Source organism: Juglans regia, chromosome 11 (genome assembly GCF_001411555.2).
Source record: "Juglans regia cultivar Chandler chromosome 11, Walnut 2.0, whole genome shotgun sequence".
Lineage (NCBI taxonomy): Eukaryota > Viridiplantae > Streptophyta > Magnoliopsida > Fagales > Juglandaceae > Juglans > Juglans regia.
This window is the reverse complement of record NC_049911.1, coordinates 22,054,704-22,196,451: the sequence shown is the minus strand read 5'-3', so window position 1 is coordinate 22,196,451 and position 141,748 is coordinate 22,054,704. Positions and strand designations below refer to the sequence as shown.

Sequence of the window (141,748 nt, the reverse complement as noted above, 5' to 3'; positions counted from 1 at the left end):
TTTTGATAGTGGAGTTTTTTTGCCCCATGGTTGCGTTGCTTTGGTTGGAGACAAAGCTCGACCACATTGTTTTTGCTAGAGACAGCTCAACCTGTGGCAAGAGACATATCTCGATCGCACGACTGTGATAGGAGACGGATCTTGACCGCACGACTGTGGTGGGAGACGGATCTCGACCGCACCAAAGACCAAACAGGTTAGTGTAGGTAATCTAAATCACAAGTTTGAGATTTGCAAACCTGAACCGTTTCACTAGTGTGGTGAAGGCTTGAGATGCATAGATGAGGCCAGCGGGTAGCCATGCTTTGGCAATGATGAAGATCTGGGGGCCCATGATACTGAGCGGCCTATTCAAGGTCGTTTAGCTGTTCCGATCGTGCTTTGCATGGGTTGTTTGCCATGGTGAGCAATCTTACTGTCGTGAGCAACTGATTATGGGCAAACAACATTTTGTAGGCGAGGAGAATGATTGCTGCGTTTGGCTGTCGTGGTTCACATAGCTTTACGTGTGTGCTCAGCTAGGCGGTAGCGAGAGGGTGGCGAGATGTGGCCTGCCATGGTGGTGAGATACTGCTTGTTGCTCACCAAGAAAATGGAGCCGGCCTATCTACATGGTGGCAAGAGACTCGTGGTCAGTTGGCGGTGTGTAACTCAGGTGGTTGCCCGCCACAGGATGTGGCAAGCTGTTGTGGCCAAGCAAGATGTGGCCGAGCAAGCTGTGGTTGAGCAGCTCCCTTGCCAATTAGCCATCACTGTGGGCGAGCAAATGTGGCTGAGTTACTCGGGGCTGGGCAAGATGTGGTGGGCTTACATGCCCGCCACTATACACATCTCGATCGGGTTCATTTGTTGTGTGCATTGGATGACTTTTGTGGGTGCTTCGGCTGTTGTGGCGTTTTTGGAAGAGGGATACCGTGCTGGAGACTGACACCACGGGGATCGTGGTGGCCGACGGTTGCTTCTCCAGCTCACAATTGGTTGGCGAGATGGTTCCCATTGGCCCTTGGACCTTGCATGGCGAGAACCAAGCAGAGCAACCTCCGCTGATTCTGTCCGGCCTTCCGTTGGAGTGGGCGTCGCAAGCGGAGCCATTTGTGAGGGGCGGTGAGCAACCACCCTGTTGCACGAGCCTCTGGGTGCACCTAAGTGCACAATGTTCTTAACCGTATGGGCGAGGAACTCTCTCTCGCCCAATTCTTCTCTCTTTTTTTCTTTTACCCAAAGTAATAAGATAAAATAATGACAAATGAAAAGGTGAGGTGAATCTTATCTGCTCATTCGGAGATGACTTTAGAAGCCAGGAAATCCTCCTTCTCTCTCTTCTAGTGTAGAGAATAAATCGATCCCAACTGTTAACGTATAAAATCTCCCAACTAGTCAGAATTGGAGAAATGGTTATTCCCGGCCCACGGAGGTGTCCCGCATTTTGTTGAAACGGTCTGAAGCCCGCAGAGTGGGTTGGGGCGTTGGTACGGTACTCGTATGTACATCCATAGCAGTAAATAAAGAAAAATTATAAAAAATATAAATAGAGAAGGAAATACACAGATTTATGTGGTTTGGCGCAGTGCCTATGTCCACGGGTAGTTTAGAGGGCAAATCCACTATGATGAGAGTATTTTACGGTATCTCATGGTCTTTCATACTCATTGTACGATGGGGGTCGGAACCCTTTAGCCTATAGAAGATAAAAATGGCATCTCTCCTCGTGAGATTGAAGATCTCTCCCTGTGTTCTTGTAGTAGTCGCCCAACTATCTAGAAGTCCTCTTCCCTCAAATCTCAGATCCTTTTTATTATGACCCTATCAGTAGTAGGTGAGAAAATCAGCTTTATGTCACTTCATCTCCTTGCTTGTGTCTCACTTACCTTTCTTCCTCTGCTCTTGCTTTTTCTTTCCTCCCTCACTCTTACACTTGCTTCCTGATAGTACCTTTATCATGGATTGGGCTTGGTGCGTCTTGGGCTGGGCCTAGTATATTTACCCCCAACAGCTACATTTGCATGTAGCCTTGTAGGAATTACCTGTGATAACAAACTTGCAAAATGAATCTATTTAAGAGTAAAGTGATTTATGTTGACATTTTAACAATGAATGTCCCTGTCCAAGTTGGGATATCATTTATTTTCTCCACGTTTATGTATTATTTTATGGATTACATGCTTGCGTATCCCAGTAGCCTATGTTGACTGGGAGATGAGGCATAGTGATCTCTACTTCGCTTTGTGGGAATTCACATTCAATGACCTCAATCCTTCACTAATGTATATGATATGATTGTATCTGCACGGTGATTGACACTGGAGATTCTCTGAGCATTCCTTTCAGGATCTCATCTTCCAATGACACTAACTGATGATAACAGTTGAATCTCCGACTAGCATTTCATTCATTTAATCAGCAAAAAAATGTAAGAAAAGAAGAAAGCTTCCTTCTAACCTTTCAAGGCTTATCTGCCTTTGAACATGAGGATACAACTCTTCATTTCTTCTCTCATTGGAAAGCTGCCATCAAAACTCAGTTTGACTACTGTTTATGGTGGTCAAAGGCCTGCAAAGGGTGCTTGGAAAATTCTGATATGATTCTCCCATCCATACGGATGAGAAATCAAGGCATCATTTCATATTATATTTCCCTGAAAATTAAAAAAGAGCCAGAAAAGCTAGCTTTATTTTTAAGCAAACTGACTTTCAAAATTGTGTTCTAAGTAATTTTAAATAATAAAAAAATAGCATGTTTTCCACCAAAAAACTTAAACTACAGTAAAAATAGCCAAAGCCCCACAGCCTTCCCCTAACCACTGCCGAGACCACAAAAGACTATTTCCAACATAAGAATTATATGAGCACCAGTAACCCACAACAAACTGACCAATCAATGTACAAATGAGTACTGCACCTTGTCCCTGATCTCTTTGTTTGTTACATAATTATGATTGCTTTCTTTATCTTTTTTAGATTCCATCCATCCATCTTCTGAAGCTAAATGTTAATAATACCACTGTTAAAAATGTGGTTGCAGTGGGCTCTTATGACATCACTAGATCCACATCATAGTTTGGCCAACTTAGTATATATTGGATATGGTGGGGATCCTGCTTCAGCGGTTCGTATCACAAGGAGAAGATCAGTAGATCGTAAAAAGCAAAGAACAGAGAGAAATGTTTTTCAATGCTTTGTTTTTGGTCCTAGAAGTGCTGGAAAATCTTCTCTATTGAATTCATTACTAGGAAGGTGCTGCATCTGAACCAATTACTATAGTCAATATAACTTTATCAGTGGATAACATTCTTGATAGGTTCATCCTCCAGCTTGTTCTAATGCACCTGGTTAACTTTTTTTTTTTTTTTCCTTTTGTTATATCGTGTACTAATTATAACTTTTCATTTTTCTCTCCTTTCTTCTAAGCAATGCATTCACTGCCCATTCCAACTACAGGCCTTTATCCAAAATTAATTCAGCAACTGGCGAGCATTATGCAGCAAATGTTGTTGACCAGCATGGGGTGAGTACGCTCAGTAAAAATGTGTGGTCTAGTTGTTTAATGGAATATTTCCCCTGCCCCTCCTTTGCTATTCACGCAAACATTTAAAACCATCTACGACATTAGTATTGTGAGTAAAGATGATGTCCAGAGGAAAAATAAACTACAGGCTTCTTTTTTTTTAATCTGCATGCTAACTTCTAAAAATAAATGCGCCCATTCATCTTATTTAGTTGTTGTTGAGCTACATAATCATGTTTTATGATATTACTTCCCTTACAGGGGTGTAAGAGGACTCTTTTATTGCGAGAGATACCAGAAGATGGAGCTAAAAAGTTCTTGTCTAATCAGGAATTTTTGGCTGCTTGTGATGTAGCTGTCTTTGTCTATGACAGGTAAGCACGATGCTGTTTGTATTTATTCGAATTAATGTATGTCATGGGTCCAACAACATGATATGCTAGTGCGGGGTTTTGGAATTGCAATTCGATTTCAATCCAGTTAATTGAAATTGATCTTGTAGGTGCTGATATATATTCAACCCATTGCAAAGGGCTCTAGAAGAGAGAGCTCCTGCCACACACCTATTAGACTCCTAGCTGAGACTTGTCACTTTGCAGGGCTTGTGTTCAGTGAGGGAGTGCTAGCCTAGAGCTATTACCTATGGTTGGTTGAATAGCCTACGTCTTTACCCCTAGACTGCTTCCGAATTATATCCTTCCTTTTCTTATGCTGCTTCCTGGAAGAGCCTTTCATTATCTTGTTAGGTTCCGATTTCCTAACTTTCTACTTATAAATAAAAGAAGATTATTTTATTTCCTTGGTCCAAAAGCACGATTAGCCTACTAGATTGAAGTTGGATTTGTGGATCCTAAAATCATAATGAAAGAGGGTCTTGATGAATTATACCTGGCAAATCCTACCACAAAGTTTGTTTTTAACCTCTCAAACACGTACATGTGATTGTTCAACTTATTAATGAACAATTTCCGTATCCTGGGGTGTAATGTGTTCCATTTTGTGGATTTGGGATAGACTTAAACCAGAATGAAGATGGAAAGGGAGATCAGGTTTTTAGGTCCTCGTGCTCTTTTAGTTTTCCTTGACAAAAGTCTAGAATAAAATAAGAATTGCATCTTTTCCAGGATAGAATCACCAAAAAATCGACCCTTTCTGGATAAAAGTAAAAAATTGAGTTTGAAAAAAAGAAGTACCATCTTTTTTACCAGAATCAAATAAAGGTACCTAACTTTTCTGCATCATGATCAAAGTGTGACAACATTCTTCTACCTCCAGTTCAGATGAAAAATCATGGAAAAGCACAAAAGAGCTTCTGCTGAATGTTGCTAGGCATGGAGAAGAAAGTGGTTATGGAGTGCCGAGCCTCCTAATTTCTGCTAAGGATGATCTAGATCCACATCCAGTGGCAATACGAGATTCATTAAAGGTTTTTCCATTCTCCTTGGTTACCTTGTCTGCACATACTCTTTTTTTTTTTTTTGTAGGATTTAGCCAGAAGGGAGTCCTTTGGACAGATTGTTGATGGCCTGATCTTTAACCCATGCCAAAGAAGGGGTTTGGAAATAGTTTTCAACCAGCAATATGCACTTACTCAATTACATGTTTACATGATTTATAAACCGTTCCTTCAAATATGCGATTTTATTTGCTCATACATCTTTTGACAGAGAAATGTGCTGATAATTCCAAATTTTGACTTTCCTGTCTTAGGTAAGTCAGAAATTAGGAATAGAGGCACCTATTCCTTTGAGCATGAAATTGAGCAATCCACACAATATATTTGGTAGAATTATAAGTGCAGCTGAACATCCACATTTGGGCATCCCTGAAACTGAGACTGGAAGAAAGCGCAAGCAGTACCAACAGCTTTTTAATCGATCTCTCATCTATGTCTCGAGTATGGTTCTCTAGCTCACTCATCTCCCCAGCATTTGTACTTGCACAGTTATCATTTCTATCTTGTTTATGCATTTCTTTGACTGGATTTTTGTATCAAATTGCAGTTGGGGCTGCTGTTACTGTTGTCGGACTGGCTGGATACCGTGCCTATGCTGCTAACAGGAGCACTTCGAATTAAGCATTAGGAGTCTGTCCATCAATAAACTTCTGCTGTGCCACTGCTGCAACTTCAATAAATGGTTCGTTTGTCTAGCTTTGCCTTTTTTTTTTTTGGCAAACAGATCTTGCTGGCCATTCTGAAAACAAAGATGTATACCTAACAATATTAGCAATTTATTCTCCAAGGTATATTATCCTTTTCAGAATCAAAATTATTCGCATAGATTCTCCTCCCATGTTATTTTTGGCCCTTTCAACATCTGTGCACGTGATTGTGCATTTTTTGTTTTTCGAACGTAATTCTGCTTGAAGACAGTCCCTGGCAATGCTGGTCCTCGTGGTGTAAGCATTGAGTTCAGAAAATGTTAGCAGTATCTACGGCGATATCAGATTAGATTGATCTGTGATTCTTTGCCTTCGTCCTCTTCTTCCTCTCTAACAACCTTTGAACCGCCGACTGGTGGAAGCAACACCTCATACTTTGAGGGTAAAAACTGTATTTTTCTCTTTGTAAGGGAACATAAACTTGTATACTCAAACAAATTTGAGTATAAATTTATTTACTCAAGTTTTCAAAACAAAAATGAACCATTTTTAAGTCAATTTAAACACTTCCTAATCTATTGATTTTTTCTTTCTTTTTCCTTTTTAATACCAAGTAGATAAGTGAAAATTACACAAGATAATTTTTAAGACTAGTTCAATTCTCTTAAGAGTTGAGCTGAGTTCAACTTTTTATAAATAGTAGTGAGTTGAGTAGTGAAGGAAATTATGTGAGACCTATTTAAACTGAGTTTAAAAACTGAGTTTAAAGTGTGTTTGGATGTTAAGATGAGTTTAATACTTTTTATGGGAAGTTGAGAAAGGTTGTAGGTCCCACATGTAATGAGGTTTTGAGTTGAGATAAGTTTAGTAATTTGAGAATTGAGTGTTTGGATGTTAGACTCAACTTAAAATTAGACTGACCTCATCTGAGTCTTGTAACCAAACATAGCCTTAAGCTTCAAGAGGATTTTCAATTGGGGGGCTTATTAGCTTTGGTTCTCTCCTCTTGAAGGGTGAGGTGTTTCACTTTGTTTGTTGACAAAGCTTCTCTCTCTTCGGCGTAAGCTTATAGAGTTCTGTAACAATGGAGGATGAAATTATTGCATGTTGGGGAACCTTGAAGCTCACAGAAGAAGAACAACAAGAACTAATTCTACCAGAGGAAGCGGTTTTATCTACCAAACTCAAGGGCAGTCATTGTCTCCTTGCTCTTATTCTAAACGACAGGAATGCAAACCATGAAGCCTTCAAGACCACCATGGCCAAAGTGTGGAACATAGCAGGGTGGCTAACCTTTAAAGAACTTGGCACCAACAAATTTCTATTAGAGTTTCAGCTGCTGTCTGATAAGAACAAGGTCTTGAAGGGGAGGCCTTGGACTTTTGATCAACACTTGATCTGTCTAGAGGATTTCGAAGGAGAGCTATCTTCCAACGAGGTGCACTTCACCTCAGAACCATTATGGGTCCAAGTGCACAATCTACCATTCGCAGGCATGAATGAGCAGTTGGCGAAAAGGATAGGTGCAACCATAGGCAAGGTGCACACAGTGGAAGTAGATGACCAGGGCTGCAGATGGGGGAGTTTTCTAAGACTCAGAGTGGAAGTGAACATCACCAAGCCTCTGTTACGAGGCATAATGATCAACCTGGGAGGCAAATAGTGCTGGACTTATTTCAAATATGAAAGACTTCCTAACTTCTACTTCAAGTGTGGTCTACTGAAGCATACAAATGGAAAGTGTCCAAGTTTCAATCTCAAGAGCAATATGGACAATGGCTAAGAGCACCATTTGTCCCTCTTCACCCTTCTACTGTGAAGAAATATGGAGGTTCACATCTTAGGAACCTCTTCCCCAGGAGTAATTAGAGGAAGTAGGTGATTGGAATATTGTTGGTGAGAAGTCACGATCAGTAGAGGAGGCAGAGGCTACAAGTCAGTATACCACGATTATTTTCCAGGAGCTAATCACGCACTAGCAAAACTCAAGCCAGATCAATCAGGAAAGCAACTTTTCTTCTGAGTAGGTCAGCAGTCCTGTGAGTATGTCTGAGGATCCCCAGAATTTTGGGATTCCTACTGAGCCAAAAGAGGTAATTTCATCTTTTCTTGAGGATGTAGCGCAAGAGGTTAGTAATAAAAGCCATATATTGCCTTTTACTATGAAAGAAAATAGTAGGCTAGCAGTCAACAACATTACTGGACACTGTCATTCCCTTAACAAGTCAACTCCCACTATGTCTAAACCTCGATCAACCCCACCTCTACCTACCAAAGGTAGCAAATGGAAAAGGAAAGCTAGGGGACAACCCTCTATCCTTTTTGACATTACCAATCTCTCAAACGCCTCTCCTCAACTTCATAATGCCAAAAGACCAACTTCTGTGATGGAAACTCGGTCCAGCTCCCATGGCCTTAAGAAAATGAAAATCAATCTCACACCTGCAAGGAGACTAACTCAGGCACATGTGGTGGAGGCTGCTCAGTTGCCCCACCTTTCCAAATGAACATTTTAAGTTGGAATTGTCGGGGCTTGGGAACCCTCGAACAATTCATGAACTTCACCTGATGGTGAAATCAAAGGCCCCACACTTGGTTTTCCTCATAGAAACTAAGTGCAACAGTGTCAAGATGGAGAGAACTCGAATCAAGCTGGGCTTTGACCATTGTTTCAGTGTCAATAGTAGGGGAAGAAGTGGCGGATTGGCCCTCCTTTGGAACTCCACAGTGGACTTTAAAGTTGATACCTATACTAGTTGGCATATCTCATGCTTTGTCAAGACATCTAGTGATGAGACTCCCTGGTTATTAATAGATTTTGATGGCCACCCTAATACTCTCTTAAAAGCTTTAACCCCTACAATGAATGTTTCTTGGATGTGCTTTGGGACTTCAATGAGATCATGAGTCTAGATGAAAAACTTGGAGCTGCTTTTAGACCTTATAGATAGATCTTAGACTTCAGGAAGACCTTAAAACACTGTGACCTCAATGACCTTGGTTATGAAGGAGATAGTTTTACTTGGGCTAGTAATAGATACCTGGGCTAATAATAGAGAGGGAGAGCATTTCACAAAAGAAAGAATAAACAGAGCCCTAGGAGACTCTAATTGGATTGCAAAGTTTGAGGATCACTCAGCCCAACACCTGGCAGCTGCCACCTCAAACCACATGCCCCTTCTTATTCAAATCTAGAAAAAGTTCGCCAGGAAGAAACAAGAAATAATGTTAATGTATGAAGCTAATTGGAGTAGCAAGGATGGATGTGAGACTTTGATTAAACAGTCATAGGAATGTCATATAGGACAACCAGACTTTGCAAAACACCCTCCTTGGCCTAAGAAATTGCCAAGAAAGTCTGAAAAATTAAGGTGGAGCAAGGATCTACACAGAAGCCATGGGGAAATTTTGAAAGCCAAAATTGACCTGCTTAACTCTCTCTAAGACATAAATGACAGCCAATTGTACGATGAAATTCAAGTTCTATAGAAAGCAGTGGACTTACTGCTTGAGGTACAAAACACAAAATAGCAACAAAGAGCTAAGCAAAACTGGTTTAGAGGGGGACAGTAATGCAACTTTCTTCCATAAATGTGCAAATCAAAGAAGAAAGCAAAACACCATCACTAAGATCAGAGATGAGTCTGCACAAGAGTTTACAAGTCAGAAGGACATAAGTTAGATTTTCCAGAAATTTTTCCAAAACCTATTCACCTCCTCGAGTCCCATTGGCATTGTTGAATGCACATCATCTTTGCCTAGGAAACTCACAACAGAAATGAACCTCACCCTCTTCTGACCCTTCACAAAATCTTAAGTCAAAGAGGCTTTGTTTAGTATGAATCAACTGGGATCACCTAGCCCAGATGTATTCCTTGTTGTGTTTTACCAAAACCACTAGTTCATAGTGGGAACTAGAGTCACTCAAGCAGTGCTAAAAGCACTAAATGGAGGCAGGTGGACTAAAGCCCTAAATGAAACCAATATTGCTCTGATCCCCAAAAAACCTTCCCTCTCACAGGTGACTGACTTTAGGCCTATAAGTCTTTGTAATGTTTTTTTCAAAATCATTGCCAAGACTTTGGCTAATAGACTAAAATGTGTCTTGACATAGATAATATCCCCCACTCAGATAACCTTTGTCCCTGGTAGGTGGATAATAAACAACATTATAGTGGCCTTTTAGTCTCTACACACAATGAAGGCTAGACTAAAGGGAAGGGATGGCTTCATGGCTCTCAAACTTAACATGAGTAAGGCCTATGACATGATAGAATGACCTTTTTTGAAATCTGTTCTGCATCAATTTGGTTTTGATCAAGACTGGATGGACTTGATAATGAGATGTGTAGGGACAGTTTCCTATTCACTCATTTTTAATGGTGTTCCTCAAGATAGCTTCCAACCCACAAGAAGGCTCAGGCAAAGGGATCCACTATCCTCTTACTTGTTCATCATGTGCACAAAGGTCCTTAGTTGCATGCTCAATAAGGCTGCGAGATCTGGGATGATCATTGGGTTACCTATTAGAAGGAATAAACTCTCCATTAACCATTTGTTTTTTGGTAGATGACAGCCTTCTCTTTTGCAAAGCCAACTCTATTGAATGGAGCAGACGCTATTACTTGCTTGAATCCTATGAACTTGCCTCAAGTCAGAGACTAAGCAAGGAGAAAACTTCAATATATTTCAGCAAAAACACCAGTGAGGAGTCCAAAGGAACCAACACTAGCATTGCAAGGATAAGGGGTACCAACTCCTATGATAAATACCTAGGCCTACCAGCTCTTATTAGGAGATCTCGAGCTAACTCTTTCAAAAGTATTCTGGATAAGGTGCAGGCAAGGATCACAAATTGGAATAACAAGTTCCTCTCCCAAGTAGGCAAAGAAGTACTCATCAAAACCATCATTCAGGCCATCCCAACTTATAGCATGAAGATTTTCAAGTTACCAAGGCAGCTTGTCCATAAATTGAACAAAATGGTAAGAAATTTTTGGTGGGGGCAGCAACCTCAGGAACAAAAAATCCATTGGGTCCATTGGAACCAAATGAAGAGAGCTAAATGTTAAGGTAGTCTGGGACTAAGGGACTTTGCAAATTTTAATTTAGCCCTTCTAGCTAAACAAGGTTGGAGAATAGTCTCTAACTCCGACTCTCTTGCTGCTCAGGTGCTTAAGGAGAAATACTTTCATACCAAATCATTTATTTCTGCAAAACTAGGCTAGAATACATCTTTTCTATGACAGAGTTTCTTAACTGCTAGATCCTTGCTTAATGAGGGCCTGATTTGGAGAGTAGGAGATGGTGAAACAACTAAAATCTAGAATGACAAATGGCTCCCTAGGCAGACCACTTTTAAGCCTCAAAGCTCTCTTTGATTTCTGCAAGTTAACACAAAAGTCTCTCTTCTCTTTGACAAAACATCAAACCTATGGAAAGAGGACTTGGTCACAGCTATGTTTACACAGGAGGAAGCAGACCTAATCAAAGCAATACCTCTAAGTCCTTACCCTAGGCTTGACAAATTAATTTGGAGATGCACCACCTCAGGCCAATATAGTGTCAAGACTGCCTATTATCTACTCACTGAGTCGAAGACTCAAAAGCTGGGACAATCCTCCAATCCCAACACCTCACAAACCTCTTGGACAAAACTCTGGAATCTTAACATCGCAAATACAACAAAAGCTTTTATTTGGAGAGCTTGCCTCAATGCATTACTAACTCGAGTCAATTTAATGAAGAGAAAGGTCATTGAAGACCCTATCTGCCCAATATGCAAACAAAAACCTGAATTCATTGAACACATTCTTTGGTATTGCCCCTTAGCAAGAGATGCTTTGGCCCAGAGCACTAGAAAATTGCAGAAAGCAAGTGTAACGTCCCAATGGAAGGCTCAAACCACATGGCCTATAGTCCAAAATGACTAGTCAATAATGCAATTGGAGCCCCATTGAAACCTTGTAAAAAGCAAGAATTTATCTTTCCTAAGCAATGTGAGATCTCATACTCCATCTACCCTTATCCATATCATATGGGGTATCACAATCTACCTCCCTTAAATTCCCGACGTCCTCGTCGGGTCTGTCTATTGTAGGCAATATGGCTCAAGTCTCACATTTCTGGTTGTAACGTATCTCTGATACTATTTGTAACGCCCTAATGGAAGGCCCAAACCACATAACCTATACTCCAAAAGGACTAGTCAATGATGTAATTGGAGCCCCATTGGAACCTTATAAAGAGCAAGAACTTATCTTTCCTAAGCAATGTGGGATTTCATTCACCATCTACCCTTATCTATATCATATGAGGTATCACAACAAGTCTTTTCTATCTTCACTTTACAGAGTTAGTAGAAGGTTTTGCTGAGTGCCTAGAACTAGAGGAGTTGATGTCCTTTGCAATTACATCATGACTCATTTGGAAAAGGAGGAATGACATGGTGTTTAAGGGACTTTTCTCACACCCAACCAACATTGCCAAGCAATCAAGCCAAATGGTGGAGGAGCTAAAACAAATCACCCAACAGAAGAGGGCACAATCATCTAACAGCCAACAACACACTCAAAGGGAAGCCCCACCTTAGGGAAAGCTAAAGCTGAATTGGGATGCGGCCGACAAAGTTTCATGCAAGGTAGGAGTTGGTGCAGTAATTAGAGATTGGGAGGGACATGTACCCCGATCCATTTACAGCAGAAGCCTATGCAGCACTACATACATCTTTGTTTTGCAAGTCCTCTAGCTTCCGAGATATTATCATGGAAGGGGATTCTTTGTAGGTTGTATCAGGCCTCATCTCAACAACAGATTTCATTACCTATGCAGGATAGTTGATAACAGACACTAGAACAACTCTTAACTCCTTTACTTTTTGGTTAGCAAGGCATACTGTTAAATCAAATAATTCTGTTGCTCATGCCTTGAGAGCAAGGATGCTCTTAGCATCAGTGGTTATACCACTTCCTTTTCATTAGTTCCATGTTGTATCCAAACTCTGGTTTAACTTTATTAATACAGAATCTATTATCCTAAAAAAAAAAAGGATTTTCAATTTTTTATCTTTTTGTTCCTTGAGTCTTTAACTTTGTTATCCTACTCCCTTTATTTTTAATTTTATCCCCACACTTTGGCTCACTTGCTCAACCTATCCACATCAGGCCCCTCCTTGTAGGGGTTATAATCAGGCAACTAGTCCGTTTTCCCAAGCAAGCGAGAATTGTTTGATCAAGTGGATAGGGTATAGTTTTTGGTAGTTGTCCACCAGCTTTATACAAACGAGTATTGCTACTCATCATTCTTATACATCACACTTATTTTTATTTTTTATTTAGTTTTATTTTTCTTAAACTAATTGAATTCTTCTATTCATCATCCATACATCACACATTTGATAAGAGAAAAAAAAATATAGTGTATAGTGTATGAGAATGATGAATATAATTTTTCTTATACAAACTAGTTGGACTTGCATGTGCTTGATTTTCTGTCCAATAATTAATAAATTTCAATCAAAATGCATATAATGTTTCAAAGTACCACGCAAACGCAAAAGCCAGCGATTTAACCAGTTCCATATAGGGAAACTTTTGAGGGTGCGATAAACATGATTAAAGTTTACTCTGCAGGGATGGGTCCGAAGGGTCATTCCTTGGAGAGGTTTCCAAAAAAAGTACCACGCAAATTTGGACGTAAATGAACAATATTGGTAGCTTAATAAAATCTTGGTAGTTTTATTTAACTCTTTACCAACCTATGATTGCCCAAGTTTAGCAGCGGATTCTCTTGTATGAGCAGTGAGTCTTAATTATCAAATAACCTCATTCAACCCAACGCTCTTCAACTAAATAATTATGATACTCATGATAGAAAAAAAAATGGAATCAACTTCGTAATGTCACTTCATAGTACAACATACAGGTAGTGGACGAGAATCATGAATCTAGAAGAATGTATATAAAGGTAAAGCGCAAGAGTGAAATATAAGGATTTAAAAGGATAATTTTTAGACTAGGAAATTAATGACAAATTCAATATTCATTGAAAACTGTATGACATAAAGAGATTTCACAGTTCAATGAATAATCACAAGTTTGCAACAACAAATATCACAAGTGTAAGACTTTAAAATCTAGATTTTAGTTCACTCATCTTTCCATAATAAAATAAAATTTGTTAGCATACACAATCTTGCAATCTTCAAACTGCATGATTGTTGGATCAATGGATGTTGCAATCTTCAAATTTCTAGTGTAAGTAGTTGTTATGAGAATCTAATACATTGACTTGTGCTAAAAATTATATGCTTGTGCTGTGCCAATGTTCTAGAATTATGTAGACCAAAATCTTCAACACATTTCTACAAAGTTCAGCAAGATTACATAGACTTGCTACATCGGTCAATTTACTTCCCTTCAACCAATTACCTCATACAGTTCAATAAAACTATGAATATTAGACAAATAAATTAATAATTTTGGGAAAAAGCATATAATATGTAATTCACAAAAAAGACATGCAGATACTTCATAATTCATATTTCAAAATTTTCAATTTTATAATACAACATGTGAGACATGGGATAACTTTAAATACAAGAAATATTGCTAAATTTCATAATAACTATTGTGGCATGAAAGCAAACTTAGAACCAAGAGAGGTATGAGAGTACTTACTAAGAGCGTGAGAAGTTTGAGAGATGAGAGAGAGAGAAGTCGTGGGTGATGGGACGAGGTGGGTCTCACTGGTGGATAGCCAAATGGAGGCTGGAGGTAGAGCCAAGAGAGGTCTGAGAGTGATAGATGAGAGAAACGGCGGAGAGGAGTAGAAATGAAGAAGAGGAGGGGGACTTGAAGCCTAACCCAAAATGACGTCGTTTGGTGTATTAAACTAAAACGACATCGTTTTCATCAGTTTTATTCTTATATAAACGGCGTCATTTTATATAAGAATAAAATTATATATATATATATATATATATTGATCGGTTCATCGATTTGAACACAGTTTAAGTTGGAACCGAACCGACTGACATAAGTTTCCATCTATTTGGACCACTGGCCAACTAGTTGGCGACGGTCAGTTCCAACGGTTACTGTTCAACCATATAAATGGCAATTTCACATCTTTAAGCATCATGAATTACTTGTAAAACAACATAATTTTGAAGCCTCATCGCAACAAGGCACTTGGTTTACCATGTTGCTTGTTTAGAACTTATAACATTGCGAGGATTAGCTTATGCTACTAAAAAAGAGGTTGTTGAATATTATATGAAGTATGCCAAACAAGAGAGATTTAGAGTGTCAAAAAGAACATCGACCACTAGGGATGATAGGGAATGTAGACCAACAATAGCAAACTAGATTTCAATATATTAACTATTAAAAGGTTAAAAAATCAAAAGTTGATATGATATTTGAGACTGAAGAAAAGGTGATTGAATATTACATGAAGTATGCCAAACAACAAGGCTTTAGAGTGTCAAAAAGAACATCGACTACTGGGGATGATGGGGAGGTGAAATATTTCACCATTGCATGTAGTTGCTATTACAAACCCAGAAGCAAGACATATAAAATTGACGAGACAAAACCGGAAAGAAGGACAAATTGCAAGGCTAAATTTAATGCAAAACAAACAGTTAATGAAAGGTACAAGTTATCTACTATTGTCCTCGAACACAATCATGGTGTGAGCCCGAGTAAGACAAGACATATTGCTTGTCATAAAAAATTAACCACTTGGTCCAAAAAATGGATTGGATTATAGACAAAGCTAGAATCCATCCAATTAAAACTCACAAAACTATAGTTGTTGAAGCATATGGATTTGAAGAGAAAGAGTGTCGGAATCATATCAACAAAATTTGGAATGAGACTTGGAAAAAGGAGATGTAAAGTCATTTCATAACTATTTAGTACGACAACAAGAAAAAGAAATAATGGCTTCTTCTATGTGATGGACCTAGACGAAGACTTGAGATTGACAAATGCGTTTTGGGCAGATGTCCAAAGTAGGCAGTATACGAGTCGTTTGGAGATGTTATAACATTTAATATAAAATGTCATTCGCCCATTTTGTGGGAGTCAACCACCATGGTCAATCAATACTCTTTGGATGTGGTCTCATATCAAACGAGGACATAGATACATTTGTATGGTTATTCAAGTCATGGTTGAAATAAATGTTAGGACGAGCTCCTAATACAATTATAACTGACCAAGACAGGACAATGCAATTGGCAATTGCAAGAGTTTTTCCAAAGACCAACATAGATTATGTCTATAAATTATGGCATGTTTTATGCAAAGGTCCTCACAAGCTTGGATCTTATTTACAATATGACAACTTGAAAATTTATTTATTAAACCGAATGTATGACTCTTTGAGTTGTGAAGAATTTGAAGAAAGGTGTCACAATATCGTTCAGACTAATGGTTTAATGGATAGTGCTTGATTTGGTAAGTTGTATGAGGAGCGGCATCAATGTTACTGGCATATGTGAAAGGTACATTTTGGGCTCGAAATGTCCACAACCCAACATAACAAGAGTATGAACGCATTTTTTTATGACTCTGTACATACTACTACATTGTTGAAGAAATTTGTAGGGGACTAAGATAATGCATTAATGAGGATGGTCAAGAACGACCGCATAGCTGATTTTGACTCATTCCAATGAAATATTCCTTGCATTACGGTACATGCAATTGAGAAGCAATTTCAAAAGGCATACACGAATGCTAAGTTCAAAGAGGTCTAAATAGAGTTTAGGAAGATTATTAGGGGTGTAACCGGTCCGGTTTGGTCCGGTTTTGGATAAAATCTAGGACCGAACCGGTATATACCGGTTTTGTATTTTTCAAAACCGATTACGCACCGGTTACTTTCCTAAACCGGTTTCCGGTCTGATCCGGTCTGGTTTTTCGGTTTTTTTAAAATGTAAGTTTCACAATTTGTCATTAAAAATTTGTTTATAAAAAAAAAAAAATTGAATTAAAAAAAATTGTTTTATGCTTTTATTAATATATTAGACTATATAATAGTATTAATATTAGACTATTGGTATAGTTATAAGTTATATATTAGTATTAGTTATAAACTTTTAGTGATTTAGTATTAACATTTTATGTAATAATTTATAAATTATAATAAGAAATTATTTTATATATATATATATTTTTTTTTGAGTAAACATGTGTCAACCTTCATTAAGAGAGGACTTACAAAGTTGATTTGAAAAACAAATCAATTACAAACGTTAATAACTCCCCAGTACACTTTCGTGACTGACATGGTCTAGTCCAGACAGTAACTCTCTAAAGACCTAAATCTTTAGAGAAAATACCCTCTCTGTCCACGACAGAGATTACAAAGCCTCATACCCTGACTAAGCAGGGTAGGGTATCCCAAACCCCAACAACTCCGTCAACGCGGAGGGGGGACTAATACTCCATTCGGATCAAAGTCCGAAGGTACTAATTTTTTTTGGATTTTTATTTAACCTAGAGACTACATTACACAAAGAAAACTACAAAGAAAAAACACTGCAACAAAACAGAACACAGGGGCTGCTGTGGCGCGTGCAGTACACGCGCCACTCTGGGGAGGGAACCGCCAGTCGACCTTGGAGATCCCGGACTCACAGACTCCAGAAACGCCACACGTGGTGTTGGCAGAGGGCTCCCGGGTGGTGCGTGGAGGCCACGCGCCGAACGACGCCGAAACTTCGAGCCGCGCGTGCGGGCTACTCGCCGCTCCGTTCGGTGCCGTATTCGGTGGTCTTTAAGATCGGCGGCAGGGCATCACCATGGCGGGGCGCGTGCTTGCTTGTGGCGGCGGGAAGACCCAGATCGGCGATTCACACTTATTTCCCTTGAAAAAACACAAAAACACAAAACAAAAACTACATAGAAGAGAAGGGAAGGAGGAGGAGGAGGAGGAAGGGAAGGGAAGGGAGCCGAAGCTCCCACCCCTCAAGTCGGATCTATGAACGAGTTCTTGGTTTCGGCAAAACGAGAGAGCGCAGAGGGAGAGCGAAAGTTATCTTTTTTCTCGAAATTATTTTATATATGAATATATATATTATATATAAAATTTCACATAAAAATTTATAATTATACATTATATATAAAACTTATATATATTAATATTTAATATATAAAAAATATTTTGTATAAAACTTATATATAAAAATATTATTTTTTATTTTTTTTAATCAACCGGTCCGGTCCAAAAAATCCCGGAACCGGAACCGGACCGGAACCAACCGGTTTTTATATTTTAAAAACCGGTTCCGGACCGGACCGGTTCAGTCCGGTCCAGACCGGTTTTTCAGTTTTCCGGTTTGAGTTTACACCCCTAAAGATTATAAATTGTGTATTTCCTAAAGAAAATTGAATGTGCAATATAGTCATACAAAATTGTTGACCATTTGAGCATTTATGATGATATTGTGAAAGAAGTAAAGTATTGTATATCTTTCAATGAGGATGAATGTGAGGTGATGTGTACTTGCAAACTATTTGAGTTAAGGGAAATCTTTTGTGACATCCATTCATTGTCCTCATCTTGTGAAAAACATTAGTGTAATTGTTTTGTACTGTTTCAAAAATGGTTGTATATAAATATTATTTTCATGTAGTTCACAAAGTGAATAAAATATATTTTAGCAACAAGTAAGTAGGGATACTACTCGAACCCCCCGTTGCCCCTTCCAGCACCCTGCCCCCCCAGAATCTGCCCCCCACATCGGGAGTAGGGCCCCTCGTTCAAGTTTAGTTCCCCCCCCCCCTCCTCCACCACCCACGATGTAGATAATTGGGAAAAGAAAACAAAATTTTTTTTTTTACAACAAATACAAATCCAAAGCGAAACCCACAAAAAATACAGCAAAATATACAACAAATCAAAAGTAAAAAAAAAAATTATATATCCTAAACTAGTAAAAATCCTTCGCAAACCCACTAACACGAATGGTCGTTGGTTTCCATGGTGGCACGACCACGAATGCTTCAAGAAGGAGGAGATAAAAAAGTGGAGGAAGAGGCCGAGGAGGAGGATGACAAAAAGTGGATGTGGCCATGGCGAGATGGAGAGAGGGTCTGAGAGAAGAACTAGAGGAGAGAGAGAGAGAGAGAGAGAGGGGGGGAGGGGAAGAGAGACGAAGAGGGGGGTTGGGTTTAAGTTCAAAACAATTTTGTTTCGTTGTTTTTTTAAAAAAAATCAATCTAAGATAAAATGACTTCGTTTTGGGGAATTTTTTAATATATATATATATATATGTGTGTGTGTGTGTGTGTGTGTGTGTGTGTATATATATAAATTAAATATATTTTTATTGCGCTGGGTTGGGCTCAAGTGAAAGGGCCGAGGGTGTGGGGTATGGGCCCTGCCCACCTCCCGCCCCAGCTGCTTCACAGCTTACGGGCAGGGTTGCCCAAGCGAGGGCAGTGGACAGTGTGGTGGCGGGGGGCTGTGTCCTACTGTCCAGCCCTACAAGTAAGCAGTCTTGTACAACTTATATAGTATAAGATTCCATTTCTATTTCAATAGTAAGAATATTTGTATAACTTATATAGTTCCACAACAATATGTCAACATCTTACAATACCAAATCCTAGTTACAATACGTGAACAACTTCATTAGATTTCAAAGTACAACTTGTGCAGTTAATACACCAATAAAAAATATCCACCACCGAAAAATTGGTATCCTACACTACGTAATTTGTAATTGATATGTAATTTTCTCATTTCCATTTCAACTTTGTGCTTCAACAATTTATGCTCAATTACTATATTGATATGGTTGGCTTCGGAAGCTTACTGCTCATTCTTCTCTTAAAGACGCTTAATCAACATTCTTGCATAATTGGACATCTTGGGATTAATCCATCTAAAGAATTTGCAAGAATTTTTAGATTGCAAAATAATACCACAAGATCTATGTAAATAAATTTTTTTAATGAGTTATGCCAACCAATAAGTCTCTTTTACATTATTTATGATAGATACATACCAATCTTTACAGCCCAATAAATGTCAACTATAACTGTAATCCTTTTATAAAGTGATGCCTAAAATCAATCAATAGATCAACAATCAATAAAATGACCTTGATAATGATGCCTAAAGTATTGCATACTGTACTACTGACATGTAATGAACATCGTATAGGAATATTTAGAATTTAGGTGTATTGGTGCAAGGATACGTGAGAAGATAACGTGTTTGTGTTTGATTCCATTCCTTTACTATCTTTGTTTCGTGCACTTTATTGTTCCCCTTCGCCACTTTCTCAATTTCTTACTCCTAAGATGATAAAAATAATTAGTCCTTCAAAAGAAAATCATGACGATCATAACTCTAAATACATGGCTAGTAAGGGTGGTGGGCAGGCCCCCATATTTGGCCCGGCCCCTTGGCCCCTAGTCGTCCGGCCCTTGCCTGTGATGGGTGGGGGCCTTTGTCAGTCATGTGCAAGACACACTGTAAAGGGCCAGTGACGAGGGCTAGGCTGGGCCTAGGCCCGCCTGAGATTTTCCCCGTCTGCCCCGACAGTTATATATATAAATATAAATATATGTATATATATATTTAATTAGATTTATAATGAAATGTACCCAAAACGGCATCGTTTCATTATAGGGTTAATGAAACCCTTCCCCTAGTGTCTCGAGTCCTTTCAGCTCTTTCTCAGTCTCTCTTGAGTCTCAGACCCTCTCACTCTACTCTCAACCTCTCTCTTAGGGGTGGTAATTCATGTTTGTATCGTGTTAAGTCATGGACATTCGACAATATGGGTTAACTAAAACACGACCCATGGGTCAGACCTTCAAATCCTAACCAATCCATTTAAATAGCGCGTTGTGTTGTATCACTTGTTTTGACCCGTTTAATAATTAATTAGAAATGAGTCAACATGACACGACTCATTTCAACATGTTTCATGTAAATGGGTTGAAGTAACTTACATAACCCATTTGACCTGATTAACATAATTTCAAATAAAAATAAAAATTTATATTTATTAGTAGCTACAATATCTAAAAATATAATAAGACTACTTACTAAAAAAATATCAATATTTTCAGATTTTAACCTATAATAAAATTAATATTACAAACCCAACAATAACAAATACTAGTATAGGTCCATAATTACAATCACAAAAATAAAAATATAAACATATTGAGAAATACCAATATTACAATCCAACAATTATAAAATTGTAATTTTGAAATAAAATATAAACTAGTTATTGTGGGTTGATTTTGAGTTAAACAAGTTGACCTGTTATTAACACGTTTATTAATTAGTCAACTCATTTTGACACGAATCCATTTATATCAAACCCCAACCCACTAATTTTGTGTTCGTGTTTATGTTGGGTTCACAGGTCTTGTCACATATTGTCACCCATACTCTCTCTCAACTCTCTCACTCGTCGTCATCATCTTCGTCACTGCAGCTCACGCCGTCATCTAGGCCCAAAACCCCTTCTCTCTCCATCTCCGTAGGTATTTTCTCGAGAGTCAAAACCCCTTTTCCGTTTCTTTTTCAATTATTTGTGGAGGATGAGATTGTTTATGCAGAAGATGAGATTGTGTTTTAGATGCTGTGGAGGATGGGATTGATTGATGTTTGTTTGTTGGAGCTTGAATGGTGTGAGTTTTAGGGTTTCAATCCAAAACCCTAAATTAGTTTAGGGGTTTGGATTGAACCCTATATAATTTAAGGGTGTTAGATTTTAATTTGAACCCCTAAATTAATTCTTACTTTGTATGATAGATTTCAATATGAAGAGGGTTATGTTAAGATTTCTGATTGAAACCCTAAATTAGGTTAGACGCTCATTATGAAACCCCTAACCTAATCTCGCTGGGGTCAGCCCGCCTCCTGGCCTGCCCCCACTAAGATTTCTCCCTACGATCATGGTGGCGGGAGGTGGGGCCCCACTGCCCTTCCTTAATTCTCTTATTTCCATAACTTTGTATTTTTTTTGGCAACATCCACGTGACACTTGCAACAATTAAATCCATCATTTTTACCTCTCTTTCTTTCTTTCTTTCTTTCTTTCTTCTTCTTCTTCTTCTTCTCTCTCTCTCTTAATTTCTCTCTCTCTCTCTCTCTCTCTCTCTCTCTCTCTCTCTCTCTATAAGAAGAGAACTCCTTAACAGGGGTTAGAACCCAAGACCTCACACCCCTCCCCTTTATTATTAGGAATGAAGGAAATGTCAATTAAACTATATACCAACCGATAACTTGTATACTATACCTAAGTATAATACCATGAATGTATACCATAATATATTGGTAATATACATTTACTAATAATATGTTTTGAAACAAGGATTCAAAAAATTAGTTGATTTATTTTTTCAGCTTCAATATTGATTTTGAAGAGATTTTCTTATTTCTATTAATCAAAACTATTTGGTTGAATAATTAAAATAGTTGGGATCTGTTTGACAACACAATTATTTCAAGTATTCTCAAATATTTAATTCTCAAACATCACTCAAACACAAAACATTTTCAATTTCAGATTTTCAAAATTTTTATCTAATCATTACATTTGTTCCAAACTCTTAAACAAAACACAAAAAATAATACTACTTTTTCAAATTTCAAAACAAAGATATATTCAATTTTTTTTTAACTTTATAATATTGTTATTTAACTTTTTCTCTCTCATTTTCTTAAAACCAATCAAATATCTTAACTCAATCCATTTTATTATTATTTACAGATATACTGAGATATTCTAAATATCCAAACCAGTCTTTAAAATAAAGAATCTATTTCTAAAAAAAATTGGGCGACTTCTTCAATTGTTTTTATCGAGACTAAGTCAAGGTCAAATGTAATTATTATTTAACGAGTGGAGTCCAAACAAGGTCATTCAAGTTCAATTCAAATTTGAGCTGACTTTAAACAACTAAACATGCTGTGAAGGGAGAAAATCCCTTATATTGGGCCAAAGAATGGGCCCAGGTCACAACCCAAATATATGGTCTGGGTTGGATTGGGCCGGAGGCAAGACCCAGCCATATCACATGGTCTGGGTCAAACAAGTAATACCTTGATCATGGCTCAGCCAGGAGATTCAGGTCAGGACATGCCGACAGTACATAAGACGTAGGCAAGGCTTGAGAAAGAACGAACATAGCATACAACCACCAGGCGAGAGTGTCAATAAGATGGAAGGGACCCGGTATAGAAAGCATGCCTCATTCAATGCGGCCTAGAGTAGAAAGTACGCCGCATTCAATGTGACTCAAGGCCCGGGCAATGAACAGTAAGCCTGAGCCCTTCGCAGCTTGGCAAGGTGACGACCCAGGAGCAGCTCGGTGGACAGATAGCACAAGCATATTATTCCCTACTATGCAACACCCCATTATGGTGGAAACCTAGTCGGTAATTATAAATAGGACACTACCAGCAGCGAACAAGGTAATCTGTAAATCAATCACTATCACCATACACTCTCATCTTCATTTATGTTTATCATCTCTTTCACCATTACTAACTTAAGCATTGGAGCATCAATGGACCTTGAGGTCCCCCCTTTAGTTACTGTGCAGGTGATCGCTTGAATACCGACGGCGTGAAGTTGCCTAGCCCCACGAAACACGACATCAACAGTGATGCCGTCTGTGGGATCTCTATTGTCTCATAACTAGCGTGTCCTTCGTATGCCGACAACAACCCGCTCTTAGCATTTGCAACGTGAAATGATGCAGTCCGAAGCAATGGAAGCAAGATTCAATCAGCAAAATGAAGCAATACAGAAACCCATGACATACATGGAGATCCTTCGACAAGAAAACATTGCCTTATGAAGGAATGGCGAAGAACCTGAGCCAGACCAACAGAGTCACCACTCTAGGGACCATTCTTAGCCTAATGCAACCACTGCAAACGAAGAAAGATGCAGAGTCAATTTGCAAATCCAGATAGAAGTAGCAAAATAGATAGGTCAAGCCTCTACGGTGGACTAGCTAAGATGGAGGCATACGACGGGTCAAAGGACCTGTTAGAACACTTGGAGACCTTTAAGCCCACATGACTCTCCACGGCTTTCCCAGTGAGATAGCATGTAGGGCTTTCCCCCTCACTCTGAAGGGGGCAGCACGAGTGTGGTTTGGTTCCCTACGACCAGGAACTGTAGATAGTTTCAACGAACTAGCACGTCGGTTCTTGACGTAGTTCATGGCCAGCCGAACGAGGAGAAGACCAGTGGCCTATCTGTTGACTGTTAAGCAGAGGGATGACGAGAGCCTTAAGTCATACCTCTCCCGTTTTAACAAAGAAAGGATGACGACGGACCACCAAGAGGAAAAAATCACTCTGGCCGCACTATTAGGAGGGATTTGGCCTCATAACCCCTTTATGACAGAGATTGCCCGAAAGATCCCGTCAACCCTGAGGGAATTTATGGACTGAGCAGACGGTTACATAAATGGAGAGGATACACTCCAAGAAAATGGCAACCCTATTTTCTTGACTTGGAGAGGGCAGACAAGAAAATGGCAGACCGACATCAAGGGTCAAACCAAGGGGTCTACAAGAAGAGGACGTATGAAACCAAGGGCAAAGGAAAACCTAGCCCCCGTATACACTCTAATCTGACGGTAGAAGCTAAGGAGGACCAGAGTCGATGAGAAGAGCAAAGGCAAAGTATGTCACGCTCCAAATATTGTTCCTTCCATAGGAGTAGTGGACATAACATGCAAGATTGCTATACAAAGTGGAGAAGATTTGACGGCCCAGAAATTCGTGTTGACTAGTATAAAGACGAGAGGGATGAGTCACAACGAGACTACCGTCCTTACTCTTGGAGAAACCAGGATCTAAGCCCCGTTCGAAGAAATCAGGACTGAAGCCCTATTCGGAGGAATCAGGGCCCAAGTAGCAGGAGTTACAGCCCGAGCCGTAAGGACCAGAACCTTGCTCGGAGGAATAATAGAAGCCCCAACTGAAGAAGAACTGTGAACCCCTGTGAAGAGAACTCGCGTCGAGAAAACTCGAGAAGAGAAGAACCTCCCATAGGTGAAATCAGCACCAGAGCTGGAGGATATGCTGGGGGAATGACTTCCTCGGCACGGAAGGCCCATGCAAGGAGGGCCAGGTACGAAGAAGTGTTCTCTGCCCAACGACCATCCAGTAACAACAGAGATCCGTCCGGAGAGTATCTTATAATGTTCAGTGAAGAAGATGGAGAAGGTTTGTCGCGCCCTCATGACGATGCATTAGTAGTAACATCACAAATTTCTAATTATCGGACCAAAAGAGTATTGATCGACAATGGCAGTTCTGCCGACATCCTATTCTGGGAAGCATTCATTAAAATGGAAATCACTCCAGATAGGTTACGGCCAGCACCAACTCCCCTCAAAGGCTCCACAGGGGACACCATCCAACCAATCGGAGTAATCACTCTCTTTGTATTGGTGGGAACGACTCCCAAAACAACATCTTTCATGATAAACTTCTTGGTGGTGAAGGCCCCTTCTTCATATAATATGATCCTCGGACGCCCATCCTTGAATCAAATGAGTGCTATAACTTCCACGTATCATCTGAAGGTAAAATTTTCGACCTCATCTAGACTAGGAGAAATGCTTGGCGAGCAACAGACCGCAAGAGATTGCTACACCCAAGATATGAAGTCAAAAGTAGTAGTTATACAAACTCTTGAGCAAGGCCACAGGGAAGCAGCCACGCCGCCACCTTGGGCTCGAACGAAACCAGACCAAGAGGTAAGGGACGAAGAGACACTAAGGTAGGCAGAACTTAACAAGGCAGCCATACCTCCACCTCCAGTTGTAACAGAACTAGACCGAGAAGTAAGGGATGAAGAGGCACTAAGGCAAGCAGAACCCAATGAGCCGCTACTTTTGATACCGATGGATCCTGAAAAACCAGAGCGGACTGTGCGAATGGGATCGAAAATGTCCACAGAGCAGAGCTAGTCTATGAAGCGACTACTTGTCAAACATAGTGATGTCTTCGCCTGGTGCAATGAGGAAATGCCGAGTATCGATGGATCGATAATAGAACACCGCATCAGTGTAAATCCTAAGGCAAAAAGAGCCAAGAAAAAGCGTCGCAGTTTTAGTGCGGAGAAATATGAGGCCATTGCTGAAGAGGTGGAACGCCTTCTGACTGCGGGGTTCATTCAAGAAGTTCACTATCCCGAATGGCTCTCCAACGTTGTGCTAGTCAAGAAGACAAGTGAGAAATGGAGAATGTGTATCAACTTCACCGACTTGAACAAAGTTTGTCCTAAAGATAGTTTTCCCCTTCCGAGGATAGACTTGATAGTGGACTCGACGGCCGGGCACACCTTGCTCAGCTTCATGGACGCATACTCTGGCTACAATCAGATCAGGATGAGCCCCGATGATGAGAAAAGAAGGCATTCATCACCGATCGAGGACTTTATTGCTACAGAGCAATGTCATTCGGTTTCGTGAATGCAGGAGCAACATACCAGTGTCTGGTCAACCGAATGTTCAAAAACCAGATCGGGAGAAACATGGAGGTCTATGTAGATGATCTTATGGTTAAGATCAAGGAATCTGAACAACATCTTGATGATCTCCGGTAGGGGTGTAAATTCAAACCGGACCGGAACGGACCGAACCGGACCGGTTTTACCGGTTTTGAACCGGTCCGGTCCGGAACCGATTTTTAAAACGTAAAAATCGGCCGGTTCCGGAATTTTTTGAACCGGACCGAACTGGACCGGACCGGTTGATTAAAAAAAATAAAAAATAATATTTTTATATATAAGTTTTATACAAAATATTTTATATAAATTAAATATTAATATATATAAGTTTTATATATAATGTATAATTATAAATTTTTATGTGAAATGTTATATATAGCATATATATTCATATATGAAATAATTTCTTATTATAATTTATAAATTATTACATAAAATGTTAATACTAAATCACTAAAAGTTTATAACTAATACTAATATATAACTTATAACTATACCAATAGTCTAATATTAATACTATTATATAGTCTAATATATTAATAAAAGTATAAAACAATTTTTTTTAAATCAATTTTTTTTTTTTTTAAAAAATAAATTTTTAATGACAAATTGTGAAATTTACATTTTAAAAAAACCAGAAAATTGGACCGGACCGGACCGGAAACCTGTAAAACCGGAAGTACCGGTTTAGGAGGGTAACCGGTGCGTAATCGGTTTTGAAAAATACAAAACCGGTACATAACGGTTCGGTCCTATATTTTATCCAAAACCGGACTGGACCGGACCGGTTACACCCCTAATATCCGGGAAGCCTTTGTAGTACTGAGAAAATACAAGATGAAGCTCAACCCACAAAACTGTGCTTTTGGAGTCAAATCAGGAAAGTTCTTGGGTTTCATGGTCTCCGAGCGAGGAATTGAAGCTAATCCTAGAAAAATTAAGGCAATTGTGGATATGCCTCCACCCCAAACTATCAACGAGGTTTAGAAACTGACAGGGAGGGGGCTGCCCTGGGCCGCTTCATTGTGAAGTCCACCGACCGATGCCGCCCTTTCTTCAAGGTCATACGGAAAGCACAAGTATGGGATGAAGATTGTGGAAGGGCCTTCAGCAAGCTAAAGGAATACTTGGCTCACCCGCCTTTGCTCAGCCAAATCACGCCAAGAGAAGACCTGACAGTCTACCTGGCTGTATCACCCAATGCGGTGTCCTGCGTATTGACTCGAGTAGAAGGAGTTCAACGCCTGATTTATTATGTAAGTAGAGCCTTTTGGGGGGGCGAAGGCCAGATACCCCCGAATGGAAATGCTAGCATTCGCATTAGTGATCACTGCCAGACGATTAAGACCTTATTTTCAAGCTCACCCAATAAAAGTCCAAACTGATGTTCCCTTGAGAAAAATATTACAAAAACCTTATACTTCTGGTCGAACAACTAACTGGGCAATCGAGGTAAGCGAGTTTGAGATCGAGTATCTTCCACGCATAGCCATAAAGGGCCAGGTGTTGGCAAATTTTGTAGCCGAATTCTCAGACTTTCTAGAGGAAATGGTCATTATGCCCCAGGGCAAGTCGTGGCAGGTCTACGTCGACGATTCATCTTGCCGGTATGGGAGAGGAGTGTTAGTGCATAGACTAAGGAGAAAAACTTGATTACGCGCTCAAACTCGGATTTAAAGTCACCAGTAACGAAGTTGAGGATGAAGCACTCTTGTCAGGTTTAACAATTGCCAGATCGTTAGGGGCCACTGAAGTTGAAGTAAAGGTTGATTCTCATATAGTAGTGGGGCAAGTAACCAGACAATTCCTTACAAAAGGGAAAAATTTGAAAAGATATCTCCAACGAGAGGAGAAAAGCAGGATCTCTTCCAATATTCTACCATCCATCATATTCCAAGAGGAGAAAACCAGGAGGCAGATCAGCTAGCCAAAGCCACCTCAGGGCAAGAAGAATTCCCACTTCCAGATCACGTTGTAATTCGAACTATTGATGCAGTAGTAGTGGGGATTCGTGTGTCAACTGTCGAGGTCCTACAACCCCCATAATGGGCCACAGACATTTTGAAATTTCTTCAAGAAGGGATCCTTTCGGATGATCGGGAGGAAGCCTGAAAAATCAGGAACCAAGCAGCTCGATTCACTTTGGTGGAAGGAGTCCTATACAAGAGAGGCTACGCCGAGTCTCTATTAAGATGTATCTCCTCCAAACAAGCTCAATACGTGCTAGCATAATTACATAAAGGAGTTTGTGGGAATCATGCGAGCGGAAGGGCACTAGCAGCGTGAATGACTCAAGCAGGGTAATATTGGCCTAACTCTCATAGGGATGCCGACGAGTTCGCTTGAAAGTATCTCAAGTGCTAGGAAAATGCTCCTATTACTCATTGCCCACCAGAAAAACTCACTTCTGTCACCGCCCCATGGCCCTTCGCTCAATGGGGATTGGATCTCATTGGCCCTCTCCCTACAGGCAAAGGAGGAGTAAAGTTTGTTGTGGTAGCAGTAGACTACTTCATGAAATGGGTGGAAGCCGAAGCGTTAGCAACGATTACGGCTCATGCAATTACAAGTTTCCATTGGAAATCTATAATTTGCCGCTTTGGAATCCCTCAAAGCTTCATCTCGGACAATGGGAGACAGTTCAATTGTTCCCATTATCGCGAGTGGTTCTCGGAGCTCAGAATCAAAACTAAGTACTCTTCGCTAGGACATTCCCAAGCCAACGGGCAAGTAGAAGCGACCAACAAAACATTACTCAACATTTTGAAGAAGAAGCTGGGAGGCCAGAAGGGGGAATGGGCTTAAGAACTTTTGAGTACATTGTGGGCATACCGAACATCAGTAAGAACCCCAACGGGGTAAACTCCCTTCTCCCTCGTCTATGGAATTGAAGCCATGATACCGGTTGAAGTGGCAGTACCCACATATCGAGTGCAACATTACAATCTGGATTGTAACGACGAACGATTGAGAGAGAACTTGGACTTCTTGGAAGAAATGAGGGAGGAAGCTGTAAGCCGAACAGTAGCCAACAAGCGAGAGTTGAACAATATTTTAACAAATGAGTCCGGCCTCGCAATTTCAAAGTGGGGGGCATGATTTTGAATCAAACAGGAGTTATTACTCAAGATGAAGGCATACTAGGTCCCAAGTGGGAAGGACCGTATCAGGTAACAGCAACCGGAAGACCTAGTTCATATCAACTTAAGAACCATGAAGGCCACGAGTTGCCACACCCATGTAATGTCGAGCACCTAAGGAAGTATTTTGTACGAAAAGTCCAAGTCAGGCTCGAACAATGTAAGATTGTGATTAGTTGAAATTTTATGGAATAATTTCGAATGTGCATTATTTTGTCTCTTGTAAACGGCCTAAATCAAATAATACCAGTCTCTAGATCGGCCACGAAGCATAAAGCATAGGAATTGAGCCATGAGCTCTGACCTGCTAACAACTATTTTCAACGCAATCTAAATGACTTGTCGAGTTTCGTGCAAAGATGATAAACGATGCGTTAGTGAGGAAGCAGAGCCCTCAGGCTCAGCCAACCTATAAGTGCCAATCCACAAAGAATAAAGCACAGGAACCGAGCCATGAGCTCTGACCTGCTAACAACTATTCTCAATGCAGTCTAAATGACTTGCCGAGTTTCATACAAAGATGATAAATGATGTGTTGGTGAGGGAGCAAGGCCCTCGGGATCTACCAACCTATAAGTGCCAATCCACAAAGTATAAAGCACAGGAACCAAGCCATGAGCTCTGACTTGCTAATAGCTATTCTCAACATAGTCTAAATGACTTGCTGAGTTTCGTGCAAAGATGATAAACGATGCGTTGGTGAGGGAGTAGGGCCCTCAGCCTTTGCCAACCTATAAGTGCCAATTCATGAAGTATAAAGCACAGGAACAGAGCCATGAACTCTGACCTGCTAATAACTATTCTCAATGCAGTCTAAATGACTTGCCAAGTTTCGCTCAAAGATGATAAATGATGTGTTGGTGAGGGAGCATGGCCCTCGGACTTTGCTAACCTATAAGTGCCAATCCACGAAATATAAAGCACAGGAACCGAGCCATGAGCTCTGACTTGCTAACAAATATTCTCAATGCAGTCTAAATGACTTGCCAAGTTTCGTGCAAAGATGATAAATGATGCGTTGGTGAGGGAGCATGGCCCTCAGACTCTGCCAACCTATAAGTGTCAATCCATGAAGTATAAAGCACAGGAACCGAGCCATGGGCTCTGACCTACTAACAGCTATTCTCAATATAGCCTAAACGACTTGCCGAGCTTCATGCAAGGATGCAGAAACAAACAGACAGGTACACAAAATTATTTTATATAAAAACTAGGCCTTCGCAGGATACAAGCTCGGTCGCCCAATTGAACGAAGCAAGAATTAACGGAAAAACGGCGGCTCGAAAAAAATTCACGCTTGTGGATCTTTCACAGCTTGGATTCAAAAAGCTCAACATACAAAAGCAGAATAAAAACAAAGAGTCGTGCAAACAGATATACAAAAGCATCGTAGTCCTTTTATTTCCTGAGTAGGGTTACAAACAAGGGTTCAAAAAGAATATTACATCGACGAAAGCTATAAAAATGAAAAGAAAAATCTCATCCGAATAAAAACAAGATGATCAGCAGTGCAATAACTCCATCAGAAAGGAAGCCGTCTAGTAGAATCTCATTCTGGCCAGACAGAATAGAGAGCTTGGCAGTGTCGCCCTGGCCAGACAGAATAGGGAGATCGGCAGAGTGACTTCCCCCTCAAAGAAGATGGGCGCCCTGTAGGTCCGGGTTCGTCTGAGCAGAACTAGAATGCTCAGTGGTGTAGTTACATCCCCGGGCAATGGACGCTTATCTTCCTTTCTCAGGAGGAAGGGAATCCGGCGGCACCCCACCCAGGTTCTCCGAAGGGTGAACTGGGATTCAAGGTTGAGCAAGGGTGGCATCCTAGGGAACAGAGGGTCAGTAGGGAGGTAAGAGAAATCAACTCCGAAGATTTGATTGCCCCATTGAACTGTCTGTTCCTGCCCTCCTCAGTCGCGGCTGCCACACCACCGCCTTGATCGAGCACTAACTCGTAGGCAGTGAGTTCTGATACAACACTTAAGGAGATTGATCCCCGAAATCAAGGGGCAAGAACAAGCAAGGCGCCATAAGCAAAAGGGCAAGGACAAGAGATATGGGAAATTTGTTTCTTCTTCGATATTTGAACCGCCATAACCAGTGACAGTTTGAGCACCAAAGGAGAAGGCATCACCAATCGTAAAACACAAGGGGAAAGGAGAAAGCCATAGGAGATCGCCAAGTTTGGGAGGAAGAAGAAAGATACGGGGTGGGGTGATTACCCCAGGAAAAGGGAAGAGCCCATTTTATAGGCAAGAACGACGTTTGACGTCCCCAGGGTACTGTAACTCCTAGGACCTCCCTGAGCACCCATGTGTCCCTAAGGTCTCCTAGGTTACCCATGCGTCCCCCATGGGAAAGCGTAGGCCCTTGAGATTCGAAAAAAAAAGGAGAACCGCCAATAGTGCATTACACAGAGTCCATGGAACAGTTAATGAAAAGATTAGATATGGGAATCCCAATCAGCGCATTACACGGAGTTCAGGGAGCAGTTAATAAGGAGGTTAAATGCAAAAACTGCCAACAGCGCATTACACGGAGTTCAGGGAGTAGTTAATAAGAAGGTTAAATGCAGAAAACTCAACCGACGTAATGCACGAAGTTCGTGGAAAAGTTAAAAAGCAGGCATGACTGCACCGACGGGACTAGAACAACATTCAAAGCAAACAAGGAATGGAGAGACATTAATAAAAGTAGTTTCAGGATAAACATAGAATCAACAGTAGATTAAGATGCCGATGTGCGTAAAAGTGGTGCCGCACGATAAAACACTGTATACAAAGATTGTTGTGCAGTAAACGCCTGAACATAGGCTCAGCAAGTAAAGGACTACATAATACAACGGGCAAAAGAAGGAGGAAAAATCAAAAGTTTCGAATCAGCCGAACCTAGACAAACCAGAGGTATAGTATTTTGTGTGAAGTTATCAAAATTATATCAAAAACCCAATGTAGGCCCGAAAACAGCACATGTAGAGCACAAACTCTTAGAATACCTCTATACAAATATGAAGACTCGACAAGGATCAAGATCGGTGCGAAGAACCGCCACTCAAAAATCACCCCTCGGTACCCATCTATATGAAAGGGTCTCACTCGCCACTCTATTAGTGTTGAATCTCCACTAGCAATGAATGGAGTTAAACAATTCAAATAAAGAAGAAAGGCTAGTAAATACAATAAGCAGTATAGCAACAAACAAGAGATGTATGCGAAGTTAAAAAGGCGCCATGGCCATTACCTTTAGCAAACTTTCCATCTTCTTGGCTTCTTGTCGCTGGTCCTAGATCTTCTGATGGCAGAGAGCATTGTCCCCTCTCAGGGACTTGTTCTCCACCTCTAGAGCATGAAGGTCGCCCATCAACTTCTCCCCTCAAAAGTTCATCAGCTTGTTTAACGCCCTCTGAGATCTGAAATCTTCTTCAAGAGCCTTTTGCTCTCGAGAAACCATATTGGCTAGCTGATCGGCGGCCTGAGAAATCAACAGTAATGAAATTCATTAGCAAAGTATGGAAGACCAAAACGGCGATATGGGGAAGGTACTTACATTGACAAAAAGGGGCTTGAACTTCTGGGCATGCGCTTCAAAAGATTCCGCCCGAGCCTTCTTATAACTTGGTCCGGGACCCTGCGAATTCCCTGGCCCAGAAGAGGAAGAGGGCTTTGCGCCCACCAACGGCAGAAGGGCCTCGACATTTATGGAGGGTAGACCGAGTTCCTCTTCGCGCTGATAAGGAACTTCAACAGTTCCACAAGGAGGATCTTGTGGAAGGATGAACTGCGAACCTGGCAGTTCCTCGGCTTGGGTTGAACTCTCGCCCTTGGCAACTCCCAAGCAGGGTGGACTGCAAGCAGGGGAAGAATTGTCCTCCACCTCCATCATTACAACGTCTTCTTGAAAAGGGGGGACTCAGCTTAAGGGGCGTGGCTTTCCTGAGACAAATAAGTGGCTCCGCATAGAATGAAAAAATGAAGGAATAGAGAAAAGCAAAGGAGGAAGAACAAATACTTGAGCAGTGCCAACCGAAGGGAAACTCCTGAGATCATTGAGGGAACTGGCTCGACAGCCTGTTCCAACATTGGTGAGAGAACTGGAACTTCGGGAGGAATGGGTTCCATAACCTTCAGAACATGGCTCCATGGCCCTGAATCGTTTGGCAACCTCTGCGGAGCATGAAGGGGAAACTCCTGGGATCATTGAGAGAATTGGCTCGACAGCCTAATCCAACATAGGTGAGAGCATTGGAACTTTGGGAGGAATGGGTTTTGTAACCCCCTTGGAACATGGCTCCATGGCCTCGAACCGTTCGGCAACCTCTGCGGAGCATAGCTCCGCTATCTCAGAAGAGGTTAAACCCTCGCCCTCGGCAAAAGGAACCTCTATCTCTAAAGGCAGAACGGGAGGAGAGGCAAAAAACGTTGGAATGGGAATTGAAGGGCCACCAGGGGAAGCCAGGCCAGAGGGTTCCGTGGGAGAAATATGGGAGTTAGTTAAACACTCCTCGAAGTGAGGTGGTGGCCTGTACAAAGGGACTTCCTTCTCATGGAAAGTGTCCTCAAAGGAGGGAAAAATGCCCGTCGCCTACCCTGGACCCCGAGGCACCAGGTCTTGAAAGGCTGAAGCAAAAAGAAAAGCAATGGCAAAGTCTGCTCCTTCTCTCCTCACAGGACCTGCAAAGGAAGGCTTGCTATCATCTTCTACTTAAACGAATGTAACAAAGGGAAGGGATTTAGAAATCTCAAAGAATTACCTCCAAGGGTTGTTTTCCTAGAAAGGCCCGGTGGGAACCCACTGCAGCTCATTGAGTATTACCCTCTGAAGGAGCTCGGCGAGAATTACTCTTAGGAGCGGCTCGGCGAGAACTGCCCTTGGAAGCAGCTCGGTGGGAGCTACTCTCCGAGTAAGCTCGGTGAGAAACACCCTCTGAAGACATTTGGTGAGAGCCACGCCCTGGAGCGGCTCAGCCAGAACTACCACCATCTGGGGTGACTTGTTGAGAGCTCTTCTTCTTCTTACGAGGGGCATTTGGTTTAGTGGGGCGTGGTGAAGTGGCTGGGACCTCTCTGGCAGGAACTAACTGGGTGGGAGCAAAAGTCCATTCCTCTGTATGAGACCGCTTGGCGCGTTTATCTTTGGGAAGGGAAACCGCACGACGTTTCTCTCTTGAATGAGAGAGTGAACCCGATAAGAAGTCTCGACCTAACACATGAGTGCGGTGCGGGAGAACAAGGTAGCGACGAATGTAACCATTATTTAGTAACGCGTCGGATTCGGCTAGGTCAGGATAAGCCATTACCCAAGATATGACAGGGACAATTTTGAATTTTTCTCTCTCCGATAATGTAATAGCAAGAGATTTGGTGGTCGGAACCTTATCCCAAATGGATCGGACAGGGAACTCATTGTATTCATGCTCCCCCTCCGAGCATTCCCAACCAGAGCCCCTAAAAAAAAGAATCACTGATGCCACTCCTTTATTGACGAATAATGCTTTTCCAAATTTGTGAAGCATTTTTTCAGCAGAGTAGGATTGGAAATTACAAATGTTCCCATCAAGCCGATTGATTCGATATACACTTAGAAACTCCCGAGCAGTTAGATCAGGATAATCTTTGGAACCACTCAGAATGATTCGAAAGGCTACACAACTGGCCAGGACCAAGCGCCAAGCATTCGGATTGAGTTGTGCCGGAGCAAATTTCAGTAAGTCCAGGATGTCGCGCACCGAATGGCAGAATGGAAGATGCAGCCCAATAGAAAACATATGGGGATAAAGGGCCACCTTTGTCGACAGGCCTTGCTCGTCCACCATTGTGACATGATGTTAGAGAATTTCCAAAGCAATCCTAGCATGAATGGAGAATTCTCTGCAGAACAAACGAAGTTCGTTGTTAGACATGGCTGACGTCCATCGTTTCCTAGCATAATAGTTGAAATGGGCTTCGTTCGCACTTCGCTTAGTCATGGTGGCAGTAGACGGAAGAATTGGAGAAACTATTAAAGCTTCAAAAAAATAAAAGGAGAAGAGTAAGACGAAGATGAAAGGAAAGAAGAAAGAGAAGGAATGAGGAAGAAGAAATAAATAGGGACAGCATGATGGAACAGTCACATATCTGAAACAGCGGCACATGATTCAAAGAGATGCCTCGGCTGTAGGAACACGGCGCGACGTTTACCTACAGCACGCGTACACGAAACGAACCAATCTCGGGTAACGTTGGCATGCTAGAAAATAGCTTTAATTAATGAGGCCGGAGTTAATGATTACGGAGAGATCGGTTCACGTCAACGGCAAACAGGCACTTGCCCGTTCATCTTCTACATTTCCAGACCAGAAAAAAAATCTCTCTCTGAATTTCCAGCTCACAAATGTGCTAAAAATTCGCAGGGTACTATGAAGGGAGAAAATCCCTTATATTGGGCCGAAGAATGGGCCCAGGTCACAACCCAGATATATAGTCTGGGTTGGATTGGGCTAGAGGCAAGGCCCAGCCATATCACATGGTCTAGGTCAAACAAGTAATACCTAGATCAAGCCTTAGGCAGGAGATCCGGGTCGGTTCATGTCGAAGGGACAAAAGACGTAGGCAAAGCTTGAGAAGGAAGAAACATAGCATACAACCACTTGGCAGGAGTGTCAATAAGATGGAAGGGATCTGGGATAGAAAGCATGCTGCATTTAATGCAACCCAGAGCAAAAAGCATGCCGCATTCAATGCGGCCCAAGGCCCGAGCAATGAACAGCAAGCATGATCCCTTTGCAGCTCGACAAGGTGAAGACCCAAGAGTAGCTCGGTGAACAAACAACACAAGCATATTATTCTCTACTATGCAACACCGCATTATGGTGGGGACTTGGTCGGTAACTATAAATAGGACGTTACTAGCAGTAAACAAGGTAATCAGTAAATCAATCATTATCACCTTACACTCTCATCTTCATTTTTGTTTATCATCTCCTTCACCATTACTGACTTAAGCATCGGAGCATCAACAGACCTCAAAGTCCCCCCCTTTAGTTATTGTGTAGGTGATCGCTCGAATACCGATGGCGTAAAGTTGTCCAGGCCCGCGAAACACGACATTAACACATGCCAATTGAGTTTGAACATCCTCATTCGAATTCAACTCGTTTCGGTACAAATTCAATCTTAATTACTATGTTTTGGATTGGTTTGTATGTTAGGTGAATTGGATTTATAGTTGTAATAGATTTATATTTTGAGAATTGGTCAAGTTATATTGGGGCCAAACAAATAGCTTGAACAACTCACCGATCCTTTCAATGGATACGATCAAGTAAGCGTGAGGTGAGCAAAATATATAGCCACTTTACCTAGGACTGTAAATGAATCAGTCTATTCGATAGGCTGCTTGATACTCGCCCAGTTAAACTTGAATAGAACTCAACTCATGGAAAAAAAGTCTTACTCATGAAAATAGATACCCGTTTGATTAATAAATGACACATACCCAAATAAACTCGACTTAACTCGGCTAAGACTCATTAAGGCCCACTTATTTATGCTAGAGTCTACTCGTTAGCTCGACTCGATTAAAATTTATTCATATATTGATAAATATATACATACACCTATGTATATACACACACATATATATATATGTATGTATGTATGTATTATCTAATAATATAAGTATAACACTTTTATAATTAAATATATGATATATAACCTAATTACTTATGCGTATATATTGAATATGTTTCATAGGTGTATTTTATAATTTGTACAATAATTAGTTGATAAGATTTAATAATTTCATATACTAGTAAAGGGAACCATATATTTTTCAAGTGAAAGCATTTTCCCAAAATAAAAGGAGCGCATGTCAGCGTTTCAAATTCATTCATAACCGGAGCGCGGGAACGCACTTTCTCAAAAGGGAAAAATATGTAAAATAAATTGGCGGGCGAACCCTCCCACCCCCATCCCCATTTCCACTTCACCTACCAAACCCAAAACTGAACTTTACTTTCCCAAACTATCTCCCGCGCTTCCTCTACATCTACCACTCCTTGCCGCCGCCGCCGCCGCCACCACCACTACCCATGGATCAGGACAACCAGAGGGGTCCGCCCCCCGCTTCCACACGAAGCTTGAAGCGGAAGCTGGAGCCTGAATTCGAACACCCAAACGAGGAGAGTGGGGAGCGCAAGCTTCTCGTTCTTGAGCAGCCCCGCCACTGCTTGGCTCCCCAGGACCACGACCTTGTCCCAGAGATACTTGCCCACGTGAATCTCCTTCATTCTACTTTCTCTTCCGCCGAAGCCGATCGCTCCGCTGCCAGGCGTGCCACTGTTTTCCTCTCCCAACTAGCGGAAAACGGTACAGTTTTCGCCTCACGCTTTTATAGATATCATTTAGGTGTGTATTTTTGTTTATGCGTACTGTCCGGATGAACTAGTGAAGAAAAAGATAGCTCGAAGAGTTAAATCAATCGGCTCCATATCATCGAGTGGTCAAATATTTGCTAAGTCGCTAATCTGCTGCTTCTGCTTCTTCAGATTCGTCATCTCTTTACTATGTGTTAAATCGAAGAATTACATGATTTTGTTGATTTACCTGATTTCTTGAATGTATGGGATTTTCTTGATCATTCCTTGGAGCAGATCGTGAACGATATAATCATTTGATCGAGTAATTCAAATTGCATAGGGTTGATATGGATAACTTCAATTTTTTCATAAGTTACGTCATGTGAAATATTTCGTCTGTGGTCGTTGTTGAGGTTTTTGGTGATTTCTTGAGCAGAGGACATGGTAAACGTGATAGTGGACTGTGGAGCTGTTCCAGCTTTGGTAAAGCATCTCCAGGCACCGGCAGTGGTAAAAGGCGACAGCAGTCCGAGGCCTTATGAGCATGAGGTGGAGAAAGGAAGCGCTTATGCACTTGGACTTCTCGCTGTCAAAGTAATTAGAGTGTATTGTTTTCTTGCTTTTGTTTTGCTTCGGTGTAAATTCATTGGAAGTATTCTCAAATTGTCACATTTTAGAATTTATATTAGCACGATTTATATGGTTAAGATATTTATCTTTTATTGTGATTGACTGACTTAACTTTTGATATTTCTCCTCTGTTTGCTGTGGAACTACTTGGCACTCTTAGAAAATGTAAATCAAATTTCTTGTAATGGCCATGCTTGAGTGGTCCTTTTTTATTAGTTGCTATCTAAAAAGTTATTGTTGAGTAATATCTAATGTTAAATTCTAGCTCATTCTTAAAAATAACTCTGTCGAAGGTATGTGTAATTGAAATTATCTGGTTGCATTGGCTTCAGTAATGTTTTCATGTAGATCATTCTATATAATCTGTCTGCTGGATGAAATCGAATAATAGGGGAGGAGGGACTAGAAATTGACCTTGGTCTAGAAGTTTTGGACTTACTATTTTTATTCTCGTAGGAAACATTGGAAAGGTTATTGGATCAGTAATAAGAAGCAAATGTGAATTTTGTTGCTATGGCCCTTTGGTGCATAGCCTCACTTCTGGGGTGGTAATTATTGGATGTTCTTTGGCAGAAAATTTTCTGCTCATTTATTGTTCTCAATCAGCTGTTGCTTATTATGACTTATGAGTGGAGTTTTGTAATTGTTTCCTATGTTAATTCGACTTGTATAGTTGTGGAGAAAAATCATAGCATTGCAATGAAAATGGGTTAGTGAAATATCATCATTTTTATTAAGGTTAGTCTCATTGTGTAATTAAACATGGCCATAGAATCAATGCGGAATTTGCTGTCTCTTTGTGGACATTTACTCACGGTTTCATTTCAGAGGATATGTTTTAACTCGTACTTTCTTTCTTTTTTGTGTGAATTATTCAGCCAGAACATCAACAGCTCATAGTTGATGCTGGAGCTCTACCACATCTTGTGGATTTGTTAAAGAGGCACAAGAATGGTTGTAACTCCCGAGCAGTCAATGGTGTTATTAGGAGAGCTGCTGATTTAATAACTAACCTAGCTCATGAAAATAGCTGCATTAAAACCCGTGTCAGGTTTGTTTGTTTCCTTGCTCTCGCATCTCATTTTTTTCATTCTATCCTCTTCATGATATAACTAGCTGTTCATGGCAGGATCGAAGGTGGTATCCCTCCTCTTGTTCAACTGCTCGAGTATGTGGGTACAAAGGTACAAAGAGCAGCTGCAGGGGCCCTGCGAACCCTTGCATTCAAAAATGATGAAAACAAAACTCAGGTTGATGAGTTATCTCTACTTCATGTTTTTCTTACCACTTCTTTTGGTGCAGTTGCTGATATGAATTGCAAATTGGCAGATTGTAGAATGCAATGCTCTACCAACCCTTGTACTGATGCTTTGGTCTGAGGATGCCACTATACATTATGAATCGGTTGGCACCGATCTATAGTATCCTATTTCATTCTGCATACTTTGGCTTTGTTACTGCATTTTGCCTTATTTAAACATTTTTTGACTTTTTTTCTGGAGTTTCTAGGTTGGTGTGATTGGTAACCTGGTCCACTCATCCCCAAAAGTTAAAAAAGAAGTTCTCCTCTCTGGAGCTTTACAACCTGTTATCAGATTGCTTAGGTAACACCGATTTTTTTCCTTCTGTTACTCGCCAAATTCACTTTTGCTAAGGAGAACAGATTTTTTTGCGTAGATCTATAATTTTTAGATCTGTTAAGTTAAGGAGAACTGAAATTCATGGGCAGATCTATTAATTAATATTTTACTTGTTGAGTTTTTTTTTTTTTTTTAAATGAAAAAAAAAAATCTCCTGTGTACTGGCCACCAATAAGTTCATCACTTTGATGACAGTTCCTGCTGTCCGGAAAGCCAAAGAGAAGCAGCTCTGTTACTTGGTCAATTTGCTGGAGCTGATTCTGATTGCAAGGTGGATTAAAATTTTATTTCTTTATTTAGAATTTACTGTTTCCATACCTTGAATCCCCTTCTATTGTTGCATATTCTTTTATCGGCTGTTATATGAGGATGAGGTTCATGCAGGTACACATTGTTCAGAGGGGTGCCGTCCGGCCGTTAATTGAGATGCTTCAGTCACCAGATACACAGCTTAGTGAGATGTCGGCTTTTGCACTTGGGAGGTTGGCTCAGGTCAGCATCTCTTTCCCTTTAAGTGATTACTAATAATATTATTATTAGGGATGTATGTTTTCCTGGATTGATAAATAGTTCATATTTTTAGGATACACACAACCAAGCTGGCATTGCTCAAGGTGGAGGCATAATGCCTCTACTTAAGCTTCTTGATTCAAAAAATGGATCTTTGCAACATAATGCTGCATTTGCTTTATATGGTCTTGCAGATAATGAGGTAGAGTTTGTTGGGCCATTGTTTAATTTTAATCTTCATTGTCAGTTTGTCCTTTCTCAGTCATCTAATGCTGGTAATCTACTGTAACTGGTTTTAGTTTCTTCTGTAGGACAATGTTGCAGATATTATCAAAGTTGGTGGTGTTCAGAAACTTCAAGATGGAGAATTCACAGTTCAAGTATGCCTTCTTTTTATTATTTATATTTTGAGTTCAGTTTTTACCCTCTGTCTAGATCTTGGTTGATTTTATTTTTTCATTCATTTGGCATGCACCAAGATTCATTGATCTCCTTGTTCTCATGGCACAGAAGTCTGCCCTGCGGCAAATTTTGTTAATTATTTGTCCCTTATAATTGACATGTCAAATTTGCAGCCAACTAAAGATTGCGTAGCAAAGACATTGAAAAGATTACAGGACAAGATTCATGGGCGAGTGAGTTTTACCTTATATTACTGGATTTTTTGGCTTGCATTATGTGCTACTTAGCTGTTTTATTCATTGTATAAACATATTTGGTGTGACTAGTGTACCAATTCCTACAATGCCTTTACAGGTACTAAATCACCTGCTATATCTGATGCGGGTTTCAGAGAAAGCTGTTCAAACAAAGGTGGCCTTGGCTTTTGCTCATCTTTGTGCCCCTGGAGATCAAAACACTATTTTTATCCATAGCAGTGGTACAGATAATCTAGCTTTTCTCAAGCGTCATCTTTTCTTCCCTTTTCCTATTTTGGCCTGTAGATTCTTCATTGGTTTCACCTAGATTTCCATGTTTTAATTTCTTGTTGCTGCACGTACATCTCTCTGCAGGTTTAGACTTATTGATTGGGCTTCTAGAATCTACAAGTCTGAAGCAGCAACGTGATGGTTCAGTAGCCTTGCACAAGTTGGCTACCAAAGCTATTTCACTCTCTCCTTTGGATTCTGCTCCTCCATCACCAAACCTGCAGGTTCTTTATTTGGTTAGGGAAATGGGATAATGAATTGACCTTATTTATTTTCTTATGTGGGTAGTAGTGTAACAAATGCATATTTTTAGGTTGAGTTGTATGCTACTTTCTTTATTTGAAGTAGTAATTGAACTTCTGCCAAGAATTTGAGGTTTGAATATGGGGTAGATTTACTTTTTATCCCTATTTCTTGATGAATACCATTTTTTCCATTCGAATGAAAAGAATGTCATCCTAATCATAGCAGTTCCAATGCTACGCCTTGAACCACTTGGCAATCTCTCCTACATTACGGTTATGGGCCAGAAACCGAGTGAATAGTGAGTCATTCATATTAGATTTTTGGATAGGGGTCCACCACTTCCCATCCGATTATTGCTTTTTAAAATTGAATTGGCAGTTATGATGTTTGGTGTTGAGTGCAAATACTTTCCTAACACTGACATAAAATATTGCCAGTTGAATTAAGGCTTTCTGTTTGTTTGTCTTGCAAAACTTTTGTTGCAGGTGTATTTAGGTGAGCAATATGTAAACAATCCTACACTTTCTGATGTCACATTCTTAGTTGAAGGTTGGAATATTTCTTGCATTCTCTGTTATTGGATTATTGAGTAAAATGATTTGTTTCTATTTCTAAGCAGCTGATGAATATGAATTTTGATTAACATAACATTCTATGGGTGTGTATGCTTCTTTTATCAGGTAAGCGGTTCTATGCTCACAGAATTTGTCTTCTTGCTTCTTCGGATGCATTCCGTGCAATGTTTGATGGTGGCTATAGGGTGAGTACTGATTTGTTTTAAACCTAGATGCTTGTGTCTGCTATATGATGATCTTGTAACCAAACTTCTTTGGCCATTCATTTTCTCTCCTTCGTCTTTCCTCTTAAAGATAATTTAAGGTGATTTTGCATTAGAGTTCCATCATTATCAGATACATCACAGAATTTTAATGCTGATGAGCTGGTTGTTAGGTGGCCAATCTGATCCGTTTTGATCTTGCACCTTATATATATATATATCTTTTTTGATGAGCTGGTTTTTTTTTTTTAAGTATCTTGCACCTTATATTAAAGATAATCCAGCTTCAGACAACTTTCTTTGGCAGAAAATTATAGAGTTCGGGGGATTGTATTTATTTATTGTTTTATATGTAGTCTTATGACTTTGTATTGCAGGAGAGGGATGCTAAAGATGTAGAAATTCCAAATATTAAATGGAATGTTTTTGAGCTGATGATGAGGTGCGAGTTTGGGGTTCTACCTTACATTTTGCTATAATCTATTCGTACCCTTAATTATTGGAAATCTCAGTAAAAGTAACTTTGTTTCCTTTATATTCCTGTTTATGCTTATTCCCTCTTGCGGCTTCTCATTGCTATAAATATATGTAAATGGGCCCGACTTTTATGCTGATACTTCCTAATGTTTGTTGTGAATTCAGATTCATATACACAGGATCATTAGAAGTTGATCTGGATGTTGCCCAGGATCTCCTCAGAGCTGCTGATCAGTATCTTTTGGATGGTCTTAAGCGTCTCTGCGAGTATGCCATTGCTCAGGTTTGCCATGGAATTAGTTTGATCATTGCTTTTCTATTTTCTGCATTATTGGTTAATCTGATTGCTTCTCATTATCTTCTGAAGGATATTTGCGTGGAAAATGTTTCTCTCATGTATGAGTTATCGGAGGCCTTTAATGCTATGTCGTTGAGGCAAGCATGCATACTGTTTATTTTGGAGCAGTTTGACAAATTGAGTGCCAAGCCATGGTATGTTATATCTGTCTGACATCTACTCGCCGGTGTATTGCTCTCTCTCTCTCTCTCTCTCTCTCAAAATGCACGCGCACAAACACGCTCACTTATGCATGTATATATGCATATATACACAACGATAATCATAAACAAACATTTATCTTTTTTAATAGTGTCACTATTATAACGCGAGGCTGTTTGGTTTATATTTAGCTCTTGGGTGTAGGAGATATCAATGTTACTTAGATTACAATTTGTTTACTGAATTTTAGTAGTGACTTAGACTTTGTTCTGTAATACCGTGTGAAAAATCATAAATCTTCCAATGCAAATATGCAGGTACTCCCACCTAATGAAGTGCATTATACCAGAGATACGCAATTTCTTCACTAATACTCTTTCTAAGCGTATCCAAGCTGATTTGCGGCAAACCTTAGACAGTCAAGCTTGAATTTTGATCTTTGGCTAACTGTTAAGATGGAAGATTTAGCATGTACAGAAAGTTGTAGGTCATTCAACCTAGTCATTGAGCAATCAGGAGTGGATTTTTCATTGCCTATTCAGTTTTTTGGGGGAGATCACGTTTCGCTTGTAAACTATCCTAGTTTTCAGTTAGCTTCCTAAATTATAAGAGTTTTGAATTTACACCCAAAACTAGCAATATGTTTCACACTTCATTCAAGTCTGATAATTAAAATCATGTCACTTGATAAAATCTCTTTTCCCTCTTTATAGTTAGATTTTAATCTGGGGTGCAAATTGAAAGATATAGGTAGTTTTGGGTGTAAATTTAAAATTTTTACAATTTAAAGTAAAAGATGTGGCAGTTTGTGAGTGAACAGTACAGTTAATTTTTTGGCTAGTCGCTCCCATTGAAGCAGTCGGACTTGTGTGCCTCATTATCAGTAATACACAGTGAATGCCGATAGCATCGTAGTGAAATTGTAAGCATTGACTTTAGCTGTTCTTTTTGGCTTCGGAGTTTTTACCAAGTCGCGGTACCACCGAGTTGGTTTCACAAGCATGGTATTCGCAAATGGCCAAACCGGCGGTGGACTCCTACAAAGATAAAATGGTCAAAATTGGAAGCTGTCGGACCCGAAAGGCTAAATCCTCATTAAGGGACGCACGCTTGTCGCAGGTTTTCTATATCCAGCAGAGGGAGTGCAAGAGAGAAATGACGTTTATCTTGTTTACCCAATTTCTTGCTTTCTTCTTTTATATATATCCATATATATATAAAGAGTCTATGAAACGGAATTTTCTTGTTTTAATAGAAATTTCTTGTTTTAACGGAATATGTTGGTTTTCATTAACTTTCCATCCGTTTGTAATAATTACAGAACATAGGAATACAATTGTATTTTTATTTACATTCTATTTATGATTACTTTTATGATTTTTATTGGTTTCTATTCTACTATTAATATATTTAAATATGTTAATAAATCAGATTTATTATAATAATAATCATGGATTCAATTTCCAATTTGAAAATATGTTATAATAGAAAAATAGATTTATGTAGATTTATCTTTTCGTATTCATTATAATAGGAAAGCATTATAATAATTTACAAATAGCCTATCTTTTAATAGTTTTTAAGATATATATTAGTAATAAAATAATAAGATATATGTATTTTATTTTTATTTTAATAAAATATATTAATGCTTTGAACTGCGCATACGTGCCTCAGACACGTAACATCTTATTAGTATATATATATATATATATATATTACTTGTCACGTGATAGGCGTGTAGCAATCATCGATTATATTATTATTATTATTATTATTATCCAGTAAATGGGCTTATAGTCGTTAATTCTCCTTGATCATTTAATTCCCTATAACTATGGCATGAAGATCACCATTTCTCTAGGACTTTAATGTATGCCTTAGCATTATTAATTTCGCGACATGCCATCTTTATATTTTTGATACAAAGTAAAGGAATACAATTCAGCTCATTTCTTTAGTGACCAAAGGAAAAATACAGGTTGGACACATCTCAATCTCACAAATGTCTTCAATGCAGTCGAGTGCAACCTTTGCAAGCATATGAGCTGCCATATTAGCCTCACGATATACATGTGAAGCAGACCAAGTAGCAGTCGAATTTAAAATATTTTTGGCATCTGTAATGAGGCATCCACCCATGCTCCAATTGGAGTCATCTTGGTTCAAAAGATCCACTACCTGTTTTGAATCCCCCTCCAGGCATAATTGTCTTAAACCTAGATCCTTGCAAAAAACAGTTGCCATAAGGATTCCATAAGCTTCCGCATCAAAAGCATTGCCTCTTAGGGGTCTGTTAGCACGAAGAGCGCCTACCACAAGGCCTTGATGGTCTCTTATGATTACACCTATACCAATTTTTCCTTCCCTCGATTGCATGGCTGCGTCCCAGTTAACTTTTAGGATCCCTACTGCAGGTTTTGTCCATCTATTAGCTCTTGCCAGAAACTTTGTGTTAAGACCATTTTTCTGTTGGAGGGACTCCTTGTGAGATGAAATTATTGTCCTGACCTGATCTGTGATTATCTGTGGATGTTTAAAACCTTTCCCATGCAAATTGTCATTTCTTCTAGACCATATCACCCTCATTGTGACTGCAACTTCGTCTAACTCCATTGGAGCAAGTGTGCCAACCAGGCTTGCCCAAACATTGAAAATCAAGTCACTTTGAAGAGATAATTTATGCACTTTCATTGGACCTTGACACCACACGTCTCTTGCCCCAATACAGCCCCATAAGGCATGGCCAGAAGTCTCAGGTTCTTGGTTGCATATTAGACAGAGGTTGTCCTCTACTACCTTTCTCCTTTTAAGATTAGCCAGAGTGGGAAGGGCCTCACTGCATGCTTTCCATATAAACATCTTGGTGGCAGGAGGTACATTAAGTTTCCAAATTGTCTTCCACACTTAGCAGTCCCTTTTCTTGCGTGATGATTCCCCTTCTTGTTCTCTTTCCATATCTTTACTGAGATGGTAACCACTTTTGACTGTGTATTTGTTATTCTGGGAGAGCTGCCATATAAGTATGTCTTCTCTCCCCCCTAAACTGATGGGAATGGCTTTGATACCTTCTATTTCCTGAGGGGTGAACAATTCACAAAGGAGAGGTTCCTGCCATTGCTTCAGGTGGGGTTCAATAATATCACTAACCTTGTCACACCAGCAGTCTGCTTCTCGAGGAGTCAAGATCTTTTGGGCAGGTAGTGAAGGAATCCATCTGTCTTGCCAAATGTTGATCTTCTGGCCATTTCCAACCCTCCATATGAGACATTTCTTTAACAGAGTTAAGCTAGCATGAATGCCTCTCCATGCAAAGGAAGGCCTTGTTCCCAACTTTGCTTCAAGCAAGTCTCCTTTGTTAAAATACTTTTGCTTTAACACTTGTGCCACTAGGGATGTTGGATTTTGAAGAATCCTCCATCCCTGTTTTGAAAGTAGAGCAAGATTAAAACATCTTAGATCTCTAAAGCCAAGGCCTCCCATTTCTTTGCTGCCACTGAGTTCCTTCCACTTAACCCATTGAATTTTGGAGGAATCTTCATTGAATCCCCACCAGAATTTCCTAAGAATCTGGTTTAACTTCCTGGTAATGGATACTGGTAACAAGAACATTCCCATTGCATAGGTGGGGATGGCTTGAAGGATTGCCTTGAGCAAAATCTCCTTTCCTGCTGCAGATAGAAACTTAGTCCTCCAGTTAGAGACTCGAGTCCAGGTTCTGTCAATTAGGGAATGGAATGAGACAATCTTTTTTTTACCCACCAAAGCAGGTAGGCCCAAGTATCTTTCAAAGCTAGATGTGGATTGGACACCTGCTAGCAGCAATATCTGTTGCTGAGTAATCTGAGCAGTGTTCTTACTAAAGAAAATAGCAGATTTATTCTTGTTTAGTACCTGTCTTGATCCTTTCTCATAAAGATCAAGGATATTTAGCACACACTTGATTTCCTCATGCTTTGCTCGACAGAAAAGGAGACTGTCATCAGCAAAGAAAAGATGGTTCACAGTGATTGGGCCTCTACCAATAGGAGCAGGAGTTAAGTTGCCACATGCCTCAGCTTGGTTTAGAAGAGAAGTGAGGGCTTCTGCACATAAGATAAAAAGATAAGGGGACAGAGGGTCCCCTTGTCTTAGGCCCCTTGAAGGCACAAAAATCTGTTGAGGTTCTCCATTTACAAGAATTGAATAAGAGACAGAATTTAGGCAAGCTTGAATGATGTGGATCCAGTGGGAAGGAAAGTCCATCTTGATCATAATGGCTTCAATGAATTTCCACTCTACCCTATCATATGCCTTGCTCATGTCCAATTTAAGGGCCATAAAACCTTTTTTTCCTTGCATTCTTGAGTTCATAGAGGGTAGAATCTCATAGGCTACCATGGTATTGTCAGATATTAGCCTTTCAGGTACAAAGGCACTCTGGTTGGGGGCAATGATCTGGGGCAGTATCTTTTTCAGTCTGTTAGCAATGGTTTTGGACACAATCTTGTATAATACATTACAAAGACTGATGGGCCTGTAATCAGCTACTTTTATGGGACTTTTGACTTTGGGAATGAGTGAGATATATGTATCATTAACATCATTGAGCAAGCCCCCATGATTGAGGAACTTAAGAGCATAACTGCACACTTGGTCACCAACTACCTCCCAATGTTTTTGGTAGAACTGAGCAGGGAACCCATCAGGACCTAGCAACCCTAAGGGGTTCATATGAAATACTGTTGCATTGATTTCTTCCCTAGTGAAAGGATTTAAAAGCCAGGCCTTCATGTCCATATCTAGTCTAGTATCCAGTGCAATCAAACATTGTTCAACAGATGAAGGATGGGAAGTGGTAAAAAGAGAGGATAAATAACTTGTGAAGACCTCTCCAATTTCTGACTGTTTTGTAACGCTTCTTCCTTGGGAGTCCTCTATGCACTTGATTGCATTAATTTTCCTTCTTTGGTTTGCCTGCATGTGAAAGTATTGAGTGTTCCTATCCCCATGTTTAAGCCAGTGTTGTTTCGCTCTTTGTTTCCACTTGCAATCATTTGCTGTTATGGATGATACCACCTCCCCTTGAATAAGTTTCATAGTTGTTAAGTGCTCACCTGTACCTATATTCTGAAGATGCCCAATGCTTTGTTTCCCCTTTAAAATAACCATCTCTTCTTGTTGCTTTAGTGTCTGCCTCCAGGTCAACAGATCCTTTTGGCAGAATTCAAGCTTAGTCCTTAGTAGTTTGGCCTTACTATCTGTTATACAAGTTTTCTGCCATGCCTCACTCACCACCTGCTTGCATTCTTCCTTCAGTTCCCAGGCCAATTCATATCTGAAACACCATCTTTTCTTCTTCATCCCATGATTGGTGTTATGTAAGCTGATTGACAAGGGAGAATGATCAAACATAATGGCAGGGAGAACATTGCATACTCCTTGGGTATAGATATCATTCCATTCCTTGTTTCCAAAGGCCCTATCAATTTTTTCTTTTGTAAAATCCCTGCCATTTCTATTGTTCGACCAAGTAAATTCCTGTCCATGTGAGTGGATGTCATTGAGACCATAGCAATCCACAGCTTGTCTGAACTCCTCAATCTGTTTATATGGTCTACTAGCTCCACCTATCTTTTCACATTGATGGAGGATCTCATTAAAATCCCCCGCACATAACCAAGCTATGGGGCTAGTTGGTTTGAGCATCTTTAACAGTTGCCAACTACTAATTCTTTTCATGTGTCTGGATGTCCGTAGAAACCTGTGAATTTCCATGTTGGTCCACTCCTTTCCTCCTGGATCAAAGCACTAATATGCCATCTTGTATAATTGATAATTTTAACACTCCATTCCTCTTTCCAAAGAAGAGCAATACCCCCACTGAATCCCACACAGTCCACTGAGAAGCATCCGTCCATCTGCATGCATCTCCTAACTACCTCCATCCTATTCCTTCTACATTTAGTTTCCACTAGGAAAACTAAATTGGGGTACTTTTCCTTAGTTAAATTCCTAAGGACATTAACTATTCGAGGGTTCCCAAGCCCTCGGCAGTTCCACACCAAGATGCTCATTGATGATGGCAGGGCTGGGAGCCAGCCTCTGCCTCATCCATGGTAATTCCTTTGTTATCATAACATCTCTTTGTCTTCTTTGCAAAACCTTCCTGCAGAGATGAACTCCTTTTACTATCTGTTCCTCGCAATACCCTTTGGATTTTGAGGTAAGCTTGCTTTACCATTGCCTTCTATGCTTTCTGTATTAGTATCACTTTTACGAGCTTTCCTTTTCCATTTCTTCAAATTACTCATACCATTAACATTAATCGATGCCATGGTAATATCTTTGCCACGTAACATATCCAGGGACATCCTTTTATTTTGATCATACTCTTTAAAACTACTTACCTCAACAGTAGGAGTTATCACAATGCCTTTTGTAATTTCCCGCCCTTCTACTTCACAAACTAAAACCTTTGTAGGACCATGAGGGATATAATTACCTGAAGTTGGGTTGGCTACATCAACCATCCCCACTTGGGGACCATGATTGTCTTGGAGGACAAAAGGTTTTAAAAACCTATCACCCTCCTGTACAAAGGTAGTCTGTGCATGGTTTGAGAGTTGACTTACCTCCTTTTTTCCAAACATGTTCCCGAGGCATAGATCATTAGGAGTTCCTACTCCTTCTGTGCCCTCAGTTGATGGCTGGTATGGGCCTACCCGAAAACCTTCTTCCTTATTTTCCGTTGTCACCTTCTCCTTCTCCTTCGCCACCTTTTCTGGATAGACCTCTGTTACCTTGTGCATTGAAACTTCTTGGACCAAATTGCCCTCTCCACCTTGCTGACCTCTCTGTTGATTGTTTCCACCCTTGGAGCCACCATATCTTCGTGTATCAAAAATGTTTGTGTTCTTGGGTTGTCCTCGAAGCCATGGACCAAACTGAGTAGGGACCTGTGTGTCTCCTTGATGAGTAGTACGTGATCTCAAGTACCATTTTCCTTTGTGATTAAGAACACCACAATGAAAACAAAAGTTCTGCAGTCTCTCATATTTAATAGAAATCTAGTGTTGTTTATCATCAAGCTTTAACCATTTCCCTCGTAACAATGGTTTGTTAAGGTCCACAGCCACCCTTACTCTAAGGCACCTCCCCCATGCACGACCATCTGTCTCCGCCTCAACTCTAATGACATGGCCTATGGACTCTGCAAACTGCTCTCCAAAACTTTCTGTCATAACTGAAAGTGGAAGGTTATGTAGTTGTATCCAAAAGGCTCAAAACGAAATTGCAGTGCCTCTATGGATACATTGTCATCCACCTCCATCATGGTGAGTAGGTGTCTGTCAAAGAACTATGGACGTCCACTCAAGACCTTATCTTTGTCTTCTATCTTTTGAAACTCGATCAGAAATGCTTGTTCACCCAGCTCCTTAAAGGTTACCCAGCCTTCCAACTAGGGGTGATAATCGGGCGGTCCGGACCGGGAAAACCGACCGGACCGGCCAATTCGGTCCGGACCGGACCGGACCGAGAGTTGTTCCGGTCCGGTCCGGTCCAAAAATAAGAGGACCGAATTAATTCGGTCCGGTCCACGGTCCGGCTGGTTTTCGGACCGGACCGGACCGAATTAAATATATATATAATTTAATAATTTATATATATTAAGTATATAATTTTCATTTGACTAATTAACCTAATCCTATCACTAATTCATCATTAAGTAATTATTAACTAATACACATTTATAAGTTTATACTAATAGTAATATTTATAATTTTATAGTAATACTAAATTATTAATATTTATACTAATACAAGTATTATATTAATAGTCTAGAGTCTACTTCTAGACTCTAAAGTCTAATATGGTATTAATAAAAATATATACTAATAGTATATTAGTAAATTAGTAATAGTCTAACATAGAGTAAGAGTCTAAGACAATAGTTATAGACTTATAGACTTATAGTTATAGTAATATAGTTATAACTTATACTAAATCACTATAACTAATATTAGTATATTACTAACATATAGCTATAGCCTATACTATATTACTAATAGTCCAATACTAATACTATTAATCTATTATATAGTTATAAGTTATAACTTATATTGATCATGATTGATAATAACTAATCACTATAAGTTTATAGTATTAATGTATTATTATATAATATACAGTATTAGTATAGTAATAGACTCTAATATGGTATTAGAAAAAAATATACTAATAGTCTAGTACTAAATTACTAATGTATTATTATATAATATATAGTATAATAGTATTAGTATAGTAATAGACTCTAATATGGTATTAGAAAAAAATATACTAATAGTCTAGTACTAAATTACTAATGTATTATTATATAATATATACTATTAGTATAGTAATAGACTCTAATATGGTATTAGAAAAAAATATACTAATAGTCTAGTACTAAATTACTAATGTATTATTATATAATATATAGTATAATAGTATTAGTATAGTAATAGACTCTAATATGGTATTAGAAAAAAATATACTAATAGTCTACTTCTAATACTAAATTACTAATGTATTATTATATAATATATACTATTAGTATAGTAATAGACTCTAATATGGTATTAGAAAAAAATATACTAATAGTCTAGTACTAAATTACTAATGTATTATTATATAATATATAGTATTAGTATAGTAATCCTTGGCAAAATCTGTATTATTATTATTTTTTGTTGATACTCCATATATATTAACATACAAAATCAGTGGGTAGCAATCCTTGGCAAAATCTGTATTATTATTTTTTTTTTTTTGGGTTTTTTTTATTTTATATAGATTAGTTTTAACTTTTAACTTTTTTTTTATCATTGTATTTTTCAAAATCAAGTTTTTTAAATAGTTTTAGTTAAAAAAATATACCAAATTTGAAATGGGCCGAAAATAATTGAAATTGGACAAAAAAAAAATCACATTTAGATGGGCTGAATGGCCCATTTTAGGCATGTCCAGACCGACTGGACCGACCCTGGACCGGACCGGACCGAAATGGACCGGACCGGACCGGACCTATATGTGAGTCGGTCCGGTCCAGGGTGGAGAAAATGTAGACCGAATAGGTCCGGTCCGGTCCACATTATGGCCCAAGACCGGACCGGACCGGACCGATATCAGCCCTACTTCCAACCTCCATATCTGGGACATTGTAGTTCTAAAACCATTGCTATTAACTCCCTTCTCAGTCAGAGCCTTCCCCACTATACAGTATTGGCCCCGTTTGTCCTCTCTGTTTGTATTTCCTTGTTTGAAATGGAAACATTCGCTCTCTTCTTTGGAGAGTTGTAACTTCTCCCATCGTGATGCCAAGTCCTCATACTCCATTACGTCTTACCACCCAGAACCCCGTAACAGAACCCAGAACCAGCTCACAGGAGGTGAGACTTTAGACCTTTGATAGATACAAAGGCACTTGAACCTCACACTTTCTCCCAGAGAAAGAGAAGGCACTCCATCCCAGTTCTATTCATCTTCTGAGGTCGACATGCCATCTTTATTGGTCTTAGAGATGCTCACTTGCAAATTCAAATACATTTCTGAGGATATGCTACGATTTAATGAGGGAATAAACTCAATCACTCTGGTGATCAAGATATGTTCTAAGTAGTGTTCAAAATAAAGTTGACTATCTCTCTAATGTTAATTATTATGTAATCATTTATAATCATGACTCATAATTGTAATCATTATAAATCTATAACTCTTGTACTATTAAAATAGTGTGCTCATAAATATAAGAGAAATACTTTAGTCACAAATGAATTATACAAAAATAATCTTACAAACTGATGTGGTTTCATTTGGTTCGTCGGATTATAAAGTTACTTTTATTATAAAGTAGATTTAACAGAGTACATGAAATTACGTCAGTTTTTGGGATTACTTTTGTATAATCTTTTTGTAGTTATAGCAACCCTCTAAATATAACACTATAACTCTCGAAGTGTTCACAAGAGAATTTCATAGTTGATAAAGTGTTGCCTTCTGCTTTATGGTATCAAGAGCATAGTTTTAAATTTCGTACCATACCGGCCAGGCCGAAATTTTTCGTACCGGCCGTCTGGCCGGTACAAGTACTATATCTATTTCATACCGGCCAAAATATCGGCCAGTACCGGACGTACCGGCCTCAATTTCAACTAGTACCGGCCGATATTTCGGTCAGTGTTTTTTATTTTTATTTTTTCAAACTACAAGCTTATTTTTTAACCCACAATTCAGACTAGATTATTTATAATCTATATATATGTATTTATATATAGACTATTATTTTAGAATATAATTTTTATATGTAATTTATTTATATATCGAGTATTCCGAAATGTTATTCCGAAACGGTACCGATACCGAAATATTTCGTTTTAGTGTCTTGACCGGTACATCATCCGGTACGGTATTCAAAACATTGATCAAGAGTAGTATGTAAACTTACATCTCTATTATGGATCAAGAGTAGTATGTAAACTCAATCACTCTGGTGATCAAGATATGTTCTAAGTAGTGTTCAAAATAAAGTTGACTATCTCTCTAATGTTAATTATTATGTAATCATTTATAATCATGACTCATAATTGTAATCATTATAAATCTATAACTCTTGTACTATTAAAATAGTGTGCTCATAAATATAAGAGAAATACTTTAGTCACAAATGAATTATACAAAAATAATCTTACAAACTGATGTGGTTTCATTTGGTTCGTCGGATTATAAAGTTACTTTTATTATAAAGTAGATTTAACAGAGTACATGAAATTACGTCAATTTTTGGGATTACTTTTGTATAATCTTTTTGTAGTTATAGCAACCCTCTAAATATAACACTATAACTCTCGAAGTGTTCACAAGAGAATTTCATAGTTGATAAAGTGTTGCCTTCTGCTTTATGGTATCAAGAGCATAGTTTTAAATTTCGTACCATACCGGCCAGGCCGAAATTTTTCGTACCGGCCGTCTGGCCGGTACAAGTACTATATCTATTTCATACCGGCCAAAATATCAGCCAGTACCGGACGTACCGGCCTCAATTTCAACTAGTACCGGCCGATATTTCGGTCAGTGTTTTTTATTTTTATTTTTTCAAACTACAAGCTTATTTTTTAACCCACAATTCAGACTAGATTATTTATAATTTATATATATGTATTTATATATAGACTATTATTTTAGAATATAATTTTTATATGTAATTTATTTATATATCGAGTATTTCGAAATGTTATTCCGAAACGGTACCGATACCGAAATATTTCGTTTTAGTGTCTTGACCGGTACATCATCCGGTACGGTATTCAAAACATTGATCAAGAGTAGTATGTAAACTTACATCTCTATTATGGATCAAGAGTAGTATGTAAACTCAATCACTCTGGTGATCAAGATATGTTCTAAGTAGTGTTCAAAATAAAGTTGACTATCTCTCTAATGTTAATTATTATGTAATCATTTATAATCATGACTCATAATTGTAATCATTATAAATCTATAACTCTTGTACTATTAAAATAGTGTGCTCATAAATATAAGAGAAATACTTTAGTCACAAATGAATTATACAAAAATAATCTTACAAACTGATGTGGTTTCATTTGGTTCGTCGGATTATAAAGTTACTTTTATTATAAAGTAGATTTAACAGAGTACATGAAATTACGTCAATTTTTGGGATTACTTTTGTATAATCTTTTTGTAGTTATAGCAACCCTCTAAATATAACACTATAACTCTCGAAGTGTTCACAAGAGAATTTCATAGTTGATAAAGTGTTGCCTTCTGCTTTATGGTATCAAGAGCATAGTTTTAAATTTCGTACCATACCGGCCAGGCCGAAATTTTTCGTACCGGCCGTCTGGCCGGTACAAGTACTATATCTATTTCATACCGGCCAAAATATCAGCCAGTACCGGACGTACCGGCCTCAATTTCAACTAGTACCGGCCGATATTTCGGTCAGTGTTTTTTATTTTTATTTTTTCAAACTACAAGCTTATTTTTTAACCCACAATTCAGACTAGATTATTTATAATTTATATATATGTATTTATATATAGACTATTATTTTAGAATATAATTTTTATATGTAATTTATTTATATATCGAGTATTTCGAAATATTCCGAAACGGTACCGATACCGAAATATTTCGTTTTAGTGTCTTGACCGGTACATCATCCGGTACGGTATTCAAAACATTGATCAAGAGTAGTATGTAAACTTACATCTCTATTATGGATCATATTTCGTCTTATTCTTTTCTTTTCGTCAATCCCATAGCCTCCATCTTCCCAAGTCATATTCATTCCCTTGTTAATATTAAGCTTACTAAAGATGATTATATTCTTTGGAAAGCCCAAGTTGCACCTTACCTCCACGGTCAGTAGCTTTATGGATTTGTTGATGACTGTCTCTAGCCCTCCCAAGTTTCTCAATGATATAACCTCCAATCACTTCATGCAAAAGACAAATCCAGTGTATGCTAAATTGTTCTAGTAAGACCAATTGATGTTGTCTTTATACGAAGGTGTTCTTTCTCAGGTTGGTTGCTCCACATCCCGTGCGGTTTGGTCTACACTCGAATAGATGTTCTCCTCTACATCCATTGCTTGTATGATGCATATTTGAGCCTAGTTGTCAAGCATAAAAAAGGGCAATACTACATGGGAAAACCTTCAAAATGGTCAGGTGTGTATTTCTCATTTACACCTACCAGTAAAAATCCAACACATAGTAGACTTTTCATATTTACGGTGGATGTGCATTCAGTTAAACCTCCGCCCCCTTTTCCCTTCTCCATTCTCTCTTTCCAGTATCTTCTTCAGCTTTATTTTCATCTTCCTCCTCCTCCTCGTCTTCTTTCTCTACCAACCAGCCTTTTGCTGGAGCAGATCTACAACACATAAGCAACAGAGCATGTGGCGGAGGAGCAGTAGATGCAACAATAGAGATTCATCATAAGTGATTTTCTTCCTTTCTCCCTTCCCCTCTCTCTCTCTCCTTAGTGATTTTCGTCCCTTTCTCTCCTCAAGCAATTGTTATTTTCGTCCTTTTAAAAAAATAAAAAAATACCTAAAACCAATATTGCTCAATATCCATTTCAATGAAATAATGGTAGTCTGAATTCTAAAAGGTTAAATCAAGAAACAAACAGGTGGCAATTACTTCTTTACGAAACTAGAAAATTCAAACAATATTCCATCCACCAACCTTAATAAACAAAAACGATTTGGCTTCAAAATATGACATAAATTTAGCTGATAAAAAGAAGTAACTACATAACTCATTCATCTACTCAATCTGGCATCGTACACAACTTGAGAGCTCATATATTGCTGGGGTACATGAAAACCATAACTCTAGCCCCCATGGACTTTGAATCTTCCCACAACTCTCTCAGTCCTTGAGGGGAGCAACAATTAGAGATTTGTTGAAGGGGGAAAGGGGAGAGAGAGAGAGAGAGAGGGGGGGGGGGGGTAAATCAGAACTGTAAAAAAAAAAAAAATTACTTGTGTACGAGTCTGTTATAATTTACTACATTTCTTACATGACAAGCTGTGACTTGTTCGGTGTAAATTGACACTAGTCACCCGACCAGTCTGAAGTTGCACTCATACTACATTCATTAATTACTATCAAAAGATGAAGTTTATGGTGGACATCCTTACTGCCATTGGTCAACCGCTCCATGATTATGAGTTTGTCTCATAATTGCTTGGCAGTCTTGACACCTCATATGATCCCTTGGTCACATCCATCACCACTCGTGTGAATCCTTTCACTCTTGAGGACATGTATAGACATCTGCATAGTTTCAAACTATGCCTTGATAAACATATTGTTGCTATTGATATTGTTATTGGTTCAACCAACGTTGTAGTACAAAATGATGTCTTCCTAAATTGTAGTAGTGATTGGTCTACTCAACAACAATGCTACTCTTCCTCTAATACTCCTCACGACAGAGATTGTGGTTGCGGCCCCTCTTCCTTGGAATGTCTCCCAATTAGCCAAGTGTGTGGCAAGACTGACCACGCTACTATCAAATGCTTTCACCTCTTTGATATTTCTTTTCAGGGTACTCAATCCAACATGGCTGCCTATGTCACTGCTCTTCAGCCTATTGGTGCGCATCAACTGGTACCCGGGCATCTCATTAGCAATTAATAACGTGTGTCAATTTATGCATAAACCAAATTGATGTTCAGTAAAGTGCCATAAACGAATCTTGTGGTACCTTAAGTCCACTATCCACTATGGTCTTCTTTTTCGACCAAGCCCTTTCTCCCAACTTCAAGTTTACTTAGATGCTAATTGGGCAAGTTTCCCTGGTGACACAAAGTCCACTAGTGGATATTATGTTTATTTTGTTTTTAATCTTATCTCTTGGTCATCCAAGACACAATGCATGGTAGCTCACTCCAGTAATGAAGTGGAATATTTAGCCATTGCAAATGCAACAACAAAGGTTGTGTGGCTTCAAGCTATACTGAGAGAACTCGATACAGTCACTCAACATAAACTGGTTTTGTAGTGTGATAATATTGGTGCAACCTATCTAACAGCCAATCCGGTGTTTCATGCAATGACAAAACACATGAGACTTGACTACCATTTTGTCTATAAGTAGGTTCTTGCAATAATATGGAAGTTCGGTTACTTTCAAGAAAAGACCAAATTGTTGATCTCTTGACTAAATCACTAGTTTTAGTTCGCTTTGAGTATCTACAGTCCAAGCTCAACATGGTTTCACCATTGTTGTACTTGCATGGGCATAATGAGGATAAACCCAATCACTCTGGTAAACAAGATAAAATTGAGTTCTCAACTATTAAGATAAAGTTAACAAGCTCTCCAATGTTACCTAATCAATTGTAATCATGACTCCTCACAATTGCACTTTTGTGAGGAGTTCTCTCTCTCTCTCTCTTGTGAATTTTTGAAATTTTCGATGGGTTCCCAGATTGGTGTTGCTGAGCTCTCTGCCAAACATTGGTAAGGTTTCTTCTCACTCACTCCCTGATCTCACTCTTACACACACCCACTCTAATTCTTGACTTCTCTATACTCCACAAACTTACATTCACATATTTTCATCATAGAGCACCTTTTATCTCCACTGCCAACGCCACCTTGGATCTCCTCGTTATGACAGTAAGCATCTCAGATCCTCTCCTTTGATTTCCCTATTTGCAGTTGTAACGTGGCTTCCAAAAATTTATGGGTTGTAGCAAAATCTTCTTAGGTTTCCACTTCTCCCCTACCTTATATTCAGTGTTGTTCTCACGAAGTAAAACATAAAGAGAATGATGAATGCAAACAAGAAGGACATGAGGACACTGAGCAACAAAGCTGCAATACACGAGGAAATATATGTAGTAGTAAAAGCAGACATGAAGTACCTTGCAATGACCAATAAATGCATGCAGCAACAAAAGTTAAAGTAAAGCACACTGCAATAGAAGATAAGTGAAAAGCAACAGCAAAAGGAAGAAGGTATTGTCACAAAAAAGCAAGGGATCATAAGTGAAATACATGGCTGCACACAAAGCAATGTCAGGAAATCAACATCTAAAGCACTACCTAAACCATGCTGTCCATAAAGCTGCAGTTGATTACTTGTAACTAAATAGGAGACTAAAAGTTGATTTTTAGAACTTTTCTTTTATGCTTTTTGTAATATATATACAGCGGTTGCTCTTGTATCAAAGACACATCAATGAGAATGAGATTTTTCTCTACACTTATTATTCATTTTGAGTTTTGTTCATGTTTTAACATGGTATCAGAGCAGGACATCTTTCCTGCTATGTTTGCTTAACTTGCAAACAAACCTCATCTCATAAATCATGCCAACCTTCTCTTCTTCTTCATCTCCTTTTTCCCTTGAGAATCAAAATAGTCCATTCTTCCTACATCACAGTGACAATGCTAACACTATCATTGTCTCACCCCCATTAATTGGTTCAAATTATATTTAACAGATCATTTCTAGTTTCTATTTCTATAAAGAACAAATCAGGCTTCCTGGATGGCACAATCACCACTCCTAACTTATCAGATTCTTCCTATGTTTCATGGCTAAGATGCAACAATATCCTCCTTGCATGGATTCTAAACTCTGTCTCAAAAGACATTGCATCTAATGTCTTCTTCATGACTTCAGCCAGGCAAGTATGGGACAAGCGTAAGGAGTGTTTTGCACAACCTGATGAGGCTTGAATCTATCACCTCCAACATAAGCTAAGTGGCATTGTATAAGGACACCTCTCTGTAAGTGATTACTTCACACAACTTAATGCTATTTGGAAAGAATTGTATAGCTATAGACCTCTTCCATATTGCTCATGTGAAAAGTGTACATATGATGCCTTGAAAGATGTTGGTGAAGTCCAACAAGGAGATTATGTGTTTAAATTTTTAATGGGCTTAAATGAAAGTTATGATGTTGTGAGGGGACAAATCATTTTGTTAAGTCCCTTGCCTTCATTGAATAAAACTTTTTCACTAATTTTGCAAGAGGAAAGACAAAGGTAGGCAAGGAACACAACCTTACCCACCTCAGAACCTTCTGCCTTACTTGCCTACCAAAATCTTCCAAATAAAAAGTACAGGTCAAACCTGGTTTGCCACCATTGTGGTAAGGTTGGACATACAAAGGAAAAATGCTACAAGTTAGTGGGATTCCCACCAAACTTCAAGTTTACCAAACCAAGAATTGGAAACACTTCTGTTGCACCTTATTCTGCAAATCAGGTTGCTGCTCAGATTACTGCCTCAAGCCATGAAGCACTTGCTCCAAGTGCCTCTCAATTGAACCTCTCTCAAGCACAAACACAACACCTCATGGCTCTTGTCAATGCTCAATTCCCTCAGATGAACTTGGGACAAACCAAACCAATTTTGCCTCTACCTACACCTACTCTTGCCAAACCAAACACTACTAAAACCAGCTTCTCGACCACACCATATTCAAACTTAGCAAGTAATCATTACTAACTCCCCATTCTTTCCATACCTGCTGATCACTATCATCCCAGTACTGTGAATCAATGCAAACTCAATTCATCTTCCCAGCATAACCACTCTGATATCTATAACACACCATGGATCATGGACACAGGAGCCACTGATCACATGGTGTGCTCCACCTCCTTCTTTCATCACCACCCTCCTATGCTCATCTTTGAGTCTTTGGTTGCCTAAGTTATGCTAGCACTCCTAAGCACAACAGAACCAAGTTTGAACCTTGAGCCAAACCTTGCATTTTCCTAAGATACCCCTCAAATATCAAAGGTTACAAGCTCTATGACATAGAGATTCATTCCACCTTCATTTCTAGGAATGTAATCTTCCATGAATCTATTTTCCCATTCCAATCCTCCACCTCCACTCCTTCCTCTCATTCCTCTTCAGACATTCACTCCTCCCTCCCTCATAATCTAGTTTTACCTCCTCCACCACCAGATAGCTATTTTCCACCTCCTCTTAATGAACTGCAATCTACCACATCCAATTCTACTCTCCAATCTCAAACACCTCCTCTTGAAACACCTTTGCCTACTACCTCTTTTGATCCACCTCTTCCTCCATCTCGTCTTGATGAGCTCCATACCACCTCATCTCCTGATCTGCCTCCTCAAAGGTCCACTAGAGATAGGCATCAACCTGCCTATCTACAACAATACCATTGTCAGATAGCAGAATCCCTACCTCTCAATGCATCCTCTCCATCCTCCACATTCCATCCACTCAATCATCACCTCACCTACAAACATCCCTCCCCATCTCACCAATCCTTTTTTGTTTCCCTCTCCCTATTTTATGAAAATAACTCCTATAGTGAAGCTGTGAGATTTAAACATTGGCAAGATGCAAAGCAAGCTGAACTCAGTGCCTTAGAGGAAAATAATACTTGGATTGTTACCACCCCCCCAACAAAATTTCCATTGGTTGTAAATATGTCTACAAAGTAAAGCTTAAATCTTATGGTTCTTTAGAAAGACACAAAGCTAGACTTGTAGCCAAGGGGTATACTCAAAGAGAAGGTTTTGATTTCCAAGAAACATTCAGTCTAATGACTAAACTCACTATAGTTTGTGTCTTCCTTGCGTTAACATCTATTCAAAACTGGTTCTTATCTCAAATGGATGTTCATAATGCCTTTTTACATGAGGAACTCAATGAGAAAATTTATATGGAAATCCTACCCAGTTATCACATTCACAGAGAGCAATTAAGGGGGAGAAACTAGTATGCAAACTGAATAAGTCCCTCTTTGGACTTAAACAAGATCAAAGCAATGGTTCTCAAAGTTTTCCAACTCACTCACTTCTATTGTATTTCAACAATCTAAATCTGACTATTCTTTATTCACTAAAGTTAGTCAAAGGGGTTCATAGCACTCCTAGTGTATGTGGATGATATCATAGTGGGAGGTAATTCTCAATATGAAATTGATTCACTCAAAACTTACCTTCACAGCAAGTTCAAACTCAAGGACCTTGGACCCCTCAAATATTTCCTAGGCCTAGAGGTTGCAAAGTCATCTTCTGGAATTAATATTTGTCAAAGGAAGTACACCCTCGAAATATTGGAAGATGTAGATTTACTTGGCACTAAAACATCTCTACACCTATTGAATTGAACCACAAGTTGAGCCACACCACAAATGAGATTCTGCAAGACCCCATAGCCTACAGAAGGCTCATTTATATAACAATTACCAGCCCAGACATCACTTATGTTGTGAATGTTCTAAGCCAATTTATGGACAAGCCTTCACAAACTCATATGCACCCAACCTATAGAGTTCTCAGATATCTCAAAGGGTCCATAGGTCAGGGAATCTTCTTGTCATCAAGATCATCTTTACACTTAAAAGCATATAGTGACTCTGATTGGGATGTTTGTCCCAAAACTAGGAGGTCTGTCATAGGTTTTTGTGTATTCATTGGAGATTCATTGGTAAGTTGAAAATCAAAGAAACAAGTGACTGTCTGTAGGTCTTCAGCTGAGGCAGAATATAGGGCATTGGCTACAACAAGTTGTGAAATCGTATGGCTTCTTGGTCTGTTAAGAGAATTCAACCTCAATCATGAACAATTTGCTCTCTTGTTCTGTGATAACCAAACATCCATTCACATCACAAGAAATCCTATCTTCCATGAAAGAACTAAACACATAGAGCTGGACTGCCATTTTGTTCTAGAAAAGGTCCTAGCTGGAGTAATCACTCATGTCCACATTGCCTCGAAGTTCCAATTGGCAGACACTTTCACTAAGGCTTTATCATCTTTTGTTTTTCAATTTTTATTGTCCAAAATGGGAATCCTAAACATCTATGTCCATCTTGAGGGGGAGTCTCACGAAATAAAACATAAAGAGAATGATGACTGCAAGCAAGAAGGACATGAGGACACTGAGCAATAAAGCTGCAACACACGGGAAATATATGCAGCAGCAAAAGTAGACATGACGTACCCTGCAATGACCAAGAAATGCATGCAGCAGCAAAAGTTAAAGTAAAGCACACTGCAACAGCAGAGAAGTGAAAGGCAACAGCAAAAGGAAGAAGAATATCAATAGCAAAATGAAGAAGAAAAGCAACAGCAAAAGGAAGAATGTATTGTCATAGAAAAGTAAATGATCATATGTGAAATACATGGTTGCACACAAATCAATGTTAGAAAATCAACATGTAAAGCACTACCTAAACCATGTTGTCTATAAAGCTACAACCGATTACTTGTAACTAAATAGGAGACTAAAAGTTGGTTTTTAGAACTTTTCTTTTTTCTGCTTTGTGTAATATATATACAGCAGTAGCTCTTTTATGAAAGACACATCAATGAGAATGAGATTTTTCTCTACACTTCTTATTCATTTCGAGTTTTGTTCATGTTTTAACACTGTGTGTGACCAAGAACTTGTAAGCGGTATGCATTTACCCCTTTATTTCCCTCTTGTTGTGTGCATGTGTATGTTCTTTGCTTTGTCCTGAGACCTAAACCTCCCTTGCTGTACACAGAACACAGACGCCACGATTCGTGGGTTGCCGTTGCCAACGCCAACGTCCTCGATCGACACTGGTGAGTCTCTTCAATATCAGTGGTGGCCTTTTTGCTATTTCACCGTGCACCCTCACTAAATTTCAACTCACAAAATTTTGCACAGATCATTTCCCCTACCCACAGTGTATCACTGCTATTTAGGGATCACCAGAATTCCCTTACCAACGTTGGTAAGCCCCTGTTGACTTATTTGTTTGTGTTTTATAATGTATTTTACATTCTTTAATTTATATTAATTTTGGCGTATTTTCCCTTCGAATCCTCGAATTCTACTCTCTCTCAACAGTGTTGGCCTTGGATAGTTTAAAGACGCGACCAACTTAGCCACCGGGATCGATTTACATCTCTAAACTCTTAAGTAACTTCCCTCATACTTGTCCAATTTGAGTGATTCCATCGCCTGATATTCTAAATTTCAAAACTCAAGTATTAGAGTTATTGCCAGTTTACAGGGCAACATTTATGCTACTGGATAGCGTCGCTCCGCTCACTAACTTCGTTGGCCACCAACAAGCTTAGGTATGATAACGAAAGTGTAGACTCATTGTGTGCATTGAAACGTGTATGACTAGTTGTTTGTTGAAAAAGTTGTATGAAAATGTGTTTAAATAAAGGAGCATGTAGGTTTTGTGGTTTATTATTGGATGGTTGTTTTAGGGATGACGTTGGTGGTTTTGGGTTTATATGTTTGTTGTTTGCTGTTTGCGGGATGTTTGTTGCTTGGATTGAGTTGTTGGTTGGTGGGGTTTGAGTGGTGGATCGTTCGGGTTGATATGTTGGTTGAGTTCGGGCATATATAGTTGGTTATTGGTTTGATAAACCGAGGGGTAAGGGCTTTGAAAGGGTGATGGTTTGATTGACATGAAGGTGCTGAATGATAAAATGAATTCGAGGAAGGTGGGATAAACTGATGATGTAGTGTTATGTTGAAGTTGTGTCATGTAGTTCTAAATAACTGGGACATGCTGATGAAATTGAGTCTGCGGAAATATAGCTTGGAATTATGGATTTTAATAATTAGATTGAGGTTGATTTGTTGATCATTAACAGTAAGTGTATATTTTATGATTAGGTGGTGAGACTATTAGATGTTGGAGACTTAGATAATACGCTGCAAGAGTAAGGTAAGTGGGGTTCCAATGCTAGACTTTGTGTGATACCCTGTATTTTAGTGTATTTTAATTGAATGAGTATTTTAATTAATTTAAATATTGATTTTCTTATTTTAAATTTATCGGATTTCTCGTTGGTTTATTTTTATGATTTTTAAGTTGTGAGATTTATTTTGATATGCTTTCTTAATATTAATTATTATTTTGCATTTATATTGCTCTTTATTTTAAATTGGTTTGTTTGTAGGCTTTAAAATTTGTGTTGTTGGATTTTTATTATTATTTTATTTTAACTAGTCACTACATTTAAATTATTTTATCCAACTTACTGTTTTGAAATTTTTTTTGTTGGATCAATTTTGTGACCCAAGTTGTGAGGATTGGACCTCATCTCTTTCTCACATTCTTTTTCTTTCTCTTTTTCTTCTTCTCTTCTTTTTCTCTTTCCTTCATTTCCTTTTTTCTCCTTTCCACTGCATCTCTCTCCTCCTGCGCGCGCGACAACCCTCCCTTCTCTTCCCGTTTGATTCTCTTCAGCCCATAGCATCGCCGTGCGCCGCCTGTTGTCGTCACCGCCCCTCCCATTTTCTTCCCCTCCGGCCGGCGACCATTCCCCTCCATTCTCAACCCCTCTCGTGCCGCCGTTAGCCTCCACACACGGCTTCAAGCAGCAGCCATCTTTCGTTCCAACATCGCCGTCGCGCCACCATTGGCCACCATCTTTTTACCATAGCACCGAAGGCCTCCTAGCTACCTAAACCATCAAACCTTAGCTCCGATCCGCCACCGGTGGAGTCCAACCATTTCATTTTTCGATTTGTACTTTTTGGCTTTCGACTGTCGTCTACGTAGCCACCCACAGCCAACCACCACCACCAGTAGCTTCACCAACACCCCTAAGCCCTTCCCTAGCCATCCCAAGTCTTCGTTTGTTCCTATTCAAAAGTTGGATTTTTGAGACCCACGACCCTTGTCCATTTTGCATTGTTGCATTGATGTGCCATCACTTCTAGCACTTCCGTGATCCTTCAAAAATTCTATTATAGCACTGTAATTATATTTCTAAAGAACTTTTGAGACTTAAATGTATTTTTATACTAACTCATATTTATTGTGAACTGGTTTGGTTGTTTCGGACTGAGTTCGAGGAGTAAAGGGGTCGGATGGATTGGAGGATGAAGCCGTTTGTGTGATTTGATTATGCTGGGATTTGTCGGTTGTTGGATATTTGTGTCGTGTCATGTACATTGCATAATTGCACGCATGTTCATGGTTGTAAATGAAAACTAGATTTTCGCATACTACATGCATGTTCATGTGTGTATTTGAAAACTGAGTTTTCATGTGAGAAATGGCATTTGGGTGCGTGTATATCATGACCCCAAGCCAAGATGAGGTATTATCTCGGTGGAGCTCCTCAAGTCACTTGGGAGCGAAATATATTGAGTGACGTCCCTTGCGTTGTCGTTGGGTGACAATGGGATCAGACGGGATGATAACGCTCTTGTGCCGACTCTGTGGCCCCTCTTGCTAGCGGGGGTTAGAGGATGCTTGGCCACGAATGCGCTGGACGCAAAACTGGGCATCGCTCGTTACAAAGTCACTTGCACGGTCGTTACCCGTGCTGTGACAAAGGGAGTCAGGGTATGCGGATGATCTCTAAAGGAGATTATGGTGCATACGGTTAAAATGGATATTGGGCCATTTTTTGGAAAAATGATGGTTTTTGATAAATGGATATGTGGATCATTTTGTAGAAAAATGGTGGATTATTCTGTGGGCTATTTTCTGGGAAAATGACGTGTTTTTGATAAAAAGAATTTTATGTGATCCATTTTCTGGAAAAATGGTGTGTTATGGATAAAAGGATTTTATGTGAACCATTTTCAGGGAAAATAGCAGGAAATGTTTTTATGGATATGCTTTGGGCCAAAATGGGATTTTGGGGTGCGTTGGGTCCAATGCATAGCTCATCATATGCATGCATAATTTTTTGTTGCATTAATGCATTTTTATCTCGTGGGTTGTTTGGATTATTACTTATCTGCGGTACTGCTTTATGGTATTGCAGATTTTGATGCAGATGATGCTGATGTCGAGTCTGAGGATTCGGCTCCGCCGGAGGAATGATATAGGATCACTCATTTATGTGTTCGGTTTCTGTATTATATTTTTTGGGATAATTGTATAACTCTTTTTAAACGTTTTATTTAAGTAGATTTGTATTAAACAATTCTGGTACTTAGTCAACTTACTTAAATTATCCATTGCATTGTTTATTGTACAATGTTGCATGTACACACACTTGACACTTATTGTTGGGATGCGTGACCATGTTGTCATCATCCGGGCGTCTCGATTCTCGAGTTTCTGTACATGGGGGTCAAGGGCGCCACACTTTGTATAAAAAGAAGTGAACTGAGGTTGATTTTGGAAAAATATGCATATTTTGTAATGAAACGAAATTTGAAACAACCTCATTATTTGTTCTGCATTACTCATGAAATCTGTATAAAAGAGAAAAGTATTTATGCCATGACTGGTGTAGACATGATCAAATTTTGGCATTTTGTTTTTGAACTGTGCAAAAAGAGCAAATATGAAATTTGAAAATTTGTTTATGTTATGTGAAGATGCTCTGAATCTATTTTGATTATGTGAAGATGATATGATTATGTTCAGTACTTTGTTTTGATATGATGTGGCATCTGAAAACCTTTGGCATGACATTATGATTTTGTATCTAAATTTGTCTATGCTCTACTCTGCTTTGACCTTACTACATGTGTAAAACTGTTGCCTCTATTATATGGTTGGTATCAACTTCTCTGCCTCTGAGTGCACCCACTTTGGAAATAAAGTGGTTTTCTGTGTGGTCCTTCCCTTGTGCACACTCGGGGCTAGAATGATAAGGGAGTCTCTTCTCGGTTTGGCTATTGGGGATAGCAAAATCCTATCACGAGGGTTAAACATGACCTTTAGTCTGATGTGATATGATGATGATGCTCAGTTTATGCCATGCCAAAGGACTTTAGAATATAAATATTTTGAACCATCGCTCTGTTAACTTTGATAACATGTTTTGTTCTACATGCTGACGCTGAAAAGGTTTTGTTCTACATTTTGTACTCTGTAAATGCTCATGTTTACATACTGGTATATATCATCTGTTTACTGAGTTATTGATAACTCATCCCTTATCTTCATAATATTTTCAGATGATTTTGATGACACAACTGAGAACCAAGATTAGGAAGCGTGGGCGGGGTTAACTGTGGATTATTTATTGAGTACCTAAGGGTACTGTGGTTATGAGGGGAATTTATTTAGAGTAGATGATGTTGTTATTATATTGATCTGATTTACTGGGAGATTTATTATTATTATTGAGAATTTGTGGAGTTATTTTTATCTTGTTGGGTTATTTCATTAAAAACTTTGTGAGAATTGTCTATATGTTTGACTGGAAAATGTGAATTCATGTTTATGGAATATTTGGAAATGTTATTTATATTGTGTGGAGATGATTTTATGTGACATATAGTAACTCTTCGACCCCTTCTGAGTACAGGGCGTTACATGGATAGTATAAAAGATCAGTTCCGCTACGTACAAGCACCATTGTGCAATCGGCTTATAATAATTTGTTGTGGCATTGTTAGCTTTTGTAAGAAATTAATTAAAAAATAAATAAAAGGCAAAAAGTAGACCACCATCGTGATCCTCTAGAAACCATTTCAAACGAGAAACGCTCGCCTTCCTCTGAAAACCATTTCTCCCAAACCCATTTCTTAGATTTCATTAACTGGAAAAGAAGAAAAATACTGGATTTCATTTCCACTATTTCTCCCAAACCCATTTCCATGAGAAAGTTGTTTGTTTTCGTTGATACTAGAGTGCTCTGTTTGTAGCTTTACTGGTGATTCTTTGTAAGGTCCAGTGTTGTTCTTGATTCTATTTTTTTTCCCTAGAAAAGAATTTTGTTTTGACTCTCAAGACATTTGATATGGTTGAATCTGATTGCTTCATGTTTTTCATATACATTTGCAGTGCTTTTACCCATCTTTGGCTTGGGTGCTTTTCTCTTGTGGGCTAGAAGGGATATGGTTCTACACACTGTTGGTTGAGTTGTGTTCAAATTATTATCCGAGACATAAGACCAGGTTCAAACAAACCAGGTCCTTCAGGGTAAAAAAGAACATTGTGCAATATGTAGTATTTTTTGTATGTGCTAGTTAATTTGTTTCACCGTGTTTGTGAGGGCTAATATGAACAGGTTTTTCATATGCAAAAATTGAAGTTCGATCGCTTTATTTATTTGTAATGACATAATTTGTGTAAATTTTCTGATAGAACATAAACCATGTTAATTTGAAATGTGTTTTGGTCGTGTACGCAGGGAGTTTTGGCCATATTTATTTGTAATTACATAATTTGTCTAAAATTTCTAGTGATAGAACTTCAAGTTAATTTCAAACGAGTTCTGGCCATACATGCAAAGAGTAAATTTTCTATTGATAGAACGTAAACCATGTTAATTTCAAATGAGTTTTGGCAATATATGCTATCTACATTACCACAAAACATGGCTTCTTGAAACCAATTGCTGACTATTTGGAAAAAAGACTTTGTTGAGAAATGTTCTGAGTATTATACAAGTGTTGCATTCTACAAATGTTTTGCATTTCTTGCAGATAACTGCTTATTGAGTGCTGGTCTTGAACTGTTATAAGTTATAACTAGGAGTTCCCATCATTGCACTATTATAAAGGTAATTCTTTGGATTGGTGAGTTATTTTAGGAGTTTTTATGTATTTGTTTTCTTCATTCTTTGAAATTAGTATACATTTAACTGTTGTAATATTTGATGTACTATATGTAGATCTAGTTCTTATTGGGATCGTCTAGATGGAGAAAGGGAAAGAAAACGTATATCCCCTAATACCTATTGACTCAAATCCATCAACCAAAGTATTGTAATATTGTTACAAATATTCAATATATGCGTGTCGAATTGATTTGTATTTTTAGTTCAACAACTTTGGGTTCATTATGATCATTTTTTTGACGTTAGGACATACCAAGACCACTTTATTCAAAATTCTCAAACTACATACACGGTTACTATGGAGTAGTACCACATGTGTGGTTACCATCTTTTGTGCCTCGTCCCGATGGCAACCCATATCCAAGCGACAGTTAGGTATGAAGTAAATTTGCAGTTATTTGTGCTTTAATTTTGTGTTGATGTAGTTAACATTTTTTTAATTTTTCTTTTTGTAAATTGCAGCAAAACCACCCGTTACACGGTGGACCTAGCCCTCTGATGATGATCACCACTACACATCCGATAACATATCCAGTAAAAGTTCAATCGCTGCCTAGTTCTTCTTTACCACCTTTTGTTCCTCATCCAGATGCCAACCCGTGTTTTGTTCTATTTTAGTTTTCAATGAAGTTATTTGATTAATTGATCTTTCTTATGTCGTTCATTGCAACCAAATATTGCATATCCATTTCAATATGCAATTTGCCCTTCTACTGTACTCAATGCTACGAACTCTGCTTCAAGCTCAAGAGTTGAGGAAGAAATTGAAGAGGCCACACCAGATTCTAGGGTTAGGGAAGCTGAAGTGATGTGCAATTCATCTTTGGGTAATACCAATGAAACTAAGATTGACGATGGCAATTCTTGGACACCTAAGAAAGTGCAAATTGATGGGGCTGATAGCATTGAGGAACCAAAGTCGGGGATGTAGTTTACTTCTTTGGAGGAATTAAAAACATATTATAAGCGATACACTAAGCAATATGGTTTTGGAGTAATGACACAAAAGAGTGAGAAGGAAAGGATGTGAGTGTCAAATATATTACGATTGGTTGTACTAGTGGTGGTAAGGCACGAAATAGGAAGTTGAATGTCACCAAGTCATGTCTGACAAGAAAGACAAATTGTAAGGCAAAGATAAATTTCTTAAAAATCGAGGGGATGTTCCAATTGGCAACAGTTCAGAATACCCACAATCACGACCTAAGTCCACCAAAATCTCGATTCTTTCAGTTTCGACTCTCTTGTCATTGATGCGGGGGGATTCGAGAACCTGTCATTCTTGGTGAAAGATTATCGAAATTATATTGACAATGCATGACACCTACAACTTGGTAAAGGCGGTGCTGGAGTGATCTATGAATATTTTTTAGGATGCAGTATAAGAATGACGATTTTATTTTTTTGCACTTGCCAAATGTTTTTTGGGCAGATGCAAGAAGTAAGTCCCTTTGCACCATTTGTGGGTGTAAACTATCATGGCTAGCTAGTCAATTATTTTGGGAGTATGTTTGATTTCTAGTGAGGATATAGTGACCTTTACATAGTTATTTCAGACCTAGTTGCATGGATGAGAAAGCTTCAAAGGCTATTATCACAGATCAAGACAGAGCAATGAAAAATACAATTGCTATTGTCTTTCTAAATAGCATATATAGATTTTTCTTGTGGTATATTTTGAAAAAACGTGCCTTAGAAGCTTATTCCCATGGTGCATACAAAACCGAGTTGAAGACATTGTTGATGAAGTGCGTATATGACTCTCAAACTATTGAAGAGTTTGAGAGATGTTGGGACTTGTTAATTACCATGTGTAACTTACATAATAATGCTTTATTGCAAGGTTTACACAATGAGCGTGAGCACTGATATTCCTAAACAATTGTTTTTTGGGCTAGAATGAGTACAACCTAGCGAAGCGAGAGTATGAATGCCTTCTTCGACGAGTTCTATTCATGCTAGAACAAACTTGAAAGAGTTTGTTTGTTGACCAATTCGACAATACTTTAAGGATGAAAATTGGGTAGATTTCCACTCTTTCAACGTCACAATTCCTTGCCTTTCTACTTCTCCACTTGAAAAGAGATTTCAAGATTTGTACACGAACGCAAAATTTAGAGAAGTTCACCAACAAATAATAGTGATGCTTAATTGTTCTACAGCTCTACAACAAATGGATGAGGTAATTCAATGTATATGGTAGAGGATGGAGTTCGTGTCAATGATTTCATCAAAGAGGTTACCCATTTTGTGGACTTTATGAGGCCTAGTGTGAGGTGAAGTGTTCACGTGGATTGTCTAAGATGAGGGAATACTTTGTAGACATATTCTAGCCATTTTTCGCTAACTGAGTACATTCATTGCCAGATAAGTACATTCTGGATCGATAGAGGAAGGACATCAAGAGAAGATACACTCTTATTTGGACTAGCTATGATGTACCTGATCAGAGGCTAGAAGCTCAAACATATTCATGTCTCTTGAATATATTTTACTATGTGGTAACAAATGCAGCATCATGCATTGAGCATACTGAGGATATGGTACACAAGTTATATGCAATGAACACTATCTACCGCACCAAGTTGTGGTATCTGTACGGTGTGGTATCTTTGGGAGTTTTGGGAAAAGGTAAATAAGGAACTTCATGGAATATTTTTCTCTATTAAACATATTTATAGGAAAGCTAATCAAGTTGCGGATTTTTTGGCTCGGCAAGGGGAAGCTGGCTTGAATTGTAGATATGAGGAAGGAGATGTTTTTCCACGACCTTTGAGAGGCATGGTTAGGATGAACAAAATTGGTCTTCCTAATCTTAGAGTATAGTTTTTGGTTTGTTGTTGGTTTATTTACAATATGCTTGTCTAGTTGGTTTTGGTTTATTTGTTTAGTTTATATGTTTGGTTTTGGTTTATTTGGATTATGATGCTTGGGATGGTTTTTATTGGTTTTCTGTAAATCCCAATTGTCTAGCTTGTTACCACGATTTTCTTCCACCATAAGTGAGGGCATATTAATAAACTTGGGATGGGGTCACTAGATGTGTGGCTAGCGGCTCTTCTTTAAAAAAAAAAAATGGGAATGGGTTCCAAGTTCAAGTGACAACAGTTGTTACAACTATAGTCAGGAGTTCGATAAAAGTACTTAGTCCCCATGTTGTGAGAGGCAAAGTGAGAGCCCCATCTCTGAGAACGACATCCAGGATGGAGACAAAAGATAAAAACCAAGAAGAAGAAGACTACTACGAAGGCAAAACGTAAACAAATCAAGTAATTCTATTTATGCTTTATGCACACAATGTAAATTACTAGCAGTTATATAATCTAGATCTGGTTTTTGTTTATTGATTATTGACCACTTGGAGAAGATACCCAAGTTCTAGCCACATGCAAAAATTTATTTTGCACACCAGTCCTTGGGACATCCAAGACTCCTCTCATTCAGGTATATTAAAAATGATGAACGAAGTAGTTATTTTTTTGTCAGTTTATTGCATTTGCATTTCGTTGTTCTTTTCTTTTCATTTTGTGCATAAGTTATAGTTGCATGGGGTGGACATCTCTTGTTTGGAAGCTAGTGGAACACAGTGGACACAACCAGTGATTGTCACTCAAGAAAGTGTACGTAGTCATTTTTGTCTATATCCCTTTTTATTGTATACTATTGTTAATGTTTATTAGTGTTAAACATTTTTTTCTTTATCTTCACAGATGCAACTTGAGCTAGATGGCATACAGCCAAAGAGCGCATATCATGATTAACATTTCATTTGAATTATAATTATGAGTCAAATGAAGAAACATTGATGCTGCAGTTGTGTTAGTAAATGATATCATCTACCTTTCAAAACCCAATTCTTATTTTGGGTGCCATTACTCATTCGGGAGCATTAGTAAATGATTGGAATAAGTAAAATTTTGTTTCTTTTACAATTGTTCAGAATTGCATTTATGAATTGGATAAAGCAAATACATTGTAATGATGTATGACTGTAAATGATTGAATTGGTTGCTTATCTAATCTTGTTTGTCTTTGTTGCTCTAAAGATTTTGATGAAAATGATCTAGTGAAGAAAGGAATCAAGGTGTTTGTCTCACACGTTTGTTTGAATTGAAACAGATAGTGAGAAATACAATCACTTAGAGCAGGGATTCCTGAAATACATTATGGATCAAACATAGTGTATTGAAGAAAGATAATTTATTCTTGTAAGGAAGAAGATACAAACTTTGTGGGGCTCCATGAAAAACATAGTGTCCCTAATCTCTTGCAACCTCAAAGTTTGAGGTTGGCCCAACATTTAGGTCTGGGACAACTCAAAGTTTTCTGATTCACACCAACATTCATCAATGATGTAATAGTCACTGAGCAGATTTTGGACATAAAGAAAGGTCCTCCCACAATGTAATTTTGATGTGGCTCACTTCCCCACTTTTGCAATCAGTTATAGCACAATGCCAGAGAAAAGGTGATCCGATTTTGTAAGATGATCCAATGCAACTTTTTAAGCTTAAAATATTTATAGGTTTTTAATCTGTGACCATGTAAGCAAGTCATAAATTGCATATACATCGCATATACATCAACAAACAAAGCCTACATTACATAAATATAGACATGGTTGATACAAGTTTTTCTTTAACAAAAGCAACCAAATTTTCAATTCACTTATATCCTATCAAATAACATGAAACAAGTATGACAAATCTCCAATACACATGAAGAAGTGTGCATGACCACCACACTTCTGCATGTTGCTTGAAATATTCTATTTCTACCTTAAGAAGTTTGATCTCTCTTTTATCATAATTGTCGCCCCATTTGAAATATTCGCAGTATGGTAATCCCTATTAATGTTACACATAAAATGGATCATGAAGGACATATGAAATTTTTTATTTCAACATATATAAATGAGTCAGCAGTAAATTCACCTCTGTAGTAAATTCCCAGGTCCTACCCATAGCTAAAGCAGTTGCATATATCAAAGTTGACATAAGTGTAGGCAATGTAAAAATAGTAGTAACAGTAAGATACAAAAAAATACGTTGTTTTTAATAGTTGAGTTAGCTGGTTCCATAGCATGACCAGTGCTTTCATAGTAGAGAATTAAGAATGGACTCCTCCCAAAGCAAAAAGGCAATGTGATATAGTTAAATCCAAGTGGTAAATTGTGGCAAATTTGACAAGCAATAAGTCATGATATAACATACTAGAAAGCAAAGTGAAACAGGTTCTTTCACATAAAAATACTCTTTAAGTTCCAAACAAATACCCCATAACACCACCAACACCATATCCTCCATAACCACCAAATTCACTTCCACCGTGCCAGCCATAAACATTCCCCTTGGAACCATAAGGTCAATCAGAATTATAACCACCACCACCATCACCACACAAGCTACTTCTCCAAATCCACCAAATGTGGACCTCGAATAGCAACTGATATTCAGAAGTCAATAGTAACAACAAGTGCTTAGGTAACACGATCTTGATTTAAGCTGCATATGCCTACCCACAACCAAAATGGTCTTAAACTACTCTTCACTTTTTCTACACGACACAATAACACTCACAACAGCACAAAATCATATATCAAACAAAAAAACTCATCACAAAATCGTATATCAAACAAAAAAATAACCAAGAGCCTTCTCTGCCCTTTAGCCTAGTGAGAGTTCGTGCGCATTGGTGAACAAGAATGAGGATGGACTTTACGTGGGGCCTTAGGGTTATGTTGGCAGAGATGAAGAGGGAGATGGAGCTCAAATCGAGGCTTAGGGAGTGAAATCAAAGGAGAAATAAATTTGAAGATGGAGAGGGAGGTCGAATCGAAGAAGAAGTAAATTTGAAGATGGAGAGGGAGGTCGAATCGAAGAAGAAGTAAATTTGAAGGAGAAGGGAGTGAAATTGGGCCTTAGGGTTCACGTTGACAGAAGCGAAGAGGGGAATGGAGGCCAGAGGAGAAGGAGAATGGAGTGAAATAAGTGCTCAGGGTTACGAACTAGACACAGATGGAGAGAGAGGTTGAATTGAAGGAGAATCGAGCCTTAGGGCTCACGTTGATAGAGGTGAAGAGGGAGAGGGAGGTTGTAGAAGAAAGAGAATGGAGTGAAATGGATGCTTAGGGTTACGAACTAAGGGAGAGAGAGAGGGAGGTCGAAACTAAATAAAACACACCATATCATTAAGTGAAAAAAATGGAGGGATTTCACATGTAAAACACGGTCGTTTCATTAACTTATGTGGCCCACCATGTCAGCGTTTGCACGATGGTTACAACCTGGTGTTTACCTCTAGTGTTTTCCATAAACAATTGTAAAAACAATTGTACGTCTATCATTACTCATATCTTATTGCCATTAGGCTCGCTCAAGATTTCATAACTTATATTTGTTGTAGGTTAGATTTGAATTGTTTGACTTTAGAAGTAAAGAAATAATAGTTGCTTTATTGTGAAGATCTATGTTAGTATCAACATTAGGATATGGAAACATGTGCACATGTAAATAGTAAGACATATTTGTTGTGAACAATACATTCAAATGAGATTCATTCAAATTTCTTTATTGAATTGGATTGTACAATATATATAAAGAGATAGACATAATATTAAATATTCATGTGAGATCTATATTATTCGAAAATATTATAAGGGCAACATTAAATGCTATAAGATACACATAATGTGTCTATAATTTTTATAATTAAAACTTAATTTTATTCAGATAATTGAACATGATGTTTATTCTAATAAATTTATTAATTAACAATTGAGCAAGTTTTCAATTTAAAAGTTTGAGAATAGACTCCAATTTATATATAAATGACAGAACACGTTTTTAGAGGGAAAAATTGTTTTTGCAAGTAAGCTTGTATTAAGAAAAAAAAACTTTTGGCTAAGAGCAATCACAATGGTCTAATCATTTTGCAAACAAGCGAACTAGGCACCATAACGATTCTCTACATTTGAATAATTACTATTTTGTTATAAAACTTAAGAGAAGCAGCAAAAGAATAGAAAGATTGCAATGTAAGAGTAGCTCTTCAGGAGCTTAATATCATTTACTTTGAATTTCTTGTGTTATATAAATGATCCTCAAGACACCATTTTATAAGTATAGGAGGATAAAGAATATGAAGGGATGATAATGAATTATTGAGATACATTGATGAATTTTGGAATTCTAAGAGTTGGTACATGAATGAGAATTCCAGGAGTCGGTACATGAGGTGGAAACCAAATGGTCATCCACCAAATTCATGTATGCATTTATAACACTCCCCATTGGATAACCATATATAAAGAATATGCCTCATTAAAACCTTGCCAAGGAAAAACCTGATGGGAAAAAAACCATAGCGAAGGAAAAATAGTACAATTTGTATGATCATTTTCTCCCCTCAAAAGTATGTAGAGATTCAATAGTTTACAATGAAGTATCCTTGAGTTGACGCTTTCTAATACCGTGTACCAACTTTTTAAATGTTGCAGTTGGTAATGCTTTAGTGAATAGATCCACCAAATTATCACATGATCGTATTTGCTTGACATCAATATCACCACTCTTCTAGAGCTCATGTGTATAAAAGTATTTTTACAAAATATGCTTGGTTCTATCACCTTTGATATAGCCTCATTTGATTTGTGTGATATAAGTAACATTATCTTCATATAATATTGTTGGACTATCTATGATCATGTATAAACCACATTTATCTTAAATGTGTTGAATTACTGATCTTAACTAAATACATTCTCAGCTTGCTTCATGAATCGCAATTATATCTGAGTGGTTGGAAGAAGTAGTAACTAATATTTGCTTGATAGATTTCCATGAAATAGATGTACCTCCACAAGTGAACATGTCTTATGTTTGTGATTTTTCTTTATGTGGATGAGAAAGGTAACCCGAGTCTGCATAACCAACTAATTAAGGATTTAATCATTTTGGATAAAATAATCTCATGTCAACCGTTCCACGAAGATAACGTAGAATATGTTTGACCCCCATTCCAATGCATTTGAGTTAGTGCAAAACTATATATTGCTAGTAAGTTAACTGAAAATGCAATATCTGATCGTGTGCAATTTACAAGATACATCAAAACACCAATTGCACTTAGATATGATACTTTAGGACCAAGAATTTTTTCATCGTCTTCTTGAGGGCGAAATGGATCTTTTTTCACACCAAGTGATTGGATAACCATTGGAATACTCAAAGGATGATTTTTGTCCATGTAAAAGTGCTTCAAAAATTTTTCTGCATATGATGACTGATGGACAAAAACTTCATTTGAAAAATGTTCAATTTGTAAACCAATACAATTTTTTTCCAAGATCTTTCATTTCAAACTCATTTTTAAGTAATTTGTGGTTTTCATGAGCTCTTTTGGAATTCCATTTAAATCTTTTACATATACCGCAAAAATAGCAAATCTGGAATTTGACTTTTTGATGAATACACATGGACAAATTGGATTACTTTCAAATCCTTATTTTATTAAACATTTACTAAGATGATTGTACCATATGCATTCGGGTTGTTTTAATCCATATAAATATCTTTGTAGCTTGATAGAATAAATATTCCGAGATTTTGAATTACATGCTTTAGGCATTTTATATCCTTCAGGAATTTTCATATAAATATCATTATCCAGTGATCCATATAAATGTGCAGTAACCACATCCATTAAATGCATATCCAAACTTTCTGTGACTATCAAGCTAATAAGAAAATCTGAATGTAATTATATCCATTATAGGAGAATATGTTTATTCATAATCAATACTAGGTTTCTACGAGATACCTTATGCAACAAGTTGTATTTTGTATCTCATGATTTCATTTTTTTGGTTACGTTTATGTACAAATTCTCACTTATATCCAACTTGTATCGCACCTTTAGGTGTTTGGACTATAAGTCCAAATATTTCACGCTTTGCTAGTAACATCAATTCTGCATGAATTACTTCTTTCCATTTTGGCCAATCATTTCTACATCAACATTTTTCGATGGTTTTTGGTTTATTTTCATCATCACTTCTAGTGATATCAAGAGCAACTTGAAATGAAAATATGTCGTCGACAACAATTTTATTTCTATAAAATAATTTTCCCGTACTTAGATAATGTATCGAGATCTCGTTATTTTCAGGCACTTTTTCCTCTTTTGGGGATTCCACTTCAGGGGATTCTATTCTGGAAAAATTTTGAACAGAAAGTTTGGATGGATCTATAACTCTTGTTGCATGTTTTGTGGGTACGACCTCTTTAGGAGTACTGATTTCTTTTATTTGTGTTTTTCTCTTCTAGGGAGTCTTATCATTTGCATCAATAGGTCTTCCGTATTTTAGGTGTGTTTTAGACTCATTAACTGTTGCATTATTTGATAGTCATACATGGATATCGATCTTTGCTGGAGTATTAGCAACAGGAATGTGAGACTTCACTATTTTCTTACTGTTAGTAAAGGCATCCAGTAATTGATTTGAAATATTTTATAAATGAATGATGTTTTGAAGTTTCGGTTCACATTGATTTGTACAATGATCAGGATAAGCTAACGTCAAAGTGTTGCATGGTATTAGCTTTTTTGCTTCTGGCAATGGTTTTTCCCTAATAGTGGGAAGACTATATTATCAAAATAACAATATTCAAAACAAGCCTTAAAACTATCCCTAGTTAAAGGCTCGATATATCTAATGATGTAGGGAGAATAAAAACCTACATACATTCTAAGTCTACATTGAGGACCCGTCTTAATGCGTTGAAGAGGTGCAATTGGAACATACACAGCACAACCAAAAGTACGAAGATGAAATTTTTTTTATGGTTTGCCAAATGCAAGTTATAATGGAGAATATTTATTATTGACAGACGGTCTTAGTCGAACCAATGATGTGGCATGCAAAATTGCATGTCCCTAGGTAGAGATGTACATAATATTGTTTTCAAAAGTAATGGCCAAGCAATTAATTGCATATCTTTAATAAATGACTTAGTTAAACTATTTTAAGTGTGTGTATGTGCAACATGATGTTCGATATTAATCCCGACTCACATGCAATAATCATAAAAAATTTTAGATGTAAATTCTCCTGCATTATTCAATTGAATAAATTGAATTGGATAATCAGGAAACTGAGTCCATAATCTAATAATTTGTGCAGAAAGTCTAGCAAATGTAATATTTCGAGTAGAGAGTAGACAAATATGTAACCATCTGGTTGACGCATTTATTAAAACCATAAAATATCTAAATGGCTCACATGGTGGATGTATAGGTCCACATATATCTCCATTGATTTTCTGAAAAAATGGAGATTCAATAATTATCTTGGAATGGGATGGTCTGACAATTAGCTTTCCTTTTAAACATGCTACACATGGATAATCACAAAGAATCTCTTGATTCTTTAAGGGATGTCCATATTAATTCTCAATTATTCAATGCATCATGATTGATCCCGAATGACAAAAACAATCATGCCAAAGCATAAAGGTCTTTGGATTAGAGCACTTTTGGTGCATAACAACATGTGAATAAATTGTTTTCAATGTTGTATAATATAACACAGAAGAGAAAGCTGACAGTTTTTCTAATACAAACTTCTGGCCCAAATTTATTGTTGTAATGTAAATATATTTATCATTGCCTTTATTGGTGGTTTCAACATGATAACCGTTACGACAAATATCTTTAAAACTAAGTAAATTTCTTCGAGACTTCGAAGAATACAAACCATCGTCAATACAACATTTTATTCCTTTTGGTAACATGATATAAGCTCTTATGAAGCCTCCAATTAGGTTCAATGGCCCAAATATTGTATTAACGTTGGCTTTATATAATGTTAAATATTGAAAATATTTCTTGTCCTTAGGAATTGTATGTGTTTTGTATAACTGACTACGAGACATATATCTTCACCAATCATCTTGAACTTAGTCAATGCATCAATAGAATTTGTCTCCTTATAAACAAAAATATGTTTACTAGAAAAGAAAATTTAACATGATGTATTAAAAGATAATGACTCAAATATAATGTAATTATAATAAAGAAATAAAATTAATTGTTATGGTAATATGCATCACTAATCAAAATATTATTATCTATGTTTGGATCTATAAAGAAACCAAAAATGAGATGACTTAGGACGATCATATTTAGATTATCAAAATAAGCTAGATGATCTTCTGGATTCTTGTGGTCGGTAAAATTTATTTCAACCCCTTTTTACTTATTCCTTTATGGATGCTTGATATAGCTCTACCAAATGTTTGGACATACGACAGGTACGTGACCAATGCCTACCACACTTGTGACATTTATCTTCATATTTCTTTACAAACTTATTCTGTAAGTCTCTATTTTCATCTTGTTTTTGTCATAGTGTGGTTCCACATCTGGTGGTATGGAGCATTTTTCTTTGAGAAATTTTGAGTACGGAGCACATTCATTGTTGTTGTAGGACCACATTCGAGGTATGAATATGTTATATATTTAATTTCAAACATATCATCATTAGTGGCTTTTTTCTCTACACAATTTCAATTGTGCAACTTCATGTGCATTTAATCATAATGAGTTTTTGGGAGGATCACGGTCTTATGGTATATGTATTACTCACTTAAACTATCTCATAGAATCAATAAATCTTTTATTGTGAGGTACTTAATTTTCAATAAGATTATTGTTTTAGAGCGATCCTTTAAGAATGTTTCATTTCTTTCCTTAATAGTATTGAACGAGAAAGATATATTTAAAATTGAACTAATTAATAAAAGACAAGAATATTCATCGCATTGATACGATAACACTATACTCTTTATAATATCACGTAGATCATATTAATATTTATGGAAGAGAACTTACAGTGGTTCATAAAATATTACGTAAATATCTTGTTAAAGATCAAAAGAACACAACGGTTGGCTAGAGTATCGTGCTATGCTGATAACGTGGTATAAAACTCAAGAGAAGTAGCAAGATAATATAAAGATTGCAACGTAAGAGTAGCTCTTCAAGAGTTTAATATCATTTATTTTGAATTTCTTATATTATACAAATGATTCTCAAGACACTCTTTTATAGGCTTATGATGATAAAGAATATGAAAGGATGATACATGAATTACTAAGATATATTGATGAATTTAGAAATTTCAAAAGTTGGTACATGAATGGAAAATCTAAGAGTCATACATGAGGTGGAAACTATGGTCATCCACAAAATTTATATATGCATTTTATAACATATTTATCTATTTAAATGAATGCAAAAACGAATTAAAAAAATAATATATATAAATAATATAACAACAATAAATAAGCTAATGTAGAAGATTAATAACTGATATAGATAAAATAATTTTGTTAGATGGAAATTAAGGTCCATTTGAATATTTAGAATATTTTAATATATTTGTAAATAATAGTAAAATGATTTAAATTAAAATATTTTATTAAATTTTAGAAAACGAGAGAAAACAAATTAAATAAAAATATTATAAAATTAAAAATTATTTGAATATGTATTTTTAATATTATTTTTGTTTTAAAATTTATAAAAATAGTATTATTTTTTGTGTTTTATTTGAGAGTTTAAGAAAATTATAATGATTAAGTAATGATTAGATGATAAAATTAAAAATTAAAAATTAAAAGTGATTTATATTTGAATAATGTTTAAAAATAGAGAAAAAATACTTACAACCATGAAGTGCGTAACCGTCGCGTAACCGCTTTGAAAAAAATGAATAAAACATGGGATCCACATGAAAAAAATTAATTTTTTAATAGTGGACTCCACTCTTTTTCAAAGTGATTACGCGGCGATTACGCACTTCACGGTTGTATGTAGAATTACTCTTAAAAATAAAGTACTCGAAAATATTTGAAAATACCTGTTATCAGTTGCGTTGCTGAACGGAATACAGCGCGTTGAGAATTTCTGTGACTAGTAAGAAAGCGAAAATTATGAATATTTTCTTTTCCTTATCATCAGCCGCGAAACTGAGAGCCCGAGAGACTACACTAATACTAGCTACAAAAGTAGATGGCGATTCAGCTCTCAGGCCTATGGCTTCCAAACTCTCCTGCAATCCCGGGACTCTTCCTTCAGTTCCCGACAACCAAACCCAAGTCATCTCCAACGGCTCTCGCAGCTGCAGCTTCTTTCTCGTCCCCACCTTCCACCATCCAGGCATCAATTCCCATCCTCAATTTCATATTTCCCTCTTAGTTCATTCATAATTCTCTTCACTCCTTGTGTTTTGTTTCTTTTAAAACGTACGAGAACTTGTAATCTTTTATTTATTTATTTATTTTTATCTTTTGCTTTTGTTGACGAGGATGCCCAAAAGCAGTTTTAGCCCCAACTAGAGTGTATAATGTACTAAATGTTCTTTCTTAATAAAACGAACATTTATTTTCTTTTTATTTACTAAATTTTCTCAGAAACCAATCAAACAGTTTAGTTCCGGTTTTTGTTTATTTCATATTATAATTCTCTCGAATGTTGTGGATTAACAATCAATAACATATGCACTACAAATGCGGTCACAAATGGATAGGATAACACAATTGTTGATTAAAACATTACAGATTGTTGGTGGGAAAGTTCCCAGTTGGCATGAAAATGGGAATGCCAATTCCAAAGATGGATGTCATGGAGAGAGTGATTGGGTTGAGCTGGATGCTGATCTTTATCACTGGACAAAGGCACTGCGACCTGTTCAGGTATGAATTAGGTTTCGTCTATCATGATTGAATTTCTGAAGTGGTAGCTGGCCGAGATTTTTGGAAATTCAAATTGATGGTTTCTGACTAACTTTCTGTTTCAATTTGCCTTATTGGGTGTTGGCACCTGGATAGTGGTATCCTGGTCATATAGCAAAAACAGAAAAACAGCTTAAAGAGCAACTTAAGCTAATGGATGTGGTGATAGAGGTGCGAGACGCAAGAATTCCATTGTCAACTAGTCATCCACAGGTTAGACTTCTGTATTACTTTGTTACCGCTTAGCTGTAATGCGAAATGACTATAACATGTTAATGTTTATATCAATTTACATTGGATTAGAGAGGAGAAGATTGTCTAGATGCATACTTTTTGGGTTGCTAATTTTTTAGTTTATTGTTACCTATAAGACTTACTAAATAAATGTTATTCCTGTAATATGCTATAATGAATTTTGGTGGAAAGTGGAAACCATATTTCTGGGAACTGTGGCATCAGGCATTATTAGTTGGATGCTATGTTGCAAATAATGTTAAATGGTTCTTGATACTCCAAGAAGAAGCATCTTTAGGACGGATGAGTTGAAACCAAAAGTTGTACGTCTTAACCTTCCTAGTACTCTCTCTTGCACAGATGGATTCGTGGCTGGGAAATAGGAAAAGAATTCTGGTGTTGAATAGAGAAGACATGATATCCACGGCAGACCGAAATGCTTGGGCTACTTATTTTTCAAGGCAAGGAATGAAGGTTGTCTTTTCCAATGGGCAACTCGGGCTGGTACTGGAACAAAAGACCCTCTTATCTTTCCATATTCTGGTCATCATCTAGTTATATGATTATGTTTATGTGGCAAGTACAGGGCACTATGAAGCTGGGGCGGTTAGCAAAGGCATTATCAGCAGATGTGAATGTCAGACGCAGAGCCAAAGGACTACTTCCACGGGCGGTAGGTTCCTAGATCTAGTGAAATCATGTGAAACCTTTCATGTTTTTTTCCCTTTTCTTAGTCTTTTATCTTAATGTCTGATTTTATTGATGCAGTGCTTGTTTTTTTTTTTTTTTTGATGTGTAATAATATTATATATATAAATATATATATCAATAGGAGTACCCAAGTACACTGGATGTATACAAGAAGACACCTAGCCCATACAAGAGAGCCCCTAATGATCCAAAAGCCCATGAAAACCTACCAAAATACATCAATACCCAAAATAAAACATTGTCCTCCCCGACTGCAGTCCCTAGATTCTGTAAAAACCTCTACCCGAAAGCCCTCCCTTTAGCCTTCCCTCGACTTGAACTAGCTCCCTTAGCATCGTAGTTGATTGCCCATGAAAGGTTCTTTAACTCCCTGTTTTTCTTAAACTTAGATTTGGTTTCAAGCGCGTGGCTCGCCTCAATTGCAGTGAGTAATGTTTTAAATTGGTCTTCATATTCTCCATGTTCTCCATATGAAAGCCCCAGGGTTTGTAGAAACCCATTATCTTTATTCAGAATCCAATCTGATGTTGAACCTGCTATATCGTTAATCGGAGGAAGAGAAACTAGGGGAATGACATTATCCCATCCACAGTGCTTGTTAATGCTGTTGCAAAATTATATAAGCATTTAAGCACAACTTGATCTTTATTAGTCTACTTGCTCGACACAGTTACCTTCCAAAGAACCAATGAAAGCTAGTAGGTTTTTGAAGCAGAATATTTGTTTTTCCAATCTTTTTTTCGACATAATCTTTAGAATGAAAATGTACATTTCTATAGTTTTTGGTTATCATTCAAAGTTCTAAGATAGTCATTGGTTCACATTTTGAACTTTGAAGATGCAAGGCTCAAGTCCACTTCCATTATCTTTCTTTCATTCTCCCCAGCTAGGGTGCTTGATATGGGCCAGATAGTGCTGCTAGTCTGTTCTTTGTGTTGGGGTTTGTACATTACATTTAATCACATTCCTTGTCAATAACGTATCACCAAATCTTCTAACAAAGTAATTACACCTCCATGACCAATCACCCCCAACTAGACAGCCTCTTTACCATGTCCCAACTCTTCTGCAAAACAGTGGCATCTTCCACCTTGAACCTCAAACCTCCCCACATTCCTCTTCCTCGCACTTGTTTTCTCTTTCCATACTGCCAATGAGAATGACATCCACCTCATCACCTCATTCATCAATTGCAGCACTTCCTTGCTTTGATCTTTATTGGGACCCAAAGCCACTGCCCCTTCTATCACCTCATCTGCATCATAACATTAGTTGATGGCTTCTTCTTTGGCAACAATGACAATCACAGCTCCTTTGGCTCCAAATGCAAGCTCCTCCTTATGTCTTGCTTTTTACAAATTTCAACTTGAATTACAGTTCTCAAGTCCCTCAATTGATAACAGAATAAACATCTTCGAGATAATATGCAATTGACTAACATCTAGAGAAAAAAACTTATACTTGTCTGACAACAAAAAACACAACAATAACATGATGAGCAAAAATTGAATGAAAGAATTGGATTGCAGGAAGTTCAGGACTTGGACATAAAATAAGCCTCGAAGATGATAGAATAAATGAATGCCAGGCTCTTTTTCTTTTCACTGCTGACACCAAGAAGTTTCTTAATGTTGATAGTTTCTGTTTCGTCGAGCCTTGAGCTTGTGGGCCTCCAATCGTGGTTTTCCAATACTTTATCAAAGGATTAGATCTTGATGCCTTTTTCTTACTTTTTTGTTTCGTTTTGAAATATGTCTGTCTAATGATGCTGTTCTCAAGTTTCTCTGCATTTTATCAAAGGATTAGAGCTCAGTTGCTGCTTCGACATTTATGTCTCTATTTATATCTCTGAAAAGGATCTATTTATTTGATAACTGTTGTTGTTAGGCTTATAGAGACCGAATCTACCAAACACCAGCAGATCATTTTTGCATTGCTTTTGATTGCTTTATGAGCATGGTTGGGTCAAGATGAAAGTGATCAGGGGTTGCAGTAAGAGATAATTTGCTTAAGAGAGTGAGTTTGGGAATGTGTTGCAGAGGACATTGTTTGGGTCAGATACTCTTGTCAAACATATCCCTTAAGAGTCAGAATGCACTTTAAAATTGGTAGATAAGTAGTAGATGATGTGTTGAGCTGAACCAATGTGGCTCTTTTTGAGCAATTGGTGGGAGGAAATGGGAAGATTCTTAATTGGTGGTGAGCCAGAAGGGTATTTTTTTTCTTCTTGAACTTCTTTTGAAATATCTTTAGATAAGAAACAAAGGAGTTTTTCTAAATGACGGTTGCTTCTCTATGCTTTTGATCCTTTTCTTCATGAGATAACTTATTTTGTATATCATGCTTCACAAAAATAATTGCTATGGTTAAATGAACATTGCATTTTTATTTATAGGTACGAGCTGGAATAGTTGGATATCCAAATGTTGGAAAATCATCTTTGATAAACCGTTTGCTGAAGCGAAGAATGTGTCCAGCAGCTCCCAGACCAGGTGTCACAAGAGAGTTGAAGTATGCATCTTCATCTTTGTCACTTGGATATCTTTCGGGTTATGAGGTTGGGGGTTGGGAGAAATGAAAGCAACTTGCAATGCTGGGTTTAAATTTGTTGTTGCATTAATTGGAGTCCTAGAAAAACTGGAAAAAAAAAACTAAGATATTTTTCTTCTTTTTGATTAGGTAGTTAAACATGTGGTCAATGGGTCTTGAACCCTTGACTTCACCTTCCATTACACTCTTTCAGGAGGGGGAGGTGCACCATTTTAGCTAGAGCTCATTGGCAGGATATTGCAATTTATTAATTGTTATTGGAGATATTGGAAACTATTCTCTCCGTACACTTTCATCATGGTTGATTTTTGCTAGTGAGTTGCATCGTAATCACCTTAGCATTCTTTGGGTCTGCCATATTTTCGTGTAGGATGGGTTTCAAAAAACACTTACTAATTGAAACCAAGGTTTTTGTGTTATCGTTGGAGGGGGGAAGCTACTTTCGTATTATTGAAAGCAGTAGGAAGGTCATGAAGGAAATGGTTTTCAATCATGCTAGTGATCGTTGGTTGGCAATCACGATGGAGGAGTCCTATCATTCAGGGAGTAGGAAGGAGTTTTTCAAGACTTCTCGTAGTGGGTCTTTGTCACTGGTTGCCATTCGGTGTTCAAATACTTATGGACGCTACTTAGAAGTCACTGAGTATGGTGGCAATGGGCATCGAGGTATGCTTGTGTTCCCGAAAGGGATGGAAGCCTCCAAAGGCTCGAGTTGTGGGTCAGGGTGATGGGAAAGGGAAGGAGTTGGGAAGGCACGCTAGGACGTATGTTGAGGCTGTGATGGGAGGTAGAGCAGAAAGTAAAGTGGCAGTGCATGGTGGTACAGGCAATCCTTTAGCGTCACAAATGGAGAAAAGGACAAAAAGCAAAGGGTAACAGGGGAGTGCTCCTTCGCGGAAAGGGATGGTTGCAACTTTGTACTGAAAAAGATAGAGGTGGTCTGTCCAATCTCTGCACAGTGGAAAGTGAGAGGCAGAGTTTCTTGTTTGGGCTGAAGGAGGAGCTGGCTGGCGTGGAGGAGCTGCACTGTCTGAAAAGGTCTGTCGAAGAGTTGCTAGGCAAAGTGGATTGAGATTTAAATCCTAGCTAGGGCCTGGGCTTGGGCCAAGGAAATGTTGGGTTGGGGTCAAGTCAGTATACAAGGCCTGAAAAAGGCAAAGTTAAGATAGGCTTGGGCTTGGGCTGGACAGGCCCACCCGTCCCAAAATGGGATGGAGTTTGAAAAGAAATGGGCTTACGCTCATTCATGCCCAAAGAACTACCCATTTTGAAATGGGTTCAACATCCTCCTCCTCTGGGCCTAAGGCCACACCGTCACAGAGGCCAAGGGTGCCACCATCCCTTCCGCTAGCGTTGTCTGGGGTAGTTTCCGGCAACCCATGTGCCGGAACCCTAGCGTCGCCATTGTACAAAAAGGTTGGGAAATCGCGGATGCCATCTTCTGGCGGGCCAAAGCTATGTGGGTTGACACAGACTTGTGCGCTAGCTTTGTCGGGGCAACTTTCTGGTACCGCAGAGGTAAGGGTAGCAGAGCCTATGCATCAGAGTGTGGCGTCGGGGGTTCAGGAGCACGGGGAAATCACTCAGAAAATTTCGCAGGAGTCTTCTGGGCAATAGCTTGACCTTAGTGCAGTGCAGAGGAATATTTTGGCGCCGGAAAAAGACAAAGCCTCTGAGACAGACCATACTAATTGAGGGACACACTCGACGGGAGTTCAGAAGCATGGGGAAACATCACAGAAAGGGTCGATGGAGAGGGTTGAGCAGGAGAAAGGGCTACAGATGTACAAGAAGGTAGAAGGGGAAGGAACATGATTCCAACAATGGGTGAGGAGTTACAACAGAATGAGGAAGGCAGATTCCAGCATGATTCAACACTCAGCACAGGGGAGATTCATCAGATTGGGCCAGAGGAAACTAGGGATGATCCTATCTCTATTTGTTCTATTCCTCCTTGTCTATCTTCCTCCTTGTCTATCTTCAGATTGGGTCATGCAAAAAGTGGAGGAAATTCATAAATGTGTAGGGATCTTCTGTGAGGGCTTTGAAGATCATTCTCACAACAATTGATGCAGGACATTATCATCATGGAATGGGGTCAAAACGAAACAGAGAGTTGAGGAGGCTATCTTGGTTTATTAATTATGAAGGAAAGGAGGGGAGTGCAAGTCGAGGAAGGAACAAAGAGAGGGCTGTAGTAGTTGATAAATGAAGCCCAAAATTCTAATTTGGAATGTTAGGGGGTTGAATGAGATAGACAAGTGCCTCCGAATAAGAAATTTGTTAAGACAATGGAAGGTGGACATCTTGTACTTGATGGAGACTAAGCTTAAGCTTATCACAAGAAGTATTATCCGGAGTATTTGGGGTTGCCAGCACGTAGGGTGGTCATATTTACCCTCGAATGGGGCATCGGGTGGAGTGTTGGTAATGTGGGATAAAAGGGTGATGGAGAATCTCGCGAGTTTGTAGGGGAATACTTGGTGGGATGTCCTGTGGTGTATTGGAGGGGATTTCAATGTGACAAGGTTTCCAAGTGAGAGATCAGGGGAGGGATGACAAAATCATGCAATGGTTGAATTATCTGATTTCATATTTGAGTTGGAGCTCATGGACATCCCTTCTTATAGGGGGTACATATACATGGTCTAATAATCATGCCTGGTCTAGACTGGATAGATTTCTTATATCCCCAACATGAGAGATGTACCATCCAGATGTATGCCAGAAAAGACTACCACGGATATGTTTGGTTCACTTTCCTATAATGTTAGATTGTGGAGGTATCCAAGGGGGAAGAAGACCCTTTAAATTCGAGAATATGTGGCTAAAAATAGATGAGTTTGTCGAATTGATTAGACAATGGTGGAGCTCATATAAGTTACAGGGCACTTCGAGTGTCATATTGGCTGGTAAGTTGAAAGTTTTGAAGAAGGATTTGAAGACATGGAATGAACATGTATTTGGTAATCTAATTATTACTTATTAAAAAAAAAGGTATTTGGTAATGTAGAATTTCAAAAGAAGTCCTTATTACAAGAGTTACAAAGATTGGAGGGTGTCGAAGTAGAGAACACTCGCAAAGACCAAGTCATTTCCAAATTAGAAAGGGTGACTCTAATGGAAGAGATTTCTTGGAGGCAAAAATCAAGGGCATTGTGGCTTAAGGAGGGGGACCACAAAGTTTTTTCATCGGGTTGCAAACCCACATAGGAGGAATAATGCCATTGAGACCATGACCATAGATGGCTGTGTTTCTTCAGACTAGTCAGCGATAAAGGGTTACATTGCTGAACATTTGAAGATTTGCTTTCGGAACCCTTTGAATGGAGGCCTAGATTAGATGGCCTAACTTTTGAGGCCATTGATTAGATTAGTATGGCTTGGCTGGAGAGACCCTTTGAAGAGGAAGAGGTACAATAAGTAGTTAGAAAAATAAATAAAGGCAAAGCTCCAAGCCCTGATGGTTTTACTATGGCATTTTCTTAGAATTGTTGGGAGGTGGTGAAAGGAGATGTCATGCAGGTTTTTCATGAATTTTTCTCTTTTGGGAAATTTGAGAAGAGTGTAAATGCTACATTTATTGCACTTATCCCTAAAAAGATAGGTGCAATAAATGTGCATGATTTCCGGCCTATTAGTCTTGTGGGCAGTGTGTACAAGATAATATCTAAAGTTCTTGCTAATAGGATGAGCACGGTTATGAATAAAATCATCTCTAAGTCTCAAATTGCATTTGTTAGGGGTAGACAAATATTGGACTCGGTCCTCATCGCTAACAAATGTTTGGACAGTAGGATCAAGTCAGGAGTACCGGGTATTTTATGCAAATTAGACATGGAGAAGGTCTATGATCACATTAATTGGGAATTCCTTTTTTATTTGTTGAGGAGATGTGGTTTTGGGGAGAGATGAAGGGTGTGGATGAGGCATTGTGTATCAACGGTTTGTTTCTCGGTCTTGGTAAACGGTGATACGGTGGGTTTCTTTAACAGCTCACGGGGGTTGCGACAAGGCGATCCACTATCACCCCTCTCATTTGTTGTTGTCATGTTGGCCCTAAGCAGAATGTTGTTAGCTTCAGTGGAGGGTGGCTTTTTCTCAGGTTATTAAGAGGGGGATACTAACCATGGTGCTACCATTATATTGCATCTTTTGTTTGCAGATGATACGTTGTTATTTCGTGAGGCAAATCCAGGTCATCTTCAATCTTTAAAGGCTATTTTGCTGTGTTTTGAAGCGGTCTCAGGGTTAAAAATAAATCTCTCTAAATCGGAGATGGTTGGGATTGTGTGGTCTCTTCACTGCCTATGAAGTGCCTTGGCCTTCAGTTGGGAGCATCATTCAAAGCCAAGACTATTTGGGATGAGGTGTTAGAGAAAATAGAGCGTAGGCTGGCTAGCTGGGTGGAAATGATTGTATTTGTCTAAAGGGGGTTGGATTACACTAATAAAGAGTACCCTTCCAAACCTTCCCACATATTTCTTGTCTTTATTTCCTATTCTAGCTAGTGTTGCCTCTCGGATTGAGAAGCTTCAACGAGGTTTTTTGTGGGGTGGACTTGGCGATGAGTTTAAGTTCCATTTAGTTGGGTGGGACAAGGTGTGCTCTCCCTTGAGGGGTGGTGGATTGGGAGTTCGCAATGTGAAGGCCTTCAATAAGGCTCTTCTTGGGAAGTGGCTATGGAGATATAATTATGAGAGGGAAGCACTATGGAAGATGGTGATTGATACTAAGTATGGGAGTATAAGGGAGGTTGGTGCTCTAATGAAGTTAGGGAGGCATACGGAGTGGGGTTATGGAAGCATATTGGGAAAGGTTGGTGGTCTCTCTCTAGCAACACTAGGTTGTGTATGAGGGATGGCAATAGAATCAGTTTTTGGCACGACGTTTGGATTGGAGATATGGATCATAAGGATGTCTATCCCTCTATTTTCATAATTGCAAGGGAACAAGATGCTTTCGTGGTTGACTTGCTGGAAATTACTAATGTTTTGCAGCAATGGAATGTTAGCTTCATTAGGGAGGCCCATGATTGGGAAGTAGGTGTCCTGGTGGAGTTCCTTAACTTTCTCTACACCATTAGTCATGTTGTTACAGCGGCGGAAATTGGTGTGGCGGCCTTCTAGGAATGGCAAATTTTGTGTACGCTCTTTCTGTGAGACTCTTACTGCCCAAGGTAGGAATCATTTTCCTTGGAAGAACATTTGGCGGAGTAAAGCACCTCCAAAGGCTGCTGTTTTTGCTTGGACAACAGCTTTAGGGAAGATTCTGACTATTGAGAATTTAAGAAAATGTGGGCTTACCACCATCGACTGGTGTTGTATGTGCAGAAATGGTGGTGAAACAGTGGATCATGTACTTCTACATTGTGAGTTTGTAAGGGCCATATGGAATTATTTTTTCAGCAAAGTGGGATTAGCATGGATTCTGCCGGGGAGGGTGGTTGAACTACTAGCTAGTTGGAGAGGGATCAAGGGAACACCATAGATTGCAGCTGTGGAAGTTGGCTCCCATTTGTATATTTTGGTGTATCTGGAGTGAAAGAAATGATAGAAATTTCGAGGATCGTGAGCTCTCCTTAGAAGAGTTCAAGAGCTTTTTCTGGAAGACTTTATTTATGTGGGCCATTACTTTAGATTTAAATGGTCTCAGTTTCCATGATTTCCTTGTAACCATTTCTAGTTCCTAAATAGGAGTAATCACATGTATACCTCCTATGTACTTGACTATGCCTATCTTTATATCAATAAAATATCTTCTTACTTATATAAAAAAAATATATATATATATATATATATATTGGAAACTTGTTATTGAAGTTGGAGTCTATTAAAAATTTAAAATGCTAAGAATGGTATAGAATCCTTAAAAAATGGGAGGGAGAGAGAGAGAGAGAGTGTGTGTGTGTGTGTAAGAAATTCTAAAGTGTCTTTTTATTTAAATGCAAACTTTTAAAATTCTTAAAATTCACATCTATGAACTTAAATTGTGTAATTTTGGAAACTACATACTTCTGCAATTTCATCTCTCAAAAGAGTTTCCAAAGCCAATGCTTGCTCTATTTTTTATCTTGAGATAAACATTAAGAACAAGTCCTGGCCTTGTCTATATACATTCTTCATCTGCTTTTGTCTTTCATGTTCATGGATAAGGTGGGTTCGTTTTGGAAATGACCTTGAGTTGCTGGACTCTCCTGGAATGATTCCGATGCGGATTGGTGATCAGTCAGCTGCAATAAAGCTTGCTATATGTGATGACATTGGAGAGAGATCATATGATGTTGCTGATGTTGCTGCAATTCTTGTACAGATGTTGGCAAGGCTTTCATCAGTCGGTAAGCATCATGTATATTATTTTAATCAATCTATTCTCCGTTGGAATTCTCTAGGACACTTGTGATACAAGGAAACTTATCTGGTAACACAAAGCACTTCAATATAAATTGATCTTTACAAGACAGTCACAATCTGTACTATTTATTCAACTAGTGGTAACTTTTTTTTCTGCTTCCTTTTGTTAGGCTGTCAAGAAACCATTTGAATCTTTCTGGAAATTAGAACATTTTAGAAGTTCAATTTGGCTCCAGTTTTACTTGTGACTACAAGCATACATAACAATGCAAAGCACGGAAATTTTTTTTAGATTTTAGTTTTGTTTGTAATCTGATTGTGAAGTTTTCCAAATGTGAAATATTGATGACCAACTTTAATGAAGTAAATATGGGGGAAAGAGATTAAGGGCAGGTTTGGGGGATGGGATGAGACACAAAATTCTCATCTCATCTCATCATTACACATTTTTCAAATCTCCATACAAAATATAATAAATAATTCAACTTTTTCAAATCCCAATACAATAATAATACTAAAACATAATATTTTAAACACTAAAACAAAATATAAAATTCTCATCTCACCCCCCAAACCTGCCCTGCTGTGGAACAATTATGCATGAGGCTAATGGGGTAATGAGAGCTTTTATCTTATTGATCACATCCTCAAATTTTGAGAGCAGTATGAACATGGCATGGGAGTAAATAAATAACGGGTGCGTAAATAATGGTAAGTTGCCTTTGTTACTGCATAGGAAATTTTGATGGGGTCTTGAAAGCTGTAATAGAAATATTTTGTTTTACCACCTCCAAGGGGGGGGGTGGGGTTTGAAGTTGCAATGCCTAATGCAGGTTTCAAATTTCCATTACCTGAATTGATGCTGCTTTTATTCAACGTTTACTTATAAAAAAAAAAAAAAAAAAGTTGTAGGACTTTTATTCAAGCTGATTTCACATTGTGGTTCCTTTAATTGGCACCTGGAAAGGCAAACAGAGAGGAGTTATATCCTTTTCATGCATAGCGTGACCTTAATCTCCCTATTACTTATTCTATGCATTTTTTTTCTACTTGTGCTCAAATTTCTACTGACATTTATTTAAAAAATCTTAATGCACATTCATGCAATATTCAAATTTTGTTTATTGCAGGCACAAAACCTCTTTACAACCGTTACAAGATTGATGTGGATGGTCAATGTGGTAAAACGTATGTTTTGGCATGGCGGTTGTTGTTCTCACTTGGACTTGATTTTTAAAAATATTTTAGGTGCTGGGTTGGGGGAATATTGAGGGAGGGAGTGGAGGCTAAGTACTTTTTGAATAGTAGGCTTATAGGGACATCCTGGTGACAAAAACCGGGTATGCCAAAATAAAAAAGAATTGCGTTTTGGTTAAAGTAGATAAAAGCCTATCCCATAGTATACAGAATGGGGACAGTTTGTTATTTGGAGAGACCCTTGGCAGAATGTACAGTCACCTATTCATATTCATTCCAAAATCACAAAGCTGAATTGATTGCTATACATTTTCTGCATGCAGATTCGTTCAGAAGCTTGCACTTCACTTGTTCAGTGGTGACACTCATCAAGCGGCTTTTCGTATTCTCTCCGATTTCCGGAAAGGGAAGTTTGGTTGGATCGCATTGGAGAGGCCTCCCAGTTAATGCCCTTGAATATTTTCGTATTGGAAAATAAGGACTTTTGAAGCTTTGACTGCAATCCTGGACATGCCAAAAGAATGCTAATGTCCATCAGAAGAACCTAGTAACCATCATCAAGATTGGAGAACATAAATCTTGGTAAGTAAGGTTTCATTATGGAAGAACAAGTCCCACAACTTTACAATACCACCACATAGAACTTGACAGGAGAGATTTCAGGTGGTCCAAACTGGGATAGCTCCATGTAAGGTAATTAAAATTTTGTTGTCATTTTCTTCAGTTTGCACAGTAACCAGCGACCATAATGTGACATCCTCTTTTACTGACTATTTCATGCACCATGTGGTGAATGTATGTAAATTGAACAGAGGATCACTGATTATACCTCATTTCTAGACAGAAACATGTATTATGGCATTTGTTTATCTGCCTAAAGAGCCCACTTCTAAAGATTGCGGACATGAGTACGGTATCTGGTGACTGCACTATTCTGTTAATTCACTAGATCTCATTAGAACTCCCTAGTTAGGTATGTTAGACGAGACGAGTACTAGTGGAGCCAGTTGGTGACTAATTTGAGATAGTCAATCTCCAAGAAAACCAGGAAGTAGAGAGATAGAGAGAGAGAAGAGAGGAGAGAGAGGGAGAGAGAGAGAAATATGTTGAATGAATTTCCAAGTGAGGATTTTCCCTCCAGTTCGTGTGTTTTATATTTCTTTCATCTCTACCAATACGACATCGTATTTACAATCATATGAAAAACAAAGCTACAAAACAACTGTGTTCTACTTATTCACCCCACCCTTTACTAAACTAAACGACAATGTATTCATTATTAACGCTTTCTATTACAACACGACAACATTCCAGCCTCTAAGAACATAATGAACAAAGTTGTCAAACTCCCCTCCTGCCCAGTAGCATGCCTTCAACTGCATTGCTATCATCCACTCCAACACCTTCTTGAACCATAACACACCCTCTCCCTTTAAAGCACCTTGCCCACAAGGTGAGAAAACTTCTGACGAAGCTGCTAGTAAGGCTCTCAGGTCTTATTATCCACTCCAGCACCCTTCCACTGAACCAACACCTCAACCACAGCTAGATTGTTTACCTTCTTACTCCTACGCTGCAAAATTTTCTCAAACTCAAGCATTAGTTCCCCTTGCAAATCCATTGGGGGTAAGGTTGAAAGAGGCGACACATGTTCTCCTATTTTCCTTTTCAAACAAGCAATATGAAAAATAGGATGCAAAAGAGAATCCGAGGGTAAACTAAGACCTGGTTTGGATAGTGAAATCATCTCAACTTATCTAATTATTACAACTTTCTCAAACCTCCAAACAAAATACAATAAACAATTCAACTTTTTCAAATCTCAAAACAAAAATAATATTAAAAAATAATATTCTAACAATATTTTTTTCAACTTTCATCTCATCTCAACTCACTATCCAAACTAGGCCTAAGTTTGTAAGCCACCTTTCCCACTCGATGAGTAATTTGAAATGGGCCAAAAACCCTAAGAGATAGTTTCAAATTTCTCCTCACTGCTAATGATTGCTGCCTGTAAGGCTGCAATCTAATATAAATCCAATCCCCCGCTGAAAATTCTCTTTCAGTTCTATGATTATCAAATTGAAACTTCATCATTTCTTGAGTTGTTGCCAAATTTGTTTTCAATGCTACCATGATCTGATCTCTTATCTTCAAAAACGAGTATCTACTGCTTGATTAGTTGTGATTCCAAGAATATATGACTGAAGTCTAGCAGGAGGAATTCCATAAACAACCTCAAAAGGAGTAAGCCTTGTTGAGGAGTGGAAAGTGGTATTGTACCACCACTTAGCCAAGGACAGCCAATCAAACCACAATCTTGGTTTATCTCCAGTGAATGACCCGAGGAATGTTCCAAGCATTTATTAACAGCTTCTATTTGGCCATCACTTTGAGGGTGATAGGCAGATGAGTAAGATAAATTGACCCCTTGCAACTTAAACAGTTTCCTCCAAAATGAGCTTGTAAAAGTGGAACCTCTATCTGAAACAATGGTTTTAGGCATACCATATAACTTAAAAACATTGTTCAGAAAGAGTAATGCTACCTTAGCAACTGGAAAATGGGCATACTTCGACAACCTATCCACCACAACCATAACCACTGAATATCCCTTGGAAATAGGCAGCCCTTCCACAAATCCATTGAAATATCAGTCCACACTTGTTCTGGTATGGGCAACGGTTGTAATAAACTAGCTGGAAACACATTCTCCACTTTGTTTCTCTTTGGCACACCTCACATTCACAAATGAACTTCTTAACCCCAGACTTCAAACCAAGCCAATAAAAATAAGCTCTAGCCCTATGCAAGGACTTGTGAAAACCAGAATGACCCGCAGAAGGACTAGCATGAATGTAGTTTAAAATTCTCAACTTCAATTGAGGGTAGTTAGGCACATAGATCCTTCCTTTTTTAAACAAATCTTCATGTTTTAAACTGAAAGAAGGATGGGAAGAAGCATCATGTTGTAAAGAAGTAATTAACTACTATACGGTTTGATCTTCTTTATAAGCAACCTTTAAATCTACTAGCCATGTTGGGGTGGGAAATGATACAGTAGCCAAGACTCCAGATTCATCATCTTAATTTCTTCTAGACAAGGCATTAACGACCTTGTTCTCCACCCTTTTTTTATATTCAAGACAAAACTTATATCCAAGCAACTTAGAAAGCCACTTCTGTTGTGAGGATGTACCTATTTTCTATTCGAACAGGTATTTCAGACTGTGATGAACACTTTATTCATGAGTCCTTGAAATGTTGAAGGAGTATTAGTGAGTTCAAAAGGCATGACATGGAACCATAATGCCCTTCATGTGTTCTGAAAGTAGTTTTCTGAAAGTAGTTCTCTCTCTCTCTCTCTCTCTCTCTCTCTCTCTCTCTCTCTCTCTTTCTCTCTCCCTCCCTCTCTGAACAGGTTTCCGTTTCCTTGTGATAAAAATGGTTTTGTTTTGCTTTAGGGAACATCTGCTTGGTTACTTGGTAGTTAATGCTCTAGGGAACATCCGTTTCGTTGTGAATTTGTGATAAATTTTTTTGCCATCACCAACCCACCTCCGTATAAGTCCATTGCTAGATTAATTAAATGATTTTGCTCCAAAATTATATTACTCCTGGAATTTGTTTTTCTTAAACTTTTTACTTCATGCGGCTTTAATAATGATCAAAACAGTCTCTCCGTTAGAAATAGGTTCGTAAACTGTTTTTTTTTTTGTTTTTTTTTGGTAGGTCATACATTTGTAAACTGTTACAGGTGCCAAATCAGCACCAATCACCACATGAAAAAGTAAAACTAAAATACTTAAAAACAAGCAAAAAAATCTTTTTTTTTTTCAAAAACCCCCCTTTGGAAATGTTATTTGAGCCGAGTTCAGATGGCAACTCAAAGGTCCTGTCTCCAATTAAAATGCAGGAAACCAATATCGGTGGAATGTTAATGAATGTGGACTTCCTGGAAAGGCAGGTTAACTGCAATAGTTTTTTTTAAAGGTACCTGAAGATTTTATTTAAAAAAAAAGGCATAGACTAAGTACACATTATATGTACAAGTGGAACGCTAACTAGAAAGAAGAAAAGATACAAGAAAATCATTAAAAATGTGAGGATGAAGATGATAGTTTTGACCTTCTAATTTGGTGGAAGGTGAATTCAGCTAGATATCACATACTTTCAAAGATTGCACGCGATGTACTTGCAATACCGGTATCTACTGTGGCCTCTGAATCTACATTTAGTACTGCGGGTCGTGTACTTGACCCTTTTCGAAGTAGTTTAAATCTAATGAGTGTTGAGGGTCTCATATGTGCACAAAACTGGCTTCGTTCTTCTTCTACTCCAATAAGCCTTAGGATTTTAATGGATGAAGTGGAGGAATTTGAGAAGCAGTTGGATATGGATATGTAATAAAATTACCTTTGGTATCTTTTGTGGTTTATTTTGTTTTATCTTCTATATTATCATTGTTATGTAATTTTATTTGACTTGTTTTGTTTAAAATTTTTATGAATAGAACTTGCTGAGGACCCGAACTTTGCTGATTCTGTTGAGGCATCAAATTCAAGGCCTATTGTTTCTACACCCAATGTTAATTAAAGACTAAAGATGTGAGAAAATTGTTGGTAAGCTAGGCTCTGAAATTATGTCCAAATCTTCATGTGGTATTCCTGATCTTCATGTGGTATTTTACAAGAAATTATGCAAATTAAAGATTAATAAAAAGAGAGAGGAGTGGGGTTTGGGGTCAGTCAAATTAATCGTCCCAGTTAGATAATTAAGAAAATGATATGCAGAGAGAGAGAGAGAGAGAGAGAAGCATGTCTGGCTTTCTACATGATGTAGGGCTCCTCATTATTTGATGCGTGCTTCTATTCATACGTACATACTCCCTACTTAGCTAATTTTCTAGCATGCAACGTCATATCATGATACGATCTTCTTCTGATTAATTTGTTTCTAATAAAATTTATCAAATTTTAGCTACTTGTGATGTTCTATAAATTATAATAACTTTATTAATTTTCTACATTAATGGATATCTCAACTTCATGGTCTCTATCTTTTTGGGATCTGCATACAAGTGTCTTGAGGAAAGCTATGGTACTAAGTAGGAAGATATCATCCTTTATGGGCAATCTGTTGGCAGTGCACCAGTGGCCCCACTTTGGACCTTGCAACTCGACTGCCTCAATTAAGAGTTGTTGTTCTGCATAGTCCCATACTCTCTAGCTCTGTAAATTACCCATTATATGTTAAGTACTTAAGTTGTTAAATTTTAGATTATAATTTGTAATTTGTAATAACTTTTGTATTATTATTATTTTTTTTTTTGGTTTTTTTTTGTTTTTTATATAGATTAGTTTTTTTTTTATCATTGTATTTTTCAAGATCAAGTTTGTTTTAGTAGTTTTAGCTAAAAAAAAATGTACAAAATTTGAAGTGGGCCGAAAATAATTGAAATTGGGCAAAAAAAATCAGATTAGATGGGAGGCTGAATGGCCCATTTTAGGCATGTCCAGACCAACTGGACCGTCCCTGGACTGAAATGGACCGGTCCTATATGTGACTCAGTTCGGTCCAAGGTGGAGAATTCTTGGACCGAATAGGTCCGTTCCGGTTGACAAAATTGCCCAAGACCGGACTGGACCGAGATCACCCTTACTTGTAGTCACAATCCCAGCCTTGATAATTGCAGCACCATGTTGTTGAAAGATAATTATGAATTATCCCTTCAATATTAGTACATTGGTGTCTTTTGGGTTGGCAAAAACCAAAACCTTGCAGGTTGCAATTGCATGCTTTTCAAGAGCAGAAACTTGAGACTTGTAAATTGATACATTTATTGACATCACATCTTTCCTCTCTGTGTCGTCTTTCCTTGTGCATTTCTCAACATAAGTCGTAGGAACGACACCTTTAAGTAGAGGAAATGTAGCATCCGCCAACTCTATTTTCACCCCATTCAGTGCCTCTGCAGCATGTGGGATATCAAGCATGTGCAGGATCATAGGTTGGTTGGGGCCTAACATCACTCCCCTAACAATCATAGGGATGAGAGCATATCTGATTTGTGCTACGGCTCCAGTTACAAGAACGCAAACTGGTTCTTTTGCCATTTGATCGAGGTCGAGGAGACTAAGGTAAGAACCAATTTCAACAAATGAAGTGAATTGGGAAGAGTAAAAGTAGAACACGATAGATAGTAGTTGAGGAGGGAATCTTAGGGCCATTTCATTTTCTTTTCCTCTATCAAATGGCCAATGAGGTGGCAATATATCAAACAAATGAGGAGCAAAAAGGTTCTTATGTGTGAAAGGGCATGCTTCGCACTATTCTTATCCTGATTCAATGCACCAACAAAACCCCATAAGGGTAGATCATTCACAAAGAATTCAAGCTAGTAATTACTCTTAATTGCATCCTTGAACGGGCTAGCCTTTGCTTCATCGAGATCAAGGGAACAAATGATAGCCTTCTCTACGTTCTTTTCAAACTTTATTTGGATTTGGCTGTCACTCAGTTCATTTCCACCAAATAACTGAAACCCAAGTAAGATTGAGGATGTGACATTATCATGACCCTTTATCAAGCATTTCATCAAACAACTTCTTTGCTCTAACCAAATTTGCAACTTTCAGCAGTTTCAACAAGAAACTACAAGAACAACTCACACCTTTGTTAGATGGCAATAAGCAAATGATTGTCTCTACCAAAGATTTGTTCCCCTGGGCATGAGCATCAAAAACCAAAGCATCAACAAAATCTGGCAACCATCTAATTGCGTACATTTTTAGTGCTTTTCCAATCATAGTAGCTTCCATTATTCCCTTGGATTTTACAACAACGATTACTCGCTTGTAAAGATCAATGTCCTGCTCGCATATATCTTTAACGCACCAATCCTTTGGAACATATTTCATTATCTCTAGGAACCTTACTCTATCCTCAACAATTCTATCAAGCTCAGTTAATTTCAGGTTATATGTGAGGGAGGAACAAGTAACGCTTGCTGGGTCCACAAAAATTTTAGAAGCTATGGGATCTTTGCATCTTCCAACAATTTTTAGATCCTTAGGCCATGGCAGAAGAGATTTGGATGTTTTGAGCAATTAGCTCAGATGATACTTACCTTCCCATCATCCTCTTCACCAAACATCTTTTTGCCACAACTTTTGTTCCTGGTGTCTTCCTGGTGTCACCTGAGGCTGAGCAGAGAGAATGAGAGCCTCGACCAGCAGCTATGGCTTTATCGCTGTGAAAACCCCGTTAGAATCTCCGAAGGACAGAAAACAAGAACAAAGCTCTAGTGATAATGGTTCAAAAGAGTTGGATCAACGTCTGAAGATGGGTGGTATTGTTGATTAGAAATCACACAAGCAAGTGCGAAAATCTTGAAAGAGGTTGGAGCATAACTTGACGCAATTGATGAAGAAAGAAGAATATAGAGAACTCAAGCCCTTGAGAGCTTGAGTGAGTTTGCCTAGATTTATTTACTCCATTCATTTCATGTTCTCTTTCCACCTCTGTCGACAACATTCCTCATAGATTCACTTCCATTTGATCACGAGGAAGTTGTGGGGAGAGACAAAGATAACTAGGGATGATTGCTTTTTCGAGATTTTCTCCTCGAAGAGACGTAGAGAAATGGGAGTAAGAGAGATCTACGGGGTTGGAACATAGTATGGCTGGTTTTTTGTGGTGAGGGTGAGGAGTTGAGAAATTGAAAATCAATTCCACTAACGTCAAACTTCCATCGGATGGCTAGGCCTTTCCTCTTTACAGTCAATGTATAGTTAGTGCTAGGGACGACCGACAAAAAGGAAGGAAAGAGAAAATAATTTCTTAGAGGAAATGAAGGAAACGAGAGTCGAAGAGGGAGATTTGAGAATTGAGAAAATAGTTTTCGATTTCTAAAGGGATTAAAGGGAACAAGAGAAAGAGGAATCTTATAGGGATTGACTTCCTCTTTTTCTTCCACCGTTGCTATGTGTTCTTCTTCTTGAAACGTACAAAGTTAGTGTTCCAGATAAGTTAAATCTTCAATGAAGTTGTTCCTGACATCTTTGAATGTCTATAGGATACTGTTGCTGTGATTGTTCGACCAGCTCCTTGATTTTGAGTAATGATGAGAGAATTTCTTCCATTTTCATATATTGATAGCACAGAGATCGTTTTCTCTTTGATATCACTTTGTAACACACCCGATAGTAGATGTTTGGGTAAATAGAAAATGCAAAAAAAGGGGTCAGATTCGAGATTCACCTTACCTCCAAGAGTAGAAGAGAGATACTGAAAATTATGTTGTATTCAGCTTCTTGATAATTTCGTAGAGCCCCCAAGGCTAGTACATATAACATGGTGTCTAACAAAGTTGTTCATATATGGGTCCTAACTACTGAACACTAAGGCTTCGTTTGGAATCACAACTTCTCTCAACTCATCTCAACTCATCATTACAACTTTTTCAAATTCCAACACAAAATATAATAAACAATTCAACTTTTTCAAATCTCAAAATAATAATAATAATAATAAATAATATTCTAACAATATTTTATTATTTCAATTCAACTCAACTCAACTCACTTCAACATCCAAACGCAACCTAAAACAGTAAATGAAAGGAAAAATACTCTAAAGGGCCCAAGCCCATAACTCACTACATAGTCTAATTAAACAACAATGGACCTAACTTATAATGGAAATAACTAAATAAAATGGAATAGCCCATGGCCCAACAAACATATAAACCCAAATTAGTGACTCGAGTCGTGTACTCATTCCAAGGAATGTGATAGTCACCCTTCGGTTCCTAGAGTCTTCTCACGATTTGTTCTAACTGGGATCAAAACTCAGCCAAGTTTGACCGCAATGGCTTTCAAGGACTGTTTGAATGCTTCCTCTTCGATCCATATGCTATTCAAGTCTTTGGTCAGAAAAAGCTCTGTTTTTGCTCTCACCTGCCGAATTGGAAACTCTTCCCCCTTCCAGTGTCTCTCGAATAAGCCCTCTACCCCATCCAGAGCTTCCTTCCCTTTCAAGATTCGGGTTTTTCTTGTACTTTTTTGTCCAGCAAATGCACATCTTCTCTCTGGAAAATTATTAGGTATTCCCAAAGTATTGATGATGTGGTACTTCCCTTCTATCCCAACAAGCTAAATAATTAAAATTCTCAGATAAATATAAATTTTAATTAAAATGACATCTTATGATATGATGGAATTATCAAGACTATCTAATGTTTACTCTTTTTTCTCATTCCTCCATATGGTTTCTGTTGATTTTTCATCTTAAAAATGATTAAAATATTTGATGTAAAGTGAAAATAATGTGAACTATTACCATTGTTCAATGTATTGGTTTGGTTATCTAGATTTAAATAAAAATGTGTCTTGATACTTGAATCAATGTATGCCTCTTAGAGATATGAGCCTTAACCGTTTCCAACCAAACAAAAGGTTGTATCCTTTGGTGAATTAGAAACTTTTTTAATGTATTCTCTAATATTTGAGAAGTTGTGACTTCTCAAAAGTGCTCATTCATTTAAGTTGTGACTTTTCACAAGCACCATTTCATTTATGTGATGTGATTTTTCACATGTACCATTTCATTTAAATAAGTTGTGACTTTTCACAAGTGTTTTTTTACATGTACCATTTCATTTAAATAAATTGTGACTTTTTACATGTGTCATTTCATTCTCTATAAATAGGAAACCCCACCCACAAATTCATGAACTCCAAATTTTCTACAAAAATTAGATAAACATTTCCTCTTTTTTGTCTTTCTTTTTTTGAGTTTTGGCTATTTTATATCGGGTTAGAGGATCTCCTTTTGTGTGCACCGACGAGGAGATTAACGGAAGAACCAACGTTGTTGTATCTTGAGAGTAGACTGTCAAGAAGCCTAGTGCATGTTTAATATTGGAGGTAGCGGAATCTACTCAAAGGAAAGCGTCTATCACAACGTGCCTCAATACCGGATTCTCTCTTTTGAATTTGTCCTTGTTATTTCTTTACATATTTTCTAGTTTACAAAACATTTTCAAAATATATTTCCCAACAGTTTATTCTCTCTCCATGGCGAGGCTCTCTTTTGCAAGGCTTTTTCCTTGGTAGAGCTCCTATTCCCTCTTTGGCATTCTCCATCCCCCACCAATCCCGTCCTTACACACCAAGATTATCTCATGTATTTTCCACTCATTACCGTGAATGCTATTCAACTTAGACCATTGATCCATACTGAAAAATCCATAACCCTTTGATTGGGCAACTAAAGCGATTTATAATATATTTTTGTTGTTTATTGTCATTGACATCCATTTCCCATCTCTTGTAGTTTTTATTTTATCATAATATGATATAATGGAATTGGCATAGCTTCCTTACAACCAACTAACCATTCATGCCTTGAACTAAAGTCTGTGTTACGAAAAACAACAGTCCCGACTCCCAGGGGAGAAAATACATATTCCGAAGACATAGCTCTAAATCAACGACAACTTACCAAGTTTATGCATCTATAAATATAAATATAAATATATATATATATATATATATATATTTATATGAGTACTGCTAGAGCCACCGCTGGCTGGAGTCACAACTGGCTCTAGCATGTATTTTTATATGTATTTTTTTTACAATTATTTTTTATAGAAATTTTTTTAATACTTTTAAATATTTTTAAAAAATAAAATAAATTTATAATATTATTAAAAAATATTTCTTTAATTATAAAGTAAAAAAAAAAATTATTAAAAAATACTTCCTTAATCACGAAGTAAATAAAAAAATAATTTTTTTACTTCATGATTAAAGAAGTATTTTTTAATAATATTATTAATTTCTTAATTTTTTTTAAATATTTAAAATAAAAAAATCTATATAAAAATAACTGTAAAAAAAATACATTAAAAAATACAAAATACATGATAGAGCCAGTGGTGACTCCCAGCAGGGGTGGCTCTATCATTTTCCATATATATATATATATATATATATATACACATATACACTTAATTAATGGAGTGTTTAGACTTAGCCCTCGCTTCCGGCTTTGAGGATATATCAAGGCTAAGGTATTATTCCATCTACAGTTCTTGTAGCCATCTGATGTAAAAGATTTGCTGCTTCCATTTTACTCACCAGTAGCTGCTTCCAGCAGAAATGCAATCAATCTCCTTTCAACCATAGAATTGCTTAAATCTATGTTTACACCTGCATTGATGAAGACCCGAACCCAAGGGATAAACCACAAGAAGTTGGTGCTTTGAGAAAAAGCACAGGATGAATAGAACTATGAAAAAACCTATTTCAATCTGTACCCAATTACAACATTTGAAAGACGGTAATCAAACAAACATGGTGTCCCTAACACGATTGGTCATGTTCGACAAGCATGCTTTCTAATTTGATTGTGTTTCAGAAATTTGGTTTATACTCAGACATGGTGCATAATTCCATATTTTCACCGTGCAACTGTGGAAGCACAATTTGAATCATCTTTGTTTGACCAACTCTCTTTAATTCTACAGGCTTGAAAAGGCCGTTCAATTTGGAGCACTTCTGCAGTTTCCCTTTCCAATAGCGCACAATATCTTCCAAAAGTCTCCGATGTCACTTGGAGTCTAAAATCTATACTGAACAAAAACTTCATCTCCAACCTGTTCAACTCTGCAGTGCTTACTCCTCCCACTTTGGCATAATAGGCATTGTTGAAGAATCTGCAAAATAAGGTAATACGTTCATTTCAGAACATACCGAAAGTAAAGCGAAAACAACACAATATCGACACCTAAGCTCAATATAATTGGTCATTCCGATTGGCTTATGGATATATGCATGTCAGGATCCCTAGGAAGTTTCGGGATTCTATTAAGTCTGCACATTATTATCATGAAACAAATATTTGAGGACTATGATCCTCTGAACTTCATCGATGAGAGCTATCGAAATCACACTGTTTCCTTAAATAAATTTCCTCACATGATCCAGCTTTGCTGATAAGAAGTATAATAACTAGAAAATTAGAAAACCAAGTCACAAGATTTTTTTTCTTTGATAAGGAAAACCAAGCAATACTATAATTCAAGACAACTCTGTTTTATCAGTACTTACGCGTCATCAATAAACTTTGCTGCGAGCATAATACTTATTATCAGAAGCCGGTGAACATTTAGGGATGTTAAATGAACCTCTGTACACTGGAGGAATCTATCGATATAGATATGTGCAACAACAAAGCAGGAAGGGCTGCAAGCAGAGTACTTGAAGATTCGATCAATATAGTGCCGGATGCTCAGAGTAGGTGCTCTCTGACCATGGAATATTGTAACAACATCTTTAATTTGTGACATCTCCAATAGCAACTCATTTTTTTGAACAGATCTCTCAAGCAGTGAGGAGAGAAGTGATAAAACCCGTGGACTTCCCAGAAAGCCTTTTCTCAATTCTGTAAGCCCCAATGAAAGGTAAATATCTGAGTCTACATTCTGAGCATGAAATGCCAATGTACCCATCTCCAATCTGCACAACAATATTAAAAATCAATAAGCTAATTCATAGTCGAGAAGTACTCAAAGCAACATTCTTGCTGGAAAACATGAGAGAGTAACAGTCTTGAAATCCATGAAAATATGTGACATTGATTTCAAGGCTGGATATAGACCATGCCAGGTGCTTATCTAAGATCAGCATGCCACCTGACTCTCCCCTAGGAGTTATTCAAATGAACCTTTTTTTTTTCAGTTACTCCAAGGTGAGAGTTACTCAAATAACTATTTGAAACAATTCTTTTGACACTCATGAAAGCACTATCATTTGAATGCTCTTTTTAGCATTTCAAAAACTTGTCATTGCAACTAGCGATTTTAAAGCTATGAACAAGGATGATTTTGCAAGCGCTACTTTTGATGTGACTATGCAAGTGCTTCCTGAGAAGTATTTTTGGACACAGAAAAGCCAAAGTCGATAGGCAACCAACAAGCTCTGCTACAGGGCATAAATGCATCAGTTGCACATCGACATCATTACAGAAGAATCATTTCTCAAAATGCATGGAAAGAACTCTAGTGTTTCATTTCACAAAAATCACAAATTTTCAGAAGTAATCCAGAATAACATACATCCTTCCATTTCTTCCACTGGCCATGATATACACTACTTTACTTGAATTCTTTTCCGTTGACTTTCTTGAAATAGGTTCTGTCTGTGTTTCTTGATTTTGACAACATCCTTTCCCCCTACAAAGGATTCCCATAAGCCTATAGCTCCCCCTACCAAGAAACTTCTGAATGCAGACTTAGTTTGATGTTTGTGACTTAAATATAATCTGAGAGCTACCTTTTTATATTGTTTCATCCAGTAGCAAATCAGTCTAAGCTTACACCAGATCTAGCTGATTTCCAAATTTGGGGATTTATCATGAATAAAACAACAAAATCTAAGATTGAAAGTATTCAATCTCTCCTTCGCATGGGTGTACAATAGCATGAACAAACTTCCAGAAGTTGTCACTATTATACACACCGTGCAATTGATTCAATAAGCTTCAATCCTGTTTCAATCTAAAAAATGCAGTATTCGAAGTTGGTTAGGAGGCAAATCAGGTGACGAATTGCTTATTCGATAAAAGTTTAACAGACCCAAATTGCATATCGAAGCCTAGTTCTTTTACTTTACACCAGATTAATCTTTCTCCCCGCCATTACGGACAGATCTCGGTGACCCTTGTTCCCGAACTTCCCGGCAAGATGTCAACTTTTAACCAACTGAAAAAATACTAAAGATAACCCTAACAATTAGTAGGGCGTCCGAATTAGGAAACCAATACACATTTCTAATTTAATCAAAGTCATCCTCAAAAGCGATTCGGACAAAACAGGGAAACCCAGAAGAGAAACAAAGAAATCCAACAAAATAAGCAAACCCACCAGTTCCAATCAAACCCTCAAACAGAATATACATTGTGCCATCAAATCCCAACTCAGTAACCACAATGTCGAGCCTAAATCTGGACAGGAACACATACCAGAAGAAAACGACAACTTAATATATAAAACTTACAGAGTGTAAGGGCCAAGGGGGATGTCTCAACAATGCTATAACAAGTAGCTTCTTCTACCTGAGCGGGAGGCACGAAGAAGATACACTGCACAGAGAGGCATTAGCTTGTCTCATGGAGTTTACCCTTCCTTCTTCTCTCTGCCACAGCACGTTTCTGCACAGTTTTTGTCACAAGAAAAAAGTAATCAAAGATTGCTTCTTTATTTATTCCCACAAGTGCCCCCCTCTCTCTCTCTCTCAACACCCGCTAAACTGGCTTCACATGGAAGATTGTGTCGGCAGTGCACTCTTCCTTTGTTGAGTGATAAGCGGGGAATTGTTGATTCTTACCTTCCTCAGTTCCTCCTCCTTGTGATGAAGTGGGACCTACTGGTTACTTTCCTTATTTTTCCCCTCCACTTTGTAAGAAGGTAATTTTTTTTTTTTTTTTAGCTGTAAGAAGGTAATCTTATTCAAGAGAGTTATTTTTAACACTTTTTATTTTTGTTTGTATTCGATGGATTTTTCTTACAAAAAATTGATGAATGATGGCAAAACGCAAATAACTCTTTGGATAAAGAGATTGATTTATTTTATTTTATTATTATAATTTTTTTAAATTTTTACATAAAATATAATAAATAATTTAATTTTTTTAACTTTAAAATAATAATAATATTAAAAAATAATATTTTATTCATTTCATCTTACTATTTAAACCTGCTAGCACTCACGATCTATCTTATAGTCTAGCATTACAATCTTTTTTGAATTATAAGATATAATTATGGACCATCATTTCACAATACATCAAAATGGAAGGAAACATGAACAGAAAAAAAACTAATCATTAACAAAATGGTGGGGTCTTCTTTTAGCAACTGTTAAAGGTTACCACTCTAAGCTCGTCTATTCTCAATTGTAAAGTAGAATCAAGGCAAACAGTTTTTCAATTTATGTATTGATTTTTCTTAAAGGGGAAGTGTTAATCTGGTATAAATATTTTATAAAAATAAATTGATAAATTGATGTAATTTTATATAATATATTAAATTTATTTTATAATAAAAGTGATCGTAAATTTGATATATCATATCAAATTATTTTTATAATATAAATATTTTGTATAACATTTTTTTTGTATTTTTTTATATAAAAAAGAATTATTTTATGCGAAAAATTGTCATTGGAAGGTTAAAGAAAAGAAATATGACCTAACCGCTCTTGCACCTAATGGAATAATAGAGACGCGTTTGCTGTGAGATGGACCACCGCCAGGAGATAAGAAAGAGATGAATTTATAATTAATGAAAGAAGACAAAGTTCTTGAGTGGATTGTAGCTGCAGCACCCACCACAACCAAATGCTGCCAATTCAATGAGGCTCTCAGAAAGTGCGTTGTGGAGTGAAGAACACAACTAAATAATATTTTACATCCAATAAATTAATCAAAATTTTTTAAATCTTGGGGTTGCAGGATTTGATATGTCTCATCTGACATCTTAATCACACAGTTTTAAGCATTATATTTATGTTCGTTTGTTGGTTGAAACTTTGAGATGAAGAGAAGGACAAGTGAACCCACAAGTTTAATATTCAGAAGAATCTATGCAAGTTTTTTAATTCAATAAATCAATAAACTATCAATATATATATATTTTTTAAATAATATTAGATATAGTTTTAATGAATTTTACGCTGATAAATATGAGATATATCTAAAAAAACTTTTTTAATTGCGGGATTTGCATATTCTAAGATTGTATGTACCATTATTATTTATTCTTCTAGAGTAAGTGATGTGTTAAAATATAAAATTGATACCATGTCGGTGGTTGCCGGTGGCAACATGAGATTAGGCCATAGACTGATTAATCTTAATGCATCCATCACATGTCTAATTAGGTTGGGAAGATTAACTTGGCAAAAGCCACTAAGCCTACCTAACATGGCATAAGAGTTGTAGAATTTTAATATGATTCCATATAATAAAGTGATGGGGTTTTGAAAAAAAGATTGAGAAACAACTGGAAATATTTTAGCATGTACAGTTGGGTTTTCTCCATATCTACTCCGAATCAATCAGATGTTCAAATATATAAAGAAATGAGTAAAGCTATTTTCACAGCTCTCGGTTCTGCTCTCGGTGCCGCTATATTTCTTTAAAACTTTTTTAATATATATTTTTTTTACTTAGTGATTAAGTAAATGTTTTTTAATGATATTATAATTCTTTTTTTTTTAAATATTTTACAATGTTAAAAAAATACATGTATAAAAAATAAAAAATAAAAAATCACAATATTTTACACTATAGGTGGCTCCTAGTGGGATTGAGAGCGGCGGCTGTAGACTGCCATCCATAAAAAAAAAAAAAAATAGATACAACATTAAAGACTGATGTAGAGTTTACGTTTTCTAAAAATTTTATTCGAATAATATTAAATGTTATAGGACTTGATATGATATATTTATCTCTGTCTAAAGTTAAATCAATTCAATATAACCAGACAACTAAAAACGATTAATATTCAATTTTTATCATTTATTGGATCATCTTGTTCATGCTTAATAAGGATGATTATCTTTCGATGGGTCGATTTGCTCTGAATTAGGAAAGATAGTGAGCTTACATAATGCTTAAAAAAGGGTTCAATTATCGTCACTCACAGCCTTGTAATCATTACTAATGAGAACAAAACCAAACCGAAAGACTAGACAAACATCCACCTCCTCTTGAATCTCTTCTTTTATCAGGGTTAAATAGAAAATATCTTCTTCCAATATAGTAATGTTATGTATAATTATGGAGTATGTAAGCATTGTGTAATCATTTTGAATAAGAATATGATCTACTATTAAAAAATTAATTTTTTTTTTCATATAGATCTGGTATTTATTCACTTTTTTTAAAGTGATTGTGCAGTTTTTGCACACTCATAACTGCAAGTATCATTTCTTTTTCCAATATAACAAGTCATATGTCAATTTATTTTGTCTGATAAATAGTGTTGATGAGATGAGATGAGATGAAAGTTAAAAGTTGAATAAAATATTGTTAGAATATATTTTTTTAATATTTTTTTTTTTGGAGATTAGAAAAAGTTGAATTGTTTATTTTATTTTGTTTAAAAATTTACAAAAATTATAATGATAAGATGAGATGAGTTGTAAAAATAAATGAGAACTATATTGTATCTATACTATCAAAAATAGAATTGGAAGATAAAAGACAAGATTCATGTCACTTGAGTGGTGCAAAATCCTCCAATCTATAAGTACCAAGTGGGAATTTCAACTTTTTTTAAAAAAAGCTAAACATAGAAGATAGTTCTCAAATTCTAAAATATAAACCACAAACTTTAAATTCTCAAACCAACCATTTTTGAACAATCATTATCAAGCACTTGGGTTGATGGCTTGAAAATCACTCTGGCGTGGGGTGGTGACCGACCGACCACCCATGTCGGAGTGGGGGCTGGCCACCTTGCTTGAGGGTGAAAAACATCATTTACATCACATCTTGTTTTAAGATAAACTCAAAAAAGAAATGATTGAAAATGATGAATGATATAAATGACTCATTTAAAATGAGAGGGCAATTATGGTTTAGATTTTATTGGTCAGTCTGAATCTTGTCTATATGTATTTTATAGCCTTTTGTTAATTCTCCAACTAACTACAACTAATTTGTAAACAATTAACAGAACTACAACTAATATTTTAATACTCCCCCACAGAACTGAAACGACTTGAAGTACACAAATTGAATGGGAAATGAAAGAGGATCTCCAATAGCAGCTTGAAATGAAAGTACCCTTAAACTCCATAACCATGAACTCAAAAGAAAGTATATTTCGAACTCGTTTGTTTTTAGAATTCCTCTCAACTCATCTAATCATTACAACTTTTTAAATTTTTATATAAAATAAAATAAACAATTCAAATTTTTTAAATTTTAAAATAAAAATAATATTAAAAAAAATATTTTATTCAACTTTTAATTTTAATCTTAACTCAACTTTTAACTTTATATTATACAATAGAATCTTGAGTTATTCTGTATACAAATCTAGTGTATAACACAGTTCTAATTATATTAAAAAAAGTCAAAACATCAATATTTTTTTTTATGTAAGCGACTATAAAAAAGCTTGTAAATAGATTTATCCAAACAATCATTTTAAAAAATATAATATTTAACAGATATTGTTATTCAATTTACATGTCACGGAGGTTATACACTAATATTTTTAGAAGAATGTTATGCATCAATTATTATTTAATCTCATATTTTATACTTATAATTTTTATAAGGTGTGAGGTGTATGGGTGATTAATATTAAACGAGAATAATTTTTTATATTTTTAATATATTATTTTGTAGTAGGTCATGAAAAAACTCTCTGTATTTTTTTTCCCCTAAAAGAGGTGAAGATTAGAAAAAATCAAAGCCCAAGTTTAAGGCTGAACCCAATCCGGGTCAGAGCCCAAGTTTTTAGAACGTAATAAAAAGAAACTCGGGGGGACATTTTAGTCATTCCGTTTCGAAAGCCTATAGAGCTATACTTTGCTTCTCCCTCAATAATATATCTTTTTTGAAGTTAGGATTAGGTTTTCATCATTTCCCTCCAATTCTTTCACTCCCACTCTCTTTTGGATTTTTCTTTGCCCACCACACCACTCGCCTGAAAATCCTCGGAAGTTTTCAAGAGAAACAAAGAGGAGGAAGGAAAACAACAGGTGTATTTTTATCTTCTCAGTTACCCTTAAATTTCTAGGGCTTGTAGTTTATTTTTCTCTGTTCGTTCCTGTTGCCGCATCGGATTCTCTTTACACTGTCTCATTTTTCCGCTTTACTGTTTGTTTGGTTGCTTGCAATACTTCGGAAAATAACTGGATGCTTGGAATGTTAACTTATGGCACCTATAGATTAAGGGTTGACTCGGCCCTTACTTATAAAAAAAGGGTTGACTCGGCCCTTGTAAACTCCGACTTTTCCTTAGATTTTCTTTGCAATTTAGCGTATATGAAACTGACAGGCAATTTTCTAGCGAATGATTCTGAATTTTCACGCGGTCTTTCTCGTAGGGTTGGGTGCAATGCTTGACTAGTTGAAATGATTGCTGCTTTCTCTGTGCTTTGTTCCTGGCCTTTTTGCTTTGATTGGTTGTGGAGAAGTTTAATAACTTGAAAAGAAAGTCTTGGATTACATCGGTACTCCTAATTCCTTATAAGGTTTCGTTTCCCCATCATTCTTAGATAAGTCTTCTAACCAGAAAGCCTTTTATACTTTTCTACTTCTGTAATTTCCTCTATGATTAGTGAATGTTCCTTTTTCAATATCTAGATCTGTTAATTGATTTTACAAAAGTGTTGAATTGAAGTTCTAAGATGCTGCTTAGATCAGAAACCTTGACCTATAATGATGCTTAGGAAATGTTTAGAGAAGAAAGCAAGTTGAGTTTGTACCTTTCGTTCTGGGGTACAAGAGGATTAAGATCTTTGATTTTCATCATACAACAGATTAACCGAATGCAAAATAAAAATCAAAGCTATAACAAGGTATATTATCAGTGCCCTTTCTGTAAGAACACCAAAGAGATGTACAGGTTTTGTGTGAAAGTTTGCTGTTATGTAGGTAGTTATGATCTTGTGATTTGCTTTATTTTTTTGAATTAATGGTAGTAGATTTTGGACAGAAAAACTCATCTGTTGTATCAAGTTTTCTAAATATGAATAAGTGAAACTGTTGAGTTGTTAGTTTCTCTGTTTCTTGTGTCAAATTCCATTGTTTATGCAATACTATGTTCAAAAACTCTTACGTGAGCCATCAGTTTTGGATCATTGAGTGTGTTAGAACTGCTTCTCTCCCAAATATATATTCTTGTTTTATAGTATTTGGAGATTATATATATATTTATATATTCTGTTGTCGGACACCTGGTGCCAATAAAAAAAAGTATTTGGAGATTATAAATCTGTAAGCAAAGTCATGTGATTGATAATTTTAATAATGGATATACTTTTGTTCAATAGGCAAGCTAAAATTCTTATCACTCAACCACCTTTTTGCTTGTATGCTTTCACAGAACTGCACATTGGTATATATTATAGGAATAATTGATATCATTTCCTTTAATGACATCAAATGTTGCCTTGCTGCTATCACCACCCCTGTACATTGGTATATATTGCAAGATGTTGTTTCCTTCACTGAAAGTACTTGACTCTTGTATTGTTGACATCAGTGCTACCATCATCACTGCTGCTGGTACTATGAACACTAGGGCCAATACTGTGAGGGGCACACCACCACCGTTGCCATTGCTGCAACTGTTGTTGCTACTTTTTCTGCGCCAGCACCAACTTCACCATCACTCTTGGCACAATGCTAGTGGTTCCCTTCTTGTCAGTGGTGGACCCACGTTGGACTTGAGGGGGGCCATGGCCCCCCCCAAAACTTTTTGAAAACACAATATACCCCCTTTGATTTTATACATAATTCTATAAATATAGAAAATGCCCAAAAAAAAAAAAAAAAAAAAAAACTTATAATCTCCATATACTCTCTAAAATTTTCTAAAATTTTAATATACCTAAAAATGCTTCTCTTTAGTTTTGTTTCTTATAGTCCCCAAATTCTGTTTAATTTCTACATATTATTTATTTTCAAGGATGTGACCTCTTCAAAATTAAACTTAAAACTAAGTTTAGGAGAAATAATAAGTTTATTAATATGGATTCCAAAGTTTTTTGTTATACAATTTTGGGCTTCTTAATATGGAATCCAAAGTGAAAATACAAGAAAAATTATTTAAGGTCAATGATCTATATAAAAAATAGTTGCGAGATTTTATCCTTTAGACTTCATTGAGAAAGAAAAGAATTTATTTAAACTTTCAATTATAACATTATATGTTTAATGTGATGCGAAAATATCTAGATTTTGCATGAAATCTGATAAAGTAACTTACATACTAGAATGCAAGATGACATTCTAAAAGATCTCTTGATAGTTTAAATGAAGAAAATAAATTATAAATATTTCATTACAAAAATAACAATGGATGAATATTATTCCATGAAACATTATCGTTAGAATCTGAAACATATATTAAGTTGTGTTTTTATAATTTTATTTCTAACGTACCAAATTACCGAGATATACTTTTATATGTAGTTATGTTTTTATGATTTTTCAATCTCTTTTTAATTTACATAAGAGAAGTGATGTTGGCAGTTCTAGGATGTGCAAGCCCCGCCCACTCCCTTTGAAAAAAGTAGGTAAATCTATGACTCACATGAAAAAATTATTTTTTAATGATGGACCTCATTCTTTTTTCAAAGGGATTATTACTCTTTACATAAATGTGTCACAAAGTAAAAAAGTTGGCCCCCCCTCAACACAATTACTGGTTCCACCACTGCTTCTTGTAGAGTGCATGCTAAATTAATCATTATGTGATGTCGAGTTTTGCTTATTGTGTTATTTCATATTTTTATGTACTTTCACCTCAGAATGTATGTTTCTTCTAACCGCATTGTAATCCTATTTAAGTTTTATTTTTTTTCCTAGTGCACCATGCTCCCTTCTACTTTTTGGTTTGTTTATCTTATAAGGAGTGGTCTCCGGTTGTTTATTTTTTTTTCTTTTGTGTGCACTTGTGCACCCTAGTGGTTGAGGCATAGGCACAAAAAAAGGGGTTATCTATATGTTGAAGAAATTGTAATTTCAATTCCAGTAGTTTGTTTACCGATTAAAAAAATTTCAATTCCAGTAGAGTGCATACTAAATTAATCATTGTGTGATGTTGAGTTTTGCTTTTTGTATTATTTCATTTTTTTATGAACTTTCACCTCAGAATGTAGGTTTCTTGTAACCGCATTGTAATTCTTTTTAATTTTTATTTTTTTTCCTAGTGCACCATGCTCCTTTCTACTTTTTGGCTTGTTTATCTTATAAGGACTGGTCTTCGGTTGTTTATTTATTTATTTTCTTTTGTGTGCACCTGTGCACACTAGTGGTTGAGGCATAGGCACAAAAAAAAGGGTTATCTGTGTGTTGAAGAAATTGTAATTTCAATTCGAGTAGTTTGTTTACCTATTAAAAAAATTACAATTCCAGTAGTTGAGAACTTTATGAAATAAATTAACTTGATTGCTCTAAATACTAAAGTAATTATGTTGTTGAGCCAGAAGTGTTTTTGGATAATTTGAGCTATCTGTTTGGCTTTATTGGATTAGGTTGGTTCAATGAATGTTCTCCCCCCGAATATAATTATATCCTGGTTTTTGTATGCTTTGTAACTAGGTGTTGCTGTTTGTATACTTCTTGTACTTGGGCTATGCATATTTACTCAATAAAATGTTATTTTACTTATAAAAAAAATTTTTTTTACTTGGTTGCAGGTTTCTTTGGCATGGATTCTTCAACACAAACTTTTCAACACCGAACATTGCCAATCAAATTGTGGCCCCCTAGCCAGAGCACGAGGCTAATGCTTGTAGATCGAATGATCAAGAACCTTACAACTCCATCCATTTTCTCAAGGAAGTATGGCCTGTTGAGTAAAGAAGATGCTGAGGAAGATGCCAAGTATATAGAAGATATTTCTTTTGGTACTGCAAACCAACAATTTGTGAAGGAGCCAGATGGCGATGGGAGTTCTGCTGTGCAAATTTATGCCAAAGAATCAAGTAAGCTTATGCTGGAAGTTCTTAAAAGAGGCCCCAGAACAAAGGAGGATGGAGAGGTTATGATATCTGAGAAAGTTACTGCTGCTAATGAAACAGTCTTTGATATATCTGGAGGTCGTAGGGCTTTTATTGAAGCAGAGGAGGCTGAAGAGCTTTTAAAACCACTTAGGGAACAAAACTCATACACTAAGATTTGTTTCAGCAATAGAAGTTTTGGCCTGGGTGCTACTCGTGTTGCTGAACCCATTCTATTATCCATTAAGGATCAATTGACAGAAGTAGACCTCTCAGATTTTATTGCTGGAAGGCCAGAGGAAGAAGCTCTTGAGGTTATGAATATCTTTTCTTCAGCCTTGGAAGGTTGTGTTTTGAGATATCTGGACCTTTCCAACAATGCCATGGGTGAAAAGGGTGTCAGGGCATTTGGTTCCCTGCTAAGGTCTCAGAAGAATTTGGAGGAACTTTATCTGATGAATGATGGTATCTCAGAGGAAGCTGCAAGAGCAGTTTGTGAGCTTATTCCTTCCACTGAGAAGCTGAGGATTCTTCAGTTTCACAACAACATGACAGGAGATGAAGGGGCTTTTGCAATATCTGAGATTGTGAAGCATTCTCCTGCATTGGAGGATTTCCGGTGTTCTTCCACGAGGGTTGGTTCTGAAGGGGGAGTATCCTTATCTGAAGCACTAGGGTCTTGCCCCCATCTAAAGAAACTTGATTTGCGTGACAACATGTTTGGTGTGGAAGCTGGAATTGCTCTGAGTAAATCTGTATCTGTCTTCACGGATCTCACTGAGGTTTACCTCAGTTACCTGAACTTAGAGGATGAGGGGGCAGTAGCCCTGGCCAATGCCCTCAAGGATTCTGCACCTTCACTTGAAGTTCTGGAAATGGCTGGAAATGACATTACTGCCAAAGCTGCCTCTTCTTTAGCAGCCTGTATAGCAGCAAAACAATATCTTACTAAGTTAAACTTGTCTGAGAATGAACTGAAGGATGAAGGTGCAAGTGTAATGAGTAAGGCATTGGAAGTGGGCCTGGGTCATTTAAATGAAGTTGATCTGAGCACAAACTCAATTCGAAGGGTTGGGGCTAGGCTCTTGGCTCATGCTGTTGTGCACAAACCTGGATTTAAGTTGCTAAATATCAACTCTAATTTCATATCTGATGAAGGGATTGATGAGGTTAAGCTTATATTCAAGAATTCTCCCGGTTTGCTGGGGCCTCTGGATGAGAATGACCCTGAAGGAGAAGATCTTGATGAGACAATAGAAGAGGATGGATCTGGTAACGAGGATGAATTGGAATCACGACTCAAGAACCTTGAGATTAAGCAAGAGTGATAGAGTTTCAAACTCCCAAGGCAGTAGTCCGCTGCCTTGCGCTGATCTGATTTGAATCTTGTCCAGACCTGATTTTTGGGTTAACAAGTATGCTGTTGTATTAGCAAGTTCTGCTGCATTTAGCCGAGTGTAATGGTCCTAATGGATCTATTTGTGGTAGTTTAGGTTGGAAACCGTAACAGTTTAAGAATATTCCCTAGCTTACGACTTTGTTTTTAGTATTTGCATCTGTGGGCAATTTTATGTTTAGACGGAGTAGGAAGTAATTTTTATTTTCAAGATTTTTTATTTTTCTGAATTCTTAATATATTTAATCAGCATGAAGATTATTACTTTGAAATTTGAAGTGATTCTTAGAAAAAGACAAGTATCTCTGATGGGACTTTGATTTCAGTTTCTGAATGAGTCACTTAATACTGCTTTCTGGCAGGTTAACTTCAGAATCTTTGCTCTGTGATTATCCCATTGAACTTTTCTTTTCAATTTCTTGTTCCTTTTTTTTCCTTAATAATAAAAAAAATGATGTTCCTTTTTCGGGTGCCGAGAGGCACTTATTCAGTTATTCATTTGCTGTTTGCTAACATTAGCTTAAATGGATTCCTTATATGATGGAAATATCTACAAATACGATTAGTATAATAAAACCAGTTTTCTGAAAACATGTCATGGGAAATTAGGTCGAGCAACATCCAATATTATTACAATTCAAAATTTCTGAGCTACAATTTCTTTCCCTCAAGATTGAATAAAATATTATTATTTATTAGAATATATTTTTTTAATATTATTTTTATTTTGAGATTTGAAAAAATTGAAATGTTTGTTTTATTTTGTATGAAAATTTTAGAAAATTGTAATGATTAGATAAAATGAGATGAGAATGGTTGTGAAAACAAACGAGACCTTAGGTTTTGTTTGCAACAATTTAGATAAGAATTTCAATCGTATCATTTTAGTATTGAAATGATAATATCGAATACATTGATTTTTGACAAGATACGGGGACTAAATATATATATAGCCTCGTGGAATGGACAGATATCTCACTGAATGTTTGAATGATCATACAGCCACTGGTACTTTAAGCGACTGTAAGATCTTGTCATCTATCTCAAATTTCAAGGACTTCTTGTCTCTTCCAATCCTTACGTACTCATCAAACCGCTCCTTCAAGTCTTCAGGAAGGTTTGTGGTGCTGCGCCAGCCCAAAATGTCCTTGGCAGCTCTTGGTTCCGCATAGAAGTGCTGCACAGTGCATGAATAACGTAAATGATCTCTGATGCTGTCAAAAGTTTTTACATCAATATGGTTATCTGATGCCCTAAATGTCTCCTATTCTGACTGACTTTTTTTGATTCATTACAGACCATCTTCCAAACCATTTAGTAGAAAGACAAGTTGTTACCATGTTCCGGAAAGGAAAAGCTTTCTTTGCATCAATTCCAACTGCTTTTGGATCATAATGAATGATGTTAACAGGGCGACCAGCAGCTTGAGCGCATAGTTTGGCCATTCCATCCAGTGTCACTGCACGGTCACTTACACAGTTGAAAATGTTAGCAGATGCAGCGTCTGGTTTCTCAACGGCTAGAGTAAGCATAGAGGACAAGTCCCTAGTATGAGAGATGTTTGTCAGTTGCATTCCAGAGCCAGGGATTGGAACTGGTCTGTCCCGAACAATTCCTGCAATTGGTAAGTTGGTATATATGAGTGCATAGTTTTCAGGAATATTGTGATCACTAAGCCAAGGATAGATTGACATGGCATATTCAGTTAAAGAGTAATGCTATGTCATGGAGTATGTAAGTGCCGTACAGTCGCTTTAAAAAAAAGTGAAGTCCACTACTAAAAAATTTATTTATTTTCATGTAGGTCTCATATTTATTTATTTTTTTCAAAATGATTGCGCGACGCTTGTACATTCATAACTGCAACTATCATTTCTCTCTCAAAAATAAATGAGTGAAGGCTTTGTGGAGTAATATTGGGCCACCACTGTTGGCTCAAAATAAAATTGCTATCTTACAGCAGCGCCATGAAAAATGAGTAATCGAAAAGGTGTGTGAGATTCTAAACTTCTTTTGGGCACTTGAGATTATACACTTACGATCAAAGAACCATTCCTCACAATCTTTGTTGTTGCCAGATCCGATCATGTATTGCGGACGGAATATTGACCAAATACCAAAAACATCTGAAATGTATTTCTCCACTCCAACATGACCAGCATCAGCTTTAACGACATCCTGTTAAAGGTAAAGATTCCCATTCAATAGAGAAAAGCCAGCATATCTTGTATACTATTTAGATTATATATATACAACATACTCCTTCAACATGAGGAGGCTCCTCTGTCGGCTTATAAATCCCAGCACTGCTTATGAACAGAAATTGCTTGACGCCAGAACTCTTTGCCCAATCTATCACAGGCCTACATATGCAGATTGATGTTAGAATAAAAGCTTAGGGATGGAATAAATATAGGTTTCTTTTCTTTTGTTCCATTTTCAATAGCGTGTTTAGTTCCAGTTACTTGGTGCATTTCTGCATATTACTAAGAATAGATGTTAATGAACTACCACATAGTAACTTGCCCTTTGGCATATTGGGTTTAAAAAGAGGCATAAATGGTGAGGCATTGGAGCTTAGTGTGCAGTGTAGGAATCTAGAGCGTATATTCCTGCAAGTGTGATTGTAGAACAAGAGGATTTATGCTTCAGTTGCTCGAATTATGCTCACTCAATGACTCCATGTTCCCTGCATTCAGAACCTCCACGTCTGGTATAAAATTCTATAGCTTTGTCAATCATAATATAGCTGGGTATAATCTCATAACCCAGAGCTCATTCAAGGAATAAAGTCCTACAACCAACATTGTAAAATGGTTGAAAAATCTTGGTTTTTTTCGAAACTAGAACTCAAAGTATGGGAAATCTATCATAGCATATACTATATTTAGGTGGCAAACACACAATATGATCTTTATTTCCTTGGGTCCATGAACTTCTAGAAGGCAGCCCATCAAAATGTTCCAGTTCTATCAAGCAGGATAGCTGGCAGACTTCAACTATATAGTCATAGCTATACCAAAAACAACGTGATTGAAGATTGATTTTCAATAATTAACTCAACAAACCTTACAGTATCCAGGTCCTTGCCATTGTTGTCCAGAACCACATCAAATGCTACCCCTCCAACAACCTTCCCCACTTCTGCCGGGTCCCCCCACACGGTCCGGCCTCCAGCACTCACAATTTCCTGGAAATTTGCGGATAACACAAAAATAAGTTAAAGAGTTGTATATAATAGAGAATCATTATATCCATTACATATCACTAAAAATCCATATTGAAAGAACAGAGAGACACACACACAGAGATATTAGTGATTAATTTAGAGTGGATCTTAACTGAGAATCTGTTAAATGGAGGCTTCTTCATCTTGTCCGAGCTCTCTTCACCAACAGTCAATATCGTGACCTCATGGCCAGAACCCAGAAGCTCTTTTGCAAAATAGAACCCTATAATCGCATGCCCACCACTATTAGTATTAACTATGAGGACCTTTTTCTTCTCTGTAGCACTGGCCCTGACACTCAAGGCAGAGGGAGCAAAGCGTTTAGAACTTGTGGGGTACGTGAGAAAAGGAAGAGAAATGGAGAGGGAGGAAGAGAGAGCATTGGAGTGAGAGAAAGAAGGGAGAGAGAGGCGTGGGGCAGAAGAAAGAGAAGGTGGAGAAAAGTTGGAGGGTGGACAGGAGAGGAGTAGAGAGGATGAGGAAGCAAGAGTGGCCATTGACTGTTTTTTTTGTGAGCGCTTTGGTTGTATGACAACCAGCGGTTCTGTTGGTACAAGATAAAGGTAACGGCCGGCCTACTGATTCACTGAACAAGTTCAATCTTGCTTTTGAACATGCAAAAAAGTAACTTAAAAAATTTGTGGATAATTATCATTTTTCACTCCAAATTTAATGATCGAACACAAATGAAAAGTGCAAAGTAAAATCTATTGATAGTTTAGAACTATTTTTTTAATTTAAGATTGGAAAGGATAAATGAGTTCCAGTTTCATGGATTAATTAAAGAAAAATACTTTAGGGATGATTAGATTTATAAAAATAAACTTATAAATTTTGGATTATAAAATTATTTTTATTGTAAAGTAGATCTAACATATCACAAGAAATAACGTCAGTTTGTAAATTTACTTTTATAAAACATATAACACTTCTCTTAAAAATGCATTTTTTCCAAACATCATGACAGACCACGGTTAAGAAAATTGCAACAATTACTGATGCAAACCTGCAGGACTCACATGAAAGGTTTGAAAACAGAATATTACAATACAAAACATCAAGAGAATGGTACAAAAAGAGGAAAATTGGGTTTTGTCAATTAAAATTGGTATTTATATAAATAATTTTAAATATATAATTTATTATAATAGGATGAAAGTATTTTTTTTTATCTATACTTTGAGAGTGCCTAATAATTTTATGCGTTGATGAACTCCTTAATTCAAGCTAGGACATTTATTAAATGACAGGAAAGATAGATTTAAGTCTAATTTGCAAAAAGAGACACTTCCATGATTGCAAGAATGGGTGCATTAAAGCCATGTGAGAAATTAGAATATCCATTGCATGGCAGCATACCAAATCTCTTCTAGATTGGCATGGATTATGGTAAAGGCCATTAATACAAGGGATGCTACTAATAAATGTAAATTTAAAGTTGGGACACAGTTTAAATGCCTCTAGGGTTAGTTATATTACTATACCTGTGTATACAAATAATTAAAGAGTCTCTTAATCACAAAAAAGATTTTATAAAAGTAAATTCATAAATTGACAATAAAAAATGTGATACGTTACGTTTATTTTAAGATAAAAGTAACTTTACAATCTAACGTATCACATTAAGCCATATCATTTCATGAATTTGTTTTTATACAATTTATTTGTAGTTAAAATATTTCTCAAAATAATTAACTTACACAATACTGGAAAAGTTCAAAATTGGCTCATGAATATATTATTGAATTGTGATACAATGAATGATGTTTTGGGTAGGCCAGAGTGCTACCCACATCATACGGTGCGGGGGCACCCCCTCCCCAGTTCCGGGGGGGTGGGGTTGAAATCTTACCCCGCACCGCTCTCCGCTCAACCCAATGACTTATTGGGTCTATATATAAATTTTAATTATAATATAATTAAAATTTATATATTAAAAAAAATAAACTTATTAGAGTTGTATTTTGCATTATATTGACCTCCTAAGCCAACATTTATATAAGAGGCCAAGATAATACAATAGTCATACTTAAGTAATGTGACACTTACATGAATTATTATTGAATTGTGACAATGCTTAATGTAAATTCAAAAAAGTCAAGTATCACACAAGAGTATAAAGGACATTTTGGAAGAAATGTTCAGGAAATTGAACAAAGATGAGATGACAGAATTGTCATTGGTGCTCTGGAAATTGTGGTGGAGAAAGAATGAATTTGTCTTTAAAGATATTTTCATCCCTCCCAATTCTTTGTTGTACAATGCCAACCAATTATTGAAGGAGCTTAAAACTTCTGAAAGAGGGATGGATAACCACTCCCTCACTAATACTGAAATTATTAGATGGGAAAATCCTCCACCAAGTTTCTACAAGATTAACTGGGATGTAGTGGTAAATAAGATTCATTGTAAGATAGGCATTGGTGTTGTTGTTAGAGATGAAGAGGGTAATATTCTGGCCACCATGAGAAAGAAGCAAGACTTATTCCTTGACTTCCTAATAGCGAAAGCCTATGCAGCACTCAAAGCAGCAATCTTTGGCATTGAGTTGGGATTAAGGAAAACTATCCTGGAGGGAGATTCCAAAAGAGTAGGTGATGGCTGTTCAGGGTCAAGTGCCAGATGTGAATTATTTTGGCATGTTAATTTCCGACATTATTTTCTTATTAGTGTTAGATATAGTTTTAGAGTGTGTAAATCTTGTGCATTCCGTTTAAAAAAAGGTTAGTTGTACCATTAATTTTTAATTTTTTTACGGATCTCAAATTTATCTATTTTTTTCAAAAGAAGTCTATTAAAACTTACACATTCTAAAACTATAAATATCATTTTTTTAAATTAATAAATGCCATATTCGAACCGACGACAAGCTCAATTAGCTAGACAACATAACGAAAGATATTATTCAACATACACGTGGTTCTAATGGTTTTCAAGTGCAGTGCCTGTTTATAACGATCTCTCAGTACTGCTACAAAGATCATCAGTACTGTGATAATATGTGGACTTGGGTAACTCCTCCATATGTCATGATTTCCAGATTCAAAGACAAACGTGAGTGCTACTTTAAAACTCTAGCTAAAATGCAGCTGGAGATAGCCTTTGGTCAATTTAAGATTCTTGCATGTTCTGGGTCTGTGCAAAGTGTCCATACCCCCCCAATTCCTAAGCTTGCGGAACCTGACATTTTGCTCAAGTCATACGCTCCTTATTTGAATTGCATCAATTGACGTGTTATGTCCCACACCGACCGATAGATTCAAACCAAACCCAATTCTAGCGATTTTTTATGTAAATAATAATAAAAAAAAAACTCATAATATTTTATCGCTTATAATTCATTAAATCCTAACTCTTCTTCTCGGTTTCAAACAAAATCAACAAGATTTCGTTTGAAACTTAAACTCATTTCAATTCATCATTATAATTTTTTTAAATTTTAACACAAAATATAATAAACAATTCAATTTTTTTAAATTCTAAAATAATAATAATAATAAATAATAATATTCTAACAATATTTTATCATCTTAATTCAGTTTAATATTCAAACGCATCATTTTTTTAGAATAGTACTACATATACGTACAAGACTTATTTTGTATTTTTTTTAAAATTCAAATTTTAAATTTTAAATTTTATAGTTTCTAACAAATCAATAAATACTGACACATAGATAAATAATTTTTTTTAATTATATTTAATATATATATATATATATTTTTTTGCGACAAACCTAATAAATTTGTCAAGATATTTATTAGGCATAAATACGAAGTAAGTTAGAAAATGACTTGAAAGAAAAGCTGTAGATGTATGGAAAAATGGGGATGCGTCCCCACTCGGCGCCTTCAAAAGCAAACCAACTTTACTGCTCATAAAGGAGCGGTAGCAGATACATCCTTGATCCTACTCCCCGTCTCCTACACAGATTATTTAATTGCACTCAGATTTTTGAACGTTGGCCCAAACAGCGCATCCCTCTCTCTTTTAAAATTCCATCTTCCCCCCGAAAGCTCCTTTACCAACTAGCCGTTATTCCTCTGTATCTCTCTCTTTCTCTCTCGCTCTCATGGCAGCCTCAGTGGATGATACTCCATCACCTGCTCATCTCAACCAGGTCTTTTTCTTCTTGTCTCCTACCTTTTCTCTATGTCTCTTCATCTTTCCGTGGTGGGTTTTATTGTTTCTCTCTATTTGAAGACTTCTTAGTTCTTCCCCCTCTTCTACCTGATACAAATTTCTTGAATTTGATTACAGGAGGGCACAAGCTTCATGGGTTCGTCTCCTGCGCTCAGCCCCTCCTCGGATAAGCGCTTCTGGAGCGCACTACGCAGCAGGATCGACACCCTTCTCGAGCATCGTCAAAGCAGAATCCCAGGCGAACCCTCTGTATCCACCCAATCGGTGAGTGGTTCTATTCAGCACTTCGATTGACTTCTATGCCGGTTGAGAATTGCATTGATGGATTATGGTGTCTTCTCTCTTACACCTTCTTATTTTTGTAGATTTCCAGAGGATCGGACAGAGCTAAGCGAATGAAGGAAGACTCTTTGCTTCTGATGAGAGGGTTTGATTCCGTTGCCAACACTCTCTCCCTGCTATCTAACAATATAGACAATGCACTTCAGGTATATCAAGTCTCTAAGGATTTATAAATAAACAAGGATCTTTGGGTTCTGGAATTTTGGTTCAATTGTTTGATATCGCATAGAAATCAATGATCAAAAGTTCCTAGTACAAAGATACAAGTGAAAGGGATGTTTGTCCCTTTTGGCATGGTTATACGCAGTGAAAAGGTATTTAGATCAGTGTCGGAAACGGGCAGAATTCTGTAAGTTTGAAACTAATTATATGGACGAAACTTGTCTTGGGCTTAACTAACAAATTCAGCTCTCTTTTTACAGGGAGCAAGAGATCTAGCTAAACCACCCACATTGACTGAAATATTTCAAAGCAATCTGAATAACTCAGATGGTAAAGAAGACGATTCAGAAAAGGAACAAAAGGAAGCAGAGCTCAAGAAAGGATTGAAAAGGAAGTTCGATCAAAGTCATGCTTCAGAGGATAAAGAAGATGAATCTCAGAAGGCAAATGATGAGCAAACCCTAAAAGATGGGAAGCTGAACAGAGCCAAAAATGTAAGCTCACACAGTCTCTTCTTCTCTTAAAGTGCCATTCTTAAAGCTACTAAGCTTATCTTTTATCTTTTATCCTTCTCTGAGCAAGACAACTAAGCTTATCCATATTGTTTGATATGTAATTATTTGTCGTTAACAGCTCGCAGTTTCAATGGCAACAAAAGCGGCTTCGCTTGCAAGAGAACTCAAGTCAATAAAGTCAGACTTATGTTTTATGCAAGAGCGATGCGCGCTGCTCGAGGAAGAGAACAGGAGGCTCCGTGATGGATTTGCTAAAGGGATAAGACCAGATGAAGATGATCTGGTAATGGGGTCTTACTTATACTTTCATTTTCTCACTCAACACTTGTATATTTACTGTGCTAGAAATAAGTTGAGAAGCCATGCGGGTGTTGTTGTTAATCTTGTAAAATGTGGCCTGCTCACAGGTGAGGCTTCAATTGGAGGCATTGCTGGCGGAGAAATCCAGATTAGCTAATGAAAATGCCAATTTAGTGAGGGAAAATCAGTGCCTTCACCAACTTGTGGAGTACCACCAAATCACCTCCCAAGATCTCTCAGCATCATATGAACAATTTGTACAGGGAATGTGCTTAGACTTCTCGTCTCCACCACCACCCATACCAGAGGAGGCAGGTGATGCTAATTGTGAAGTTTTTCAAACACCTCAAGCTCATCCTTTTGGCTTCTGCACCTCTCTCAATGAGCGCTATCACGAAGAGCAGTTTTGAGAAGCAAGTGTGCTACATATATAACTCATCATGTCATCTGCATTTGGAATTGTGTTTTATTTCAAATGTACATTTTGGATTCCTAATGAGGCAAAATATTTATTCTTGTAGGGTTTCATTCACCTAATAAAACAATGATTTGGTTACAGTATCAGTTGTGTTCTTCTCCAACCATAGCATCAGAAACCCTCAAAACTGCTAATTTGTGCAAATCCTCCAAACAAAGGAAAATGTTAATGAAGTCCCTCAAAGTTGAAGCTCAAGTTACTGCTTGAAGCTCATGTTAATGTTAAGAGTGATGCTATAGACAGTCGTGGAATGTGCAAACGCCGTGCAATCGCTTTGAAAAAGAGTAGGATCCACTATTAAAAAATTAATTTATTTTCAGGTGGGTCTCATATTTATTTACTTTTTTCAAAGCGATTGCATAACGCTTGCACACTCACGACTGCAAGTATCATTTCTCTAATGTTAATGTGTATTTTTTTTATGTTAAAAACATATTGAAAAAAAAATTGAAATGCATTAGCGGTACGCCCAACAGTAACCGCTGGGTGTAGTTTGTATAGCTTAAGGTGGGAGAGTTACAGTGAAACGAATTAGTAAACATCAAAAGCACATCGTATCTTGGAATGACATTGTCCACTGTATCTGGAAGTACCAAACAAAATGTTCTCCAAGGAAGTTAAACATCAAAAGCGCTTGCGGGTCAAGCTCAAAGCAATCTAGTACCACCACCTTCTCTACTTTAACCAAACAAGACCGTCCTAGATTCAGACAAAAGTACTCTCAAAATATTTGGCAAACCACCTAGACTATGTGACGAGTTTCAGTTCTTTTCATTTTGGGAGGTAGTTTTATTTCTCTTTACTGCACGACTTCCGGATCCAAAAGCATCATCATCTGCACGGAAGGTATTGCGTAATGCTTGAGATGATGCATTAAACGCAGTCTCGGTAGCTTTTGTCAGATTCGCAACCAAGATGAAATCCTTCAATTTCTCCAACACTTCAGAGAAAACTCGATTTCCGTTCTCATACTAGAATAGAGGAAAACAAAGACGAGGAAAGATGAAAAGGGGTCAAATCATTAGCATATACGAAACCTTTTAAAGCTGATATAAGTACCATTCACCATGAAGATGAACTTGACAAATTCTCATCCATACATAAAGAAACAGCCGAGACAAATTCTCATCCCTTACATAAAGAAACAGATCATCTTTAAAGTGGGAAATGTAAATCGTTTGTCAATTGTCAATTATCCAAGGTTCTTAAAAACCCAAAATTAAAGAGCACCTGAAAATTTTATGTAGAAAATAGATCTTTCATAAAAAGCGTTACTAACCCTGAATGATCTAAATTAATACTCACGAACCCATATTCTAAGCTAATTGGTCCTCTCTTCTGTATACCCTAACTTCCCACAAGTGGAGTTATTAGATCTCAAGGCAATCTACATCCCTAAAAATCTGTGGGTCTGACAGGCACAGCCCATAGCAACATGTGTAGAAAAGAATGAATGAACAATATACTACTAACAATACATTTTTATAGATGTCTGCGTGCAAGATTTACATTAACTCGTTCTACAAGATCACTCTAATAGTGCTCACAATCATAACAATAAAAAAGGTTCAAGCAAGGAAAAAAACAAAAAGTACAGAGTTCTCCTTTTAACCCAGTAAAGAAATTAAATGCATTATCTGGTGATGGTAACTGGCCACTCTTTCAGGTTTATATCCACATTAAAGTAACTGTGTACACCAATTTCAGCGATTGTAGAACAAGTTTTATAGCAATGACTGAAGATAGAGCAGCATAGTTGTATAAATCATTGAAAAACAAATGATATTTAAGAGGATCGGTGAGACTTACTGTTTCAAGTTTTCCAAGAGCAATTTCCAGCTTCATGGAAAGTTGTTTATTTTCTTCGCTCAAGGATTCAACCTTTTTTTGGCTTTCTATATATAATTTTTTGTATGAGACATCTGTCTTAGATGACTCAGACTTCAATGCTTCCATGGCCTTTTCTTGTGCTTCCAATTGTTGTATGATATATTCAACCTTTTCTTCCAAGTTCTTTTCACCAAAGGTTGTTGGCTCAGGCCCATTTTGCTCCCTCTGAGTCTGAGTAGGTGGGTCATCTTCTTTATCACTTTCACTTAGATCTATCTCTTCAACAATAGGCTCAATGTCCAGGTTTTGAGCAGGCATAACTGCATTTTGGATACGTTCAGATCGCCTGACAACACGAGCATAGAATTTCACTCTTTTATTTGGATTTGATGGTTTGGAAGACTCTGCTTGCTGTTTAGGCTGTGTCTTCGCCGTCCCCAAGGAAGGGATGCTGCTTTCAGGCCGTGTTTCCATACTGGCTGGGGAAGGATTTCCTTTTTTAAGCTGTGATCCCACTCTCTCTGGGGAAGGGTTTATTTTTCCAGGCTGCGAAGTCACTCTCTCCTGAGGTGGACTTGTACGTTCAGGCTTACACTAGCATAAACACTAATTAGCAGATGAAGAAAAATTCCACAATCCATGTTCTCAAACTTCCCAGATAATAACAGCTGCTTATATGACAGGTGACAGCAACAGTGATATATTAGAATAATGTTTAAGTGATGAAATTCATCAATTACCATTGTCTTAAGTTTTTGGGACAAGTGATCCGTAATGGTATCACTGCAGGATCATAAACTAACACTGGTTCCAAAAACCCAAGTTCAAGGGAAATGGTGAGTTTTAACCACTAACAAAATCCTAACATGATGGAAGGTTAAGGGGGTAAGTGCAAATAAAACTCAAAGCTAACCACTTGCATGCCCTAGGTTTGTGTCTAGCATTACCCATAAACAAAACCAGAAAATGTAGCTGTAATAAAAAACGGTCTTATATACCATGCCAAATCAGAGGATGAACACATTTGTTGAAGCTCAAGTACTTATCCTTCAGACACAACCATCCATTCACAACTGAGGCCTTTATATTTCACAAGAACTGATATTAGAAAGACTGTCAAAAGGGGGAAAAATCACCCTCATCAAAAGTACTTTGTCTAACCTTCCCACCTACTTTCTATCTTTGTTTCACATTCCAATTGGAGTGGCAAATCGGCTGGAGAAGCTATTTTGAGACTTCTTGTGGGGAGGTATTGGGGAGGAAGCCAAGTTCCCTTAGTTGGTAAAAGATTCTTTGTTGTGTGGTGGGTTGGGGGTTCGAAAGTTAAGTATCTTTAATAAAGCCCTTTAGGGAAGTGGTTGTGTAGATATCATCAGGATTGTGAATCCTTGTGGAGGGCTGTGATTGATTCTAAATATGGGAGTGCTTGGGCAGATGGTGTTCTAACGAGGGGGTGTGGAAAAATATTAGGAGTAGCTGGGATGCTTTTGCAAAATATATTAATTTTGTGGTAGGTAATGGCTCCATAATTTATTTTTGGCACAACCCATGGTGTGGTGGTAGGGTTATAGTGCTGTTTTTCCAGTCCTCTTTTGTATTACTCAGAATCTGGATGCTTCTGTGGCCGAGATTTTGGATTGTTCTAGTGGTTCACCCCATTGGAATATTCACTTTACTAGAGCTGTGAATGATTGGGAAATGGATGTAGTTTCTGATTTGTTTGGCTTATTGTATGCTACACAGCTTGGGTAGGATGAGAGGGATAAGATGGTCTGGATTCATATTGGTAATAAGAAGTTTTCAGTTCGTTCCTTGTACAAGATGCTGTCTAGTCCGAATGTGGTTCACTCTTTTCCTTGGAAGAGTATTTGGAAGAGCAAGGTGCCTAGGTTGCATTCTTTGGCTGGTCTGCTTCCTAAGGGAAAATTCTGACTATGGACAATCTCAGGAAGTGTGGATTAATTGTTATGGATTAGTGTTTCTTATGTAAAAAATCGGGTGAATCGGTGGATCATTTGTTAATACATTGTGAGGTGGTGAGGGTGTTATGGTATGAGGTATTTAATAGGATTGGAGTGGCTTGGGTGATGCCTAGGAAGGTGGTAGATCTTGGCTAGTTGGAGAAGTTTAAGGGGTAACTCGCAGATTGCCGCTGTTTAGAAGATGATCCCTTTATGTCTTGTGTGGTGTATTTGGATTGAGAGGAATGGTTGATACTTTGAAGATAAGGAATGCTCAGTGGATGGGCTTAGATGTTTTTTCTTTAATACCTGATTTCTGTGGGCTTCGGCCATTGTTTTTAAAGGAACTAGCGTGCATGAGTTTCTTGTTTCTTTTTCTAGTTCCTGACTTGTAACTGGGTTCAGTATTTGTAGACTTCCTGTGTAGTTGGATTTGCCCTGTTACTTGTCTTGATAAAATCTTCTTATTCAAAAAAAAAAAAAAACCAAGGAATTGGCAAGTAGAACAGAAATCTTAGATTTCTGGGTAAATAAATAAGGTGTGGAAGTATTCTTCTGCGAATCCAAACAAAAAGTCCTGTTACTCTAGACCCCGTTTGGATTGAGAGATGAGATGAAATAGTTTGTGAATAGTAGTAAGATCTGTGAGTTAAAATTTGTAAATAATAGTGAATAGTAGTGGAGAGATGGTTTGTGAATAGTAATTAGATTTGTGAATTAAAATTTATGAATAGTAGTGAAATGAGTGATGATGCATCCTTTTTCAGCAAAAAGAAGAATCCTTTGAGAGGTACTTCTCCTTGGATGGTCAAAGACATGTTTAAAACGTTACCATGCTTTCCAGAAAGATAAAAGATCAAACCTGAGCTTACATTGTTAAAAAAAGAAAAAAACCCACCAAACAACACAGCTTTTGTTGTTGGGAGGGAACCAAACAAAAATTATACCCCAAAGCTACAATCCATACATAAGATGAAATATAAAAAACAATGAACAAAGGGGAAAAAAAAAAAACTATTTTGGTTTTGACAAAACATGTCCGCTGTCATGCATATCACCAACGCAATCGTGAACACCTACCTTTTTTTATTTTTTCTAAAGATCCTGTATAAGCAGCACAGAAATATCAAATATGATTATAAAGAACAGAAAGTGGTTTCATACCATGGGTTCCTTTTCTTGATTTTTTGCAGCTTTGGGTTTCCTACCCATTCTCCTTTCTCTCCGTCTCCGAGATAAACCCGCACAAAGCAGAGTATTTATATATGGAAAATGCTAAATAAAATAAAATAAAAAAAAACCAAAATCATGAAATTTAAAATTTAAAAAAAATTAATAAAATAAATATAAAAGTGTAAGTCTAATATAATTATATAACACAACGGAAAATGATAGAGTTCCTATTCTTCTATCATCTATTTACTATTTTTTTAATTTTTAATTTTTTAATTTTATTTAATAGTTTAAAAAATAACTATTAATAAAATTATATATATTTTAATTTTTTCTTAATTATTAAAAATGTTAAAAAATATTTTAAAAAATAATAAAAATATAAAAAATTTTCAAATAAAATAATAAATAGATAGTAATCACTACACTAACACAACTATGTATCTGTTTCCTACTTTCGATAACCAACTGAAGCGGTACGGTCGTAGGAGTGGATTTTCAAGAGGGAGAAAGGGGCAGTTATGTCATCTTATACGTACAGGTGGGCATGCTCTATTCACCTTCAATTCCGCTACGACAGGCGTACGGACGCGAAGCCCTGTACACCTTGCTGACATGGCCCATTTTACTATATTATATTAAAATAAAATAAAAACGTAAAAGACAGTTAAAGAGGAAAAATGGTGACCGACCGTATAGGGTTCTTCCAAAATTTCAAAGAAAACGAAAGGCTCGCAATCTCACTCTTCGACTAGATAGTCTCTTCTAAGGTAAGGCTAAATTTTTTTTTTTGGCTGTTTGAGCTTGTTATTTCACCTGTAAAATTTTGAATTTTCTATAGAAAAATGCTAGTTGCACCCAAGACGGGGACACGCCGTGTACCTGGATTCCAACTCAGCATTATTGAAATGGTGTGTTTGCACCTTAAGTCAAATGGTCTAGGTCTGTTTTATCGTCAAACGGTGTAAAATCAAGTAAGAACCCATAGAATGATTCTGCTTAGGTCTGAAGACGAACCCTAAACACCCATGGAAGCCGATGAAGAACCCCAATCTTCACCTCGCACTATGAACACCTCCGAGCTTCCCAAACTTGCTACGAAGACCATTTCCCCACAAAGTTACGATGGGTGGGCACAAATTTCTCCTCAAACAACCTTGCCCACCAATGTGCTGCCAGACGAAACACGAAGGGAGTCACAGGTTGTTCTCATTCTCTTGAATCCTTGATCTCATTTTCACACTTCGCATGCCCTAAAACGAGATGGGTGTTCTCAAAATCACCGAATCGGTATAGGTTTAATTTTGAATTTCTGGAAACCCTAACCCTAACAGTAAATGAGAGATTTCGAAACTCTCATTGATTCGAAATAGCATTTGATTTAGAAATATTGAATGTGCACATGATTTATTTGATTTTTCGAATCTCTGGAAACCCTAACCCTAACCATAAATGATTTATTTGGAAACTCTCACTTATTCGAAATCACATTTGTTTTAGATTCAAAATTGCAACTAATTTATTTGATTTAGACAATATCAATTACATTTACAAGGAAATTGCACCCGGTTTATTTGATTTGGTAGTGTTTCTTCAGCCCATAACATCTCTCTCTGTTTTATTTGGTTCTTTATTGTTAGTTTTCCTTTTATTTCTTCTTCTCCTTTCAGTTTGAGTTGCAGTAGAATGATTTATGTACTCATTTACTCGACACCATCTGTAGGCATTAATATTGCTCCAACTTCCGGTATTAATATAGTCTTAAAGAGAAATTTGCATATATGCACGTACATATATAGCTCTGGTTCATGTTGTTGATAATTTCATCATTGTTATAATGAAAGACAGTACTATAATGCAGTAGGTGTAAACAGACGTACAGTAATACTGACCTAATTGAGTACTCTCATCATATTAATAATGCTTGGCCTTGAATTTAACTATAATGCAGTAGGTATAAACATACGTATATTTTATCGATCTCAAGTTAGCTATATTTCTCCAAATATTGCATCCATGGGGTCATGCAATAAATATTATATGACAGTCTAAGATAGCAAAATGGTTTTAGAATTTGAAGAAGTTCTTCGAATGAGTTTCCACTTCGTGACCAAAATCATTGTGTTGATTGTTTGTGTTAATTGATTAACTGTTTGTTTGTCTCTATTAGATTAAATTTAAGAATATCTCATCATCCACCACGAACTCTTCTTCATCTTTTGGTAAACGAACTCTGTGTCGACCATTATGCTTCTGTGAAGTTGAAGCCCAACTGAGATACTCATCTACTGCAAAAAATCCAGAACGACCCTTCTTAGGGTGTCCTAAGTACAACACGAAGGTAACTACATTCATGTTCAATAAAATTTTTTAATATTATGTGCATCTAAGAAGTTTTGAAAAGATATTTAAAATGATTAGAGATTACCGTATTGTAAGTATTTGAAGTGGGTAGAGGCGGATGAATACAGAAGGTACGATCTTGGAGAAACTCATCATCAACTGTTAAGAACCAAGAAAGAGCTGGAGAAGATACTCGACGAGATCGAAAAGAGCAAGATTGACCTCCGTAAGAGAGTGGATGAGATCGAAATGAGAGAGATGGTGTTATCCAATAGAAATGAGGAGGTTGTGAACAAAGAGTTGGCACTTGTTGTTCGCGAAGCTCAAATAAGACATTCATGCAAATTACTCCGGGTGTATTGGGCTGCCGCATTTGTTGTAGCATGTTACTTGTCTTGCAAATAAGTGACTTAGGATTAGTGATAGAAGTTAGTTGCTATGTATATATTCTTTGTTTATATGTTGGTTGGTGATGTTAGAACTTAGTCTGATTATATAGTCTAATTCTATTTTATGTTAATGACTTGTGGAAGTAGCTACTTGTATCTGTGTAAGGCATTATTAATTCAGGAAGTATCTATGTCCAATGCTAATTTTTAGAGGAAAAGTACTTGCATGTCCAGTGTATCTATGTCCAGTGCTAAGTTTTAATTCAAAAAGTACTTGCATTATTAATTCAGGAAGTATTTATGTCCAGTGTAAATTGTCAAACTATCAAGTTTAGTCTTCTGATCGATAATTCTTGCCATTTAAGATGCAGCAAAATTAATAAAAAAATGGTGGATAATTATAGGAGATTCAAAATGTATTTCCTTTTTGTTTTAAGCAAGCTGCTCAACTTTTGGCAGAAATTGGATAGGAAGGGCCATCTATATGTGCCTTCTTTTGCATTAGATTGCTAAAAATGATATGAAGTTACAAGACAAGTGCCAATAGGCACCATGATGTTATTACTTGACTGATAGGGACTCTCTTTCTTTTGAGCAAAAAGAATTAAAAAAGAAGAAGCTATAACTAACATGCCAAAACATACCTAATCAGAAAGGTTCCTTCAATGATATTAGATGTTAGTTAAAAGTAGTTCAACCCCAAAAACCCGCTTCAAATCTACCTCTTTTTTCCCTCCAAATTTTCTCAACCTTGTGTATTAATTTTGTTCATCAGGATGAACAAAACCGAACCCAGTACTTCTTATATCCCTTGCTGCAATATCAGCAACTCTCATAGTCTTTTCTTCAATCCTAGTAAATGGGCAGATTAGTACACCATGCACAACCTCAATGGAATTTAGTAACAATATTGGCGTGGAGATTGAACCAAAGGATGTAAAAACTATCCAGACTTCAATCACAAATGCATCCCGACAGAAATCTTGTGAAGCACATCTCAAAATCATGATCGGTGAAACACTTTACAGTTTACAAAAACAATTCTGCTACAGTTTACAAGAACAAAATCATGACTTTAATAAGTGATTACATTCTCACACGAATCACAACATGATTGACTTACAATCATATCCCACTTGTTTCTTCCCAAAAAAAAAAAAAACCAAAATAACTGATCAATGCCAATCTAGTGAGCAGTTTGAAAAATAGAATCCTGCACGTTCAACTCATAAGTTTTTACAATTTCACCTTCACGTTCAACTCATAAGTTTCCTGCATGTGAAGTAAGAAAAAAATAGAATTAATTGCTAAACATGGACAATCAGAACGGTCAAACTGTGATACAATTCTCACCAAACCCTTTTAAGTAAGAACATACATTGTGATTCCCAACCCCTTATGTGATAAAGTAGCATCGAGTCTTCTTTTGTAGCTAACATAACTCATTTTTAAATTTCACCACACAAAACTATCAGATGAAAACAAAGGTACAAAAAATATAAGGCAACTTGAAAATAGGAATAAATAAGAACTATGAAGGCATTAAAGATTCGAGTAGAATTCTTCGTACATCAAGATATGTGGCCAAGAACAGATACAGTTCTTCCACCAAGTTTAACAACTTCGCAATTGCAGCAATTAATAGACTTGATTGAGTTACATTTATGTTCATTAACCCATTTTAGAGATGAATATACTGTGTTCATTTTACTTCTAGAAATCCAAAAGCAGTCGAAAAAGCTATACAAATAAAATAAAATGTGAAAGCCATTGTTAAAGGTCTAACCCAACTGATCACCCAACCCCTTCCCAGCCCCAAAAATAAAGGCAAAGAAAAAGAAACATACACATTTGCTAACAACGGTTGAACCACTTGTGATTCATCCAACCCAATTTGCACCGGTTGTGATCCATCCAATCCGAATTGTATCTGTAAGGATTAATATGCAAAATTTTTCAGCATTGTCAATATTACTCTTAACAATTGAAAAGTGCAAAAATATTACACTTTCTTGACTCCCAACCATTGTTTCTCCGAGCATGGTTCCACCAATGACATTAGCTGATTTGTCTTGGACAAGCTAGTGATAAATAAATAAAAAATCAATACATATATATAACAATTCAAATATAAATATACCAAAACTAATATAATTGCACGTAACCAATATTAGAAATATCTACCTCTGATGGGCCAAATAAATTCCTGCACGTGTCCTGCACTGGTGTATCTCCGCCTTCTCTCTTATAAACAAGTAGCATTGGCAACAAGTAAGTTTTTGCATTAATAAATTTACCCGCCTAAACATGTATATTTAAAGCTTCAATAATGTGCACTTGTTTCCGTTTTCGGTTTAATGGTGCTTTCTTTGTCTTTCTTTTAACTTTCCGCATGTCTTTCTCCATTCTGGATGCTCTCCTCAGAGATGGGGGTCTACCTTTCCCTCTGACAACTAATGGACTGAGTACTTGTTTTGAGCTACCCACTGTGGCTGTGTCATTTTGAGTACAGCCAACATTGGAACTAGTGAGAGTCATCGATGGGGGTTCTTGATTCTCAGTATATAATTCAATCATTGCGTGTAACTTATGTGTGACATCCTCAGTATGTTTTTGAACCCGCTGCATGAGTAATCATTTGATAACAGATTTTTAATAGATTTGAATATCTGGAAGCACCTGGCCGTTGATCCCCTGCGTCATAGCTGGTATCGATTAACGTGTATATCCTTTTGATGTCCTTCCTCCATCGGTCTAAAATGTACTTCTCTGACAGAGATTTTATCTCGTTACATTTAAATACAGCGAAAATGTACCTGCACAATATACCCCTCATCTGGAATAAACCACACGAACACTTAGCATCTGCATCTTCCTCACTAAAGTCCACAGAAAACGTAACCAACTTAGTGAACTCTTCAACCCGAACTTCGTCCTCTACCAGATAGGTCTTTATTGCATCATCCCTCTTAAGTAACTTTGGATCCAAATCGATAATGCCAGTAAGTTGCATCTGAACTTCCCTAAATTTAACATTTGTGTACAGTTCTTGAAATCTCTTTTCTATAGGAGATCTAGATATGCAAGGAATGGTAACGCTAAATGAATGGAAGTCCGCGTTATTTTCACTCTTAATTTTTTTTCAACGCACTATCAAACTGATCGACAAACTCTTTCAAGTTTGTCTTAGCATGAACATTACTATCGAAAAAAGCATTCATGCTCTCGCTGCGTTGCATTGTACTCATCCCAGCCCAAAAATAGTCCTTCAAAAATGCCGGCACCCAATACTCACGGTCAGTGTATAAACTTGAAAGCCAGACATTCTCACGCAACTTGTAAGAGGTGATAAAATGATCCCAACATTTCTCAAACTCTTCAACAGTTTGCCTATCATACACACATTTCATCAATGCATTCTTCATCCCACTTTTGTAAGAAGTATAAGAGGATAGCTTCTCAGGAATTTTTTTCAATATATGCCACAAACAAAGTCGATGTTGGCTTTCAGGAAAGACAATAGCAATTGCATTTTTCATCGCTTTGTCCTGATCGGTGATAATAGCTTTCGGAGCGATACCATCCATACACTGCAACCACGTCTGGAATAACCACACAAAGGTCTCTGTATCCTCACTAGAAATCAATCCTGCTCCAAACAGAATTGATTGCCCATGGTGGTTTACCCCAACAAATGGTGCAAAGGGCATCCCATATCTATTTGTCAGGTATGTAGTGTCGAATGTGACCACATCCCCGAAGTATTGGTAGGCTGCCTTACTACGGGGGTCTGCCCAGAAGACATTCCTTAACCTCCCGTTATCATCCAAATCAATCAGTGCAAAGAAACCATGATTTTTGTACTGCATCCTACAAAAATACTCTCGAAGAGCTTCAGCACCACCTTTCCCAAGCCTTAGATGTCTTGTTTTGTCGATATAATTACGACAATCCTTTTCTAAAATAGAAGGTTCTCTAATCCACCAGCGCCAACGACGAGAGATCCGAAACTCTTATTCATTCGGATGCCAGCCATATCGTTTATATCTAGGACTCTTTTTACATAGTCACTCACTTCTCTATTACATCGAAATAAGCGAGATTTATTTGGACTAAGGCCATGGTTATGGATATTATGAGCTGTTGTCATCCGGAACTTTCCATCAACTTTTAAGGCATTAATCTTTGCCTTACATTCTGTTTTTTCCGTTGGACGTGGTTTGGCGACATTCAACGTCTTAGTCTTGGCATTCCCACCACGGGCACAACTAAGCGTGACATATCGGACAGTCTCATCATCCCCCTCATCAGTCCTTCTTATCATTACCCCAAACCCTGATTTCTTAGCATATTGCTTATAATAATCCATTAATTCTTCAAAAGAATTAAACTCCACTCCCGACTTTGGCTCTTCAATCATATCACCACCAACTTCATCCTCTAACTGCGGTGTCCCAACAATGCCTTTCTCAATTTCTTGTAAATTTGGTCTATCTTCTTTGCTTTCTTCAACTATTCCAGAGGTACATGGAATATCAGTTTCTCTACATAGAGGTGGTTCCTCTGTATCAACTCTTCCACTCATAGCAGAGCTTGTAGTCATGAGAGGAGGAGTTGGGTAATTAGCATTCTGCAAAAAGAAAAAAAAATCAATGAAATTAAACTAAAAAAAAAGGCCAACTTACACAAACAAAAATACAAGAACACAATTGTATCACCACTTGAATGTTTGTTGGATATTGGCCGCCATCTGGATATGGCCGAAAAGGCATTGGCCAGGCAGGAAGTGGTCCGTAGTAACCAGCACTGGTGTAATCTACAAAGTACCGGTTACTTGATGGTATATCCTAACATGTTATTACACAAGTTATTTATGTATTTTGCAAATAAATATCAACTCAACACAGAAATAAAGCAAATTCATAAAAAATATAACATGCCACTGTTGGGGAATTTGAAGTAGATGGTGTTTGCAGAGATGAGTGTTCTTCCCCTTTTCCCATGCCGAGAGGAGATGAACTGCATAATTCCACAAATTATTTTTTCTTCAAAAAAATAAGAAAGAAAAAAACAGATCAATAAAGCAATAAAGAAAAAAAGGTGTTGGTTTTGGAACTCATATGAGAGGGAAAATCACTATGGAATCAGCCAACCATTGAGACACACCCATAACCATCATTGTAACTTTACACATTTGATTGTAACTTTACACATCTGAAAATTGGCACGATGACCTAATTTTTTTTTTTAGTTATTTAAACTTATCCTTTCTCTTCATGTCTTAAAGCTTATTAATGCTTCTCTCTGAGTAGATATATAGTTCATATATTCCACACCAACTACAACCCTCCTAATCTTGTTGACAGTTGTATGAAGGTATCAGGTTGGGGCTTGTCTGGTCTATGAAGGTATCGGGTTGGGGTTTGAATGGGAGGAAGCTCGACATCATTGGCTCAAACATTGCAAAAACTTTACCAAGAGCACAAGCCCAACATCAACTTGCACCCCAATTGGAAGGTTTATTTTAAAATATAAAATATACCTGTCTAAAACTGTCAGAGCACCTTTGATGGTTTTTAAAATTGTATATTAAGAAATGAGGAGAGGGGACTGATCTCTGTTTGTAATCAATGACCTCAACAACAATGCAACATGCTTACACAAAAAGTCTTTTATGGTATGGTAAAGTAAGTTATCTTGAAACTTGATGGGGGTGTCTTGGTCATTTTGGTTTTTGAACTTTGGCATGAAAGAGTATCCAAAGTTCCAATTATCCCTTTTTTTACAACAACTGCATCGCTGTTTAAGATAATAATGTTGTATTATTATTATTAAGAACTAAGTTGATAGATCATAGGCTTGCTAGGATTTATGAAAGAAAATCATGCTAAAAGAATCCTTAAAACTGATTCCTTTTTGTTACTTGATTTATGGTGTTGTTTCAGAACAATTATATTGTAAATATTCTAAAGGAAACGTACTAAACAATGCGTCATGTCTTCTCTTTGGACATTACAAATCTTCCTTCCTACCATGTATGTTGATTAATGCAGACAATCCTATGTTGGAACTATGAACTTCTCTGTCCTCATCATGGTCATCTTAACCTCTTTACCTACTTGTGTTTAATGATTTTACCCTTGACTGTTCAATTCATCGTTCATGTGGAGGAACTAATTCACACACTTCAAATAACTTTATCTGATGATCTCTTGGAAACTGGGGAAGGGGAATCTACTTATATATATATATATGTAAATATATATATATATGTAAATGTAAATGAATGGGTGGTTGTGTATGTGGACTTGGGTACATGTTGAAGTGTGGGAACCTACTGCACTTCCTCACCAAGTAAACAGGTTTTGTTTTTGTCAAGTAAGAAGACATGATTAAGCTTTGTAGCTCTGGTGTCCCATTTATAAGAGTGATCTGCTGGAGCTCATGATCATAAACTATAGGATAATAATTTGCCCCAATTATTTCCTTGAGCTCATGATCATCAGCACCACGGCGAAGAGGGTCTCTTAAGCCAA

At 37.3% G+C, this 141,748-nt stretch overlaps 14 protein-coding genes across 23 annotated transcripts in view; 7 read left to right on the top strand and 7 right to left on the bottom strand.

The window, feature by feature from the left end:
* LOC108986110 (mitochondrial Rho GTPase 2-like) overlaps nucleotides 1-5,783 on the top strand; it is a 20,244-nt gene extending 14,461 nt beyond the window's left edge. The window contains exons 9-14 of one of the 2 annotated variants that reach the window (XM_035695711.1): nucleotides 3,022-3,233; nucleotides 3,408-3,504; nucleotides 3,766-3,878; nucleotides 4,780-4,930; nucleotides 5,215-5,401; nucleotides 5,508-5,783. In XM_035695711.1, coding sequence (XP_035551604.1) covers nucleotides 3,022-3,233; nucleotides 3,408-3,504; nucleotides 3,766-3,878; nucleotides 4,780-4,930; nucleotides 5,215-5,401; nucleotides 5,508-5,581 — 834 coding nt within the window. In that variant the 3' untranslated portion in view covers nucleotides 5,582-5,783. The remainder of the gene's footprint in view (nucleotides 1-3,021; nucleotides 3,234-3,407; nucleotides 3,505-3,765; nucleotides 3,879-4,779; nucleotides 4,931-5,214; nucleotides 5,402-5,507) is intronic. The other variant, XM_018958630.2, reaches the window with a different exon arrangement.
* Nucleotides 5,784-24,707: 18,924 nt separating this feature from the next.
* Nucleotides 24,708-25,406, top strand: LOC108986103. The gene has a single exon (XM_018958624.2). It carries the CDS (start codon nucleotides 24,708-24,710, stop codon nucleotides 25,404-25,406), a length of 699 nt encoding a protein of 232 aa, XP_018814169.2.
* Nucleotides 25,407-37,217: 11,811 nt separating this feature from the next.
* On the top strand, nucleotides 37,218-44,067 carry LOC108986100 (ARM REPEAT PROTEIN INTERACTING WITH ABF2-like). The gene is made up of 19 exons (XM_018958622.2): nucleotides 37,218-37,613; nucleotides 38,040-38,197; nucleotides 39,112-39,284; nucleotides 39,363-39,483; nucleotides 39,563-39,637; nucleotides 39,743-39,837; nucleotides 40,069-40,144; nucleotides 40,258-40,365; nucleotides 40,457-40,585; nucleotides 40,695-40,763; nucleotides 40,959-41,018; nucleotides 41,140-41,263; nucleotides 41,397-41,536; nucleotides 42,044-42,107; nucleotides 42,239-42,318; nucleotides 42,714-42,778; nucleotides 42,979-43,096; nucleotides 43,181-43,305; nucleotides 43,630-44,067. Exons 1-19 carry the CDS (start codon nucleotides 37,337-37,339, stop codon nucleotides 43,739-43,741), a joined length of 2,169 nt encoding a protein of 722 aa, XP_018814167.2. The 5' UTR covers nucleotides 37,218-37,336; the 3' UTR covers nucleotides 43,742-44,067.
* Nucleotides 44,068-45,256: 1,189 nt separating this feature from the next.
* On the bottom strand, nucleotides 45,257-46,174 carry LOC118349912. The gene has a single exon (XM_035695867.1). The coding sequence runs from the start codon at nucleotides 46,172-46,174 to the stop codon at nucleotides 45,257-45,259; it is 918 nt and encodes a 305-aa protein (XP_035551760.1).
* A 45-nt stretch (nucleotides 46,175-46,219) lies between these two features.
* LOC118349911 lies at nucleotides 46,220-49,069 on the bottom strand. The gene is made up of 2 exons (XM_035695866.1): nucleotides 47,638-49,069; nucleotides 46,220-47,397 (listed from the first exon to the last, which is right to left on the bottom strand). The coding sequence occupies exons 1-2, from the start codon at nucleotides 49,067-49,069 to the stop codon at nucleotides 46,220-46,222; spliced, it is 2,610 nt and encodes an 869-aa protein (XP_035551759.1).
* Nucleotides 49,070-82,344: 33,275 nt separating this feature from the next.
* Nucleotides 82,345-95,099, top strand: LOC109003354 (DAR GTPase 3, chloroplastic). Of its 2 annotated transcripts, XM_035695650.1 has the most exons (9): nucleotides 82,348-82,571; nucleotides 82,973-83,107; nucleotides 83,243-83,359; nucleotides 83,741-83,884; nucleotides 83,967-84,053; nucleotides 86,487-86,602; nucleotides 92,797-92,978; nucleotides 94,125-94,182; nucleotides 94,515-95,099. In XM_035695650.1, exons 1-9 carry the CDS (start codon nucleotides 82,425-82,427, stop codon nucleotides 94,636-94,638), a joined length of 1,110 nt encoding a protein of 369 aa, XP_035551543.1. In that variant the 5' UTR covers nucleotides 82,348-82,424; the 3' UTR covers nucleotides 94,639-95,099. The 2 variants fall into 2 exon arrangements, with proteins under 2 accessions (XP_035551544.1, XP_035551543.1); XM_035695651.1 differs by lacking the exon at nucleotides 94,125-94,182 and having other exon boundaries at nucleotides 82,345-82,571.
* A 4,815-nt stretch (nucleotides 95,100-99,914) lies between these two features.
* On the bottom strand, nucleotides 99,915-100,421 carry LOC118349910 (malate dehydrogenase, cytoplasmic-like). Its single transcript, XM_035695865.1, has one exon. It carries the CDS (start codon nucleotides 100,419-100,421, stop codon nucleotides 99,915-99,917), a length of 507 nt encoding a protein of 168 aa, XP_035551758.1.
* Nucleotides 100,422-105,303: 4,882 nt separating this feature from the next.
* On the bottom strand, nucleotides 105,304-108,632 carry LOC109003358 (cyclin-P3-1). Of its 2 annotated transcripts, none has more exons than XM_018981470.2 (3): nucleotides 108,258-108,632; nucleotides 106,311-106,718; nucleotides 105,304-105,916 (listed from the first exon to the last, which is right to left on the bottom strand). In XM_018981470.2, exons 2-3 carry the CDS (start codon nucleotides 106,709-106,711, stop codon nucleotides 105,661-105,663), a joined length of 657 nt encoding a protein of 218 aa, XP_018837015.1. In that variant the 5' UTR covers nucleotides 106,712-106,718; nucleotides 108,258-108,632; the 3' UTR covers nucleotides 105,304-105,660. The 2 variants fall into 2 exon arrangements, with proteins under 2 accessions (XP_018837015.1, XP_035551545.1); XM_035695652.1 differs by lacking the exon at nucleotides 108,258-108,632 and adding an exon at nucleotides 107,318-108,053.
* A 4,201-nt stretch (nucleotides 108,633-112,833) lies between these two features.
* Nucleotides 112,834-118,494, top strand: LOC109003352 (RAN GTPase-activating protein 1). Its single transcript, XM_018981456.2, has 2 exons — nucleotides 112,834-112,979; nucleotides 116,649-118,494. Exon 2 carries the CDS (start codon nucleotides 116,660-116,662, stop codon nucleotides 118,277-118,279), a length of 1,620 nt encoding a protein of 539 aa, XP_018837001.2. The 5' UTR covers nucleotides 112,834-112,979; nucleotides 116,649-116,659; the 3' UTR covers nucleotides 118,280-118,494.
* Nucleotides 118,495-119,188: 694 nt separating this feature from the next.
* On the bottom strand, nucleotides 119,189-122,143 carry LOC109003353 (chloroplast stem-loop binding protein of 41 kDa a, chloroplastic). The gene is made up of 6 exons (XM_018981458.2): nucleotides 121,690-122,143; nucleotides 121,416-121,537; nucleotides 120,608-120,710; nucleotides 120,387-120,525; nucleotides 119,685-119,962; nucleotides 119,189-119,524 (listed from the first exon to the last, which is right to left on the bottom strand). The coding sequence occupies exons 1-6, from the start codon at nucleotides 122,071-122,073 to the stop codon at nucleotides 119,342-119,344; spliced, it is 1,209 nt and encodes a 402-aa protein (XP_018837003.2). The 5' UTR covers nucleotides 122,074-122,143; the 3' UTR covers nucleotides 119,189-119,341.
* A 3,324-nt stretch (nucleotides 122,144-125,467) lies between these two features.
* On the top strand, nucleotides 125,468-127,596 carry LOC109003355. The gene is made up of 6 exons (XM_018981461.2): nucleotides 125,468-125,696; nucleotides 125,837-125,983; nucleotides 126,085-126,207; nucleotides 126,484-126,717; nucleotides 126,857-127,021; nucleotides 127,146-127,596. The coding sequence occupies exons 1-6, from the start codon at nucleotides 125,649-125,651 to the stop codon at nucleotides 127,446-127,448; spliced, it is 1,020 nt and encodes a 339-aa protein (XP_018837006.1). The 5' UTR covers nucleotides 125,468-125,648; the 3' UTR covers nucleotides 127,449-127,596.
* Nucleotides 127,597-127,953: 357 nt separating this feature from the next.
* On the bottom strand, nucleotides 127,954-132,557 carry LOC109003356 (titin-like). Of its 4 annotated transcripts, none has more exons than XM_018981462.2 (3): nucleotides 132,472-132,557; nucleotides 129,326-129,940; nucleotides 127,954-128,487 (listed from the first exon to the last, which is right to left on the bottom strand). In XM_018981462.2, the coding sequence occupies exons 1-3, from the start codon at nucleotides 132,517-132,519 to the stop codon at nucleotides 128,278-128,280; spliced, it is 873 nt and encodes a 290-aa protein (XP_018837007.1). In that variant the 5' UTR covers nucleotides 132,520-132,557; the 3' UTR covers nucleotides 127,954-128,277. The 4 variants fall into 4 exon arrangements, with proteins under 4 accessions (XP_018837007.1, XP_018837008.1, XP_018837009.1 ...); XM_018981463.2 differs by having other exon boundaries at nucleotides 129,326-129,934; XM_018981464.2 differs by having other exon boundaries at nucleotides 129,326-129,910.
* Nucleotides 132,558-133,180: 623 nt separating this feature from the next.
* Nucleotides 133,181-135,405, top strand: LOC109010358. 4 transcript variants are annotated; one of them, XM_035683017.1, is made up of 5 exons: nucleotides 133,188-133,250; nucleotides 133,322-133,391; nucleotides 133,484-133,682; nucleotides 134,651-134,821; nucleotides 134,920-135,405. In XM_035683017.1, the coding sequence occupies exons 3-5, from the start codon at nucleotides 133,509-133,511 to the stop codon at nucleotides 135,226-135,228; spliced, it is 654 nt and encodes a 217-aa protein (XP_035538910.1). In that variant the 5' UTR covers nucleotides 133,188-133,250; nucleotides 133,322-133,391; nucleotides 133,484-133,508; the 3' UTR covers nucleotides 135,229-135,405. The 4 variants fall into 4 exon arrangements, with proteins under 4 accessions (XP_035538911.1, XP_035538910.1, XP_018846713.1 ...); XM_035683018.1 differs by lacking the exon at nucleotides 133,322-133,391 and having other exon boundaries at nucleotides 133,181-133,250; XM_018991168.1 differs by having other exon boundaries at nucleotides 133,322-133,682; nucleotides 134,952-135,405.
* Nucleotides 135,406-137,092: 1,687 nt separating this feature from the next.
* Nucleotides 137,093-138,799, bottom strand: LOC109010349 (protein FAR1-RELATED SEQUENCE 5-like). Its single transcript, XM_018991145.2, has 3 exons — nucleotides 138,384-138,799; nucleotides 137,892-138,286; nucleotides 137,093-137,142 (listed from the first exon to the last, which is right to left on the bottom strand). The coding sequence occupies exons 1-3, from the start codon at nucleotides 138,797-138,799 to the stop codon at nucleotides 137,093-137,095; spliced, it is 861 nt and encodes a 286-aa protein (XP_018846690.2).
* Between the last annotated feature and the right edge of the window lie 2,949 nt (nucleotides 138,800-141,748).

What these genes read in the sequence shown, in the direction of transcription:
- LOC109003355 (XM_018981461.2), top strand. Translation starts at nt 125,649, where the DNA reads ATGGCAGCCTCAGTGGATGATACTCCATCACCTGCTCATCTCAACCAG. An exon ending in CACCTGCTCATCTCAACCAG is followed by an intron (nt 125,697 to 125,836) that starts GTCTTTTTCTTC and finishes ATTTGATTACAG; the next exon opens with GAGGGCACAAGCTTCATGGG. An exon ending in AGCTGAACAGAGCCAAAAAT is followed by an intron (nt 126,718 to 126,856) that starts GTAAGCTCACAC and finishes TGTCGTTAACAG; the next exon opens with CTCGCAGTTTCAATGGCAAC.
- LOC109003354 (XM_035695650.1), top strand. Translation starts at nt 82,425, where the DNA reads ATGGCGATTCAGCTCTCAGGCCTATGGCTTCCAAACTCTCCTGCAATC. An exon ending in CCCCACCTTCCACCATCCAG is followed by an intron (nt 82,572 to 82,972) that starts GCATCAATTCCC and finishes AAAACATTACAG; the next exon opens with ATTGTTGGTGGGAAAGTTCC. An exon ending in AAGGACTACTTCCACGGGCG is followed by an intron (nt 84,054 to 86,486) that starts GTAGGTTCCTAG and finishes TTTTATTTATAG; the next exon opens with GTACGAGCTGGAATAGTTGG.
- LOC118349912 (XM_035695867.1), bottom strand. Translation starts at nt 46,174, where the DNA reads ATGTTTATATGGAAAGCATGCAGTGAGGCCCTTCCCACTCTGGCTAAT.
- LOC108986100 (XM_018958622.2), top strand. Translation starts at nt 37,337, where the DNA reads ATGGATCAGGACAACCAGAGGGGTCCGCCCCCCGCTTCCACACGAAGC. An exon ending in AGGACAAGATTCATGGGCGA is followed by an intron (nt 41,019 to 41,139) that starts GTGAGTTTTACC and finishes ATGCCTTTACAG; the next exon opens with GTACTAAATCACCTGCTATA. An exon ending in AAATTGAGTGCCAAGCCATG is followed by an intron (nt 43,306 to 43,629) that starts GTATGTTATATC and finishes GCAAATATGCAG; the next exon opens with GTACTCCCACCTAATGAAGT.
- LOC108986103 (XM_018958624.2), top strand. Translation starts at nt 24,708, where the DNA reads ATGACTTCCTCGGCACGGAAGGCCCATGCAAGGAGGGCCAGGTACGAA.
- LOC109003358 (XM_035695652.1), bottom strand. Translation starts at nt 107,451, where the DNA reads ATGGGAATCCTTTGTAGGGGGAAAGGATGTTGTCAAAATCAAGAAACA. An exon ending in AGTGGAAGAAATGGAAGGAT is followed by an intron (nt 106,719 to 107,317) that starts GTATGTTATTCT and finishes ATTGTTGTGCAG; the next exon opens with ATTGGAGATGGGTACATTGG. An exon ending in GCAAAGTTTATTGATGACGC is followed by an intron (nt 105,917 to 106,310) that starts GTAAGTACTGAT and finishes CTTATTTTGCAG; the next exon opens with ATTCTTCAACAATGCCTATT.
- LOC109010358 (XM_035683018.1), top strand. Translation starts at nt 133,509, where the DNA reads ATGGAAGCCGATGAAGAACCCCAATCTTCACCTCGCACTATGAACACC. An exon ending in AAACACGAAGGGAGTCACAG is followed by an intron (nt 133,683 to 134,650) that starts GTTGTTCTCATT and finishes TGTCTCTATTAG; the next exon opens with ATTAAATTTAAGAATATCTC. An exon ending in GTCCTAAGTACAACACGAAG is followed by an intron (nt 134,822 to 134,919) that starts GTAACTACATTC and finishes CCGTATTGTAAG; the next exon opens with TATTTGAAGTGGGTAGAGGC.
- LOC118349911 (XM_035695866.1), bottom strand. Translation starts at nt 49,069, where the DNA reads ATGGAAATTCACAGGTTTCTACGGACATCCAGACACATGAAAAGAATT. An exon ending in AAGAATGCAAGGAAAAAAAG is followed by an intron (nt 47,398 to 47,637) that starts GTTTTATGGCCC and finishes TCTTATGTGCAG; the next exon opens with AAGCCCTCACTTCTCTTCTA.
- LOC118349910 (XM_035695865.1), bottom strand. Translation starts at nt 100,421, where the DNA reads ATGGCCCTAAGATTCCCTCCTCAACTACTATCTATCGTGTTCTACTTT.
- LOC109003356 (XM_018981462.2), bottom strand. Translation starts at nt 132,519, where the DNA reads ATGGGTAGGAAACCCAAAGCTGCAAAAAATCAAGAAAAGGAACCCATG. An exon ending in ATCAAGAAAAGGAACCCATG is followed by an intron (nt 129,941 to 132,471) that starts GTATGAAACCAC and finishes TGTTTATGCTAG; the next exon opens with TGTAAGCCTGAACGTACAAG. An exon ending in CTCTTGGAAAACTTGAAACA is followed by an intron (nt 128,488 to 129,325) that starts GTAAGTCTCACC and finishes CCTCTATTCTAG; the next exon opens with TATGAGAACGGAAATCGAGT.
- LOC109010349 (XM_018991145.2), bottom strand. Translation starts at nt 138,799, where the DNA reads ATGGATGGTATCGCTCCGAAAGCTATTATCACCGATCAGGACAAAGCG. An exon ending in GCTAAGACAAACTTGAAAGA is followed by an intron (nt 138,287 to 138,383) that starts GTTTGTCGATCA and finishes TTGCATATCTAG; the next exon opens with ATCTCCTATAGAAAAGAGAT. An exon ending in CGCAGGGGATCAACGGCCAG is followed by an intron (nt 137,143 to 137,891) that starts GTGCTTCCAGAT and finishes TAATCCTTACAG; the next exon opens with ATACAATTCGGATTGGATGG.
- LOC109003353 (XM_018981458.2), bottom strand. Translation starts at nt 122,073, where the DNA reads ATGGCCACTCTTGCTTCCTCATCCTCTCTACTCCTCTCCTGTCCACCC. An exon ending in TGAGGAATGGTTCTTTGATC is followed by an intron (nt 119,963 to 120,386) that starts GTAAGTGTATAA and finishes TACCAATTGCAG; the next exon opens with GAATTGTTCGGGACAGACCA. An exon ending in CTTTTCCTTTCCGGAACATG is followed by an intron (nt 119,525 to 119,684) that starts GTAACAACTTGT and finishes TGCACTGTGCAG; the next exon opens with CACTTCTATGCGGAACCAAG.
- LOC109003352 (XM_018981456.2), top strand. Translation starts at nt 116,660, where the DNA reads ATGGATTCTTCAACACAAACTTTTCAACACCGAACATTGCCAATCAAA.